General features: G+C 51.0%; 2 protein-coding genes across 5 annotated transcripts; both read right to left on the bottom strand.

The window, feature by feature from the left end:
- Positions 1 to 5,890: 5,890 nt before the first annotated feature.
- Positions 5,891 to 64,294, bottom strand: BCAS4 (breast carcinoma amplified sequence 4). 3 transcript variants are annotated; one of them, XM_088843673.1, is made up of 5 exons: positions 64,116 to 64,294; positions 46,341 to 46,412; positions 38,576 to 38,677; positions 31,999 to 32,133; positions 5,891 to 6,422 (listed from the first exon to the last, which is right to left on the bottom strand). In XM_088843673.1, exons 1-5 carry the CDS (start codon positions 64,203 to 64,205, stop codon positions 6,303 to 6,305), a joined length of 519 nt encoding a protein of 172 aa, XP_088699799.1. In that variant the 5' UTR covers positions 64,206 to 64,294; the 3' UTR covers positions 5,891 to 6,302. The 3 variants fall into 3 exon arrangements, with proteins under 3 accessions (XP_088699799.1, XP_088699800.1, XP_055249601.1); XM_088843674.1 differs by lacking the exon at positions 64,116 to 64,294 and adding an exon at positions 48,956 to 49,010 and having other exon boundaries at positions 5,892 to 6,425; XM_055393626.2 differs by having other exon boundaries at positions 5,895 to 6,425; positions 64,116 to 64,292.
- Positions 64,295 to 90,145: 25,851 nt separating this feature from the next.
- On the bottom strand, positions 90,146 to 107,030 carry PARD6B (par-6 family cell polarity regulator beta). 2 transcript variants are annotated; one of them, XM_055393616.2, is made up of 3 exons: positions 106,588 to 107,030; positions 101,727 to 101,949; positions 90,146 to 93,319 (listed from the first exon to the last, which is right to left on the bottom strand). In XM_055393616.2, the coding sequence occupies exons 1-3, from the start codon at positions 106,651 to 106,653 to the stop codon at positions 92,484 to 92,486; spliced, it is 1,125 nt and encodes a 374-aa protein (XP_055249591.1). In that variant the 5' UTR covers positions 106,654 to 107,030; the 3' UTR covers positions 90,146 to 92,483. The 2 variants fall into 2 exon arrangements, with proteins under 2 accessions (XP_055249591.1, XP_088699801.1); XM_088843675.1 differs by lacking the exon at positions 106,588 to 107,030 and adding an exon at positions 106,244 to 106,398.
- Positions 107,031 to 113,047: the final 6,017 nt, after the last annotated feature.

Genomic DNA, 113,047 nt, shown 5'->3' on the forward strand with positions numbered 1-113,047 from the left:
TGGGGCTAATTGGACCATTCCAGAACCAGTTTCCATGCTGGTAGGCTTAAGTCGGGCTTCCCTGGTGGCTCAGTGGTAAAAAAAAAAAAAAGCCTGTCCGTGCAGGAGACTTGGGTTCAATCCATGGGAAGGAAAGATCCCCTGGAGAAGGAAATGGCCACCCACTCCAGTATTTCTGCCTGGGAAATTCCATGGCCAGAGGAGCCTGGTGGGCTACAGTCCATGGGGTCGCAAGAGTCAGGCACTACTTAGTGACTGCTGCTGCTGCTAAGTCGCTTCAGTCGTGTCCGACTTTGTGCGACCACGTAGACGGCAGCCCACCAGGCTCCCCCATCCCTGGGATTCTCCAGGCAAGAACACTGGAGTGGGTTGCCATTTCCTTCTCCAATGCATGAAAGTGGAAAGTGAAAGTGAAGTCGCTCAGTTATGTCCAACTCTTCTCGACCCCATGGACTGCAGCCTACCAGGTCCAGGGGATTTTCCAGGCAAGAGTACTGGAGTGGGGTGCCATCGCCTTCTCCGACTTAGTGACTAAACACCACCAAACAAGGCTTAGATCAGAACTATCTCAGTGAGTCGCTGTGAGCTGGGTTCACCTGGACGGGCTTAGGTCAGGCAGCACCCATCTCTGGAGCTGGGGCGGGATCAGTTCAACTCAGACCAGAAACCAGCTCAAACCCAATTCCGTCCATTCCACTCGGGAGGACGTGAACAGATACTGAGGTCTTGACACTCTTCAAAGGAAACCTTGAGATTTTTCTTAACAGCTCTTCTTGGAAAACATGTCCCAGAACCGGCTGCGTCTCCAAATCACCTGGGGAGTTTTAACACTTAGAGGTCCTGAGGACCCTCCCCCAGAGACTCTGACGCAGTTGGTCACAGGCTGTGGCCCAGCTGACTCCAAAGGATGAGTAAGCCGGAGAGCCACCATTCCTTTCTTTTTGCTTCGGCCGCGCCTTCTGGCATGTGGGATCTTAGTTCCCCGACCAGGGATCAAACTTGTGAACCCCTGCAGTGGAAGTGCGAAATCCTAACCACTGGACCACCAGGGAAGTCCCTTTTTTAAATTAATTATTTTAAATTGTTTCCCACCATTCTAAAGACACAAGTGAGTGATGCTACAGCGTGAGCCTTCCCCAGTGCATCTCTGCTACCTGGGTCTCCTGGGCAAGACCACTGATTCTGTTTCTCTCCATTCAACAAACATACCCTCGCCAGACAGCCTAAGGACCCCCTCTCTGCAGCCAGAGGTGCAGTTTGTGTGTGGAAAGCAGCACGTGTGCAAGCTGAGGCCCTGATGTCTCCGCGGTTCCCTGGGAGCCATGAGGAGACCGTGGGTGTACACAGGGCACGCTTACTGCTGGAGGGTCACCGCTGCAGCCACCCAGCCCTGGGGCCCACAGAGGAAAAGCACAGGCCTCGTCGTCCAGGGCGCTCCTCCAGGTTCCTTCGCCTGCCCCCGGAAGAGCCTTGCTGATGTATGATGGTGCTGCTCCTGGATGACCCTGTGAGGAAGTCCTTCCAGTTGAGGGGCCAACCTCCAGCAGTCAGGCTTGGCTTGACTTGGTGCTTTGAGGGAGAGGGAGTCTTGCCATTCTCCTGACGGAGTACACCTGCCCCCAGCAGCCATCTCTCTACCTCCTTCCTCAAACTCGGCATCACGGGCCGACAGCAAAGCACAGTCGTCAGAAGTCCCAGTAAAGAAGGCAGAAGCAAGCCTCTGGCCACCGGCCCTGCCCAGCTGCTTGCAAGGCTAAAATGCATCCAGACGGTGCTTCCTGATAAGACGAATTTTGATGCTTTTATATCTACAGCGAACACACAGGGCTCAGAGAGGAAATTCTGTGACAGCTGCTCAGTCATAATTGTTTTGAATTCTTGCAAACCCAAAGATGGTTGTGCTCTTGACCAGGACACAAAGCACAAAGTGGAATTTTGTTTTAAGATGTAGAGGGAGATTCCCTGAGGCCTCCAGGTGCCTCGGTCAACAGGTCGTCTTGAGAGAGCTGATAATCCTGGAGACAGACCCCTTTGGGGGTGTCTGCCCGACTTCTCACCTCTTCTCTGGAACTCCCCTTTTGACGCCAAGAAGGAGCGCTTTTATGATGAATGGCCATTGAGTTTTTATGCTTTTTCATGCACCTATGGAGATGATCGTGTGGGTTTGTTTTTTTAATAATCCAAGTGTGTTGCACTGATTGATTTTTAAGGTGTTAAACCCACCTTGCGTCCCTTGGACATAGCCCACTTGGTCATGGTTTATAATCCTTTATGTGTTTCTGGATTCAGTCTGCTAATAATTTGTTGAGGACTTCTGCAAATGCAAATACTGGTGAGTCCAGGCATGTAAAGAAATTCATGAGATAATCTGTATACAAGAGAAACAAGGAGAGTGAGGCCCTTCTAAAGGGACTCAACTTTATTGTCCGGCAAGAATATGAACCCAATACCGCCATATTTTAGTTTTTGAGTAGAATCTGGAAATCCAGTTCTTTACGAGAAATGTCCTGATTTTTAATTGCTAGCAACTTATTTTAATTGAATTTTTTGAATAGGGAAACACCAAAATATCAAAAAGTATAAAATAAAAATGGAAAGTCCACATCTCAGTGAAAACAAAATGTCCACCATTTTCAAATATTTGTTTATCCTCCCAGAGAACTTTAGCGCATTCCTTTCTTACACAGATAATAGCATATCGTGTCCTTCTTCTTCCACTTTGGTTTTGGGGATTCTCCACACCAAGTCCTAATGTACTTTTACGTCTTCACAGGATTGCACCCATCCACCACGTATGGAGGTACTATAACTGAGCCAGTCCCTAGTTGATGGACTCTTAGATGCTGTCCGATCGCTTGCTATTTCAGTGTGCAGTGAATAGATTTGTGCATTTATCATTTCTCTTGTGTGTGCATACTGGGAGGCTGGATCTCTATGGATGGACCTGGGTATGCACACTGTCTAAGCGTACATACATTTCTAACTTTGACAGACACTGCCCATGGGCCTCCATGAGCATTGTGTCCCCCACCAATGCATAAGAATGCACCTTTCTTCAAAATTTCACCAACAATGTCATCAAAAACATTTCATTTTTGCCAGCGTGATAAACAAAAACTGAGTCAATATTCTTTCATACTTACAGATTGAGGTTAATATCTTTTCATATTTTTGAAAATGCCTTTTGCATAGGCTTTTCTGTGAAATGCTTATTCATATTCTTTGCTATTTGGGGGGATTTCTTTCCTCTTATTTATTTGTAGGAGACGTTTATATATTAGGGAGATTATCCCTTTGTAGTAGAGCTGCAAATATATTTTCCTAGTTTGTCATTTGGCTTTTGCATTTGGTTAGAATCCTGTTGTTTTGTTTTCTTTTGTGTGTGGTTGGATTTTCTGCTTGTTTTTGCCATGCAGAGGATTTAAAATTTTTAAATATCACAATTTTATTTTATAGCTCCTGGATTTTTTATGATGCTCCAATGTTTCCACCTCCTTATTCTATAAATTCATTTTACACATTGAACTCCTCCTTAATCCATTTGGAATTTTGGAACTGTTCCTGGTGTACAGAGTGAGGTATGGAACTCACTTTATTTTTTCCAGATGGTAACCGCGTTGTCTCAACATGAAAACAATTTTGAAACAGTTTAGGGCAAACTACACGGTTCTGCCAACCTGTGGGCCACCGTTCTGAAACTTCTTGCTTTGGACAGAAGTGAAGTTCACATCCATGGGGAACGTGGGAATGATCAAAAGACCTAGCTCTTCCGAAGACTCACAAGGGCCTAGGTTCCGGCACCCCTGTCTGAAAATAGCCATCAAAGAAAGAAAAAGACAAAGATCACCCTTTCCCTGGCTGCAAAGCGACCCTTGCCCTGGGCTTTGGGTTTGACCCTCCAAGGGGTTTGACCCACCAGGACTTTCGTCGACTTGCTAGGAGACATCCGACACTTGTTCTGAAGATGGCGCCCGTCAGGGCACCTGGCTCCAGGCCAGCACCTCAGCCGCTCAGCGGACCGAGGTCAGCGATTCCTGGCAGGCCCTGTGCCCTGGCTCGCCCTCCCCCTCAGTGTCTCCAAGCGCCCCTAAAATTTCATTGTTTGGCGCTGCAACTCCAGGAAACTTGGGAAAACCAATTCTAACTCATGAGTCACCGTTTCCCCATAGATGCTGTCAAGGAACCGCACCCCTCCTCACTGCCCTGGGGGTGAGGGGTGACCCCCAGGGTCCCCGGACAGCAGAGCCGGCGAGGCGGGGTAGGACTCCGGCAGCTCTCACTCTCCGCGGCCCCGTTCTTCCTCTGAAAGGCAGGGCCGTTCCCAAGGCCTGGGCCCTTGGGTGCCAAGAGCCCACCAGACACGCAGGCCGGTCAGCCCTACCCCTGCCCAGCTCTGCTCCGTCACAGCCGCCTGCTGCCCAGCGCCCAGCGCCAGGCCCCGACGCAGGCCGTCGCTCCCTCATTGCACCCCCAGAGGCAGGCGCCCTTATTCTCTGCCTCTTACTGGGGAGCAGACTGGGCTCAGAGAGGGCGAGCCAGGAGGCTAGGGCTCTGAGCCCGGGGCCTGGGGGTCTCTACTTCAGGACACTTCGGCGGCTGTGGTTTGATCACGTGACCCCCCATCCGCCTCTCCCAGGCCCTCGGTCAAAGCTTCGGAAGGAGAAAGAAGCCTGGGCGTCTCCAGCCCTCAACATATGCCCGGTTTTCCAGACACGTGTGCCCTTGCCCCTTGTCTGAAAAACGAACTTCCCATCGACTCTCCGCTCTCCCTCAGCAGACCGGGGCATGGGGAAGGGGCTAAGCTTCTCTCTTCGTTAAAAACAGTCCTGATCAATATAACGCAGCCGTGACGACAAACGGTCAGCAGCCACACGGACGCTGCCCACAGATTCGGTGGCGGCCGCGGGAGTGGCCACAAAGCCGCCACGCTGAGCCTGCACACGCCAGTCCGCCTCCACGACAGAACAGAAGCCCAGACAGCAGCCCCGTGTGCGTATGCGCTGCGAGATGTCAGGATGCTGCTACCTCCGGGGGCGGAGGGTTGGAAGGGAGCTCGAGGGGCTTCTGAGGAGGAGGACTGCACGCTTCTAGATGGGGTCAGGGTCAGGCAGATGTGTTCATGTGAAAGTTCAGTGACCTCAACACTGTATTTATACTTCAATAATGGATAATAAGGTCTCAACGTTTTAAAATAAGTTTATAAGAATTATCTGTATACAAAAACAGTGGCTCTACTTGAAACAAGGACTTCCCTTAATATCTTTTTATTTTAAAAAGTATCCTAAAATTGACAAGGCTCAACTTTTTTTTTTTTGCCTTGCTACTACTGCTTTCTTGCCTGATTCATGATGTCAATTTCCTTGAAATTTGAATGCAGGTCTGTAGTACAGGAGTGTGTGTGTGTGAAATTTGAATGCAGGTCTGCAGTACAGGGTGTGTGTGCGTGTGTGTTGAAATTTGAATGCAGGTCTGCAGAACAGGGTGTGTGTGTGTTGAAATCTGAATGCAGGTCTGCAGAACAGGGTGTGGGGGTGTGTGTGTGTTGAAATCTGAATGCAGGTCTGTAGTACAGGGTGTGTGTGTATGTTCTTAGCTCTGGGAAAGATTCCAGAAACTAGAAATAGCCATCACCAAAGTGAGGAACCCAACATTTCGGGACCATAGGTCAAAACCCATCTACATGAGTAGAAATTAAAGCAAACACCCTTTGGGAGACCTCAGGAAATTCTAATGGTCTCGGCATTCTGCTGGGCATCTGAAGGCCAGAGCTGTGCACTCCCCTCAGGCAAGGGGCTTTAGAATAAGCAGCTTCTGAGGATCTGGCTTGACTCGGTGGCAGGAGCACCCATCAAGGAAACATTTACACCAGGTGACCTCTTGACACTTTATTGAGATGGTTCACAGGGCCAGTGGGCACTGGGGTTCAGACAAACCAGCCAACACAGATGGACCTGGAGCCTTGCACCCTGGTGACACCTCGCAAGACTCCCACAATTCCTGTGCAAAGATATCCATGTCCCCACAGACCATCACCTGGGGTGACCAGCTATCCCCAGGGGTGACCACCTCGTCTAGACCACCAGGCAGGCCACAGCTGGCAAAGGAGGTCTTCCCAGCTCATCACGGAGGCACTGCCCACCCCCTGGGTCCCAAACGCTTCTCCAAACCCCATGCACCCCCGTGAAGCAAGGGGGAAAACTCAGAAAACGAACCCACAATAATAAAAGAAAAGAAGAAAACCACATCTGCTCTGCACACATATAATTCACTTCCCGACAGCCCGGATGGCAGGACCAAAGCGCTCACAGACGCCTTTGGCAGCTGGAGGCTCGGGGCATCACCTCCCCCACGTCCACGGGAAAATAGTCCTCCGTTCTGTACAACGCGGGCAGCTCGAACGTCGGGGCCACCGGTGCCCACCGCTTCTGGAAGGACAGAAAACCAGGTGCCCGGTCAGTCACGTGAAGCCACTTGTTCTGAGACCCACGAACTCCAGTCGCAGGAGTTCACCCCACAGGGAGGGTGGTCCAAGTAAGCAGAGTTCATGATTCTTCACCAAGAATCACAGTGAAGAATGAAGAATCAATGTCTCTGTGCCTGCGACAGCCACAGCCAACCCGTCTGGGACCTGATGGGGACCGGCAGGGCTGGTCCGTGTGCCCAGAGCTCTGCAGTGTTTGAGAGAACAGGCGGAGCAAGGTTCTGGGAGGATGGCTGAGAACACAGCTGCACCGCGGGCCACCGAGTGCCAGGAAGGGGCATTTAGGACCCTCAGCAGCGGGAGTCTAGACCGTGCCTCAGGCCTCCGCTGGGGGATCTGGGGTCGGCGATGGTTCTGTGAGCGCCCATCTGTGCTCCTGAAGGCCGGGCCATAGGCATGTGTTACTTTTTTTTTTTAATTGAACCATTTGAAGAAGGGCTTACTTATGTCTCATGTGGGTTTTTGTGGCAGGGAGACTGGCGAGGGGAGATTTAACATCAAGCAATGGTCTCCAAGCTCTCCTAACCCTACAGGTTACATAGGCATCTCTGGGTCAAACCAGTTTCACAGAGGACTGCCCCAAACAGTGCTTCTCAAACGCAGCTGCACAGGGGACCCCTTGAGAGTGTCATGGATGCTTATGCCCAGGCCCCGCCCCCAGAGCCTGACGTCGTCGGTCTGGGGTATGGTCTGGGCACCTGAGTATTTCAAAGTGCTCAGGTGATTCTCAGTTACAGCCGGGGCTGCTCGGAGGAGGGAAGGTCTGCAAGGCTCCCAGGCGGTCCTGGCAGGCAGATACAGGCAGTAATGTGGGGTTCCAGGAGGCAGAGGGAGGAGACTGCACGCCTCTACCTGGGGTCCCTCTGACCACATTCTGGTCCTCCCACTCCCACCCGTAGCTCCCTCTACTGTGTGATCTACAGGCCACCTCCACCCCCAGGTCCCAGCCCCGCCCCCGGGTCCCAGCCCCGCCCCCGGGCCCCAGCCCCGCCCCAGGCCCCAGGTCCTAGCTCCGCCCCCCAGGCCCCAGCTCCACCCTCGGGCCCCAGCTCTGCCCCCCATGTCCTACCTCCGCCCCCGCCCCACCCCCGGCTCTGACCCCGGGCCGGTTCCAACCCCCGGGCCCCAGCTCTGCCCCAGCCTTCAGCGGCCGTCACAGGTGCCAGCGAGTGCTGTGGAGCTCTGGTCCACGATTAATAACAGCTCCGCCAAAGCTCAGCCCCCGATGAGCCCTGCACTGCCCTGCGTGTGCCCTCACCTGCCCCATGCTTGTCCCCGCAGAACACCAGGACCGCCCTCCCCACTGTGGCGGGGGGCGGCGGAGACAAAGCCCAGGAAGGTGTCTTACCCTCCCCCTGACAACTCTGAGCACCTGTCTCCTCAACTCCCACCTTCCACGTTCTCGCACCCGGCCAAGGGCACCACTGTGACCAGGACGCAGCCCCAGTCATCAGGGGCTCCCTGCTTATCCGCAGACAGAGAACCACTGGGGACACACCCCCAGCGTGTGACGGGGAATACGGGAGGGGGCACCGGGGCCCTCGGGGCCCAGCTCCTGCAGTAGCCAGAGGTTCCTAGGGGCTGAGGACCTAGGAGGGGCTGTGGGGGGCGGGGGGAAGGGTGGTGGCCAGGCTGCAGACACCCCGTGACCGTGTGGACAGTGCTGGGGGTGTGCTGGGCCACGGGCACCAAGGTGGGTCCGTCTGGAGTCGGGCCGGGTCGGCATGTGGACAGGAAGTTGTAAACCAGGACCAGATGACATGGGCTCTTGGAGGTCGTACTGAGAACTTTATCCTAAGAGATAAGGAGAGAGACAGAGTGGGCCAGGGAGTGTGTGTAATGAGATGTTTTAGAAAGAGCAGAGACCAGACTGGAGAGAAAAGGGGACCAGAGCGGGAGCTGTTGCAGGCAGGCATCCCTTCAAAGTGAGAGTGGCCGGATTTGGGGTCTCTAATGTCTGAGCCCTGAACTCCCCACTCCCCACCAGAGCTTGTCTCTGCTGCAGAAAGAAACCACCAAAGAATACCTTATCTACCTTATTTCAGATAAGGCAGAACCCACCCGGAGTCCAGAGACTGCATGCCTCCCTGAGTCACCACCATCCATGTCTGGAAAGCTGGGACTAGCAAGCAAGTCACCTTGGCCAAGGGTCTGCCTCACAAAAGGGGACATTTAACCAGCAAACGCCGGGTCAGCTGCTCTGGGCTCAGCCCGCTTGGCCGGGGTGGGAGTGGGGGGTGGTACTTGGAACACACCCACCCGCTTCTCCCAGCATTTTCCTAGGCTGCCCCCAACCCCCACCCCGTGACTGGACTCGAGTCCTCCCATAGCACCACAACCAAAACACAGCTGGGAAAGGAGCCCCAAGATCGTCTCACAGCCTGAAGGATGCCATCCATGGATAAGCCATCGTTTTAGATTATCCTCACCCTCTTTCTCCTGAGATCTGACCGCTATATCTAGAAAATGACAGTTCAGAGACCGGCTCCCTTGTCCTGACATGTGGTGTGGGGGCTGAAGTGCACCGTCCTCTCCTGATCTTGGGACCCAGGGAGAGGGGCCAGGCCAGAGCTGGTGTCCCTGTCTTGGGGATGCCGGGCCTCTTGACCCCTGTTCTTTTTGTATTTTTAAGAGTATTTATTTATTTATTGTATGTATCTGACTGCACTGGATCTTAGTTGTGGCATGCGAGATCTTCAGTTGTAGCCTGTGAACTCTTGGTTGCGGTGTGTGGGATCTAGTTCCCTGACCAAGGATCAAGCCCCAGCCCCCTTGCACTGGGAGCTTGGCATCTTAGGCACTGGCCCACCAGGGAAGTCTCTCCATGTTCCTTCTGAAATGGTTCTCCCAACAGGGATGGGGCTTCTGCCTCCTCTCTCAAGGAGACAGGCTCCCGGAAGAAGGAGAAAATCCATATATTGATGAAGGAACCAAGGAGAAGGAGTCCTGAGAGACTGCGAGCAGCTTTAGATAAAATTGTATCTTTAGTTCCAGCAAGGTCTAGTGCAAAAAGTGGTGGCACTTTTGCAGCTGATGGAGCGGAACCATCCTTCCTGCATTCAGAAGGAGGAGGCAGATGCCTGGAGAGGTGAGCCTTCTGCCGGCACCACGGATTGTTAGAGAGTGGCCGCATGTGCGCTCGCAAGAGGAAGCCCCTCACCCGGACCCCACAGGGGCTCATGAGGACGAGACATCCCAGACGAGCTTGCTCCCCTTTTCCATGGGGGCCCCCAGCCTGGGAGATGGCGAGAGACACCCCGGAGGCCGGTTCGCCCCTCCACACTGGCCCTGGGCCCAGCCCCTGACAACTTCTTGGGGCACGTGGGAAATTCGTGGGAAAGTGACTCACGCTCGTCAGAGCTCTGGGCCTGCAGTCAGCCACGGGGCAGGGGCCCGAGCTGAGCCCGGGGCTCTAAGCGTGGCCGCTTCAGCCCTCAATGCTGCTCTTGGAGAGCGGGTGGGCATGGGATGCTAGCTCAGCCTGTCCGGCCTCCACGTCCCGCAGGTATCAGCGCCTTAATGGTCTTGAGGGGCCACTGGTGTCAGCTCCCCATCGCTGCTGCCCTCCCCAGCCCCCAGTTGAAGGAGGGGTGAGAGGAGACCCGACCTACCCGGGCCATGACTGGTCCAGGGGTGAGCAGGTGACCCAGGCTCGTCCAGTTGAGAAACAGGCTTGGGGCTCTGGCTACTGGGAGAGGAATGCTTTCTGCCCCTGTCAGCCCTTCCCAGGTTCCTGCGAGGACAGGCCATGAGCCTGGCGTCACTTCTGCCACCACTCTGGCAGTCAATTCTGCCTAAGAAAGAAGCCAACACAGGGGAGCAGAGCTGGGAGGTGAAGCAACACAGAATCCTGACAGGATCACTGGAGCACCTGAATCACATTTTGCCCAAGGTTAGTGTTAACTAGTCAGTGTTGGGCTCTCAGACAGTGAAGAATCCGCCTGCAATGCAGGAGACCGGCGTTCGATCCCTGGGTCAGGAAGATCCCCTGGAGAAGGGCATAGCAACCCACTCCAGTATTCTCGCCTCAAGAATCCCATGGACAGAGGAGCCTGGCAGGCTACAGTCCATGGGGTCACCAAGAGTCAGACATGACAGAGCGACCAACAAACACTTTGTGTTACCTTGGGACGTTTTCTGTTCATGAGACCATGGGATTCTCTTCTTTTCTTAAGCCAGGTTGACCTGAGCGGTTGTCACTTGCAACCAAGCATCCTGCCTAAAGCAAATAATAAATCCACAGGAGTGCAGGGAAGCTCCTGGAAACCAGCGGGGAAAGCGGCAGGTGAGGGCTGGTGCACGAAACTGCAAACAGCAGAGCACCCCAGATGCCATCCGGCTGAGCAGGACCACACCCTGAAGGCCAGGCCCCAGTCCCAGGCCCCCCAGGATGCCAAGGAGACCCAGCCCTCTCATGCCCATGTTTTCTTGGATTCTCAGGACGACCTGCAACAGGAGGGGCGGTCCCCAACTCAGAGCTCACATGAACCAGGGAACTATGGAGCTGGGGTCCACTGAGGCCTCTCCGGCTCCTGGTCACCCCTGTCGACTGCCCCACAAGGCTCCGGCCTCAAACCCAAATCCTGGAGGATCTTGGAGGGGACTTCTGAGAGCATCCCTGCCCACCCCTGGCCTGCAGCTGATACTAAGCTGCTTCTCCAGGGGCGGCCAGGTTCACAAGGAGGACTGTTCACCTCCCTGAGGCTTCGTCCCCCGCCCCCCAGCCTGTGGGCGGGAAGGTTCCACCAGGGGGGAACCGGATAGGAGGAAACCTGAGACCACAGGTCCAGGGCTCTGCCACCCTTCTCCCAGTCCCCCACCCCCACCAGCCCGCGCTCCCAGCTGGAGGAGGGCCTCTGGAGCCAGGGCGCCACGCCTGGCAGGCCCTCCCAGGTCTGTCCAGCCTCCCACATCTTCCTCACTTCCACCCTGGACCCCCAAGTTCCCAAACCCACAGACGTGTGTATGTGTGTGTGTGTGTGCATGCGCGCGCACTTGGTTGGCTGCATGATTTTTAAAAACTGGAATTAATTTCAAACATGTTGAAAAAACTCAGGAGATTTCTCAGAAAAACCAGCCTGCCAGCTAGCTCCTCTTGGAAAATCAGATGATCTGGAAGCTCCCGGTGGCTGGGCTGAGGCGCCCCTTCCGGGCGGCCCCAGGCCCCTGATGGCCACATCGCCTTTCCAGAACCCACTGCTTCTGGTGGTGGATGCTTTGGGGTTGGCCCCCCTGGGCGGGCTGCACCCCCAACCAGCTCCTCTTCTGACAAAGCCCCCACCAGGCCGCTGCAGCACATGGCAAAGGAAAGCCTCAGGCCAGCCTGGGTCTGGGGCCTCTCCTGTGAAGCCCCCCACCACCCCAAGTCAGAGCACCGTCTGCTGAAGCCGGGTCCACACACCTCAGGGCTTCATCCACCCAGTCCTGCTCCCAGAAATCCCCCACGGCCCACCATGAGTCCCGGCCCCCTTGTGTCTCCCTCCTGGAAGCCCCAGCTGCACATTCGCGAGCCTGGACTGCTTTCTGTGAAGGCCAGGCTCAGCACATTTGTTCTGCAAAGGGCCAGACAGTAACTGTTTGCAAGCCCTGTGGTCTGGGTCACAGCTACTCAGTTCTGCCCTTCCAGCACCAAAGCAGCCATAGGCGGTGGTAAAGTAATGGCATGGCTGTGTGCCAATAAAACTTTATTTACAAAAATGGGGGCAGGCCCCACGGACTTCCCTGGTGGTCCAGAGGGTAAGACTCCATGCTCCCAATGCAGGGGGCCCCGGGTTCAGCTCCTGGTCGGGGAGTTAGATCCCACATACTGCAGTTGAGCAGTTCACATGCCGCAACTGAGACCCAGTGCAGCCAAAAAAAAAACAGGTTGGTATTTTTAGTTTGCCCCTAAATTGAATGTGTCTTTCTAAGTAGAGCAGGCATAACAAACCCACCCCTGCATCTCCCATGCAAGTGGGCAGCAAGCAAGAGGCCACCAGACACAGGCTGCAGGGCTTAGGGCCGGGCCCACATTGCCGACTGTCCCCAGGCCAGAGTGTGGCTGCGCTTCAGACGTCACTGTACCTCCATCCTCTCCCAATTCACTAAGCACCCTCCACTTCAAAAGAAACGCCGCACCGCCATCCCACACGTGGGCTGGGTTCTGAGGCCCCAAGGTGTGGTCAACCTCTGGGAGGCGGAGGCCTCAGGCTGACCATGGATGCAAGCTCAGGTAGCCAGAGACTCACCCTCACCCGCCAAGTTACCAGGCACCTCCAGCCTAGGGGACCTGGAAGAGGCCCAAACCACTGGGTAAACAACAACCTCACCTCCTGTGACCCTGTTCAATATAATTATCTCTAACCCTCACAGCACTCCTTCAAGGCAGAGGTTTCCCACCCTCTGGAGCCTCACTTTCCTCTCTGTCAAATGAGGATAATGCCATTGACTTCATGGAGCCCTGCCTGGAGCACAGCAGTGATTCTGGAGGTGCTGCAGCCACCTTGGCATTGTGAGGACAAGAGCCACAGGGCAGTAGCTCGCAGAATCAACTGGCCATTCAGGACTTCTTGTCACACAAGGAAGAAACACAAACCCTACCCGGTTAGACCACTTCAGTCAGGTTTCTGTTGTGCAGCCTGATGGACACACGCTACTAGGCTCACCATCAGTCCAGTTAACAGCGAGCTGCCCAAGGCCGCAAAGCTAGTAAATGGGTGGAGCCGGGACTCAACCCAGCCCATTCGTATGATGAATGGAATGATCACCAAAACAGTGAAAACTTCTGGATCTCAAAATTGTTCCAAACCAAAAGGTAAAATGGAATTCCAAATAACTAATGCATGCCTTGCCCCCCCACCCCGAAGCTCTACTCCCCTTGCGTGGGGCCTGCACGTGGTGACTTGCTTCTGCAGAACAGAGTAGGGGAGAGAGGGGGGTGGAAATAACCACCCAGCAGAGACACCTGGCAAACACTGCCTCAGCTAGATGGTCAAGGTCAACATCATTCAGGCTACGTCACATTGAGAGGCAGGGGCCCTGGATCTGACGTGATGAGAAGGGCACTTCACCTCTGTGGTCTCCCCACCAAAACCCACAACCCCAACCTAACCACGAGAAAAAACATCAGATCAGACCTAATTGAGGGATGGTGCACAAAATACCTAACCAATAATCCTCAAAACTGTCAAGGTCATCAAAAACGAGAGTCTGAGAAGCTGTCGTAAACCAGAGGTGGCTAAAGAGACACAAAGACTGTCTATAACACAGAACAGAAAAGGGCATCGGGGAAAACTAGCGAAATCCGAACAAAACTCCGGAGGTCAGTTAGACAGCAGTGTATCAAGGAGGGTCCTTTAGCTGCGACAATGCACCCCAGTCAGGCAGGACGCTTGGGGGAACTGGGTGAGTGGTATATGAGAACTCTGTATCATCACAGCAACTTGTCTCTAACGTAAAAAACTGTACTGGGTGGAGGCAGGGCGAAGCAGGCAGACAGAAGAAACATCTCGGTCCATCAGGACAGACCCAGCCCCCAGCCTTTCTCATCTCAACCACAGTGATGAGTAACGAGCACTTCCCAAGTACCCAGCCCACAGCGGAGCCTGCAGGCCCACAGCCCGTTCACGTCCAGCTTCTGAGAAAGACAGGTGACCTTACTCCCATTTTCCAGGAGAGGAAATGAAGGCTCACAGACACACCTGCCCAGGATCGCCCCACCGGGAACTGGTAGAGAGTGGAATTTGAACCCAGGCCCACTCTGGCCTGGCACAGCCAGGACCCAAGGGCCCTGGGACTGAGTGGGGCAGGAGCTGTGCTCTCGCCCAGGACTGGAGACGTCCCTCCAGGGTCTGCTTTCCAACCCTGGACCCTCAGGCGCCCCCCTCTAGCCTATTCAGAGACAGCAAACTGGTGGCCTTTGGGTAGCGTCCGGCCCACACACTTGACAGGATCAGTTCAGTTCAGTGGCTCAGTCGTGTCCAACTCTTTGCGACCCCATGGACTGCAGCACGCCAGGCCTCCCTGTCCATCACCAACTCCCGGAGTCTACTCAAACTCATGTCCATTGAGTCGGTGATGCCATCCAACCATCTCATCCTCTGTCGTCCCCTTCTCCTCCTGCCTTCAATCTTTCCCAGCATCAGGGTCTTTTCCAATGAGTCAGCTCTTTGCATCAGGTGGCCAAAGGAATGGAGTTTCAGCTTCAGCATCAGTCCTTCCAATGAACACCCAAGACTGATCTCCTTTAGAATGGACTGGTTGGATCTCCTTGCAGTCCAAGGAACTCCCAAGAGTCTTCTCCAACACCACAGTTCAAAGCATCAATTCTTCAGCACTCAGCTTTAGTCCAACTCTCACATCCATACATAACTACTGGAAAAACCATAGCCTTGACTAGACGGACCTTTGTTGACAAAGTAATGTCTCTGCTTTTGAATATGCTGTCTAGGTTGGTCATCACTTTTCTTCCAAGGAGTGTCTTTTAATTTCATGGCTGCAGTCACCATCTGCAGTGATTTTGGAGCCCCCCAAAATAAAGTCTGCCACTTCACAGGATGGGCTGGTGCAAATTGTAAAACGGGTTACCTGCCACCATGGAGGCACCAGGATGGTTCAAGTAAACACCGCGCTCCTGTTTCTCCTGGACAATGAAATGCAGCCACCTGGCCGTGCTAGGCCTGTTTTCCTGCGAGCTGTGGTGAGTCAGACCCCCTAGATGGGGCACGGTGCAGTCTGGTCTGCCTCACTTGCCCTCAGGACTCGCCAAGCCCGTGGGCATCCGCGCTGGCAGTGGCTATAGGGTCACATCACCGTGGGGCCGTGGATGCTTCCAGTCCTGTGGCCTGGTCCCCTGGGAGTGGGGGAATGGCCAGCCCAGGCTGCTGCTGGAAACAGCGGCTGTGCCCTCAACTCGGGGGGCCCCCCCAGGGCATGCCAGCACCCGGAGTCAGGTGCGGCCCCGGGGCTGTTCTGTCGGGGAGACCGCCGGCTGGGAGAGGGCAGGGCAGGGCACGCGTCCAGGGTCACACAGCAGCTAAACGGCAGAGCCGAGCGTCAAATGGGCTCTCCCGAGCTCCTGGCAGCGGCCTCCACCTCTGCCCGCCAGCACGCCCTTCACCCCGGGCCCAGCCTCGCTGCTCAGCCCCCCTCAGGCCCCGCCCACCTGCCCTGCCAGCCACGCCTGTCTGCTGCAGGGCCCCCAGCCTTCCAGAACACTCTGACAGCTGTGAGCAGAGCCCTTCCCGTCCCTCTCGAGCAGCCCCTGCGTGTCCAATCCTGCCCGCAGGGTGGGCTGGCCGGTCCCACGGTGGCCGCAGGGAGCAGCGCCCCTGCCCCCAGCCCTCCTGCCCGGCCCCCGGCCCTGCCAGCCCGCTCAGCACGACGGCGGCGGAGGCTGCTGTGGCCGCGGTGACGGGGACAGGCCTGGGGGCCCCCGCTCCAGTGCAGGTGTGACCCCAGAGGCAGGGACGAGCTGGTGCCGGCTCCTGAGAGGCCACGCTGGCCCGGGCGGCTTCCAGAGCCCTGTGGATCCCGCTTTTAGCTGGAGGAAAAGCGTCAACGTAGACACCAGCAGAGGAGGAGCCCCCGGAAGTTCTGCCAAGGCACTGGCGACCAACTGCAAGCTCACACGGGGTCTGGGAGGCAAGACAGGACAGCGGGTAGACGGAGTCACGGCACAGCCCCCTCCACAGCTGGGTCTCTGGGGGCTCCCCGACCCCTCCAGCTGTGGTCCCTCTGCCCTCCTGGGCCGACTCCCTGGAGGAGGCGGGTGTTTGACCTGGGCTTTGCTTCTCATCAGACAGCCTCTGAGGCTAACCATCTAACTACCATGCACTTATATATATATTTAACTGGGCACCTGTTACATTTCAGAAACTTAAATCTGCAATCACAAAGGCCCTTCACACAAGAGGAAACTGAGGCTTTCAGGAATCCCCTAGCAGTCCAGTGGTTGGGACTCGGTGCTTTCACTGCACAAGGCATAGGTTCAGTACCTGGTGAGGGAACTAAGATCCCACATTCTGTTTGGTACAGCCAAATAAATAAATAAAAGCACACAGTAAAAGCAACGCATGGCTCTGGAGGGGAGCCTGGAACAGAAAACAGATGAGAAGGGAAAATCTGGTAAAACCCAAAGCTCCATGAGTGACACCAGACCAGTGTGGGAGGCCTTGGTTTTGACAGCTCCCCTAGGTGGCTGTCAACCCACCTGTCACGTGAGGTGACCGGAGATGGGGAGACGGAGCAAGGGGCACACGGAAGCTCTCAGGAGTACTGTCTTTATAAAAGGTTTTCTGCAAATCTAAAATTACTCAAAATAAAAAGGTCATTTAAAAATAAACACACACAGTGTATTTCCGGCAGCACACGTGAAGGGCTGAATGGCACCGGTGACACGCTGTTGACCAATTTCACTAACGTCCTGATGATGACGATGATGAAGACGGCAGCTAGACCTTCCTTCATCTCAGTCACTGCTCAGGACGGCCCTGGACAGGGGCTAGGACTGTGCATGAAGCCCATTTTACTGAGACTCTGCAAGCTTAAGCTCCACGCAAAGCATGACACTTGCAAGTGACGGGCAGGGTCAGCCAAATGGCTTGATCTGATGCTCTGCTATCACTGTCTTGAAATTCTCAGTAGGTTGAATATTTTAGAAAACTTTTATTCACTTATTTCTGGTGGTGCTGGGTGCTCCTGGCTGTGCTCGGCATTCTCACTGTGGTGGCTCCTCTTGTTGGGGAGCTCGGGCTCCAGGCTATGTGGGCTTCAGCCGTTGCATCACTCGGGCTCACAGCTGTGGCTCCCGGTTGCTCTGTGGCGTGTGGGTCCCTCCTCGCAGACCAAGGGCCGAACCCATGTCCCCGGCATTGGTAGGTGGGCTCTTACCCCTTAGCCGCCCAGGGGAAGCCCCTCTCAGTAAAGTCTTGACAAAGGGCCCCGGGTTTTCATCTTGCACGGCCCCCGCCAATTCTGCAGCGGGCTGTGGTGACAGAGCCAAATTACAAACTGGGATCTGTGTTCTCCATCCTTAGGATGGTCACATGCGGTCAGCTCCGTGCACAGCGTGGGCCCAGCGCTCCTGGTTGAGGAAACCTCATGGGGCCAAGGGTGGCTTGTGGGAGCAATGGTAGAGTTTGGGGAGGACCTCAGTGGATGGATTTGACTGCAGCTGGGGCTGTCCCAGAACAGATCAGGTAAAAGAAGATGCTTTTCCAGGCCAGGGCACCAAACCAGCTGCCCACGGCCAGCGGCCTCCCTGTCCCACTGGGGTTCTCCACGTCCACGTCCATGAGCCTAAACCAACAGCTGGCCAGGGCCCAGCAGCTGGCCACAGTCTCATCAGAGCCATCCTTGTTTCACTCTGATGCCAATTTTCAATAGAATCCTCGAGGCTTCGTTGGCTGACCTCGAAGGTGGTTGACTCCATGAAAGGGTGCTAGAAACAGCACTAGTTAGCTCTGGGAAGCAAAAAACAAACACAGACACAATCAACTCTTTTGTCGGCATCCCGCACGTGGGCAGCTGTTCTCCGTTAAACAAGCCGTCAGGGCAAAAACGGAGGCAGCCATCAGGACTGGCGGGCACCAAGCAGCTGCCCACGGGCCTGCCTCGAACCCCTGCTCTTCGCCCAGGACTGCAGGAACCTGCTGCAAGGCTGCCCCAGGCCAGCATTGGGCTCCTGCACCCTGACCCCATGTGGGGGGGTGGCCTGGGAGCCTCCAATGGTCACTGTCACCACGCCGATCCCATTCCCGTGGCCCCAGACGCCCAGACATGGATCTTAAAAGGCCCTTTCACAAGAACTCAACTCGTGCACTGTCCTGGTCGAATTAGGACATTTTGTCCATTGGGCCCCCTGAGCGTGAAAAAGGACGTTTTCCAAAGTCTGCGACATAACATTTGAGAGCAAGAGAAAGGAAAAAAAAGAGAGACAGAGCTTGGTGGAAGCAGCTGCTGCTGCTGCTAAGTCACTTCAGTCGTGTCCGACTCTGTGTGACCCCATAGACGGAAGCCCACCAGGCTCCCCCGTCCCTGGGATTCTCCAGGCAAGAACACTGGAGTGGGTTGCCATTTCCTTCTCCAATGTGTGAAAGTGAAAAGTGAAAGTGAAGTCGCTCAGTCGTGTCCGACCCTTAGCAACCCCACGGACTGCAGCCTACCAGGCTCCTTCATCCATGGGATTTTCTAGGCAAGAGTACTGGAGTGGCTTGCCATTGCCTTCTCCAGGAGAAGAGCTAAGGAACCGCAAAAGCAGAGACGAACGCAATTAGAGAAGGGGGCTTCCCTGGTGGCTCTGACGGTAAAGAATCCGCCTGTCATGTGGGAGACCTGGGATCGTTCCCTGGGTTGGGAAGATCCCCTGGAGGAGGGCATGGCAACCCACTCCAGTGTTCTTGCCTGGGAAATCCCACGGACAGAGAAGCCCGGTGGGCTACAGTCCATGTGGTTGAAAAGACTCGGACACGACTGAGCGACTAAGCACAGCACACAGCACAGAGACGGAGACTCGGACAAAGGGAGGCAGGGACAGGCACAGACAGACTGAGGGGAGAAGGACGCGAAAGAGAACGCCAAGGCGAGAGAGAGCGGACGCGGAGACCAGAGCCGGGAGAGCCCAGGAGGAGGAGGGACGGACGAGAGAGAGCGGACGCGGAGACCAGAGCCGGGAGAGCCCAGGAGGAGGAGGGACGGACGGGGAAGGGGGGAGACAGGGGTGAGAAATGAGCCGAGCCCCGACAGGAAACGGGGGCTCAGGTGAGGACCAGGGAGCAGACGCAATGGGAGCTGCGGAGTCAGCGCTGGGATGCGGGGCCTCCCCAATCCCAAACCCAGGCGGTGTGCCTGGCAGGGACACAAGGAACTCCCCAAGTCACCCCACCCTAAACCCCATCCCTTTGTCCAAGAAATAACAGTCTTAGGAAAGGACAAAGGCTGGTGCAGGAGACAGGGCGGTCTGGGTGCAGCGGACTCCATCTGGCCTGAGGGACAGCACCAGGCCCTTCTCTCATCTGACTCAGGACCCAGGAGAAAGCTCTGGTCTCCCCCTTCCACCCAGGGGCAGTGCCCCGTCCCCGGATGCAAACCCAGAAAGAGGAAGAGCGATTCCGGGCCACCCCCCGCCCCCTACAGCCAACCCAGGCCGCCAGCCCCGCATCAGGGGCGTCTTCCTTCTCTCTTCCATGACTGCATCCACTGCGCACAGGAGCGCCTGGGCCACGGCAGATGCTTACTCAGCAAGTGCTCACTCTGCCTCCAGCCTAAGGCCTGAGTCTCCTACTGGACCCCTCCAGCCCTGAACCCCACCATTGCATCTCCAGCCCTGCTTGCACCTGCCACTGCACCCAGAGGGACCCCCGACTCAAGGCCACTTGAATGAATCTCCAGGGAATTATGCTGAGCGAGAAAAGCCAGGCCCCAAAGGTGACACGCTGTATAATTCCATTTATAGAACACTTCTGAAATAGCAAAATTTTTGAAATGGAGGACAGACTGGTGGCTGCCAGGAGTTGGGGAGACGGCTGGGGGAGGGAAGGCGAAGGTGGTCACAGAAGGACGTGAGAAACCCCTTCGGGGCTGGGACTGTTCAGCCTGCGCTGCGGTGGAGGAGACAGGAACCTCAATAATTGAACCTCAAAACAGAACTGTACAGAACAGATCCAACTGTACAGAACTTAAGACAAGTGAGTACAGGTAAACCTGGGGAAACCCAAGGGACTTCCCTGACTTCCAGTGGTTAAGACTCCCTCTAAGGCACAGGGGGCGGGTTTGGGGCTTCCCAGCTGGTGCTAGTGGTAAAGAACCAGCCTGCCAACGCAGGAAACAAGAGACGAGGGTTCCATCCCTGGCTTGGGAAGATGCCCTGGAGGAGGGCATGGCAACCCACTCCATATTCTTGCCTGGAGAGTCTCATAGACGGAGGAGCCTAGCGGGCTGCAGTCCATGCAGTCGCAAAGAGTCAGATATAATTGAAGCGACTGAGCAAGCAGTCTAGTTCCACACAGGGAACTAGAATCCCACATGTAATGTGATGTAGCCTCCCCCACCAAAAAAAAAAAAAACCAAAAAAACCCAGGGAAATCCAAGAGCAGCAACAGGTTGTATCAAGGTCGAAATCTCAGATGTGATGTTGTACCACAGTTCTGGAAAATGTTACCATTTGGGGAAAACTGGGCAAAGTGTACAAAGGCGCTTTCTAGTCTATAAATTTTATAACTGCATGTGAATCTCTAACTGTGTCAATGAAGAACTTCAATTAAACACACACACGTTTCCCCACCTCCACTCTGGCCCCCAGTCCAGGCCCCCAGCGTCTCCCTCTGGACCACCCCAGCAGTTCCAGCCTCCTGACCTCCACCCTTGCCCTTCCAGCATCTCCCTCTGTATCTCAAAACCCTCCAGGGCCTGGTCCTTGCACAGACCCCACGACCTGCTCCATCCACTACCCCCACCCTCACCTCCAGCTCCAACGCAAGGCCCACCAGGCCTCGCCTCCCCGCCGCTGCCTGAGACTCCGGCACAGTCCCCGCCGTACCTCCTCTGGGGCTCTGTGCTCCTGTCTCCTTCTCAGGGAGGCCTTCTCTGACCACCTCCTGCACCCAGACCCATGTCACCCCCTCCCTCACCTCCTTCTCCCCAACGAGGCACTTCATATGCTACCCTAGACCATCGGCTATTGGAGGGCGGGAACATTCTCTGTCGTCCCCCTGTTCCGAGGATCTGAAACAGCATCCGGCTCAGATAGATGGTGGATGATAAGTACTTGCTGAATGAATGAATGAAAAGGGAGGTGGTGGGCGGAGATTTGGCATCAAAGGAGTTAAGCCCGGCCCAGGGGCTGCGGAAGAACAGGGTAAAGGGCTGGGGTTGCCCACGGGGTGGCTCCTGGAGCAGCCAAGGCCTTCAGGGGAACAGAAGGGGAGACTTAAGGGGAGGAAGAGCCCAGCACAGAGGGGAATGGGCGAGCTGGCCTCCAGGCACAAGCTCTAGGTCTCCCAGAGCAGAAGCCCGAGGTACGAACGGACAGCAGCCAGGACCACACCGGCAGGCTGGGCCACGCTGTCCGGCCCACCCCACCCACATGCTCTGGAGAACAAACTGGGGTGGGTTGGAGGCTGAGCTCCCTTTCTGGGGCCTCTTGGGGGGCCCGAGGACAAGCCGTAAAGGGTTCCCGCCACCTGCCCATTGCCTCTGAAGTAGCTCAAGCCGCCTGTGGGAACGGGGGTGGAAGTGAAGGCAAGGGTCACAGAGGACCTCTGATTGGCACTTTTTTTTTTAAATTGAAGGATAATTACTTTACAATATTGTGATGGTTTTTGCTATCACCACGAACTGGCCATAGGTACACGTGTCTCCTCCCTTCCGTCCCACCTCCCTCCCCACCCCATCACTCTAGGTTGGCACAGAGCACCAGCTTTGGCTTCCTGCATCACACACCAAACTCCCACGGCCTGTTTCACCTCTGGTAACGCATACGTTTCAGTGGTATTCTCTCAGATCACCCCACCCTCTCCTTCTCCTACTGTGTCCAGAAGTCTGTTCCCTCTGTCAGTGTCTTGCTTGATGTCCTGCACAGAGGATCGTCAGTACTCTTTCTAGACTCCATATGTATATACACGGTATTTGTCTTTTTCATACTTCTCTCTGTATAATAGGCTCTAGGTTCATCCATCTCGTTAGGACTCAAAACACGTTCCTTTTTATGGCTGAGCAGTACTCCTCTGAGTGCATGCACCGCACTGCCTTACCCATCTGTCTGCCGATGGACAGCTAGGTTGCCTCCATGTCCACGCTTCTGAACACAGCGCTGCGGTGAGCGCGGGCACGCGTGCCTGTTTCAGTTACCGTTTCCTCAGGGTGTGCGCCCAGCAGGGGGATTGCTGGGCCCTGCGGTAGTTTTATTCCTAGTGTGTTAAGGGGTCTCCATACCGTTCTCCATAGGGGTGACACCAATTTGCACTCCCACCGACAGTGTAAGACACTTCCCTTTTCTCCACCTCCTCTCCAGCACCTACTGCCTGTAGACTTTTCGATGCTCTCAACATCCCTTCGAAAGCCCTACTTGGAGCTGCCAGTGCTGAGAGCAAGACCCCTCCCCCAACACAGGAGACTAGGCCCCACTTCCAAGCTGCTCAGGTGGCAGCAGTCCCTCTGTCGAGCTGTGTGACCTTGGCCAAGTTGCTTAACCTCTCTGTGCTCACTTTTCTCATCTGCCAACAGGGCTAATAATCATTCTACCTCGTAGGGTGTTTGACCCACACTCCCTCGGAGTGCTTAGAAAACAGTAACTCCTCAAGGAATGCTGGAGAATTTCATTATTTATTACTGCCCTCTGAATTTTTTTTCTTTTCAGATTGGACTGCACTGATTTCCAGTGTTGCGTTGGTCTCTGCTGTACGGCAGAGTGCGTCAGTCACACTGACGCATGTATCCACTCTTTGGTTGTTGTTTTATTCTTTCCCATACAGGTCATTACAGAGTATTGGGTAGAGTTCCTCGTGCTACACAGCACGCGCTCATCAGCTGACCGTTTCACACACAGCAGGGTGTATGTGTCAGCCCCGATCTCCCAGTCTATCCCCTGGTGACCACAGGTTTGTTTTCTGCATCCGCGGCTCTATAAACACACTCCCTCGCGCCTCGCTGGGTTTCAGGTCCCACCCAAGTGCCGCAACGATGCGCCTCCCCAAGCCTCACCTACTTTACTCAGTGTGACCGTTCCCAGGCCCGTCCATCTCGCTGCAGATGTCAGGCCCCTCAATTTTCCTAAATGATGTCATTAGCTTGTGAACAGCTCAAGTGTACAGTTTTACAACACTGCATTTTTTTTCAGTGTCAAATGCATTCAGTTTCAAAACATGAGTAATTAAACTAAATCACAACTGTGGAAGCCAGTGCTGGTACTGCTTTGATTTTTAATCCCAACGACCCTCAAAAACTATCCAGCACACTTCTCAGCCCCTAAGACACGTGACTTATCATCACCCAGGTGACCAGGCTCAATGGAGATGCTCAGGAATGCCTCCTGGCCAGACAGGGACAGATCTCTGGGGCCACACTGGGCACCGGCCCTGAGACCAGCCCCCTGGCCCACAGCCTCCCGATTCTCCCCCAGCAATGACTGCTGTCACCTGTGTCCCGCCTGCCCACCACCCCTCCTCATGAACACTCCTGGGAGCAGTGCCCGGGGCCTCTGGAGCCAGGTCCAGCCAGCCAGGAGCCACCAGACACAGGAGGGGACAGGGCAGAGCTGGGCCACAGTGCTGAGACCCCTGTCCCAGGTCGTCAGGGGCCGCCTCCCACGCGGGGCTCAGTTAGGTCCATCCCTGCACCGGCCACTACCTGCGCTGACTCCTCACGCCACTGAAAAGCCAGGACTCCCCGCTCTTCGACCAAGTTCCCCGGTCACTTATTAGGACTCTCCAAGTAACAGGAACTTTGGCCTTGACATTACAACGTGACAAGGTGTGATGGTATCACCGGAACAGGCACCTGGATGAATTTACTGCTGAATGAGACATGCTTATTTTCCCGGCAGAAAGCTGACCACGAATGGAGCCGAGTTCAAGAACTTCCCAGGCTCCTTAGGTAATAAAGGGATCACACTTTCTGCAGATGCCTCAACCCCAGCTACAGGCATCACACGGGTTCCTACACCAGGAGGGACTCACCCCCGCCATCCATCACGTCACCTGCAACCTGCAGTCGTGGACAGGAGCTGCTGGTGCCCTGACGGGGCCTGCCTCGCTCAGGACCGCCATGCCACCCAGTGCCAAGCTGATGCTACACATCGGGCTCCGTCCCCTCCCACAGCCCTTTCCTGGCTCCTCTTCCCCCGCTTTCTGCCATGCACAGGAGCCAGAAGCACATACCCCACCCACAAGTATCTGCTGTAACACCCGCCTCTGAGTTCACTCTCCAGGGTGAGCGTAAGCTGGGGCAGGGACCAATGTCGTCCCCGCTGCATCCGTCAGTGCCCAGCTCACCGCCGACATCACTAACGGTGCCCCACCAGAGTCTCCCGCACACTCAGCACATCTCTGCAGGACCACCACCCCCTAACACCAACTACGGCCCCGCTTATGTCCAACAAGGACCCCCGGGCTCTGAGAGGAGCAGTCCCCACTGGGAGCCCACTCTGGCCCACAGCCTTTCTCTTTCCATCTGAGGAGGGAGGGTCCCAGTGAAAGCCCTAGGGAAGCCGGACAGACGCCAAGGCTGGGGAGGGTTGGGGAGGGGGCAGGGTGCGGGCTTGTGTGTCAGCTCAAGGAGAGACATGGGCAGTGGGCTGGAGACCTGGGCTCTACCCCTGGGTCAGGAAGACCCCCGGAGGAGGGAATGGCAACCCACCCACTCCAGTATTCTTGCCTGGACAATCCCATGGACAGAGGAGCCTGGCAGGCTACAGTCCAGGGGGTCGTGAAGAGTCAGACACGACTGAGTGACTGAGCACATGGAACAGGCGGATGGACATGAAGATGAACCGAGCCAGGGCCAGTGAGGTGCTAGCTTAGGTCGACCCAAAGGAGAGCCCAAGAAACGCTCATCGCTGGCAGCAACATTGTCATAGCTCCTATCGCTATGTCAAAGAGAAGACAGTCCTTACTCTTGAGAAACTCTCAGTCTTGGGGAACCACAGGTGGAAACAGAAATGACTCCCCAAGGTGCTGTGCCAACAGGGGAAAGAACAGGGGATTGGGGACCCCAGAGGAACGCTGCCTGGGGCAACCTAGATGGCTTCCCAGAGGTGCTGATGCTCAAGTTAGCCTTGAACAACAAACAGCGCCAAGCAGGGAGCAGGCAGGGTCTTCCAGGCAGGGGACCAGCATGAGCTAAGACCAGAGACAGTGTCCACCAGGCCCAGGGATGGGCCACACGACAGCACTGGGCTCGAGGATGTTCACGGGGGCGGCCCCGACGGCAGTGCTGTTAGGAGACGGGGCACCGTGTCCTGCCAACCACAGAGAAGTTGGGGCACTCCCACGTGGGCCTCATCACTGCGCCCTGCCCCAAATAAACACTCCTCTTTGTGGAAAGGAACTTCCTCCCCGCTCAAAAGCTAAACAAAAATGCAACACTTAAAAAAAATCTGATTCCCAAAGCAGCCGGCCAGGGGACCTCTGTCCCTCCCTGGCACCCTTGCCACCAAATATCTGGACTCAAACAAGATCCGTTAACGTATGAGTGCTGAGGAGCTAGGGGACAGCGAGCCTGCTGGGGGGACTAATCCAGCCCCCCTCGCCTCCATTGCTGCATTAATATCTGCCATCTGCTCGGACTGCATTTTTCCCCCCTGCAAGGGACGACGGGGCAGAGGAGGAAAGGCCACTCCAGGGCCGGGAGAAGGCGCCAGGGGATCTCCTCTACCTTCTTTGTGCGGCCCAGAGATAAAGGTCCAGCCAGGCTGGGCCTCCTTCCGGGAGTCACCCCTCCAGGGGGACTGGACACAGCGTGAGGGCGGGGCAGGGGGTCCCTGCCTCACCAGGGCAGGGGGGGGGAGGGGGACCGCGGGGGGTGGGGCGGCGCCAAGCCTGGCACTGAGGACGCCTGCAGGCGGGCCTGGCAGGGCAGCTCCACCCACAGCCTCCACCACCTCCAGGGAAGCCCAGGAGGCGGCCCCAGGCCGCTGGGGAGATGGGCAGACGTGGGCCCTGTCCAGCCCAGCTCTCCACTGCCTGGGGACCACCCCCTAGGGACCCGGTGGGAGGGGGCCTCCAAGGGCCATGACACCTTCAGAGCATCCACTGATTAACATTTATTAAACATCTACTAGGCGCTCGACCCAGTAGGAAACTCAAGTGCCCACAGGCAGGTAAGGTGATGTGGGCCAGATGGTGGCTCAGCAGGGATGCTGCTTGCGGGCCCAGACCTCTGCTTTTTCTTTTTTATATTTTTATTTATATTTTATTTGGCTGCACCAGGTCTGTCATGGCATGTGGGATCTAGTTCCGTGACGACTGATCAAACCTGGGCACCCCTGCGTTGGGAGTGCAGAATCTTAACCACCAGACCACCAGGGAAGTCCCCCTTCTGCTTTCTCAAGAGAAGCCAGAAGTCTACATTCTTATGTAAAATTTTCTTTTTTAGATGCTGGCAGCTAATTCAAATTAAACATGTACATATACCAAGCTGGCCAAAGAACACATGTTGGTGGAGCAGACGGGCCCAGGGATCTCCAGTTTGCAACCTCCACCATCTAGGCTGTGGTTCCTGCACTTGGGAAGATCACAGAGAGAAGGGAGAGACCCTGAATAAGGTCAAAGTTGGGTCAGATCTTGTGTCTGCTGCCTATGCTGTGTGACTCTGGGCAAGTGAACAGCCCTCTGAGCCTCAGGTCCCTTTCTCAGATGATACCCTTTACCTTTGGGGCTGTTATGGGAAGTCGAGACAAGGCAGAGAAAGTCCTTCATGAAAGTCCTTCAACATGCTGTGCTGTGCTTAGTTGCTTGGTTGTGTCTGACTCTTTGCGACCCATGGACTGCAGCCTGCCAGGTTCCTCTGTCTGTGGGATTCTGCAGGTGACAACACTGGAGTGGGTTGCCATGCCCTCCTCCAGGGGATCTCCCCAACCCAGGGATCCAACCCAGGTCTCCCACATTGCAGGCGGATTCTTTACCATCTGAGCCACAAGGGAAGCCCGAAAGTACTCAATACAACTATCATAGTTGAAGCTGGAGTAGATGCCCCAATAAAACTGCTGGTTGCTCATCACATTGCTGCAGAAAGCTGAGGGCCCCTGCTGCGGCTGGCGCAAAGTGGAGGAAGATGTCACGAGCTTTCCCCTCATCCCTGGTCCCAAATGCCTCTGAAAGGGTAGGGGGTGGGATACCGGCCATCAATCCCAAATCCAGAGCTGGTGAGTGTGCTGGGTGTGACCCATGGCACAACAGATTCCTCCCCCCAAATGTTTAACAGTGAGAAAAATTAGTTCCTGACTTTTAGACATTAGAAGATTCATATAAAACTCCACACGCCCAGCGTGCTCCCCCAAATAGGAAAATCTGGCCCTCCTCGATCCCGTTTCTGCAAAGGCCGCTTCTGAAATTTGCTACCCTGATCATTAAGGCACGGGCTCTGCAATTAGCCACAGTCTGCACCACTCCCTACTGTGTCACACCTGGCAGAACACACCCACTTGTGTTACCAGAGCGCCCCGTGGGCAGGTGCGGGGCCAACAGGTGGGTCGGGCAGCCCTGAGTCGAGCCCAGGCCACACTCCAGCCCGGCAGCCTGCTCTGTGCCGTGTCAGGACTTGGCCCCAAGTGGTTTTGCTCTTAGCCAGAGAGCCTTCCTTGGAAAACGCTATACTGTTACCCATCAGGAAATTAATCAAAATGACACCTCGTGAACAAGATGTTTTGGTTTGGCGGAAAACAAACAGTGGCTGACAACAAATTAGCGGGCTGTTCTGTGCCTCTGGGTGCAGGCACTGAGCAGAGGGCCTGGCGTGGTCAGGACAACACGGTGGGCACTTGGCCGTCACCGGGACCTGGACCGGGGGGGCACGGCGACCCCTGGCATGCTCTCCACACCCCTCCAAGGCCACACGCCTGCAGCCCTGTCTCACTTTCACTCCCACATGTGCCTGAAATGATCTCCAGATGTGAGGGGCCCTGTGTGAGCAGGCAGGGGGCCGGCTCCTCAGCCAGGGTCTCTGGGACCAGACACATGCCGGGAGACTTGGGCTCCCCCCAGAGCCCCCATTCTCTCTCCCAATCAGACAAAGGCCCCGAGACCCAGCAAGGCAAGGGTCTCAGGGAGCTCCAGGTGCAGCAGGCAGGGTTTCCAGGCCAAGGAAATGCAGTCCTAACAGCTGAACTCTGAAGCTTGGAGGGCATGCCTTTGCCTGGCTCAGCTCTCGTGGTCAAGTCTAAACAAGACAGGGCTGACCCCGAATGCCAGCCTGATCTCAGGGTAGAGAATGAGCCCTGGAAACTCCCTAAAGCAGAGCACATCTACCAAATCACTCCCTGGCTACAAGCCCTCCCAAGGCTCCCTGCCGCCCTTGGACTAGCAGTCGGTCCCCCTGTGTGGCCCGAGACCCCTGCTTTTGTCCAGGCTACTCCCCCCCCACCTTGTCTCCTACACCCTCCCCGGCTCCCCACACGGGACTCACTGCTGTTCCTCAGGACCCAGGCTCGTCCCACCCCAGAGTCTCCAGGCCCGCCATCCCCACTACTGGGAACATCCCTGCTTTTGACTTCAGTCTGCTCTCACTCACCGTCTGGGCCTCACTCACGTGGCCCTTCCTTAGAGGTCATCCCTGGCTCCCTCAGAGCAAACCCGGACCTCTTTAGAAATGTCCAGTTACTGAATTTTCTGAGGATTTGGTTATTGCCTCTATTCTCCCACTGGACATGTGCTTCCTGAAGTAGGAGGTCACGGCTCTCTCCCAAGATAACGAGGAACATACTTACGAAAGCAGATTCCTATCCTGATGCTCAGCTGTGTGGCTCTGGCTAAGTGACCAAACCTCTCTGTGCCTCAGTTCCCTGGCCGGGATTAAAACTAGCACCTCCCTTGTGGGGTACTGGGGTTGAGAGCAGCAGCTGGCACTGCAGGGCTTGCTGTCACCACCACCACCAGACCTGCTCACCACGGAGGGCTCAGGCAGTCTGTCCGGAACCATTATTTAAAGGCGCAGCTGACTTCGCGGACCCACCAATGCTTTGAACCCTCCTTCTGAGAGTTCTGGACTCTTTCTTCGTTTTCTTCCCACTGCTTTAGTGGAGGAGGCCCTCTTCATTACACATCAAATCGAAACCAGTTCTCTAGCAGGCAAACTGTTTCATGATCAAGCCCATGATAACCAACAGGTAAGCTATCTGAGGCCTGCAGAAGCTAACAGACTCACCCACGGTCACACAGCTAAAAAAATCCCATAGCCAAAGAGAGGTGCGAATCTGAGTTAGAGGTTTGCAGCATTATAAGAATCAACATAAAAGCACAATGGAAAACTTTCATGCCGTACAGCATGGAAACACGAACCTTTGTACCATGAAAACAGTCATGTGTGCGTTAGCATGAAAACTGAAGCCTGGAAATGTGTACCTCTTTATGTGTGGGCACAGAGGGCCCAGGGCGCCAGGCCAGGCCTCACCCCACTCTGGGCACTGACCACACACTTCTCCGTCAGTTCAAGTCGGAGGCCAAAGGCCCAGCCTTCGGTGGGAGTGTGTGACAAAGACGGACACTCAGCTGGCATCCCCGGGCTGGCCCAGGTCTCGGCCAGCACCGAGTCACACGGGCAGGGGTGCAGTGGGGCCTTCTGGCCCCCCTGCTGGTGTTGGGAGATCCTGGCCCCGTGCGCCATGCCCTCCCTGGCCTCCCCAGTTTAGCTGCAGAGAGAGGGAGAGAAAAGACAGAGAAAGGAGGCCAGGAGGGCAGGTGGCGCCGGCAGAGTTAGCAGAATGGCAGACCCAGCCTCTCCCACCCCTCGTCCTCCCCAGGAACGCCTGCTCCAGCAGATGGCCGCTCAGGGAGGGGGGCAAACCCCCCAAAAGGCCCCTGCCCAGCTCCAGGGGGTGAGGGTGGAGGGCCTCCTGCCTGGGCCCCTGGAGGGAGGCCCCCCAGTGATCCCCCTGACTCCAGGAGGACCTGGGGGCAGCAATGAGCGGCCCATTTCCTTTGAAGGAGTGGGCTCCCAAAGGAGTGGGGGCAGGGCCCTCAGCCCAAGAGCCCCTGCCCCGCACCAGCCCCTCACTGCCTGGGGGAAGGAAGGTGAGTGGGGGCAGGAAGGCTGCCCGGGTGGAGGGCTCCTCACTGCCGGGGGTGCGGCCCGTGTGGCCTCCGGGGGTGAGGGCAGTGGTCAGCGAGGCGGCCACCTCTGCAGGGATGGAGGGGAGCTGACTGGACACAGCATGAAACCCTGGCTGGGTGGGTTCTTCCAGACAGATGAAACGGGGACCCACGTGGGGGCTCTTCAAGGACCCCCACCCCAGGCTGCAGCTGCAGCAGTCGGAACCGGGTCCAGAGACACCCAGCAGGACCAGGCGCTGCAGAGCGCCGGCTCCGCAGGTTCAAATCGCAGCTTCACCACGTTCTGGGCAAGCGGTTTGAACTTTCGGTGCCTCAGTTTCCTCATCTGATAACTAGCCCTCCCTCAGAGGATGGGCTGTGAGATGCCAGTGGGTCTGGGCCCCAGGGCAAGCTGTGATGACTCTTTATCTAGAAGAGCCCCTGCAGCTGGCGCCCTGGGTGCAGGTGCAGCCCTGGAAACCCTTGGGTTTGCACTTGTGTGTGCGCACACTCGCCCGCATCCCTGGACCACACAAAGCCCTCCGGGGGCCAAGATCAACACGCCAGGGTTGCTGAATGATTCACCAGCCCTGGCTGGAACGCGTTTCCTGGAACAAGTCACCACAGGTAGGGCTGAGGGGCCCCCCGAGTCTGGTAGAGATGAGAGGGTGCAGGTCCCAGCATGCCCGGCCACACCCCGATGGGATCCCGCAGCAGAAGTGGGCGGAAGACCCCATCCCATAGCCCTGTGGGCCTGAGTTCCAACCCAAGCACTGACCTCAGCTGCCTGACTCTCCCCTCCAAGCCTTGCCACTAAAGGAAGACACTGGTGCCAACCACAAAGGGACAGCCGTGCGGGTTAGGAAAAGACTGTAAGGTGCAGAGAGCAAGGACCTGGCAGGCCCCGCTGTTAGGACACTTGCTGCAGACAGCAGGCAGCCAGGACCTCTGCCCTTCCTCCTCCGTGGTGCTTCTGAGCCATCAGTGGGCAAAGCACCGTGTGACTGGGGGGCTCCTGGTCACCCTGCAATAGTTACCATAACTCGAGGGAGAAGAGGACCAAGGAGGCTGCTCCCAACTTCCCTGTCATTGGAAGGCAGAAGAGAACTCATTTGTCTAGAGAGAGCACAATCCCAGAGGGCTTCTCAGAGGAGGTGACATTAACTTCAGCTCTAAAGGATCAGTAAGAATTCTGAGACCATGAACTCTGATGCCAGGATCCAGCTACTACTGGCTTTGGGCCAGTCCCTCACCTGGAGGCAAGCAGGTAAGCAGCACATAGCAGTTTTTCCACCAGTATAAGGGGCACAGTGACCCTTCCTTTTGCACAGGGAGGAGTCCAAGGAAGTAGCACTGTGGGAGGGTCAGGCCTTGGCCAGCTGTGGGCTCGCTGCCCCTCCCACTGTGCCCCGCCCTTCTGGTCCGCTGGAGGCTGACTTGTGCCCTGGGAAGGGGAACCCCACCTGAATTCTGGAAATGGCCCTGAGCCTCAGATACAGAAGGAAGGGCCAGGAGCTGTTTCTAACCAGCATGAGAACTCCAGACAGACCCGTGATCGCAAACAGCAGGCATTTACTAAACGGTGGATGAGGGGGCGGGCAGCCGTGGCACCACCAATCAGGGCACACGGGGGCACCCCAGGGAGGGTCTGCGAGCCCCAGCTGCCCGGCCAGCCCCCCACCAGCCAGCCAGACGCCGCTTCCTGTCTGCAGAAGCCAGCCGCGCCCTTTGAACTCGCGTTTCCGGTGCCCCTCTCCCGGCTCCGGGTCTGGGAAGGGGCGGGGAGGTGGGGATACTCACGTTCCCGAGCGCGGGCAGCCCCGAGGAGCCCAGCCACTTCCGCAGGGCCTGCGAGAGGGCCCCGTGGTCCCGCTCGGCCTGGAGCACGTGCGCCTCCAGGAAGGAGACGTGCCGTCTGACCATCTTGACAAAGGCCTGTCGGGGGAGCGGAGAGATGCGATGCCGCGGCTGCCTCCCGCGGCTGCCGCCAGCCACCGCCGCCAGCCTCCCTCGGGCCTGCCCCACGGGCGCCAGGCTCTGGGAGACCTCAGGCTCGCTGGTGCCTTGCTGGGAACACCTTCAGAAACGCTGACGGGAACAGGGACGCCCCCTCCGGGGCCCCGGCCGGGCCGAGCCTCACTCCTGTCCTTTCCCCTTCTCCCCCTGTGACCCTCTGTTTAGACTATTTCACAGTGGGGAGAAACAAACGGTCAGAGAGCTCGGACCACCTGCCCAAAGTCACACAGCCAGGCAGCAGCAGAGAGGGGGCTCAGGCTGCACGGCCTTCTTCATGAAAAATGAAGGTTTTAGAAATCGCCCATTCGTTTTTTTGGTCACACCACGCAGCTTGCGGGCTCTTGGTTCCCGGACCAGAGATCAAACCTGCACCCCTGGCAGTGGAAGCGTGGAGTCCTAACCCCTGGGCTACCAGGGAATTCCCCGAAATTGATCGGTTTAATATTGATGGGTATTGGGGAGCCTCACGCTCAGAAACCACCAAGGGGGAGGCAGGTTACAAGTGACTCAAACAGGCTGAGAATGGGCTGGGTGGGCTGGAGTACCAGGTCCCTGGCCCCTGGGGGTCACTCAGCTTGGGGCTCTACTGCAAAACCTGCAATACTGAGAGGAGAAAGGAGAAGGCTGGGGTCAGACCCGCTGGACTGGAACCCAGACTCCACCACTCACTGGTCATATGCCTTTTGCCAGGTTACTTCATTTCTGTTACCCCCAATTTTATTATCTGTGAAGCAGGAATCATAACAGTATCTACCCTGCTCAGCAGTTTCCTGCTCAGGGCCTATTAAGAGCTCAATTAATGCCAGATAACATCATTTAAAAAGAAAAAACAGGACACTCAGATTTCATGAAAAACGTCCAGTTTTGAACAATGTTCGCAACAAATCCAGAACATTTACACAAGGCTGTGCAGCCCACTTGTTCGCGACTTCTGGCGTGCCTATGTGCCGGGTGCATGCGCGTCGGCATGTGTACCTGCGTTTGTGCGCATGTGTGTTGTGTGTGCGTGTACGTGTGTTCGCATGTGTCACGTGCATGCACTGCTCGTACACCCGGGAAGGCAGCCAAAGGTGGCGACTCCAGGTACATCTCAGACAAGCCTCCCCTCTGTGGGCCTCTCTGTTCCCAAAGGAAAATGCAGAAGGTTTTCCTGCACCAGGAAGAGGCCGGAGACCATCTCATTGCCGGGCCCCATAGGGGAGCCTCCCTTCCGCAGATGGAAAGCCCCAGCCCCGCCCACCCAGCAAGGCCCAGCACCCGCTCTGCCCTCTCTCTGTGTCCCACCCAGGCCTCCCTCTGGTTCCTCAAAAACTCCAGCCTCACTCTTCTTGGGGCCTTCGCAGTAGCTCTCCCCATGCCCGGGCACCTCTCTCTTCTCATGGGTGAACCCTACTTGTCTCCCAGGCCGGGGGTCCACTGGGCCCTCCACAGAGGGGCCTTCCCCGACCACCTCGGCTAACGCGGCCCCACCGCAGAGCTTCCCAGGCCCCGTCTTCTTAGCTCTCCTCCCTCTCAGCTTCCTGTCTGCCAGTTCAGGGTCCATCTCCTTCCAGAATGAGCGTTCTGGAAGAGCAGGTGCTGAGGCAGTGCTGTTCACAAGGCCACGACCAGGGCCTGCTCAGCTGGATGGCGGAGGAGGAATGCGTGCACGCGAAAGTGGATTCGTGAACGCGTGAATGAGCACAGGAGAATGCATGTATGCACGGATGAAGGCGCGCACGCGTGAATAAAGGTGCACACACATGAACAGTGCATGTACATACGAATGAAGGCGCGCACACATGAACCATACATGTACATATGAATGAAGGTGCACACACATGAATAACGTGTGTACATATGACTGCACACACACATGAACAGTGCATGTACATATGAATGAAGGCACACGTGCACGAATGCACACATGGGAATGAAGGCCTGCGTGCATGCGTAAATCAATGAATGAGTGCATCCTGAGCAAAAAGACACTAGAATAACCCAGGATGGCAGCGCTGCTGTGTGGCTGCTGCCCTGAGTTGAAAGGCTCTGAATAAGGCACATCAAGAGTGTGTGTGTGTGTGTGTGTGTGTGTGTGTGCGCGCGCGCGCGCTGGATGGAGGGGGAGACGAGGCGTGCGTGCGTGTGTGTGTGTGTGTGCGCGCGCGCTGGATGGAGGGGGAGACGAGGCGTGCGTGCGTGTGTGTGTGTGTGTGCGCGCGCTGGATGGAGGGGGAGACGAGGTGTGCGTGCGTGTGTGTGTGTGTGCGCGCGCGCTGGATGGAGGGGGAGACGAGGCGTGCGTGCGTGCGTGTGTGTGTGTGTGTGCGCGCGCGCGCTGGATGGAGGGGGAGACGAGGCGCCCCGACCGGGCTGCTTCCCCTGGCCTCACTGGCTGGCACATCTGGCTGTAAAGCACACAAGAAGTCCTACAGTCCCTCCCTGCAGCCGATTCCAATTTTACGCTCCCTGCGTTAATACTGCTGTGGTGGGGAGTGTGAGGGACGCGGAGGAATGTGCGCTCACGAGGTCTTATCCACCTCCAAAACGCCTGCCAGGGAGGGCAGGCCAGCCAGGCTGCGGCCAGGGAGAGGCCGAACCTGGCCAGGAAGGCTGACGGGGGCAGCGGGATGACCCTGATGGGCATCCACACGGAGAGGGGAGGAGAGGGCACAGCAGGAGGCGGCTGGGGATTGTGACCGCCCTTGGGAGCAGAGCCGACTTCCACATAATTGTCCCTACAGTGAAAATGAGCCACTTTTACTATCAGAAGTGAGGGAAGGAAGGAAGGGAAGGAGGAGAGGGAGGGGTGAGAGAGAAGGGACAGTCACACGGTCTTAAAATACAGGTGTGAGTTCTGACAAAGGCCCCCAGATGCAGAGCAGGGCCAGGTCCAGACCGGGGCCAGCGCCCAGCACTGAGGAGGGGTCAGTCGATTACAGACTTCTGTAATCCCAGCTCCACCACCCCCCAGCTGTGTGACCCTGGGCACATCCCTTCACCTCTCCAGAAAACAGGACCAATACCAGGACTTGGCTCTGCTGTGAAGGGTAAGCAAGTTCTTTAATCTAAAGCACTTAGAGTCCCTGGCTCAGAGCAGTTGCCCAGTAACTTAGTTTTTTCTGGCCTGAGAGGTCACCCCCACAGTTCTCAAGCCTCCCGGCCCTCAGCGGGTCATAGCGATATGGGAGCAGAGTGGTCCTGGGCTCCCTGGAGCCTCCAGCTGGCTGGGCAGAGTGATGAGTAGGCACTGTAGGCACTGGATCCCGGCTCTCAGCCTGCGGGCAGCCCCACAGTGACAGCCTGTCCTCCCCAAGCACCTGCGGGATGCCAGGGGCCAGCCTCACACCCTCAGGACGACACACCCCACCTAGAGGGGGAAACTGATGCGAGAGGGGCAGACCCAGGACGTCTCCGGTGGCCTGGTGGATAAGGCTGCACTCCCAGTGCAGTGGGCACAGCTCTGACCCCTGGTCAGGCCACTAAGATTCCGCATGGTGCAGTAAAAAAAAAAAACAACAACAAACAAACAAAAAACAGTCTCCAAGGGGCAGATCTGAGCCCCAGGCGGTCTAGCTCTGGAGTCCATCTGCCTCAGGACAACACTGGGTTCTGATCAGGTCCTATCTTGCTCAGCAGGAAATACTGAGTCTCCCATTTGCCTTGAAATCCATGACCCTCTTGGACCAAAGTACTTTTTCTTCTTTTTAACAAGGGCCCAGTTACAGAGAAGTTGGAGAAGGAAATGGCAACCCACTCCAGTGTTCTTGCCTGGAGAATCCCAGGGATGGGGGAGCCTCGTGGGCTTCCGTCTATGGGGTCGCACAGAGTCGGACATGACTAAAGCGACTTGGCATCAGTAGCAGCAGTTACAAAGAAGTCTCTCTCTGCTGTAAGGAAAAGAGCAGCCCAGGGGGCTGACAGGAGGCAAATGCCACCGGACCTCGATGGTAGCAGACTCTTGGTCAGAGAGGGGACTGCAGTGGCCTGAAGATTCACACCTCATGGGAGGGGAGAGTTGCTTCTCAGCTCAGCTGTTCCCAGAGGACAAGGAGGAGTGGCCTGGGGTTGGTCTTCTCAACCCTGGCTGCCCAGGGCAGTCCTGGACCTTGCTGGCATCTCCCAGGCTCCTGCAGCTCAATTTCTCCAGCCCCGCTCTGGTCATCACCCACCTCGCCCCTGTAACCTGGCCTTCCCAGATCCTTCTGGTCCATCATCTCCTTGCTGCCCAGAGCCTGGAGCCTCCCACCACCGAGACTCTACCCCAGCTGTGCCCCCCACCCGCCCCTCCCACCCAACACAGCTCCTTCCACTCACCCTTCAGGGCCTGTAGCATCCACTGCCCATTCCCTACTGCCCTCCAGAGCACGCGCCTCTGAAGTCACCCTTGGTGAATGTCAGCAGCAGAATAATGACCCCACCCAAAGGTCCCCAGCCTCATTCCCAGAGCCTGTGAACATATCACCTTCCATGGCCAAAGGGACTCGGCAGGTGTGAAAAAGATACTGAGCTGGGGAGACTGCGCTGGTAATCACAGGGGTCCTTATAAGACGGCATCAGGAGACTCAGAGGACAGAGCCTGGAAGATGCTGCGCTGTGGCTCTGAAGTTGGAGGAAGGCGCCACGAGCTGGGAGATGCAAGCTGGCAAAGGCCAGGATGGGAATTCTCCCCCAGAGGGAGTCGGCCCTGCTGACTCCTGCTGCCACGGTTCAGCCTGCTGACCTCTGGAGCTGTAACATCCTGAGTTCATGCTGCTTGAGGCCACTCCGTCCGTGACAACTTGTCACAGCAGCCCCGGTAAACACAGTGGTCACACTCTGCTGCTGTTTCTCCTGGCGGGAACCACAGCCCTGAACTCTGTCTTTCTCACTGTGAGGGGCCCGCAGCAGCATCTGGTAGGGCCGCAATAAGCATTAGAAGACTGAATACTAAGGAAAAAATGGGGCTCGAGCGGTGGGGCAGCCCGAGAAAGGCAAGAACCAGGGCTGCACATCTCTGCATTTTTCTGTCCTCCTTCAGACGTGTGGAATAAAATTCAAATGAATCAGCTATTCCAAGGGCAAAGTTTTAATTATATTCCTGCCTCCTTCTCTGCTGACAAGAATGTTAATTCTCTGTGAACTCCAGGGCCCACTGCTGGCTCCCTTCCTGGGCATACTGGAGGGGCTCACGTCCAGTCCAGGCCATCTCTGCTACACTGCAGGCTCTTCCAGCCTCCCGGTCTTTCACTGCGCAAGGAGCCAGGAGCCTGACCCAAGGGCCCCAGTTTAGGGAAAATCCTGGGCTCTCGTTGATGTGAACGGAAGCCCCCGCTTCATGGAATCAGCTGTGTGATCCCTAGGAAGTGGGAAATGTCACGGAACTCGTGCTCCTCCTCTGGGAGACAGGAAGGGGAGGGTGTGGACTCGCAGTGCAGCCAGGAGCAAATGAGAGACCACGCACCTCGGCCCGGTGCCCACACAGATAAAAGGCAGGTGAACCAAGTCAGCAGTGAGGCAATGGGGTGGGGTGGGGACTGTGGTGAAATGCAGAGCATGTGCCCTGCCTGAGGGGCAACTGCGCCAGTTCTACCAGAATGCAGCCTAGGGGGTGGAAAGGTTCAGCTTCTCAATCTTGGTCATCTTCATGTGGGCGCTTACGTGTGTGTGTGCTCAGTCGCTTCGGTCGTGTCTGACTCTTTGCAACCCCATGGACTGTAGCCCACCAGGTTCCTCTGTCCATAGGATTCTCCAGGCAAGAGTACTGGAGTGGGTTGCCATGCCCTCTGCCAGGGGATCTTCCCGACCCAGGGATCGAACCTGCGTCTCCTGCTACTCTTGCATTGCAGGCAGATTCTTTACTGCTGAGCCACCGAGGAAGCCCCCATGGGTATTTATACATGTGAAAATTCACTGAATTGTACACTTATGATGTGTTCATTTTATATATTTATTCCTTAAAAAGTAAACAGATCAAACTATCTAAAGAAATATGGGCCCAGAGTTCTGAGAACTTCTAAATTTCCAAAAGCCCCTTAGGGATGTCTCTTGTGCTCCAGTGGTTAGGACTCCGCACTTTCACAACCGTGGCTCAGGTTCAATCCCTGGTCGGGGAACTAAGCTCTCGCAAGCTGTGAGGCATGGCCAAAATAAATAAATAACAAAAGCAGCTTGAAATTCAGGTTTTTATAGAAAGTACCCCAATTTTAAAATGAGATTCTTTATATAAATTCATATTTTTTATATTTAAAAAATGCCAGGTAGGCCACTTTTTGCCACCTACCCCCTCCACTGGGTCTAAGGCCGAACACGATCAATGCCAGATCAGCATCTTGGGCAAGAGGACAGAAGAGCCAGAACAAGTCCACAGACTCACAAAGAAAGTTAATTACCCGGGACTCACCTCCAGCTGGTCCACTTTGGCGTAGATGCCACGCATTTCCACCACCTTGGCCTTAAGGAGGGGAATGTTTTCTTCCAGGATCTGTGAGGTGTCGCTCCTGATCTGCAGGGAACAGGAGAGCTCATGAGCCCCTCTGCCCTGGCCCCTGCTTCCGCCTGCTCTGGGGGTGGCCAGGCTCTGTAGAAACTGAGTGCCACCCTGCCCAGGGACAGCCCCAGGAATGACCCAGAGTCCCAGGTGGGGACCGATGTCACTGCCCCTGGGAACACAGACCCAAACAGGTATGATTTACTGAGCTACAAATTAATTGGGCTTCCCTGGTGGCTCAGATAGTAAAGAATCTGCCTGCAACGCAGGAGACTCAGGTTCGATCCGTGGGTTGGGAAGATCCCCCGGAGAAGGGAATTAATTGTCCTCTGCAAACATCTAAAACAGCACCAGCTTCAAACTAAGTATCTTTATTTTATTAACCACTGAACTGGACAAAATGGAAAGAATCAAAATCTTTCCCCTAAATTAAAGTTGAGCAAAGTCGAGTTTTTGTTCCACTGAAACTAACACTGGAGTGGGTTGCCGTTCCCTTTTCCGGGGGACCTTCCTGACCCAGAGATCAAACTCAGGTTTCCCGAATTACAGGCAGATTCTTTACAGTCTGAGCCAGTGGGGAAGCCCTAATGAGAAGAGTTAGTAATAGTCATTAACACTAACAATGATAACCACAAATCTCACAATCACTGTGCTTCCTACATGTAGCCACTGTGCGAAATATTTCCTGCACATCACGCATCTCACTTAAGTTTCTTCTGCTTGGAAGGACCCCAAAAGTGACTGAAGTTTGGGACGTTGTATCTTTCTCTTGATCACTGAGATTGGACACTTAAGCCTCCATTTTCCTTTAGAGCCAAAAGGACAGCTCTAATCCTTAAGTGTGTGTGTGTCTGTGTGTGGGGGGGAGGGTGCGTGTGTTAGAGAGAGAGGTACAATTTCCGTGTTACCACGTCCTCATCACACAGAGAGGACGCAGTATACATATGAATCTCAAGTGCTAAGGAGCATCCGGATCCCCTGGAGGAAGCCTAATGCTGATCCCCAGGCCCTTCCAAGTCTGGTCTAGCTTGCGGGGTCAGCTGGCAGCCTGTTTTCGGCCAGGCTCCACGCCTATGCTGCAGCTCCCGCAGGCACCTGCATGTGTCAGCTGAAACAGGGAAAAGTGCTCAGCGTCCTCCCTTGTCCCCAGGCTGAGTGTCTAGAGAGAAGTCTATCCCTCAGCAAGACTAGTTCAGTTCAGTTCAGTCGCTCAGTCGTGTCCGACTCTGCGACCCCATGGACTGCAGCACACCAGGCCTCCCTGTTCATCACCAACTCCCAGAGCTTGCTCAAACTTATGTCCATTGAGCCGGTGATGCCATCCAGCCATCTCATCCTCTGTCGTCCCCTTCTCCTCCAGCCCTCAGTCTTCCCCAGCATCAGGGTCTTTTCAAATGAGTCTGTTCTTTGCATCTGGTGGCCAAAGTACTGGAGTTTCAGCTTCAGCATCAGTCCTTCCAATGAACAGTCAGGACTGATCTCCTTTAGGGTGGACTGGTTGGATCTCCTTGCTGTCCAAGGGACTCTCAAGAGTCTTCTCCAACACCAAAGTTCAAAAGCATCAATTCTCTGGCACTCAGCTTTCTTTATAGTCCAATTCTCACACCCATACATGACTACTGGAAAAGCCATAGCTTTGACTAGATGGACTTTTGTCAGCAAACAAGGCTAACCTCAGGAGAAATTGCTAAGATACAACAAAGAACAGGACACTCATGGCAATCGGGAGCACCGGGATCAAAGGCACATCTTTTTTTTTCTGCTGATTTCTAATGAGGGGAAACACGTGAGCATCAGGAGGGACTGATCCTAGCAACCCATGGGGTGAAGGGAACGTGGCAGAGAGGAGATTCAGGGACCACTCCCTGCCTTCCTCCGGATCTGCAGGAACTGGAGGGTCAAGGGTCTGTGGGCAGAGCAGGAAGGCCCCTCTCTGCAGAGGCCTCTCCACTGGCTGAGAATGAGGGCAGCAAGGAACTGTCCACTCCTGCCCGGAAGGCAGCCTGCAGGTCCTTGAGGGGAAAATGGAGGGTGTCTGAAACAACCCCAAGCCTTTCCCTGGGCTCCCCAGTAAGCTGGGAACCAAAAGGCAAAAACCAGGGAGGGCGGGACACCAACGCCCAGGAGCATTCATCACATGAATGATGAACAGCAGGAGCTGTTCACTCTTCAACCTCATTGCATAGGTGATGAAACAGAAAAACCACATCATCTGGGCAAGGTCACAAAGCTGCAAAGTGGGAGATGGTGGATTCTTTGGGTCTGAGGCCACCCGCTAATACCAGACGTCTGCAGATGTGCTCCAGTGGGCCCACGCAGAGCCGGCCTGTGTCACGCTTAAAGCCCCAGAAGTACAACCAAACTAGGTGCCAAGATCAAAAGTTGCAGGCATTCCCCTTAGAAACTCAGATTTCTAGCTTCTTGTGAAAAACCAGAGGCCCCAGCCACACTGATCCCATGTTCCACGTGGCAACAATCAGCTGGAGCCAGGTGACAATGGCCTCCTTGGGTTAACCACAGTCCCCACCACTCCCTAAAATCTCCCCAACATGGCATCCGTGGCCACACCCTACACTGTTTCATCTTCTAGGGGAGTGGGAGGAAAGGAACACATTTCTTTTCTTACATCCAACCCACTTCACATCATCACATTACAGACATGTGAGTTCATGCTTGTGCTTACTGCTCAGAACAAAGATGGCAGGGAAGAATCAGTGCTTTCTGAGCCTCTGCTGGGACGAACCTCCAGCCAGGATTATGGACCTGGGAGCCTGTCATCTCCACTCCCCAGAGCTGGTCTCCGGAGCCCAGAAGTCTGGGCAGCGGATGCAGGGGGTTATCACAGAGCAAATGCGGCTATCCTGGACAACGCAGGGCCCAGAAAGGAGAGCCAAATGCACTTGACCTAAGAACACACGCCAATGCCAAATGCAACTGCTGGGCCGAGGCCAACAGGAAGTTTTCTCCGCTTACGTGAGAGAGGGGAGAGTCCACTCCCTGCCAGAAGGCGGGCCCAAGGCCACTGGGGTTTTGAAGGTCCCAGACAAGCTGCTCAAGCCCCTGAGGGCACTGAGCTGAGAAGCCTCACAAATCTAATTTCTGTGGATAAACTCATCAGTGGCATGACCCTCTGCTGCTTTGAAACTGACGACGCTGATGACCTCAGTAGCTACTGTTCATGGGTCACTTAAGATATAGTAGGCACTGTGTTAAGTAATTAATTGAGTACAAATGATATACAGTAAAGAGCCCAGGCCTTAGCCAACAGCTTGATGAATTGGTACATATGTTTACATCTGTGGAACCAGACCATCGCATGGAACACCCCTTGCTCTATAAGACTCCTTCTAGCCTCCTCCCAGTCATAACCACCCTCCCAAAGCTAACCTCTATCTGACTTCCATCACAGGGACTGGTTTTGCCTGTTTCTGAATTTCAGATTACGGAGCTCCACACAGGAAGTACTCCTGTGTGTGGCTTCTTTCTCTCAACAGTATGTCTGTGAGAATCACCCGTGTTGTTGTATATGGCTGGTCATTCTCTTTCATGGCTGTGCATCCCAGTGTATGAATAAACAACAGCTTAGTTACTCGATTCTTTTTATTTTTCAGCGATGCCACAAGACTTGTGGGATCCTAGTTCCCCAACCAGAGATTAGGCCCGAGCCCTTGGCAGTGAGCGCACGGAGTCCTAACCTTTGGACCACCAGGGAATTCCCTATTTACTGGTTTCCACTGCTGACAGGGGCTTCCCTGATGGCTCAGTGGTAAAGAATCTGCCTGCCCATGCAAGACACGTGGGTTCCATCCCTGGGTCAGGAAGATCCCCTGGAGAAGGAAATGGCTACCCGCTCCAGTACTCTTGCCTGGAAAATTCCATGGACAGAGTATCTGCGGGCTATAGTCTATGGGGTCACAAAAGACTCGAAGGACTAAACAACAACTGCTGACAGATACTAGGGTTGTTTCCAGTTTAGAGTACGATGAACAAAGCTGCCATGAACATTTATCTGCAAGTCTCCAAACTCCTGTTTTCATTTTTCTTGGGTTATTATCTAGGATTTGAACTGCTGGGATGCAGGGTAAGTATATGTCTGACTTTACAAGAAACGGCTATGTGTTCCATGTGACTGTCCCTTTGCGTATTTCCACCAGCCAGTGAAGGGGAGTTTCAGCTTCCCCACACCCTCATCCACACATGCTACTGTCTTTTGCATTCTGGTCATTCTAGTGGAGGTAAAGGGCACACCCCTGCCTTGTCTATTCCTCATGATAACTCTTTGGAGGTGAGTGCCATCTGCAGCAGATGAAAGATGGCCACACACTCTGCACATTCCCTCCATGAAGAAGAGGGGTCTATGTCCTTTCCCTTTGGATCCGGGTATTTGACCAATCAGATATGACAGAAGTCACACTGTGTCAATTGCCACGCCCAAGGCTTCAGAGACCTCCACGTTCTGTTTGTTGGAATGCTGGCTCTGGGAGGCCAGACTGCCATGCTAGGAGAAAGCCCACGTGGCCACGAGGAGAGGCTGTATGCAAGAGAGCTGGGCCAACTAGTCCCCGGCCACCCAGCCCTCCCAGCTGAGACATCAGACAAGTGAGGGAAGGAGCCACCCTGGACGGCCTCACCCCAGCAGGTGCCACTTGGCTCAGACCAACCATACCCTCTGTGCCCTGTCCTGGCCCATGTGATAAACCGGTGGTTGTCTCACATCCCGAAGTCTAGGGGCAGTTTGATGCTGCCATAGATACTCAGAACAAACCACCATCTCCATTTTACAAAGGAGAAAATCAAGGTACAGAAAGGTGACATACTGTGACCACGGCCTCACATTGGTAAGAGTCAGAGCTTGGGGTGAAGGCAAGAGGCATTAAATCCAAGGTCAGAATAGGTCCTAAGCACACAGTGTGAATGCTGGTTACTCAAGAGTGATCCAGGACAGACTGGTAGAGGACTTAATACAACAGAGTGGAAGCTGGACTCTCATTTCCAGTAGCCTGATTTCATCAGAAATGAAGTGTTTCTCTCTGGACTGGCACCAGGGAGACCAGCCTCTCTGGGACCTCTAACCTGATCAGTGTTTGCAAACGCCAAAGCAGGGGACAGCGCTCCATGCTGTGACATCGCCTGCCTCCCACGGGTCCCCACTCGTCCATAGCTTGAATCAGAAGAAAGAAGGCGGTCCCAAGCCAGGGCCACTAGCTGGATAGATCTCTCTCTGTACCGTGGAGTCCACGACACCGGATAAGTTAACCATCAGCTGGTGGGCCTGAGAGGATTTCTATAACCTAAATGTCATCGGTGTAGAGCCTCCTCATAGGGACTGCAAAATCAAAAAAAAAAAAGACCTCCAAGGACCATAAAGACATCATACTAGGTGCATTCTATTATGAGGTAGACATACTTATTTGCATATAAGCACATGGAAATAGTCTTCACTTTCAAAGAAGTGCACTGTCTTCCATTTCCTAAAACACAGGACTCTCTTGGTCTGTTAGCTACGTGCCTGCTTTCAGTAGGGCCGGAAGTACAGAGAAATTTTCTCTACCACAAAAGACACACACTCAGGATGGATGCCGCTGGCAGGTGGCAGGGGAGTCAGGGAGGCTCCCATGGGGACGGTGATGAGTTGCAGAGCACGAGTGCTCTCCACAGGGTGCAGCCACTACTCCGGCTGATACTGGCCGGGTGAGGAAAAGCACCCAAGGGGTGGGGGATACGAGTGGAAGACAGATCTTTGCTTTTCCAAGAGAAGCTGGAAATCCAGGTTTTTTTTTTTTCCTGACATTCTATAAATGTCAGCTGCTTAGTGCTCCTTTCTTTTTTCCCAGAAGCATCCAACATGTCTGCAGGCGGGATTAGGCCCACGGGTCGTCCTGTGATCTCTGTATGTAAAACCTCTGCATCAATGCATCTCTAGACTTTGAGTTCAGAAAGGACCTTCTCATGTTGCATGCAACCTTGGGCCTCCTGGCAAGACAAACGCAGGCTTTGGGAAGCCTTGAAGGTTTTAAGGCTAGTAAGGCCTGGGCCTCTCTCTGTCTATCCAAGCGGGCTTTCGTCCAGAGCTCTCATCATGGGTGGAGAGTGGGTCTCTCCTCACAGGAGGAAGATGGGCTGGGATTTGAGATCAAAGACGTCCTAGGATCAGCCGTCCCTACCACCTTCACAGTCCCCCTGCTGTGGGGACCCACATCGGTCGGCTGCGCCCAGCACACCGCCCCCACACACCAGTCCCTCTGCCTGGATGCCTGCCACCCCCACCCTCCACTCCCAGCAACTGAATTCTTCCCGTTTCTCTTTCAAACCCCAAATTAATCACCACCTGTTCTGCAATGCCTCCCCAATTTTCCAGGCAGAATTTAACACCTCTGCTCCTCATATTTTTCTTTTTAAAGCCAACTGAGTCTTGGGATTATGTGCCTGGTTCCTTCTAGAACCTCTTTCCTTTCACAGAGCTCCCCTTTGCACCTGGAACACACCTCCAGGCCAGCGCTGATACACAGATCCGTTTCCCCGGCAGCCTAGGGGATCAGAGGGGCAGGGGTGGGGCAGGGAGACAGACTGGTCTCTCCTCGCGTTCTGAGGCTCTTCAAGGGACCAGTCGGAGAAGGGGCACAGCGTTCCGACGAAGAAAGGACTATTCAGGCTGTTCAAAGTCCGTCTCATTAGCTGGTTCCCACCTGGACCCACAGCTGAACTAAAAAGTCGGCTCTCAAGAGAAAACCACACAGCGGTCCTCGTGGGAACGCGTGTTGCCCTGTTCACGGCAGTGTCCCCAGGGGCTGGCGTGGGGAGGCGCTGAGACGTCTGCTGGCGTCCGCGGGTAGAGCCGCACCGTCATGGCGGCTGCTCTGAGGCGAGCCGGGAGGACCCGGGAAGCACGCCGCGCTCAGACTCTGGCACAAAGGAGATGCTCAGCAAACGCAGCTCCCCGGGCTCTCACACCGCACCTCCAGACGCCCGGCGCCCTTCCAGCCGGGCTGCCGGTGCCCCGGGGAGAGGCAGGCCTGGTCCCAGGCCGGAGCTCAACCCTTCGCGCCTCCAGGCAGAAGCCACGAGGCCTGGCCGCTGGTGCGCCTTGACTCAGCTCGGGAACTTCCAGAACGTTCTGTCGGCGCTCCTCAGGGCCCCGCGTCGACAACCCTGGAGGCCTCGCCTTCCCGGCCGAGGGCACCATCTTCCCTCCCGCCGAGAGGAGTCGTCCCCACACGACAGGGGAGGAGGCAGCGGCAGAGCCAGCGGAGGATTCGGGAAGGCCCTCCACGCCCGACCCCGCGAGGGCCTCCCAGGCCTGAGGCCACTTCCTGGCTGCCTCCACGTTTGCCCGGTGAGCTGCGCCGAGCGAGCAAAGCTAAATATAGTCGCAGCGTCCCCGCCGGTCGGCGCCCCGCATCGGGGCCGAGAGCGCCACCTGCTGGCCCACTCCCGCCTCCTCCATGGAGCGAAAGCGTCGGGGGCGGGGAGGGCGTTAACAAGATGGCCGCCTCGGGGAGCCTTGTGTGGAGAGGGAGAGGGAGGGCGGCTTCCCCGGCCCGGCCGCTGCCCACGCCTCCTGCTCGCTAAGCCACCACCAAGATGGCTCCCCAGGGAGGCCCTGGAGGGCCCTGAAGCCTGGCCTGGGCCTCGACCCACGCCTCCCAGGCAGGCCCTCACCATGTCAGTCAGCACTCACCATGTCAGCCAGGCTGCAAAACTCTTCCAGCCTGAGGAGCAACCCCTCGATGGTCTCCTCCACCTCCTTCGCCTGAAAAGAGACAATATCCTGGAGATTAGCAAGTGGTTTCCAGGGAGACAAACGCCCTTCATTTTCTTTTCTTTTTTTTTAAAGCAAACTAAATCTTAGGATTATCTGCCCAGTTCCCTCCAGACCTACTTTCCCTTTTCAAAACCTCTCTAGCCTCATTTGAAACCTGGAAGTGCTGGTGGCAATCTTAATGCCTGTGGATGCCTCTTTTTAACCGCTCTGGTTAAAGCCACTGTGGACCATCTGCTCTATGCAGGTCTCAAAAGAGAGGAGATAAATACTAACAGGAGATAACAAGTGACCCTTATCACCACCCATGGTCCAGATGAGGAAACTGAGGCTCAGAGAAGTAAGGGAACCTGCTCAAGGTCACACAGCTAACAAGTGCCAGGGCCCACATTCTCAGGTAGGTTTGAGTCCCCAGCCTCAAAGCCTGCTCTTATCAACACCGAAAAACGCCTACTGAGAAACACCATGGAGAGAAACAGTGAGCTGCGAGAGAGCAGAATATGAAAGCAGGATATGTTCATATCCTGTATGAACACCGAGAAATGTACATGTTTCAACAATGGAATTTCAGTTCATCTCATTTCAACTGGAATGACATGTGCGTGCATGCTAAGTCAATTCAGTCATGTCCGACTCTTTGCGACCCTATGGACTGTAGCCCGCCAGGCTCCCTGTCCGTGGGATACCCCAGGCAAGAATATTGGAGTGGGTTGCCATTTCCTTCTCCAGGGGATCTTCACGACCCAGGGATCCAACCCGAGTTTCATTATGTCACCTGCATTGCAGGCGGGTTCTTTACCACTAGAGCCATCTGAATGACATGTACCAAACTGCAAATAGTTAAGGGGTTAGCCAATGCAGGAGACACCAGAGATGTAAGTTTGATCCCTGGGTCAGGAAGATCCCTTGGAATAGGAAATAGCAACCCACTCCAGCATTCTTGCCTGGAAAATCCCATGGACAGAGGACCCTGGTGGGCTACAGTCTATGGGGTCGCAAAGAGACCGACACGACTGAGCATGCACACAAGGAAGCATACTTACACTGGGCTTCCCTGGTAGCTCAGTGGTAAAGAACCCACCTGACAATGCAGGAGACACAGGTTCAATCCCTGGGTCAGGAAGATCCCCTGGAGAAGGAAATGGCTACCCACACCAGTATTCTTGCCTGGGAAACCCCATGGACAGAGGAGCCTGGTGGGCTACAGTCCATAGGGTCGCAAAGAGTCAGACACAACTTAGAGACTAAACAACAATACTTACACTAAAAAAGTATTTGCGGTTTACCTGAAATTCATACTTGATGGGGATCCTGTAGTTTATCTGGAGACCCTATTAATAGTGCTTATTTAGTCCAGGGGAGTAGGAACTGGAGAATACGGTCTGACATGGGAGCTTTGAATATTTTATGTCATGGGAAGGGTCCAAATCTCACAAGTTACCAAGACCATGCAGTAAGGCGAATGAATGAAGCAGGCTACTGGGGTTTGGAGTGACTCGAGAAGCACTTGCCTAGCTCGAGAGCAGCCAGCCACTCAAAGAAATCAGGAGACGTGAGGCCAGGGTTGTCAGAATCTTCCATTTTCAAGAGAAGCCAGAAATTTTAACTTTATAGAAAATGTCCCAATTTTTAAATAGTGGCACATTTTTAAAAATTATTTTTCCACTTTAACGCTTCAGGGGTCAAGCAAAACAGAACATGAAGGGTCCACTTTAATCACTTGTGTAAAGGAGTAGTTTGAACTCTTTTCCCCCTCAAGCATGTACTATTTTCATGACGAATAAAATACCTGCTTTCTTGTCTTTTTTCCCCCTAATAACCAGGCATCTCGGAAGGAAATTCGGCTGGAACATGAAGTACTTTCTCTGGCTCACCAGGCCGAATTGTTCTGCTGCAGGGAGGTGTTCCCAGCTGTTTCTGGGCAGGCCTGGCGCTGCCCCCTCACCTGAAGGCTGCCCTCAGCGCCCACTTGTCCCCAGAGAAATGTTTATACAGTGCAGAAGCTGCCGCCTGCAGCCTAGGCCGTCGCTACCACAACCAAATAAACGGCTGTGCAAAAAAACCTCTTTCTGGCTGGAGTATAAATAGTACAGAGCTGCAATTTTAAACTCTGGAGCCTTCGTCTCACAGCTGGGACTATTTCTGTGCCTGACTGGGGGAGGCTTGACAGGGGAAGGGGACCACAGTGGAAGGGGGACTGGAAACACACAGGAAGCTCCCCCTCCCACCCCCCAAAAAACAAAAGCATGGTTTTTTAAAAAATGTCCTTAATGCACTAAGGGAGTCCAAACATGCCTGGGACGATGGAACCCCGGAGGGACACAAAGAACCACTGGCTGGGTGGCCTCTTCCCGAGACACACGTGCAGTTCTGTGCTCGCAGGAAGAGCTCTGGATGTCTCCGAGCATGTTCAGGAAGGAAGTCAGTCCTGAGTTCCAACCCCATCTTCTCTCTGCCAGCTGGGGGACCTTACCCCAGTGGCTTCCACTGGGCATCTGGGCTGGCTCACCTGGGACACGAAGGGCCCCACCCACCTGGCAGGGTTGCTGGGTGAACCTCATACTGTGGCTGAGTCCGTCACCAGGTTGTGGGCACACAGTAAGCATGAACAAATCTCTCTCACTAGATAACAGAAGAAGTGACAAATCACTACCTGTGAATTATCTCCCTTGATTCTCACAAAAACTCTCTTCTGCAGGTGCCATAATTTCCCCCTTTCTATGAATTGAGAAACAGAGGATCAGAGAGCTTAAGTCACCTGCTCAAGGTCACACAGCTAATAAATCCAGAAGCCAACATCTGACCTGTCTGACTTCAGAAGTTGGTAAGGACCAAGGTGCTCTCTGGGGAGGGGGAAAGTGTGCCTGCTCACCCCCCACCACCTCCTCCTGGTACCCAGAACGGTCACAAAGCAGCAGGAGGGGAGTGAAGAAATGATCTGCTGACTGGTTAGTTAAGCAAAGAACAGGCCCCAAGACATTCCCAACCAACAGGGAAGGATTAGCCACCCCACTGTGCCCCACAAATCATTCACTGGACAATTTTCTCCCAGAAAGTGGCCCCAGAAATATGATTCCTGTAGGCTGCAACCCACAGGCCTTTTTAACCCAGCCCATAAGCAATATGAATGCCCTCACCATCCTTTGCAACTCCCCGGGCAGAAATTGTCCCACTCTGAGGGGAGGGAAGCAAGTGGTTCCTCTTTAAGTGACATTCAGGGCTTGACCGGTGGGGATGGCAGGTGGGCATTTTTTAACATGTGTGAATTACGGCATTTACTGCCTTCTTCCACACCCCCTGATTTCTCCCAAAGTGCCAAGCCAAGCTTCCCAGCCGGGTGTGCCAAAAACTGAAAGGGTCCCTGTCCACCAGTGACTGGCACAAGAAGACACAGAAAGATCCTCCACCATCTGTGGTCTTCTCCAGCTCAACAAATGGAAACTCCATTGTCCAGGTGCTCAGGCCAAATACTTTGGAGTATCCTTGGCTCATCTTTCTTTCCCACCCCCTACCCTATCCATCCTCTATGCAAACCCTCTCGGTTCTGCCTCCACAATACACCCCAGATCCAACCACTCCCCGCCACCACTCCAGTGCAAGGCATCGCGCCCCGCTGCTGGGACCATTGCAGTAGCCTGTTACTAGTCGCCTCCTTCCTCTTTTGTGCCCTTCAATCCGTTCCTCAGAGATTCCGTTAAAACCAAAGCCTCTTCAGCTCAGAATCTTCCCCTCTACCATTATCAGCCACTAGGATGGCCATGATCACCAAAATGGCAAGTGACAAATGCTGGTGAGGATATGAAGCAATGCTCATCAACTGCTGGTGGGACTGTGAAATTGTGCAGCTGTTTTGGAAACAAGCCTGGTTTGGAGACCAACCTCTAAAGGTTAAACACAGAGTTACCCTATGACTCAGCAATGTACCCAAAAGAACTGAAAACAAAGGTTCTTACAAAAAAAAAACTTTTATATTATTCCTAAGACTCCACAAGTAGAAATAACTTGATGTTCATAAACTGATGGATGGACAAACAAAATGTGACATGGGCACAGGATGGAAAACTGTTCAGTCATAAAAAGAATGAAGCTCTAATATATGCCGCAACGTTGATAATCCTTGAAAATAATCCTTACATGATTCCTTTTACGTGAAATGTTCAGAGGAGGCAAATCCACAGAGATAAAGTGTGTTAGTGGTTGTCTCCCCCATGGAATCGGTGGGGGGTGGGGTGGGGCGCAGGGAATAATTACTAATGGTTATGAGAGTTCTCTTTTGGGTGATGGAAATGTTCTGGGATTAGGTTGTGGTGATGTCTGCACAACAGAGTGAATATACTAAAAAACACTGAATTGTATACTCTCCAATGGGAAATTTTATATTGCATGGATTATGTCTTAACTTTGACTGTATCTTCCACCTCAGTCAGCAAACACTTACTGGAGGCCTCCCCAGCCCCACACCATCCCAGCCCTCCACCACTCTCTGACCTCATCACTGACTGCTCATTCCCCACCAACCACGCCTACCATGCCCTCACCCCAGGGCCTTTGCTCTAGCTGTTCCCGTCACTGGTAAAGCTCACCTCACACTTCCTTCCAGCCTTTGCCCGTAGGATTCTCCTTTGTGAGGCCTTCCCTGGTCTTGCAGCTTTCCTGCCACGCCCCATCCGGCACCGATTTCTCTCCCTTTAGCCTCTATCACCATTTAACTTACTACACATTTTACTTATTTGTTGTCATCTTCCCTCAACAGAAGGAAAGCTCCTGGTGAACAGGGGTTTTCCTTTCGATTATCTTTGTGCCCCTAGGGCCTAAAATAATGCCTGGCACATAGTAGGCACTTGTGTTTCCTAAGATAGCCTTCCAGCTCTCTCCAAGTCTTTTCGCAATATGACCTTGCTCTTCTGCCCATGGGGAGGCAGCGTCATTCCTTTCCACCCCTGAACTAGCCTGGGATTTGATTTGACCAATAAAATGTGGAAGCAACGCGCTGCTCCACGTTTGACTTCCGAGACTAAAGACCCGGCAGCTTCTGGCTCACCCTCTTGGAAGACAACAGCGGGCAGTTCTGGTCTTCTGAGAGGCCACAGGGTGAGAGCAGTCTCAGAGAGTGAGAGGCGGTGGAGGAGAACAGAGGCACCCTGGCTGCCAGCACCAACCGCCCAACATGAGTGAGGCCATGTTGGACCTTGGGCTGCCGTGGACCCCCAGTTGTCCGCAGCCCTGTGAGGCAGCCCACCCAACGCCACAGGAGAGAATGGCTCAGAGGAGCCCACAAACCAGCACAACCATGCACTCTAAACTGGGGGTCGTTTTTATCCACTGAAGTTGGGGGTGGTTTGTTACCTGGCAACTGGCAACCAATACAATGCTCAATGAATATTTGTTGCAAGAAAGAGGGGAGGGAGGAGAAAAGAAAAAGGCCAGAGGAGGGAGGAAAAGTGCTCTCTTGGAAGAGGGACGGCCTGAGAACTGCGGCCTCGATGAGTGGTGCCTGAGTCCCACTCTCCCACTCCTGCTGCGAGGTCCTAATTATGCCTCTGACCATCCCTGTGCCTCAGTTTCCCTATGTGAGAGGGTGTGTGTGTGGGGAACTCCTTAGATTTTCTCTGTCTTGAGCTGGAAGCTGAAGAGGGTCTGGTAAGTTCTTTCCCTAGGTTACTCTTGGCAAGATGCTCCAGCCACACAGGGGAGGGCTGTGGCCCATTAGGGCCAAACTCAGAAAGAGATGGAAGCCGGGCAGTAAATGAATACTAGGGAAGGAAGCCAAGCTTAAGACGATATTTTCCTCACATTGCTTATTTCAGTTTCCCACTTTTGACAGAGACTTTTTACTTTTCTCTAAGAAACAGCAGCATCAGCAGGATAATAAATGGCAGCTGACACTCAGGCAGGAAGACAAAAGGGAGGGGTGGAGACTGTGGCAAACAGAAGGCCCCTGACCCCATCTAAAGAGGACGACTGCTGCCTGGTTTGAGCAGATCATTCCAGGTGGGAATGCACCAAAACTGGTTTTATTCAAGATGAACGGTGATAGAGGTCTTTACACAAACTCTTCCAATTTGAAAATGTTGACAACTAACCTAAAAAGCTAAAAAATACTGTGACAGTCAAGCTCCGGGAGATGGCGAAGGACAGGGAAGCCTGGTGTGCTGCAGTTCAGGGCGTCGCAAAGAGAAGGACAGGACTGAGCGACTGAACAACAGCAATGATGGCCAAGCAAGCCTCACCACAAGCTGGGTGAGGCCTTCACCCTCCAGCTTATCAGTCTTTAAAACACAAACATCCACGAGACATCCAGAACAGGCAAATCTTCAGAAACTTTAGAAAGTCAGTTAGGGGATCCTTGGCGGTGTGAGAGTGACGGGAGGGCAGGGCTTCTTCTGGAGATAACAAAAGTGTTTAAAATTGACTGTGGTTGACGGTTGTGCAACCCGATGAATAAACCAAAAGCAGTGAAATCACTAAAGCCTTTAACTGTGTGGATCACAACAAACTGTGGAAAATTCTTAAAGAGATGGGAATGTTAGACCACCTTACCTGCCTCCTGAGAAATCTGTATGGAGGTCGAGAAGCAACAGTTAGAACTGGTCATGGAACAATGGACTGGTTCAAAATTGGAAAAGGAGTACATCAAGGCTCTATATTGTCACCGTGTTTATTTAACTTATATGCAGAGTTCAGTTCAGTTCAGTTCAGTCGCTCAGTCGTGTCCGCTCCCCGCGACCCCACGAATCACAGCACGCCAGGCCTCCCTATCCATCACCAACTCCCGGAGTTCACTCAAACTCATGTCCACAGAGTCGGTGATGCCATCCAGCCATCTCATTCTCGGTCGTCCCCTTCTCCTCCCGCCCCCAACCTTTCCCAGCATCAGAGTCTTTTCCAGTGAGTCAACTTGTCGCATGAGGTGGCCAAAGTATTGCAGTTTCAGCTTTAGCATCAGTCCTTCCAATGAACACCCAGGATCGATCTCCCTTAGAATGGACTGGTTGGATCTCCTTGCGGTACAAGGGACTCTCAAGAGTCTTCTCCAACACCACAGTTCAAAAGCATCAATTCTTCGGCGATCAGCTTTCTTCACAGTCCAACTCTCACATCCATACATGACCACGGGAAAAACCATAGCCTTGACTAGACGGACCTTTGTTGGCAGAGTAATGTCTCTGCTTTTTAATATATTATCAAGGTTGGTCATAACTTTCCTTCCAAGGAGTAAGCGTCTTTTAATTTCATGGCTGCAATCAGCATCTGCAGTGATTTTGGAGCCCAAAAAAATAAAGTCTGACACTGTTTCCACTGCTTTTCCATCTATTTCCCATGAAGTGATGGGACCAGATGCCATGATCCTTGTTTTCTGAATGTTGAGCCTCAAGCCAACCTTTTCACTCTCCTCTTTCACTTTCATCAAGAGGCTTTTGAGTTCCTCTTCACTTTCTGCCATAAGGGTAGTGTCATGCAGAGTATATCATGTGAACTGCTGGGCTGGATGAAGCACAAGCTGGAATCAAGATTTCCGGGAGAAATATCAATAACCTCAAATACGAAGATGATACCACCCTTACGGCAGAAAGCAAAGAACCAAAGAGCCTCTTGATGAAAGTGAAAGAGGAGAGTAAAAAAGCTAGCTTAAAACTCAACATTCAAAAAACTAAGATCATGGCATCCGGTCCCATCATTTCATGGCAAATAGATGGTGAAATAATGGAAACAGTGACAAACTATTTTCTTGGCCCCCAAAATCACTGCAGATGGTGACTGCAGCCATTAAATTAAGATGCTTGCTCCTTGGAAGAAAAGCTATGACAAACCTAGATAGCATATTAAAAAGCAGAGACATTACTTTACCGATAAAAGTCCATCTAGTCAAAGCTATGGTTTTTCCAGTAATCATATGTATGGATGTGAGAGTTGGACCATAAAGAAAGCTGAGCACTGAAGAATTGATGCTTCTGAACTGCGGTGTTGGAGAAGACTCTTGAGAGTCCCTTGGACAGCAGGGAGATCAAACCAGTCCATCCTAAAGGAGATCAATCCTGGGTGTTCATTTGTAGGACTGATGCTGAAGGTCCAATACTTTGGCCACCTGATGTGAAGAACTGACTCATTAGAAAAGATCCTGATGCTGGGAAAGATTGAGAGGGGAGGAGAAGGGGACGACAGAGGATGAGATGGTTGGATGGCATCACCGACTTGACGGACATGAGTTTCAACAAGCTCCAGGAGTTGGTGACGGACAGGGAGGCCTGGCGTGCTGCAGTCCACGGGGTCGCAAAGAGTCGGACACAACTCAGTGGCTGAACTGAACTGAATGAAACTGTACACTTTAAATGGGTGGACTGCACATTATGTGAATTATATCACGATAACACTGCTTAGACACACACACACTCTCTCTCTGGAGAATCCTTCTAGAAAACACAAGGTCCACTCAGCCCAGGAACAAAGCCACTGAAGATCTACACCTTTTGTCACAACATTTTAGAAAAGCCAGACATTAGGGTTTTTATGTGAAAACTCCACTTTTTTAAGGGTTGGCGTCTACTTAGCATTTTACAAATCAGATCACCGGGCCAACCAGAGGACACCCATGTGCAGCCGGATCAAGTCTGGAGGGTGGGGGTGGGTTCAGCTTTTGCTTGACACTTGGTGCTTCGGCCTGACCTCACTCCTCTGTCCCCCAGCCAGGCTGGGCCAGGGTCCATTGAGTGTAGGATGGGAGTGAAAATGAACCCGGCCCAAGGACTGTGAGGCCAGCCCACACCCAGGGCAGGCAAATTAGGAATGCCTCCTCTTCTCCAAAGGCGCTCATGGTGGCCCCTTCAGACGGCAGTGAAGGCAAAGGTCTTTAGCAGAAGCAGCCTCGTCTCTGTGCACAGGATGAGAGGGCTGGACTGACGTCACAAAGACCCTGGGCACTGGGGCCAGCCACGAGGGAAGGCCTGGAAAGAGCGGAGCAAGGAAATCTCCTTCCTTGTGCTGGAGTCTCAAACCCAGAGGGGCTGGCCCACCAGATGATAATCCATTTCCCAAAGAGGAGACACGGGAACTCCTTCCTCCCAGGCCCCCAAAGCAGCCCAAGTAAGCGTTCCCATACCCAAGGGATCCTTGACCTTGAGGTCTAAATGTCCAGAAGGGCTGACTATTCTTGCCCTGACCCTGACAAGAAGGTTAGTTTGGCAACAGCAACTAAAAAAAAAAAAATTTTTTTTTAATTACTTTGCCAACAAAGGTCCGTCTAGTCAAGGCTATGGTTTTTCCAGTAGTCATGTATGGATGTGAGAGTTGGACTGTGAAGAAAGCTGAGCGCCGAAGAATTGATGCTTTTGAACTGTGGTGCTGGAGAAGACTCTTGAGAGTCCCTTATACTGCAAGGAGATCCAACTAGTCCATCCTAAAGGAGATCAGTCCTGGGTGTTCATTGGAAGGACCGATGCTAAAGCTGAAACTCCAATACTCTGGCCACCTCACGCGAAGAGTTGACTCTGGAAAATACTCGGATGCTGGGAGGGATTGGGGGCAGGAGGAGAAGGGGACGAGGGAGAATGAGATGGCTGGATGGCATCACCGACTCTGTGGACATGAGTTTGAGTGAACTCCAGGAGTTGGTGATGGACAGGGAGGCCTGGCGTGCTGTGATTCATGGGGTCGCAAAGAGTCGGACACGACTGAGCAACTGAACTAATTGCTCTTTAGCTGCGTCGGGTCTTAGCTGTGGCACACTGCAGCATGTAGGATCTTAGTTCCCTAACCAGGGATCCAACCCAAGTACCCTGCGTCGGAAGGCAGACTCTCCTGGACCACCAAGGAGGTTCCCCTTAAATTTTAAAAGCATGTATCCTTGGACTTTGTAAATCCCCCGCGAGGTATTTATCCTCCTGACATATTTGCACAAACGCAGAATGATCTAAGTACAGAGATACTCATTGTAATAGACTTTGTGACAACAAAAGGAGAGGAACAGTTACCTAAATTACCATTCAGATCGACAACGAGATTGTTTGGCAGCTAGAACCAATCGGCGCGCCCGCTGTGCACGGACACGTAAAGCTAAGGCACAGCGCGTGAAGAAAGCATGCTGCCGATGGGGCCGGGATGGGGATGGGGCGGGGCCGCAGGCCGGGCAGGGCAGGGCCTCACGCGTCGCTCCCCAGTCACAGGGACCTTTGGATTCTGTACCATGTGCACACATTTTTTATTTTTAAACAAAACCTACTTAAAGAGAATCAACTCCGGCCTTTCCTAGTGGCTCAGTGGTAAAGAATTCACCTGCCAATGCAGGAGTGAAGTGAAAGTTGTTCGGTCGTGTCCGACTCTGTGTGACCCTACGGACCACACAGTCAATGGAATTCTCTAGGCCAGAATACTGGGGTGGGTAGCCTTTCCCTTCTCTGGGGATCTTCCCAACCCAGGGATCGAACCCAGGTCTCCCGCATTGCAGGCAGATTCTTTACCAGCTGAGCCACCAGGGAAGCCTAATCCAGGAATATCCCACATGCCGAGGAGCCACAAAGCCCGTGTGCCACAACTGCTGAGCCCTTGCTCTGGAGTCTGGGAGCCACAACTGCTAAAGCCCACGCACCCCAGAATCCGTGATCACAACAGAAGCCACTGCAACGAGAAGCCCGCACATCACAGCCCGAGAGGAGCCCCCGCTCGCCACAAGCAGAGAAAAGCCTGTGCTGCAAGGAAGAACCAGCCCAGCCAAAAATAAAAAAATAAATACAATTATTTAAAAGTCAAATCAATTCCAATCCACTTAGAGGAACCCACAGGCCAAATGTCCACCACATTTGCCCCAAGGAACCAATTCAGACCCTGAAGCAGTTTGAGAGAACCGGGGGCTCGTGTGGACCACGCAAGGAGCAACGATGTTTTGTAAACTAAAAACTGGGATCCACGGTTGACCTCATGTACATAGACAGAGAACGTTAACCCTGGACTTCCAGGCTTCCAGGGGGTCATGCTAGTGAGAAGAACTCACCATCTTCTGCACAAGTGGAGGCTGAAATCGCCCTCCTGTAAACGGAGTAGAATTATCAGTGTGTGTCCCACCCCTCTCCCACCTGTTCTGAGAGCCCTGCGGGTGGGCGTGCCTCGCTTGCACTCTTACTTCCCAGCACCTGGTTCGGGGTCCACACCCAGTACCAGTTCCAGAAACACCTACAGAAGGAGTAAATGGATAATCACAGCTAATGCCACAGATCACTTACCGTGGGTCAGACTCCGAGCCAAGCATCACCTGCGCATCACCTCACCCAACCCCAGAGCTCGGGAGGACCGGCAGAGGGGGCGCAGGGCTGAGATCCGAACCCAGGCCCTGCAGCTCTGGAGCTGAACTCCCACCACACAGCCCGACCAGGGCAGGGGCGCTGGTGGGCTCGCGGGGCACATATCTGCAAAGGATGCTGCTTCAATGGATACGCGAGGATTCAGTAGCCGGCACTGTAGAGACGGCAGCAGGCAGGATCGAAGGGTTTTCTGCCCTCTGCGAGTGGCGGGGAGCCAGCACTCCAGGCCTGCGGCAGGTCCCGTCTGCAGGGAGGCAAGCTGTGAGCTACCCACTAGGCTGACCATCAGAATCTCCGGAGAGGGCTTACAAGTCCAGATCCCCAGGACTGGGGTGCCTCCCGGGTGTCCCCAACAGTCAGCAGTCATGGGGACTTTCCAACAGACAAATCAGTCTTGGTCACCCCGGGCCTTTCAATCCTGCTGGAAAGCTTTCAGCATTCCAGTGCCCAGGAGGTGCCCACTCCAATGAAATGAGGGTATCAGGGGTGGGAGGCAGGCAGCAGTTCTTCTCGTCGTTGGTGGAGATTACAGATGAGGCCAATATGAGGTGAAGGTTGGGGACCAAGCCCTACACCAGGGCTCACACCTTGGCCATACTCCACCCCACCCCCTAGAGATGGATCTATCTTAATCTCTTATTTATAGGTACATGAAATAAGTGTTTTTTGCCCTTAAAGTTTTTATTTATACCACACACACCTCTGGGCATCTTCTTTTCTCCCCTGGGTCCAGAATGGTGTGTTCAGAGTGGACTCCTGCTGCAACTGTGAGCCATCTGCTCTGCAGAAGCATCCCTACGTGACCAGCCCACGCGGGTGGGCACCAGGATTACTTCCCACCTTTGGGACTCTGTTTCCAAGCTTCTTGGTTAGTGCTGAGAATCAGCAGACTGGGAGCTTTTAGCCATGGTTCCAAGGTGACCCATCCCCAAAGCCCACATGTCCTGTGATAAGAGACTGCTCAGAGTCGGGAATGGGTCCTTCCACTGCTGGGCATTTCAGCCCGGAGAAACACGAACTTTCTTCTGAGAAACACTACCCTTCTCCAAGCGCCCACTTTGGCCTTGACTCTCACACCCCCGAAGGCTCTGATTCAGGGAGCCCGGCCAGCTCGGCTCACATCCACCTGGATGTCCACATCGGTGATCCCCCTGCAGCCGTGCCAGCCCCTCCAACTCGTTCTGGCACTGCACTAAGTTCAGAGATCTGATCCTGTCTTTCTCCTGCTCATACCCAGCTCAGCCCTGCTCACAGCTTCTATCCATGACCCCCTAGAATCCAATTCCAGACTCCTCCCTTTGGTCCCTGACCACTCTCTCCTTGATCACTGAGGTCCACCCACTCTGGCACCTCCTGGGTCATCATCTTTCCTTGCTTCTAGCTGCACACACAATGCCAGATCTGTCTGGTGGTTCCTTCTAGTCCTCCCTGTGTGTCTCCATCATAGCCCCCAGGTGTCTCCTGTGGGGCATATACCATCGTTTGCTACTTTGTAGGATTGTTCCTAGCCGGCTCATCTCCTGTGCTTGAGGGCAAGCACTGCATCTATCTCGCTGGCCTATCCCCTGTGCCCAGCACACTGGCCCACAGCAAGTCCACCATAAGGATCAGAGGAATCAACTAACCCAGAACTAAATCTCCGAACATAGTAGACTGTGCCCTGGAACCCACCCACAGAGTTCTAATCTGAACATCCACCATTTGAAAGCAGAAAGGGGACTAGTAGTTCAAAAGAATAAGCCACATGCCAGGGTTCCCAGAGGCACGTGGTGTCTGCAGGCTGGACACAATCAACAGTCTCTGCTTCCACAGAGAAACGGTCTCTTCTACATTTTGTCTTGAGACCCAAGGGCATCTGGGGCTAACTCATGTCTTCCTATTTCAGTCCAGACTGCTGGTTTGGAGAAACCGTTTCCTCTCCTCTTATCATGACTATAGAAACATCACAGGTTCAAGCACAAAGGTAAGTGGTAACTGATACCAGCTTTAGTAGAGGGAGGCAGTAAGGAGGGGTGGGGACTATGGCAAACAGGGGACCACAACTAGGAAACAGGGACCGAGAATGTCCAGACTGTCCATTATTTTAAACAAACAAGAAACTCAGATTTTTTTTTTCATGAAAATTCTCCATTTAAGAACCCCTTTGTGAAAAAAGGATTAAACAACAACAAGAACCCCTATGTGAAGTGAAACAATCATATCAGAGTTCTGGATTCAGCCCCTGGGCCACCAGTTTGGAGCCCGGGCCCTCATACACAGGTTAACTCTCCCCTCTCATCTCTGCTCACTCAGGCAGAGCAAGCATGAGTAAGTGAAGTCCTTTACTTCCTTCCAGGCAGACCATGAACCCCATCTGTGGGCTAAACCTGTCCTGCATCCCAGCACAGGAAGCAAATGGAACTCGGAGTCTTGTCAGGAATGTCCCCCTGGGTGGGTATCAGGACTCAGCCATCCAGGAGAGCCCCCAAGAGGCAAACATCTCTTTCTCTCCCTGCCATCTTAAAGCAGCTTCTGGAGACCCTGCCTGAAAGTTCCCCCAAAAGAGGAAGTTCAAATCAGAAAGAGAGAGAAAGTAAAGCACAAAAACGGTAGTCAGACAGAAAAACCCAAAGGCCCTAGAAAGAGTGAAATGCTCCCCAGTCAACTGGTCAACCCGCAGCCCTGCAGTGGCTCCTCCATCCAGGGAGGCAGTGCAAAGTCCTCTTTCTGGTCTTCTCACTGGCCCCACCCTGCCCTCACTGCCCCTCCCCACCTGCTGCTTTCTCCCCTCATGATTACCCTGCTTCATCTCACCCCAGGGCCTTTGCAAGTTCTGTTTTGTCTGCCTGGGACATTTTTCTCCTCCCTCTCAGGTTGGTCAACTCCTATTCATGCTTCAGAGCTCAGCCTAAACTGATGTCGCCTCAGGGAAGCCCTCCCTGACCACTTCCAAAGTGGGGGTCCCTCTGCCACTCAGCCTCCTGGATCTCTGTGCTCCCTCATCCCTGCACATTCCTCGGGGGTTTGGAGAAGCCTTCCCCATCCAAGTCTCCCAGACACTCTACCACCTCACCAAGCTACATTCTCCATGGCATGCATCACAACGCAGAGGTTTTGTGTTACACCTTTACTGTCTGAGAGTAGGGCCATAAGAGTGGGGGGCCCTTGTGTGGTTCACTCCCAGGACACAGCAGGGGTTCGAGGTGTTGAAGGACCCACCTCCCTGGGAACTCCCGGGCACCCCCAGGACTAGAGTCTGAGACTCTGACAGCTCCATTTAAAAGCCCATAGTGGTGTGAGGACAGGAGGCTCCCGGCACCCAGGCCTGAGCCCAAACCAGGCTGCCCTTTCCCAGCTTGTTTGCCCATCTCTGCACACAGCTGCAGCACGGGGGACTGCTAATGAATTACACTTTAAGTAGACGCTGCAAGTGACTCCACCCGGGCAGTTTTTGCTTCTTTTGGTAAATAAACTTCAGCATGAGCTCAAAGCGCCTTTATTGCCGCGTGGAGCAACGGGGAGTTCGGCTCTTCATTACAGCCCTTACAAATGAGCGTGAGCCAGCTCGTGTCTGAGTCAGAGAGAGCCCCGAGTGAGCAAACGAAGTGAATGCATGCAGCTTCTCCTGGAGGCTGTCCCTAATCAGACAAAATGAGGCTGAGCCCCTGGGCACAATGACATCTTGCTGCTGAGAATAAGGAGGAGAAATAACAAGAAAGACGCTCAGGTTACTTAAACCCTTAAGCAGGTACACAGCCTCAATGCCCATGCCTGGGGGTGTGGCTCAGAAATTACCGCTTATTTGGTGAGGGCCTCGGGTTTCACAGGTATGAGGTTGACATAGCAACATCCTAGCCACTGGGTCACGGCCAGGATGCGATGACACAGTCCATGAACAGAGTGCAGTGTGCCGCCAGCACACAGTATATGCTCAGAAAATAGGAGGGATTATTATGTAATGGTGGTCATGTATGGATGTGAGAGTTGGACCATAAAGAAGGCTGAGTACCAAAGAATCGACGTTTTTCAACAGTGGTGCTGGAGAAGACCCTTGAGAGTCTCTTGGACAGCAAGGAGACCAAACCAGTCGATCCTAAAGGAAATCAACCATGAATACTAATTGGAAGGACTGATGCTGAAGCTCCAATACTATGGCCACCTGATGCAAACGGTCGACTCACTGGAAAAGACCCTGATGCTGGCAGAGACTAAAGACAGACGGAGAAGAGGGCGACAGAGATGGTTGGATGGCATCACTGACTCAATGGACATGAGTTTGAGCAAACTCTGGGAGATGGTGAGGGACAGGAAGGCCTGGCGTGCTGCAGTCTATGCGGTCACGAGGAGTTGGACATGACTTGCCAGCTGAACAACAACATTATGTAACGGCAGGACACTAGGAAGCTGAAACGGTGACGACCTACACTCTCCACCATGGAAGCCGCCAGCCTCTTACGACTGTTGAAAGTGAGAGTCGCTCAGTCGTGTCCGACTCTTTGCGACACTAAGTACTATACAGTCCATGGAACTCTCCAGGCCAGAGTACTGCAGTGGGTAGCCTTTCCCTTCTCCAGGGGATCTTCCCAACCCAGGGATTGAACCCAGGTCTCCCGCATTGCAGACGGATTCCTTACCAGCTGAGCCACAAGGGAAGACCCTTACGACTATCAAATGCTTAATATGTGGCTGGTCCACGCCTAGGTGTGTTGTGAGCTTAATATTCCAAGCCTGGTTTTGAAAACTTAGTCCAAAGAAGAGAATGTAAAAATCTCATTGATGGAGACGGAAATGGAAACCCACTCCGGTACTCTTTCGTGGAAAATTCCACGGAAGGAGGAGTCTGGAAGGCTACAGTCCATGGGATCGCAAAGAGTCGGACACAACTGAGCAACTTCACTGACACTATAGTTTACTCATTATTCAAACTGTCCCCAGCAAATAAGTGTACCTTGAATTAAAAAAAAAAACAAAAATATAATTGAATTCTTTTTACATTGATGACAGGCTGAAAGGACATTTTGGATAGTTATTTTAAGTATGCTGAAACTTGTACATCTTAATCTTATAGCATTGTATGTCAATTAGATCTCCATAAAACTGGGGGAAATATATTGACAATTTAACCTGTTTCTTCTCCTTTTTTGTATGGCTCCTATTATATTTAAAATGTTAAAACAATAAAATTATTGGCTCATATTTGGCTCAAATTATATTTCTATTGGACAGCTCTTACATTCTGACATGGAAATATGTCCATACTATTTTTAAATTGAGATAGAATTCACATACTATAAAATTTAACCTTTTAAAGTGTACAATTCTGTGGTTTTCAGTGAGTTCACAAAGTTGTGCAACCATAGGCAGTAATTCCAGAACATTCTCATCACCCTGAAAAGAAACCTTGTGCCTTACCATTAAGTCACTTCCTATTTGTCCATGCTATTTTGAATAACGAAAAGCAAGTTGCAGAACAGTATTCTAGTATCAAGTGGGTTTTTTGTAAAAACTAATTATGTATAATTATTAGTATACATGCCTACCTACATTTGTAAAGGCATGTTTAATATGCTTGGCATGATGCACACCAAACTGTGGAAGATGGTTATCTCTGGGCACCAGAACTGGGGTGAGAGAGAGACAGAAGGTGCTTCCTCTTTATTTTAAATACTTGCATACCACTTCTGATATTTTAAAAGAGAATGGGTTGACTTTCTGGCCCTAAATAACTCTGGGTGAACTTGGGTAAATAACTTTTTCATAGCACTGTCAACATACTGGCTTCAGCCGGAAGGTAAAGAATCCAGCGTTAGATCTACTTTTTATTCTGTGCTTTTAAAACAGCAAGAACAGCCAGAGATGAGGTATTTTCCCTCCTAGCAACAGAAGCAGACCGAGGCCGGGTGCATCCTCACAGACGCAGCCTGCCTGCCTCCTGCGGGAATCTGGCGTCAGCTCAGAGCCGAGCAGGCCGAGCGCACAGGCAGAGGCGGGACCGAGGCTCGGCCTCCCCGAGGGCCCGGGTTTGCAAAGGGCATCAGCTCTGAGCGCGACTCCCTCTGGCATCCCGACGGATGCTGGGGCGGGGGGCGGGTGGTCGGGGAGAGGGGGTGCTCAGGTAAGGATGGGAGGCGAGTCTGGGTCCCTGAGAGGCGTGCTGGCTGGAGAACCGGGCGGGAGCGACCTGACGCGCATCTCTGGGTGACCCTGGGCAGCCACCGCGCCGCCGAGGAGGGACCCCGGGGCCCCCCGTGCGTCCCCGGAGCCCCAGAGCCGGGTACGAGAGAAAGCTGCGGGGAAGCCGAGGGTCCGGGCCCAGCGCTCAGGGGTCCTCCCACCCCATTCGTCCACTCCCTCGCTGGGGCGCGCAGCCCTGGAGCCCCTAACCCCGAGACCCGCCTCCCCCACTTCCAGCCGCGTCCCCTACCTCGGCCCCGGGCTCGGGGGTCAGGAAGACCGCGAGCTCGCGCGCTCCGCCGCGCACGGGCTCCGGCCGATCGGTGTCCACGAGAAGCATCACGAGCGCGGCAGGGTCCGGCGGGCGGAGGCTGCCCGGGAGCCCGACAGCGCGTCCCGGCCTCGGAGCCCCGCCCCGGCCCGCTGCACGCCCCGCGGCCCGCCTGGCGGAGGCGGGGCCGGTGCGCGCCGCGCGGAGCGCCGGGCCGAGCGGGCAGCGCCGCCCAGTGGCGCGCCGCGCTCCCTGCACCCGGCCCCGCACCACCTGGCAAACCGGCGTCTCAAACTCGCTTCCAGACGGCGATCCCCGGGGGCTCCTTCAAGACGCCCCAAGTCCAGGCCACACACAGTCTCTAGGGTTGGAACCTGGGCATCTGCATGGTTTGATGCTCGCCAGGTGATTCTAACACACTGCTGAGTTTGAGAACCGTGCGTACAGACTACCCGTTGCATTGAAATCCGGTGGAGCGGCGGGTCCCAGCTCCCAGAGCACTTTAGAGTGGCCCGGGGAGTTTGCTGAAGGATGGAGAAGGAGACAGAGAATGAGACAGTTGGAGGGCATCACCGATTCCATAGAGTTTGAGTTTGAGTAAGCTCCGGGAGTTGGTGAAGGACTGGGAAGCCTGGCGTGCTGCAGTCCACCGGGTCGCAGAGAGTCAGACACGACTGAGCGACTGAACTCAACGGGGGAGTTTCTAAAAGCCCGGAAGTCAGACCTCACCCCAGGCCTATCCAGCCAGAGTCTCTGGAGGTGGAGCTCGGGCATCAGTAGTTTGTAAAGCTCCCCGGGTGGTTCCAGCGTGCATTCAGGATAGAGAACAGCTATCTTAAAGGAGCCTTTCATTTAAAGACCACCCCTCCCCCATCACCCCGCCCACCAGGCCTCTCCTAGGACAGCAGCTTGTATGCGCCTGGCTGACAGTCCTAATAGTTAGGGAAGCTGGGTGTAGCGATCCTCTTCCTCCCGGGGGCAGATTTTAAAATAAACTCCACATGGAATCCTTTAGCGCACTAAATTTGACCCCCACCCCCTAAAAGGCTAGTCTAGACTCCTTAGAGGCTGAAGAGGGTAGGGTCAAAAGCAATTCAGTCGCTCAGTCGTGTCCGACTCTTTGCGGCCCCATGAATCGCACCACGCCAGGCCTCCCTGTCCATCACCAACTACTGGAACTTGCTCAAAACTCATGTCCATTGATTCGGTGATGCCATCCAACCATCTAGTCCTCTGTCGTCCCCTTCTCCTCCGCCTTCAATCTTTCCCAGCATCAGGGTCTTTTCCACCTCTTTGCATCAGGTGGCCAAAGTATTGGAGCTTCAGCTTCAGCATCAGTCCTTCCAGTGAATATTCAGGGTTGATTTCCTTTAGGACTGACTGGTTGGATCTCCTTGCAGTCCAAGGGACTCTCAAGAGTCTTCTCCAGCACAACAGTTCGGAAGCATCTAGTCTTCAGCGCTCAGCCTTCTTTATGGTCCAACTCTCACATCCATACATGACTACTGGAAAGACCATAGCTTTGACTAGACGGACCTGCTAGTGAGTTAAATTTTTTAAAATGTAAGGAGGTATCTGGAGGTCTAGCAGTCTAATTTTTCCTATGATTATTTTTAAAGTGTTAAGATTGGCTTTTTAAAAATCGGGCTTGGCTTAGGGCTAAAATAAGTATACAGGACTCCCCTTATCCCCATCCTGTTAAATCTGAATTTGTATTTTATACGACAAGCTTAGGTCGGCGGGGGGGGGGGGCGTGAGCACACGCTTGGTGTGTCTTTTGGGTAATCCATCTTCCCCCTTCCACAGCTGTCCACTGCTAATTGCTTTACATCTCCGCCCAAATATCCAGGCTTTCCGGCCAAAGGAATATTCTGGAAAATTCTTGCCCAAGACTTGGGCCTCAGGTGCTAAGGAAGAAGATTTAATAGAAACTCACTGAACCTGCACTTGGACATTCATTGCTGTCCTGAGGCGTCTGATGCCCAGAGCTCTTCTGCATCACACAAGACAGCCAGGAGCCCAGCTCTGACCCTCACCCCTGCGCACGGACCGGGGTCCTCCCTCGGAAAAACCGAGAAACGGCTTCAGATTAGCCAAACAGGCCTTAAGTGCAGCAAACTTCCCCTGATGGAGGAATCTCAAAAACATAATGCTAAGAAAAAGAGGAGGGAAAAAAGCAAGTCGCAGAAGGCTCTGTAGGGCACGCTGCCATTAACATAAAGTTTTTAAAACACGCGAACCGCACTATATATTGTTTATGGATAGAGACATATGGAGTAAAAGTATAAAGCTGTGCACGGGTGTGCAGCGCCACATTCAGGAAGGTGGTTACTCTGGGGCGGCGGAGGGGAAACTGGGGCGGTGGTACGAGAGGGGGTTCAATTATGTATTCGTAGCGTTCTATTTCTTCCGCTGATGCTCGTTACAGTATTTAAAGATGCCCAATATGACTCATTGGAGGGGGAAAAAAATAGAAAAACCAAACCCCTAGGGTGTTAGCTAAAAATGCTGCTTACCCCGACCCCCTTTTCCTGGAGATGGGGTGTCGGGGGAAGAGATCTTCGCTCTGCACAAGCGTCAAGGGGATTCCTACCCTGGGCCAAGTTGGCTAGCCAACAATCATTTTTGCTTCCAGTCTTCCCCCACCACCCCAAATATAATGGTGCCTTAGAAACATTTTGCTTAAAATGCAGCTGCCCGGAGCCCCAGCCCAGCTTTCGGAGTCGGAGTCTCTGGAGAGAAGGGGCGCGGGGCGGGGGCACTCTGGAAAGCTCTGCGGTTGCCTGTGATGCACGCAGCACCCCCAGGCTAGCCGAGGGTGTGTCGGCGGGCTCAGGAGCCCCCGTGGGGGCCCAAATGAATGATCTGAATCAGAGAAGACAACTACCAACACGCCTCCCCGGGCCCCGGGGGCGCGCGGGGGACCCCGGGGCCGGCGGCGCCCGCGGCCTGGAATGCAGCCCGCCGGGCCGCACCCTGCCCGAACCAGTCTGAACCAGCTGCGGGGACGGGGCGCGGCGCGCCCGCGAGCTCCCCCTGGCGCCCGAGCCGCGCCGCGAGCCGCTCCTGCCTCCTGCCTGCCGGGCTGCGGGCCGGGCCGCCGGCTCCCTCCCCGCCCGGGCTGCGGGCGCCCTGGCCGCCGGGCCCCGCGACCCCCGAGAGCGCGCCGCAGCCGCAGCCGCCCCCGGGCTGGGCCCCGAGGCGCCCCAGCCTCCCACCCGCCAGCCCATCGGGCTTCTCCTCCAGCTGCAAAACGGTTGCCTGTCTGTGTGTTTTCAAGGTCGCCTCTGTCCACTCAGGCCTCAGGCACCCGAAGTTCTAGATGAGCGTGGTTGCCAGACTCAGCTGCGCGTTGGAAACGCCTGGAGACCTCCAGAAAAATACCGATGCCCAGACCGCTCCCCAGAGACTGGGATTTAATCGGGCAGGGCACCGTGGCCTGGGTTGGGGAGGCTGGAAGGATTCCCCAGGTGATTCTATCGGTTCGGCTCCAGCGCTGCTTATCTCTGTGGGCCCGTGACTCTGCAGCTGCCCGTTTCTAAGGTCCGCTGGCCTCACTGAGAATGTGAAAGCTTCCTGGGGGCCACACTGTCTTCTAAACGCTTCACATAGATGCTTGCCTTGAATCTCCACCGCACCCTGGGAGACAGGGCCGCTGTGCTGATACCTATTTTTGAGATGAAGAAACTGAGACCCATAGAGGTTAAATCACTTGCCCGGGATTATAATTAGCTCCGAAGAATTGATTGCTTTCCAATTGTGCTGGAGAAGACTCTTGAGAGTCCCTTGGATAGCAAGCAGGTTAAACCAATCAACCGTAAAGAACATCAACCCTGAATATGCATTGGAAGGACTACAGCTGAAGCTCCACTACTTTGGGCCCCTGTTGCAAAGAGGTGACTCCCCGGAAAAGACTCTGATGCGGGAAAGATTGAAGGCAAAGGGAGAAGGAGGCTGCCAAGGAGAGGATGAGATGGTTAGATGGCACCACTGACTCAGTGAACATGAATTTGAGCCACTAGGAGATAATGGGGGCAGGGAGCCCTGGCACTCTGCAGTCCATGGGGTCACAAAGAGTTGGACACAATTTAGCGATTGAACAACAACACAACATATTGATGATTAGTAAATGGAAGAACCAGGTGCTTACCTGCTACTCCCATCCTACCTCCTACAGGATGACCCTACTGTTGATCCTGGTGCTGCCACCTCAGCCCAGCCTAGCCTGCTGGGAAGGTGGGCAGCTGCCCTGCCCCCTGTGCTGGACCCCCCACCCCCCTTTTCACTGCCCTCCCAAAGGACCAGCCAGCAGTCTCTTCTTGCTCTCAGTTCCCCAAGTGAACTTCAGGTTCAATGGTGCAATTCAGACCCCACCTCAGCCTCCCTTGCCAGTGGGTCTACTGATTTTCTCTCTGAACCCTAAGATGCCAATGGGAGCCCACAGAGCAGAGCTAGGACCTGCATGAGGCAAGAGAGGCCCTTGGAAGACAGATTGTTAAAGGGCCTCCTGGTCAGGAGCAGCCCCTGGGAGCGAGGGTCTCCTTTTGAGGATGTGTGTGTCCTAGGCATCCCTGCTGCCTCACCTGAGCGCTGGCCCTGCCATGGAGCCTGACCCTATGGGCTGAATGTGTGTGTCCCAAGTTCATATGTTGAAATCCTAACCGAAAGGTGATGGTCTCGGGAGGTAGCGCACTTACAGAGGTGAGCCAGGAAGCCCAGGCTGGGGCGTCTAGTGCACAGGGAGATCTGCACCGTGTCACCTCCACATGGCTGACACCAAGACGCAGGAGCTCTGGAGGGAGATACATATACACACACGTACATATGAAAAGTGAACATGTTAGTTGCTCAGTCCTGTCTGACTTTTTGTGATCCCATGGACTGCATAGCCCACCAGGTTCCTTTGTCCACACAATTCTCCAGGCAAGAATACTGGAATGCGTAGCCATTCTCTTCTCCAGGGCATCTTCCTGGGGATCGAACCAGGGATTGAACCTGTGACTCCCACATTACAGGTAGATTCTTCACCCTCTGAGCCACCAGGGAAACCTCACATAAGCATGTGTGTGTGTGTGTATATATATACTCATATACACACACACACACTAAGAAAAGAAAAAAAGAAAATTAAAGAGACCCTGAGAGCGCTCCCCTGCCCTTTCTGCTGTGTGAGGACACAGAGAAGTCAGCAGCCTGCAACCTGGAAGCAGGCCTTCACCAGAACCTGACCCTGCTGGCTCCCTGATCTTGAGCTTACAGCCTCCTGATCTGTGAGAAATAAATGTCTGCTGTTTATAAGCCTTGCCGGCTAAGGTGTTTTGTTATAGAGTGGCCCAAAAGAAGACATTCACAGGTGTGTTAGATTTGCACATCACCGTGCTTAAATGCTCAACAAACTGTGGAAAATTCTTGAAGAGATGGGAATACCAGACCACCTCACCTGCCTCCTGAGAAATCTGTATGCAGGTCAAGAAGCAACAGTTAGAACTGGACATGGAACAATGGACTGATTCAAAATTGGGAAAGGAGTACAGCAAGGCTGTATATTGTCACCCTGCTCATTTAGCTTCTATGAAGAGTACATGATATGAAATGCCGGGCTGGATGAAGCACAAGCTGGAATGAAGATTGCCGGGAGAAATATCAATAACCTCAGATGTGCAGATGACACCACCCTTATGGCAGAAAGTGAAGAGGAACTAAAGAGCCTCTTGATGAAAGTGAAAGAGGAGAATGAAAAAGTTGGCTTAAAACTCTACATTAGGAAAACTAAGATCATGGCATCCAGTCCCATCACTTCACGGCAAATAGATGGGGAGACAATGGAAACAGTGAGAGAGTTTATTTTTGGGGCTCCAAATCACTGCAGATGGTGACTGCAGCCATGAAATTAAAAGACACTTGCTCTTTGGAAGAAAAGCTATGACTAACCTAGATAGCGTACTAAAAAACAGAGATGTTACTTTGCCGATAAAGATCCATCTAGTCAAAGCTATAGTTTTTCCAGTAGTCGTGTATGGATGTGAGAGTTGGACTATAAAGAAAGTTGAGCACTGAAGAACTGATGGTTTTGAACTGTGGTGTTGGAGAAGACTCTTGAGAGTCCCTTGGCCAGACTTCAAGGAGGGCCAACCAGTCCATCCTAAAGGAAATCAGTCCCGAATATTCATTGGAAGGACTGATGCTGAAGCTCCAATATTTTGGCCACCTGATGTGAAGAAATGACTCATTAGAAAAGATCCTGATGCTGGGAAAGATTGAAGGCAGAAGGAGAAGGGGACGACAGAGGATGAGATGGTTGGGTGGCATCACCGACTCGATGGACATGAGTTTGAGCAAGCTCCGGGAGTTGGTGATGGACAGGGAAGCCTGGCGTGCTGCAGTCCATGGGGTCGCAGAGAGTTGGACACGACTAAGTAACTGAACTGAACTATGCTTAAATGTCTGTATCTTTCAATATGGTGCTCTTTGACAGGCTACACAGGCATTCAGCTGTGACTTCTCTCGGTGAGAAAGGAAAGCTTAGGAAGCCATGGGCTGCACTGCGGCGTGGCAGTTAATGAGATGCCCTGGTTGGCACATTCCTCCTCACTTGCCTCAGTCTCTCTCTGCACTCTCGGCCCGTCAAGGTGTCTGGGTTCTGCCCCCGGGTCCCCCGAACACGCCCCACGTCTGCCGGGCTCCACATCAGAGTCCCGTGTGTCTGTGTCGGAGGCCTCAGCTGCCCCGGGGCTGACCACCCTCCCTGCCTTTCCGCCTAGTCTTCAAGGCCTTTCTTCATGGCCCGTTTTCTGACCCCCAAACAGATGGGCCCTTTAAGCTTACCTTCTGCTACCTCGTACCTTCTGCTAAGTTGTAAGGCCACCATCAGACAGGAAGTTCCCGAGGCAGAGCCCACATCGGCCGTTTCGGGGGCTTACCGTAGGAGTCTGGTGGCTGCCTTTGCACATACAAGTCCGTCCTCAATAAGCACGTTTCTCTAAAATTTGAAGTCACTCTCTCTGCCTCCCCACCAGCAAAATGATTTACAACACAACCCCTCTTGAGAGAAGCACAGTGAAAAGCCAGGCTTTAAAAGCATTTTTTTGAACACAGTTTTGAAATGATCTCTCTACAGTAATGGGAGGCAGCACATCCCTTTCTTTCTCTGTGAAAGAAAGCTTCTAGTTCTCCCCAGGAATTTGATCCGTTTTTCACTGTGGCTTTTCTTTCCGCAACAGAGCTACACAAAGGGTCTTGTAGCTTTGGAGGCAAGAGGCCAAGGGTCAAGGTTCAAAATGCTCCCTAAGATTCGTTTGGCTTTCTGGCTAGCGCTGCATGTTTCCTGGGAAGTGAGAGGAGAATCACAGGTTTAGAGGAAAAAGGAGTTTTTCCCCCTCCAGCTACTGAAATGTGAGGCTTCCCTGGTGGCTCAGTGGTTAAAAAAAAAAAAATCTGCCTGCCAATGCAGGAGACCAGGTTTCGATCCCTGGGTCGTGAAGATCCTCTGGAGAAGGAAATGGCAGCCCACTCCAGTATTCTTGCCTGGGAAATCCCATGGACGGAAGAGCCTGATTGTTACAGTCCATGGGTTACAAAGAGTCGGACACGACTTAACAGCTGAACGAGTTACTGAAGTGTGGGTCCCAGGCTGTTCTGCCTCCATCTAAACAGACGCTGGAGGGAAGATGCTGCCCAGGAAAGTGTGAAGGGGCACAACTCAGGTGGCCCGGGTGCGAGCTTAGGGCCTTCTGCAAATTCTCCTGCTGGCCAGCGGCCGAGATGGGAATTACAGGCCCACCATTCCTAATGCAAAACCCTTGGGGCCAGCGGGTTTCATAATCAGGGCTCCTGGGTTTTGGAGGAGGGCAACACCCTGTTATCAAGCTTTGTATTTCTCAGCAGAATGTGTCAACATTCACCCTCCATGAGCTAATTGGAGGTCTTAAATAAGTCTCATGCCAGTTCGGCTCAGGTTTTGTTGTTCATCACATTTTCTGCTGGCCCGATGGAGAAAAAAGCAAATGGTTTTGTTTCCTGGATTTTAAAAGTACCAAAAAAGGGAAAAAAAAAGGAATTGTGGACTTGATTTTCTGCTTTGCAGCTGGGAAAACTGAGGCTCAGGAAACTGCGGCCCAGGCCCATGCATTGAACTAAGTGGGGTTGGGTTTCAAGCCCATGGCTCTTTCTCTTGTGTTACGTTGAGATGGATCTGAAGTTAGAAAACGAAGTGCCCTGGTAAAACAATATTTGTCAGACTATTTGGGACGTGGGAGTATATTTGTCTTCCTGCTTTAGGAACCTGTGTCTCTTTCCACTAGGGTTCAAAGACCCTTTGCTGTCCTTGGCGTTACATGGTACAGCATGGTCTATACAGTAGGCTCTCGGTAAATGAGATTCTGCTCTATATGAAGCCTGCAGGCACACCAGCAGGGGACAGTGAGCCAAGAGGGGCCTCTGGCTGTAACAGTGACGTTTAGCAAAGAGTAAAGAAGAAGCATTTACTTTTTTGAAGATTGTTGAGGATATGAGAAACCTCGTCTATAGCATGACAGAGAGAATTTTTTTTAAACTTCTTCAAAAATAATAATTTTGTTTGTTTATTTTTGGCTCTGCTGGGACTTCACTGCTGCGAGGGCTTTTCTCTGGTTGCAGTGAGTAGGCGCCACTCTCGTGGCGCACGGGGCTCTCATTCGGCGGCTTATCTTGTAGCGGAGCTCCAGCTCTGGGTGTGTGGGCCCCAGTAGTTGCAGATTCCGGGCTCTAGAGCACAGGCTGAGTAGTTATGGCATACGGGCTTAGTTGCTCCGTGGCATCTGGGGTCTTCCCAGACCAGGGATCGAACCAGTGTCCCTTGCATTGCAAGGTGGATTCTTAACCAAGGGATCAAACCCTTGTCTCCTGCATTGACAGGCAGATTCTTTACCACTGAGCCACCAGGGAAGCCCGACAGAGAGAATTTTTAAATTGATTTTAAATTTAACTTGAAACAGTGATATAACACAGTTGCTATAAAACCAATGAGAATGAGGGTGCTTTAATTAAAGCATACGGAATGCAGTACAAAGAGAGGACTGGACAGTCTTCTGGCTCCTGGAGGGCCCCTGCCAGGTTCAGAGCGAACCTCTGGGTGGGTGCCAGGCACAGTGACTGACAGTGCAGCCTCTGTGTGCCAGCCGCCAACAGCTGTGTGATCTTGTGAGTTACGTCACTTCTCTGTGCCTGAATTTCCTCATGCAAAGTAGCATGATGCAACTTCATGGTGCTGCTGACATGATTCACTGAGACAATCTACGTCAACTGCTTTAAGCACTGGCTGGCATAGAGTGATTGCTCAATAAATCCTACATTATAAGTGGAATATCGACAAACTAGAGTGTTTTCCAGGGAGGAGAGAGAAGATGGCCAGATAGGTAACATAGCTGATGGTGGCAAGGATTTGGTCACCAAGAACGCATTTAATAAATGTCCAGGTAAGGGCTTCCCAGTAGCTCAGTGGTAAAGAATGTACTCAGTGGTAAAGAATGTACCTGCAGTGCAGGAGACCCAGGTTCGATCCCCGGTCAGGAAGATCCTGCAGAAGGAAATGGCAGCCCACTCCAGTATTCTTGCTTGGAAATTCCCATGGACAGAGGAGCCTGGTGGGCTACAGTCCATGGGGTCGCAAAAGACACGACTTAGCTACTCAACAACAGCTGTTGAGACAAACTGAACATAAAGTCAGTTTATGACCGATTTGATGTTCATGGGACTTCTCAGTTGGCACTAGTAGTAAAGAACCTGCCTGCCAATGCAGGAGATGTAAGAGACATGGGTTCAATCCCTGGGTCGGGAAGATGCCCTGGAGGAGGAAATGGCAACCCACCCCAGTATCCTCACCTGAGAATCCCATAGACAGAGGAGCCTTGTGGCCTACTGTTCATTGGGTCATCACTTCATGGCAAATAGATGGGGAAACAATGGAAACAGTGACAGACTTTATTTTCTTGGGCTCTAAAATCACTGCAGATCTTGACTGCAGCCATGAAATTAAAAGATACTTGCTCTTTGGAAGAAAAGCTATGACAAACCTAGACAGCATATTAAAAAGCATAGACATTACTTTGCGACAAAGGTCTGTCTACTCAAAGCTATGGTTTTCCCAGTAGTCATGTATGGATGTGAGAGTTGGACCATAAAGAAAGCTGAGCACCAAAAGAATTGATGCTTTTGAACTGTGGTGTTTGAGAAGACTCTTGAGAGTCCTTGGACTGCAAGGAGATCCAACCAGTCCATCCTAAAGGAGATCAGTCCTGGGTTCATTGGAAGGACTGATGCTGAAGCTCAATACTTTGGCCACCTGATGAGAAGAACTGACTCATTTGAAAAGACCCTGATGCTGGGAAAGATTTAAGGCAGGAAGAGAAGGGGGTGTCAAAGGATGAGTTGGTTGGGTGGAATCACTGACTCAATGGTCATGAGTTTGAGCAAGCTCCGGGAGTTGGTAATGGACAGGGAAGCCTAGCGTGCTGCAGTCCATGAGGTCGCAGATAGTTGGACACAACTGAGCAACTGAACTGAACTGATTTCATGTGATGGTCATGTGACTTTATGACATGTGATGACAGTTTGAAGGGGCTGGAGCTGTTTTGCCTGGAGAAAGTTTGGATTATCTAAAGGAAGATTTCCAGGAAGGGGTCAAGGACTTCTACCGGGGTTCTGAGAAAAGAACAACTGGGCCAGGAACATGAAAATTCAGAGCAGTCCCACCTGCCTGGCTGTGCAGGCTGGTCATTGCAAGACTCCAGGATACCACTCACAGAGACGACAGTGTGCATGGCACCCTCTGGAGTTGTGTGGAATTCCAGCCCGCTGGTGGACCACACATCATCCCCACGTACGGGTGGGACCAGAGGGATAGCCTTCCCATGACGAGGTTACTGGTTAGTTGACCTGGTAAGGAAGTAAGTAAGTGAAAGTCACTCAGTCGTGTCTGACTCTTTGTGACCCCATGGACTGTAGCCCTCCAGGCTCCTCTGTCCATGGGATTTCCCAGGCAAGAATACTGGAGTGGGTTGCCCTTTCGTACTCCAGGGGAATGGACCTGGGTCTCTGGCATTGCAGGCAGATTCTTTGCCATGTGAGCCACCAGGGAAGCCCTATTCTTTAAGGTGTCTTGGTAGTTAATCAAAAAGGAACTTATCTTGAGTGGACCTCACCTAATCAGAGGTGCCCTTAAAGAGACTTTAGAGGTCAGAGCTGGAAGGACTCAGGGAGGCATTCTCCTGCCGGCCTGGAGGAAAGCGAGCAGCCATGCTGTGCTCCACCCCCTGGGGGCCACCGGCAGGAAAGGCTGGTGCCTCCAGAGTCCAGGGCCTCAGTCCTACAGATGCAGTAAATGAATATCCTACCCACAAGTGACCTGCATGTGCTTGACATTGGACGTGGACTCAGATGGTCCCAGTCGGCACCTTCGTTGTAGCCTGAGAGACACTGAGCCTGGATCCAGGTAACTGCACCCAGACTCCTGACCCCCAGAAGCTCCGATGACAAATGTGTGTTGTTTTTAAGCCTCTGGGTTCGTGGGGATGTGTTACCCAGCAAGGGGAAACACGTACAAAGGCATTACCAAAGGGAAGACAATTTCATCTCGAAGTGAGGGGAAAGTTTCTGAAGCTGAGCTATATGTGACTCAGAAGATAGGGTCCAGGAGTGGTGAGCCCCACCCCTTGGGGGCAACTCAAGCGGGGCTGGGCGCCTCCCAGACTGTGCCCCAGCTCTCAGGGACAGTGTAGACGGGCTTTCTGCTCTGGTCGAAATTCACCTCTAGATGAATGGTGAACCTCTAGGTCACTCGTCCTAAACTTCAGTGTATCAGGTGAATGATACGTCTCCTGGGGATTTTGGTAAAATGCAGATTCTGGTTCAGCCAATCTGTCCAATGACTTGGAACCACTTTACCTCAAGAAATGTGAATTCGAAGCCAGAAGAATCTCTTTCTTTTTTTCTTTTTTTAAAAAAATTTTTGGCCACAACACGCAGCATGTGGGATCTTAGTTCCCCAAACCAGAGTTTAGAACATGAATGGGGATTAAATGCAATGTGGTATCCTGGACTAGATCCTGGAACAGAAAGGAGATATTGTTGGGAAAATGGTGACATTCAAATAAAGTTCAGTGAGTAGTAATGGCCTAGCATAGACTGAATGGTTGGCCCTCTTCACCTTTCCCGAGTTCACATGCTGAAGCTCTGACTCCTGGTGTGGGTGTATCTGGAGATGGGGCCTCTAAGGAAATAACCGAGGCAAAATAAGATAATAAGGCTGTGGCCCTGATCCTATGAGATCTGTGCCTTTAGGTCTTTAGAAGAAGACATGCCCGTGAGCGTGATCCCCCCTCTCCTGCTCAGAGGCGAGGCCACGGGAGGGCAGAGACAGTAGGCAGCCCTCCTGAAGTAAACCATGCCAACACCTTGATCTTGGACTTCCAGACTCCACAACTGTGAGGAATACATTTCCGTTGTCCAAGCCACCCAGTCTGCGGTATTTTGTTACGGCAGCCTCAGCAGATGAAGACATGCACCGTCAGTTTCTAGTTTTGACAAATGTACCGTGGTGGTGTAACTTGTTCGCATCAGAGGGAGCTGGGTGCTGCTGTACTATCTGTGTAACCTACTGTAACTCTAAGATAACTCCACAATTAAAAGTTTGTCTTCAGAAAAAAGAATAGAGATAAAATGAACGGGGAAGATTTTTATCTAGTGATGTGGGATGATTACCAAAATACATTAAATGAAAGAAGCAAAGGGTGGAATATGCTAGTTTTATATAATAAGAAGAGGAAACATAATGTATTTTTGTACTGTATGGTTTATGTGAAAAAAAGTCCATGGAGAGACAAGCAAGAAACAAATCGTAAGTGTTACTTGAGGGGAGGGAATGACAGTCGGGTAAACTGGGAACCGAAGGAGGTGGTGGTGTTTTCACCGTGTCCTATTTTTTCTTTTTAAGCAAAAAAGAAATTGATTGGAAGGATTCCTGGGACCTCGCAGAACTGAGAAGAAAGCTGGAGCACCAGGCATGAATGACGTGCAAGAGTGAGGAGGTCAGGCGGCCGAGCGCAGCCGAGGGCCAGGCCGCAGGAGGCGCGTGAACGGGGGCCTCCCGGCCTGCTGCTGTCGCCATAAACAGCTCCAAATGTCTCATGTTCTTTCGGTCACCAGGTCAAGCTTCAGGCGGCAGGTGAGGGCATCCAGTTGGCTAAACTTAAAACATCCCCACAGCCAGGGAGGAGGAGAGAGAAGACATCCTCTAGTTAGCTTTTAATTTTTTTATTGGGCAGTAGTGAACTGTGGTGTTGGAGAAGACTCTTGAGAGTCCCTTGGACTGCAAGGAGATCCAACCAGTAAGAGATCTCGTAAAGGAGATCAATCCTGGGTGTTCATTGGAAGGACTGATGCTCAATACTTTGCCCACCTGATGTGAAGAACTGACTCATTTGAAAAGACCCTGATTCTGGGAAAGATTGAAGGCGGGAGGAGAAGGGGACGACAGAGGATGAGATGGTTGGATGGCATCCCCGACTCGATGGACATGGGTTTGGGTGGACTCTGGGAGTTGGTGATGGACAGGGAGGCCTGGCATGCTGTGGTTCACGGGGTCGCAAAGAGTTAGACACGACTGAGCAACTGAACTGAACTGAACTGAGTGTCCTTCCATTCACTTCATGGGTGACTCATTTCAAGTAGCAGAAGTGTTCCTATGCCAGGTAATCCTCCGCCATCTTGGAACAGTAGACTAGTTTCCACTTGGTAATGAGGATCAACTATGCCAGCTAACACCGAAATTCCTTCCTTTGCCTGTTGTTCCAGAGGCATGAGGAATCTGGATTTTAAATAATTTAATATTTATTCGTTTATTTTCGGCTGCACTAGGTCCTCACTGCTGCGATGGGCTTTCTCTGGCTGGGTGAGCAGGGCTACTCTCTAGCTGGGGTACACGGGCCTCTTACTGCGACGGCGTCTCTTACAGCACAGCACAGGCTCTAGAGCGGGTGGGCTCCATGGTTTCGGCTCCCGGGGCCTAGCATGCAGGCTCAGTGGCTCTGGTGCAGGGGTGTAGTTGCTGTGTGGCGTGTGGGATCTTCTCGGATCAGGGGTGGAGCTAGTGCCCCCTGCATTGGCAGCTGGATTCTTACTCACGAGCCACCAGGAAAGCTTCAAATCTGAAATTCTTGAGTGGCAGCTCTAACTCGCAGTTCAGTGGAATCACGGCTGTATTACCCCCGGTACAGGGGGTCTCCTGCAGAGGCGGGGTGGGGAGGCATGGCTGGGGCTCGCTGCATAGACAGATGCGGGCAGCGGCAGCTCTGGGCGTTTCTCACTGGTGGGAGCCCTTTGGAGGCCGCCGTTTTCTTTAGACCATGTACTTTAAAAAACTTTTTTGGTTGTTTGAGCCATGTGAATTTATTTTTCATCCAAATAACTGATTTTGTAAAAAGTAAATTCTTGAGGAGGAAGAAGAGGATTTGCTCTGTAGACACTAAAATGTATTTTGAAGCTTCAATAATCAAAACAGCATGAAACAACCCCAAAGAAGACAGAGTAACAAGTCAGTGATTTGGCCAAAACAAACCCAGGGACATCTAAGAAATCAGCAAATGATAAAAGTGGAATTACAGTTCAATGAAAAGCAGTGTCTTATTCAATACATTATGTGAGAATAATCAATGGAGCATTTCAAAACAAAAAACTCAGATCCTTACTTTTGCCTGATGGCCAGATAATTATCAGATGGATTAAATATTTAAAGGGAAGAACAGTCATAGAAGAATAGAACTTAGGATAAAAGTTGGGTAAACATTTATATAATTTGTGAGGGAAACTACTAGAGAAACGAATAAAGGATTTTACCATGGAAAACAAATTCCTACAGGAGAAATCCCAGAGCCAATGATAGACATGCTGCTACTGTTTAGTCCTGAGTCACGTCCAGCTCTTTGCGACACCCTGGACTGCAGCCTGCCAGGCTCCTCTGTCCATGGGATTCTCCAGGCAAGATTACTGGAGAGGGCTGTCATGCCTTCCTCCAGGGATTCTTCCCGACCCAGGGATTGAACCTGCGTCTCCTGCTTGGCAGGCGAGTCTAACTATGATAAACATAGTAAGGAGCAAATGACTAGTTAGGAAAAACTGATGACCAAAAGGTTGACTTCCTTAATCTATAAACCATGTTGAGCAAAGACCAATAACTCCCTTTTTCTTTTGTAATGTTTTTGTTTATTGTTTGGTTGCACTGGGTCTTCGTCGCGGCTGCAAGGCCTTCATTTGCAGCTGTTGTTTGTGGCATGTGGGCTCTTATTTCCCAAACCAGGGATCGAGCCTGTGCCCCCTGCATCGGGAGTGTGGGGTCTCATCCTGCCTTACCCAGACTACCAAAAAACTCCCTGATACCTCAGTTTTTAAAATGCATTTTTTTGAATGACCCAAATAGAGAAGCTAATAAAAGAAGAAATACCAATAAACAATTTTTTAAAAGTCCTTCAGATTAATAGCCAAAGATATTCAAAGTAAAATAAAGACATGCTTTCCCCCCCTACTAAGTTAAGAAGAGCATAAAAGTAATAAATCAGGTGTTTTGGAGTGGGAAACAACTCACGCATATCTCTGGTGAAGATGTAAATTAGAACAACCCTTCCAGAAGGAAACTGGATATAATCAGGAACCAATGCCCCCCGCCTCCAAAAAAGAGAAATACATATGTGTTGATCTAATGATTCCTCTTCTAAAAATCTATCCTAAGGGACAAATTGAACGAAGAATAAAAAGATGTATTTACAAAGCTGTTTATGACAACACTGTTTATAATTGTGAAAAAAAAATAGAAGCAGCAAATGATAGGGAACTGGTTTTATAAAATGAGAGTTCATCTATGAATAAGGAAGAACGAGGAAGCCATTATGAATGATGCAGAACTGCACTGACAGAAAAAGACATTCACAGTATATTGTCCTCTGAAGAAAGCAAACGCCAGAATAATTTATATGTCTGTAACATCCTATTTCTGTTGGAACACACGTTAGGTAACAGGTATATATTGATGAGCATATGTACTGAAACACGTGAGCGGTTATCTCCGAATAGTGCTTTTTTTCTGCGGGGGGGGGAGCCGATTTCTTTTTTTAATATATGCTTTTTTCCCTAAAATTTCTTCTGAAGTCATATATTACTTCACTGTACACACAGCTTCCTTAGCCAGTCTGGCGTATGCAATTTCATTCCCTGATGGCTCAGACAGTAAAGAATCCATCTGCAATGCAGGAGACCTGGGTTCGATCCCTGGGTTGGGAAGATCCTCTGGAGCGGGGAATGGCTACCCACTCCGGTATTCTTGCCTGGAGAATCCCAGGGTCAGAGGAGCCTGGAGGGCTACAGTCCATCGGGTCTCAGAGTCGGACACAACTAGCTACTCAGCACACATAAGAGGCAGTTATAGATGAAATATATTTTTGTCTTTCCCATATTGTCTCTGAAGCTCTGAGTAAGCTGAGTAAGACCCAGGAATAAATATTAAAAACAACAACAACTTTGCCTCCAATTTTGATTTTTGTTATTAATTAAAAAAACATCTAGGAATGAGTACTTCAACAACAACAAAGAATAAAAACAATTAGCCTTAGGAAGAAAAGAGTATAAATAAGCCTAATGTGAGTTTGTCAAGGAGACATGGCGGTTCTGAGAAGTCCTAATTGAGAGCAAACTGTTCGGTTGGAAATAAGCAACAACTCAGGAATAAATTATGCATGGCCACTGTTAAATATTTCATCCATCCTTAAGCATTATTTGTCTTTGCAAGGCCGGCGGGGGGGAAAGGAAACACCCCAGTCCGGTCGTAAGTGTTAGCAGTCTTGTCACCTTTCCCCACCCCTAGAAGTCCTGACATCCAGGCGTGAACCCTGCAAAGGAGGAAAAACACTAACCACCACTAAACAAGCAGTGGGCAGCTGACCTCGAACGTCACGACTTGATTAAGAGACGTCAAGGTGACCTCACCTTCTGTCTCCAGCTTTTCATCCTTCAAAATCATGAACATTTTGGGGAAAGCAACATTTATGAATTCTTGGTGACACCCAGGCAGAGGGGTTTTGTGTTCCCCTGGCATTCAAGCAGCCCCGGGACAGGACATCGGGGATATCTGAAGTTGATGTAGCCCATTCAGCCCTTTGCCGTTTGGCCAGCTTCCCAGCCACTCAGCCGCCTCTCCTGGCTCTCTCCCCTCCCTGTTTATTTCCTCTCCCTCCCCTGTCGGCTTGGCTGATGGAAGCACATGCCAGCCCCACTGGGCACGGGCCCTGTGAGCACCAGCCAAGGCCCCGAAGGGGCGGAGGGAGGCCGTGGAGGCCAGCCCGCTAGAAGGACCCTCATGGGCAGCAACGGAACTGTGATGATCTTATTGGAAAGGTTTTACTCTTGTTTTCCACAGGGGACTGGAAAATTATTACAGTGGCCATTTCGGGGTGAGATTTGTTTGAAGTTATTTTTCAAGTATTGCCTAGCATTTTGTGGGCTTCCCTGGTGGCTCATATGGTAAAGAATTACCCTGCCAATGCAGGAGACCTGGGTTTGATCCCTGGCTTGGGAAGAGCCCCTGGAGAAGGAATGGCAACCCACCCCGGTGTGCTTGCCTGGAGAATTCGGGCTACAGTCCATGGGGCCGCAGAGTCGGACACGACTGAGCGACTGACATTTCCACTTCTGGCATTTTGTATGGTGTTTTGTGCTAGAAGATTTTATTTATTTAGGGCCACACCAGGTGGCCTGCAAGATCTTAGTTCCCCAACCCAACCAGGGATCGAACCTGTGCCCCTTGCAGTGGAAATGCAGTCTTATCGACTGGACTCCCAGGGAAGTCCCTTTTTATCTTTTTTTCAGTATGTTAATGTCAATTCCACGTTCCAGCAGACTAGATTCGTGTGTGTGTGTGTAAATGCATGTACTCAGTTTAAAAATCAACTAGTTAAAAGCTGTCGGTGTATCTGACAGACTCGCTCGGTTTGTCTCAAGTCTGAAGTCAAGGGGAGATTCTGTCAGCAATCAAGGACTTCTGTTCAGGCCTGAATGGTGGGTTTTTCCTTTAATTCCAGGGCTTTCCCCGGTACCTGTGCTCCTAAGTGTATGGTTATGTCACCCCACGATTGTCCAATTGGTTAATATGTTGTGCAGTGTTCAACATATTGCACTGTTAAAGCTGTTAGTCCATTTTATCTTCATTTCAAATATCTGAACATAAGGCTAGCATCTACTTGAATTCCTGGTGAGATTTTAAATGCTAATGAAACAGTATACTTACCCTCCACCCCACAAAAGTTATCTGTGTGTGTGTTTTTAAACCAAGAATCCTTTCCCACGTTTTCCTGCTTCACCAGATAGAGATTCACACAGATGAAATCTACATTCTTGGTAAGATAGCTGGTGTGGATTGTTCCTCCTGAGAGTGACTGATTGGAGCTTCTTTCTGATTCCAGATGATTCTGGGGTGAGTCACTGATCCACCCAAGAAACAACACTGACCAGGACGGCTGTTCCCATGCTGTCACCATCGTGGCGTTATTGGAAGGCCCATATTCTAAAGCCCTCTTCTTCAAGGTCCCTTTACCCGTGCTTGGCAGGTAACATTTCACCGAGTTAATGATCTAGTTTCTGAGTCACTAAGCATACGGAGTTTTACCTGAGTCACCCGGGCACATACCTGAGACAGCAGCTGTAGGCTTCTGGGAATGTTGGGGAAAACCTGATTTGCAACTGACTACCCAGAACAGATTTAAAGCTAGCACAGGACAGAGAGCCTGGGAACAGGCCTCTTATGTTCCATAAGAACAGCACCCTGTTCTTTCATCCGAGTGGAACCTGCTCCAGGTCGCCGTGGAACAATGCCGTGAATGCTATTTGCTTGTCGTCTCAGGCATTGCTAGGGGATGGAATGGGAAAGGAATGCTGTACTGATCCCATCTGTAGGTGAGACTGTTCATCAGATTCTAGCCTTTTTTGTCTTCCCTTTTGCTGGATAGCCCGACACGAAAATCCAGCCTGGAGTTTTCAGAGGTTTGTTTTTGCATGCCTCTAATGATTTCTGTGAGGAGTTACTATACTTGATCAACACTGCAATTCTGGAAAGTCAGATTATACTAATTTAAGGAAGTGGGATCCCTTGCACAGGGGGCTGGAGACCAAAGCTTGCTTTTGCCAAGTTAACAGCATGGTATATGCCAGACGAGAAAATGAAGGTTTCTGTACATCTTTATGAACTTTAGAAACGTTTATAAGCCGTGTTCCTTAAAGCAGTTCTGCTAAGACTGATACAGATGGATTTCAGAACTTTTCAGACTGTCATGTACACAGGAAGCATCTGGGGAGAGCTTGTTAAAACGCAGACTCCGGGCCCCACCAGCAGAGTCTGTTCCGCAGGAGAGAGGTGGGGCCTGAGCGTGGCATCTCTACCTGCATCCGTGATGCTGGAGCTGCCGTCTGGGGACCACACTGTGGAGTCACACAGTTGGAGGACCGCTCTGAGCCAGTCATCGAATCCCTCTGGGCCTCAGCCATCTCCTGGAGAATGGATGCAACAGCCGACATCCGGTGGCAGCTTATTAATCCCTGGGGACTGTCCTCAGCCCTCTGCACACGCTACCTCCTTCAATCCTCAGGAGACGGTTTCACAGTGAAGGAATGGGAGCCGTTGATGGTCTATGGTTCTGAGCCTCTGAGACGGTGCAGGCAACGGGCAGCCTGCAGGCCACCTGGGGCCGGCTGGTCTGTGTGGTCTGTCTTACGAGTTGTTTTAAAAATCAGGATGTCTCATGGGACATACCGGGTTTCTGATCTTCTTTTCTAAAATATCTGTTTTTATTTATCCGGTTGTGCCGGGTCTCAGTTGCTGCACGTGGAAGCTAGTTCCCTGACCAGGGATCAGATCTGGGTCCCCGGCATTGGGAGCAAGCAGTCTTTGCCACTGGGCCACCAGGAAAGTCCCTCTGGCATCTCCTTAAAAGTTTGAAGAGCTGGTAACAGCGGGTGCATCCGTGCCCAGGTGGTAACATGGTAACAACGCCGTGGTGTTTGAGTGTCTGTGTCTAAAGGGAGACTCTGGTTTACCAGCCCCACCCACCTTACCCAACTCCAGCCCCTTGGGCATGCCATTTACCCGTTGCTCTAAGACCATGATTCTCTCGTGGTGTTATATTTCAAAAGTAGTAAATTTTGAACTTTCTGCCATTTCTTTTCTCCTGCTGTGCCGTATGCCTTGCAGGATCTTAGTTCCCTGGGCAAGGATGGAACCCAGGGTCCCAACAGTGAGAGTTCAGTTCAGTTCAGTTCAGTTCAGTCGCTCAGTCATGTCCAACTCTCCGCGACCCCGTGAATCACAGCACGCCAGGCCTCCCTGTCCATCACCAACTCTCGGAGTTCACCCAAACCCATGTCCACAGAGTCGGCGATGCCATCCAGCCATCTCATTCTCTGTCGTCCCCTTCTCCTCCCGCCCCCAACCTTTCCCAGCATCAGAGTCTTTTCCAGTGAGTCAACTCGTCGCATGAGATGGCCAAAGTATTGCAGTTTCAGCTTTAGCATCAGTCCTTCCAATGAACACCCAGGATCGATCTCCCTTAGAATGGACTGGTTGGATCTCCTTGCAGTACAAGGGACTCTCAAGAGTCTTCTCCAGCACCACAGTTCAAAAGCATCAATTCTTCGGCGATCAGCTTCCTTCACAGTCCAACTCTCACATCCATACATGACCACGGGAAAAACCAACTAGACGGACCTTTGTTGGCAAAGTAATGTCTCTGCTTTTTAATATATTATCAAGGTTGGTCATAACTTTCCTTCCAAGGAGGAAGCGTCTTTTAATTTCCTGGCTGCAGTCAGCATCTGCAGTGATTTTGGAGCCCAAAAAAATAAAGTCTGACACTGTTTCCACTGTTTTTCCATCTATTTCCCATGAAGTGATGGGACCAGATGCCATGATCTTTGTTTTCTGAATGTTGAGCTTCAAGCCAACCTTTTCACTCTCCTCTTTCACTTTTATCAAGAGGCTTTTGAGGAGCTACCCCACGCCTGAGGCCAGGCCCAGCAGCCGAGAGGAGCTGCCCCACGTCCAACAGGGGGTGGCTGCGCGGGCGCAGGAGGGCCGAGAGGATCTACTCCATGTTCAAGGTCAGGAGGGGCGGCCTTGAGGAGATACCCCTCATCCAAGGTAAGGTACAGCGGCTGCACTTTGTTGGAGCGGCTTTGAAGAGATTTTCAACCACCAAGGTAAGAGAAATCCAAATAAGACGGTAGGTATTGGGAGGGGGCATCAGAGGGCAGACACACTGAAATCATAATCACAGGAAACTAGTCGATCTGATCACATGGACCACAGCTGAACGTGGTCCACTGGAGAAGGGAATGGCAAACCACTTCAGTATACTTGCCTTGAGAACCCCATGAACAGTATCAAAGGGCAAAATGACAGGATACTGAATGAGGAATTCCCCAGGTCGGTAGGTGCCCAGTATGCTACTGGAGCTCAGTGGAGAAATAACTCTAGAAGGAATAAAGGGATGGAGCAAAAGCAAAACCAATACCCAGTTGTGGATGTGACTGGTGATAGAAGCAAGGTCCTATGTTGTAAAGAGCAGTATTGCATAGGAACCTGGAATGTTAGGTCCATGAATCAAGGCAAATTGGAAGTGGTCAAACAGGAGATGGCAAGAGTGAACATCGACATTCTAGGAATCAGTGAACTAAAATGGACTGGGATGGGTGAATTTAACTCAGATGACCATTATATCTACTACTGTGGGCAGGAATCCCTTAGAAGAAATGGAGTAGCCATCATGGTCAACAAGAGAGTCCGAAATGCAGTACTTGGATGCAATCTTAAAAACGATAGAATTATTTCTGTTCATTTCCAAGGCAAATCATTCAATATTACAATAATCCAGGCCTATGCCCCAACAGTGAGAGTACTGAGTCCTAAACCCTGGACTTCCAGGGGCCCTGAAGTCCCTCTGCCATGTCCCACTGAAGCTTCTACTGGGTTCATGTACTCTTTAAACATTAGATTTGTATCTGATTTCGTTATGGTAAATACAGTCCAAATAAACAATAATACCTGAAAACCAAAAAAAAAAAAAAAATGTTGTCACTATTATGAGATTTAAACCTTTCTTTCAAGTTCAGAACACACCATTAGACCCTCAAAGTTCGTTTCTGCTGCTGCTGCTGCTAAGTCACTTCAGTCATGTCCGACCCTGTGTGACCCCATAGACGGAAGCCCACCAGGCTCCCCCGTCCCTGGGATTCTCCAGGCAAGAACACTGGAGTGGGTTGCCATTTCCTTCTCCAAAAGTTCGTTTCTACTTTTCCCATTTTCTGTGGAGAGGGCTGCCGTCTGTCCCCATGTTCCTTTTGCATAGCAGCTTATGCTTTTAACTCCCTCCTTTATGAGAAATCTGCACCCAAACACTCGTAAACAAAGCTGCAAGTGACGGGTTGTGCTCACTGTCCTTTCACAGGGTCCTTCTTTCATGGCTTCCCTGGTGACTCAGACGGGAAAGAATCCACCTGCAATGCAGGAGACCCAGTCCGATCCCTGGGTCGGAAGATCCCCTGGAGAAGGGAATGGCAACCCACTTCAGTTGTCTTGCCTGGAAAACCCCACGGACAGAGGAGCCTGGCGGGCTACAGTGCATGGGGTTGCAAAGAGTCAGACACGACTGCGTGACTAACACTTTTCTTCCGTGAGGTGACAGAACCCTGATTCCCTGACTATTTGAGGTACCACCGCTCACCGACCCCGCCCAGATGTGGGTCTGGAACTGGACGGGGCCATGGAGAGTGGGCTTTGAGGCCTCGGCTGCCATTAGCAGGGAGGGGAGGCTCCCTTCCGGGTGGGTAGTTAATGGCAGAAGGTATGCTAGAGTTGCTGCAGAACATTTTTGTCACCACAAAGGGGTCATTTGCCTGAGAAAAATAGCAAACAGGAAAGCAAAGCCAGAAACAGAGATTCTAATAAGGCATCTATCCGCCAATAAAAATTAATTTAAAAAGAAAAAAAAAGGAGATTCTAGCCTGTGTTGTAAAATACAGCAGCCACTCACTCCATGTAGCTACTTTAAATAAATTAATTAAAACTACACAGAGTTAAGGGCTTCCCAGGTGGCACTAGTGGTGAAGAACCAGGCTGCCAATGCAGGAGGCTTTGAGACGTGGGTTTGATCCCTGCGTCGGGAAGATCCCCTGGCCGAGGGCATGGCAACCCACCCCAGGATTCTTGCCTGGAGAGTCCCGTGGACAGAGGAGCCTGGCGGGCTACAGTCCACAAGTAGAGTTGGACACGACTGAGCGACCAACACACATGCACATCGCTAAACATCATTTCTCGGTTGCACCAGGCACACCTCAGACACCTGTGGCTTGGCGGCTTAGGGACTCCCGTTTGGATGAAGCAAATACCGGCCGTTCCCTTTGCTGTATTAGTTCCTCCCAGCCACACTGTTAATATAATATCTGTGCTGAAGTTCTAGCCCTGACTGTTCAGCTCTGTGAACCAGTACATCTTTTTTTTAGTGAAGCAATTGGAGCTGGGTTTATGGTATTCATAATCCGAAGACTCCAAAGGCGGGAGTCTCCAGTTAGCTCTCTGGAGAACATGACCGCAGGATTTCAGTTTCACTGAGGTGGTTTCTTTCCACTCAGGTCAGTGCCAGAAAAAATAATCACCGGGTCCACAAATGTACTTAAACAAATGGCACTGAAGAACATCCATGCCATCTCACCATTTTTCTACTGTTTCCCCAATTAGAAAACAAGAACGTAGATTGAATGAATCTGGAAACAGATGCCTTTCCTAAGTCCCCGTTGGTGTTTATCAGGGTAAGACTAATTAGAATATTGGAAACACACAAGAATAGAAGTTTCGGAAGTGTTTTAACGTCAACGATATTGAAATAAAATGACATGATGTGCCTCCTGACATGGTAGCATGAGGATGTAACATCGCATTCGCAGTGTTCTTGCCAAATACTTGAATCTAATCATGAGGGAAACTGACAAACCCAAATTGAGGGACAGTCTACAAAACAATTTGTCTCTACTTTTTAAAAAAGTTCAAAAAGCTGAGCCGCTGTTTCAGACTAAAGGAGACCAGAGATGTGACATGTGAATGCCACGCCTGGTTCCGGGTTAGATGCTGGATGGAGGGAGGGGTTTTCTGTAGAGGACGTTATGGGGGCAACCGTTGAGATTCTAGTACAGCTTTTGTGTAATCCATATGACTGTCTCAGTCAGATCTTTTGAATTTGATAACCGAACTGCGATTGTATAAAGGAATGCATGAGCAAATCCTTGTTCTCTCATGCTTGTCTTCAGGGGCTCAGATCTCTGCAACCAGTTCTCAGATGTTTCAGGAAAAACAGGGAGAAAGCAAATGTGGTATGATCTGGGTGAAGGGTATAGGCTGTACTTTTCATGCAGCTCTGTTCTACATTTGAAACTATTTCAAAATAGGAAAGCAAGCAAGCAATGCAGTGCTTTTTTCCCCACCTGGAAAAAAATAGACTAGTATTTTCCATGGCAAATTTCTCAACTGGAAAACAAAGTGCTTCCCAAGTGTTTTTCGAAGCCATTATACTACAGTATCTTTAATACAGAGACTCACATTACACTTTACCTAACACACCTAGTTTGTGTCTGCTGTCCCGGCATAATTAGTAGTAAATCCGTTCACTCTCAAAAATGTCCCACTGTCAATTATAGTTACTCTTATTTTCAGCCACTTTCTTTAACAGTGTCATATGAATAAATATGCTTCGTGGAAAAAAAGAACTTCAGCATTTCTTAAAAAATGAATGAATTTATGTATTATTTGTGTGTGTAATGCAAAAAAATGTTATCCTTACTAATAATATCTTAAATAACTTTGCTATCCATCCCTGGGGATTATAGCGAACTAGATAATTATAATGAACTAGAAAAAAAGATTTCCTATTACATGGAGAACTGAGAGCTTTTAAAATGAGAAGGCACCTAAATACAGCTTATAAATAAAATACCAACTCTTAACATTAATTTATAATTAATTTATAATTTATACACATCAAATGTTGTAAAGCAACCAGATGAATACATTAGCTATTGTCAAGACTTTTCACGTCTTCTAAGGTGCTCCCCAATCTGTTGAGAGCTCAGCTGCCAAAGTCACCGACACACACACATAACTCTTAAAATTTGGTCACCCATAATTAAACCTCTCATCAGTCTAAAAGATGGGAAAATCAGAGCCAATGCTATCACTAGTTGCTGCTAACCATTAATTCAAGCACCTTAAGGGAAACAACCAGAAATGGGTTGGCTTTCCCTTGCACATTTTTTTCCCCTGGTCTACGTCAATGGATCATATGTAGGGGTCTATGTACATGATGTTGAATTTTTAGAGGATTTGCTGTTTTTAAACTGGGAGAAAGGATTGGTTGTCACCCTGCATGCTGGCTGGCAGAGAAGTCAGTGCAGAGACCAAGTTAGCCAATTACAGGGTGACTAATTTGGAATTAGAAATGGCTCAGGAAGAGGGTGTGTTTTATTTCAGGCCTTTTACGATGTTTAGTATAAGTTGAATCCAATCCATATAGGCCATACCTATACCTAGGGTGGTGATAAAAAGTATAACTAAGTGAATTTGAATTTGGAAGAGAAACTGTCACTTTAGAAACAACTTCTGTCTAATTTCAAATAATCAAACATCTAAGTGTTAATTCTGGATGAGTATCATGTATAACCTCTTACATTCTCTGAATTTAACCACATTTTAAATGCCCTAGCCCTAAGCTGGGCCGTCAGCAGTTAAAGTGAGGAGTCCTAACCACTGAAATTCTAGGTGTTGAGCTTTTAAAAGTTAAGAAAGCTAGGATCTTGTTCTAACGTAGCAATTTTCTCCCTTTTCATTTTCTATTTTGGGTGCCTGCTAAATACTTGTTGGGTGACTTTTCATGTATTTTTGCAAACACAAAAGCAGCCTTTATACAAGTCTATCTTTATTTGTAAAAAATAATATACAACTAAAGCTAATTTGATTTTTAAAATCAAAGTTCATTTAGTGATAATGTACATTTTATAATAAAATTGTAGTAAAATACTGACATTTGATAGTTTAAACAAAGTATCATTCATGTAAAAATCATGTTGCATGTAAAATTTAATTAGAAAATTCGTAGTTCACAAAAGTACATATATTTTGTTGATAGCTCATGAGGACATTATCATAAACTTACTTAAGATACAGAACAAAATTCACAGTTAGCTTGACATTTAGTACTATAAAATTTTAAGGTGAATTCACTGATATTTTTGTTAATAAGGTACACTTGAAACAATTCAGGCTACCAATGAATTGACATTTTATTGTATAACCAAGATCTATTGGTTTTACAATATGTCTAGCAATCAATTATTTCACCAATAATTTAAATGAGAGCTCCAGTTGAAAAGACCACTGACATATACTTTTAGCGGGACAATTAAAACAAAAAGCACTAGCAGCTTTGATTTCCATTTTCATGAAACATACAAGACAGATCTATATTTTTACAGTTAAAAGTTGTTCAAAAAGTCAAGCCCTGAAGTATTTCTTCCCCTAAGAGAACAGTTCTGATGTTAAAATTTTGTTTTAAAAAAAAAAGAGAGAGAAAAAGAGAGGTAGTATGTGAAAGTATTTTTACTTAAAACGTTGAACCCCTGCACCGCTTATAATATAAATGAAATGTAACCTTCTACTTACTAACATTTTGCCATTCAAGAGTTAAATTTGTAAAACTCAACAGAATGTTAAATCTGGAATGCCATTAAAAAATAGTGGTTAAATAAGTGGAAGAATTTCTATGAATTCAACAAAAAGTACACTGTGTTACATAACGCTGTGCAGTTAATAGTTTAGTGATAATATGGTTAGTGGTACAATGTGAACAAGATACGTTGAAGTATTCTGAGTCAAGTGATCTTCATTTAATCAACTTTACTTCATATACTTTTACCAGAGAAAATATCCTTCAAAACGGAGTCTTTCTTCATTGTTTTAATAGCACACAATTGTTATAAGGTATCCACCCTAGCCCTACCATAAAATTAATCAATAAATAACTCAGAGAAACATCCGCAAGCCACAGGGGACTCATGTAGCTCATACTATTCTTAGTCTTTATATACAAGCGACCACAGTGCCGATGCACCTCATACACCGAAACCAGGCAAGGAACGGAGTCAGCAGCCTTATTCTTACCTTGTTCTAAGTGGATGCATCACAAGTAATAAATAGCCTCTTAACATTAATCGAGACACACTCTACCTGTCAAAGGGGAATACTACATACTTTCCATAAAGCGTAGGCAGTGTTCCTACAAACCCCACTAAGGAAAACCCAAAACTTTCATATACAAAGTGCACAAGGCTGTCCTGTGTATAAAAATCTCTTAGTTTGGGTGTTTTTTTTTTAATGAAAATCATTCACGCTACTCAAACACATTAAAAGGGTATAAAGGCAGACCGACAAAATACACAAAGAAAGGAATGATTTCCAATGAGATTCGGAATGAGGACAAGAAGACATGGCAGAGAGTCTCCCACATCAGCAGGGGTGATGGAACTGCCTCTCACGACATTTAAGGGATGCCTGAATGGAATGAGTCTGTAAAAAGTTACAGGAGGGACAAACGGGGATCTGAACGACTGTTAAGAGTTTCTTAATTCAGGAACATTGCTTCAATGCTGTGTAAGTTGAAGCAGCCCCTAAAAAGCAAGTTGGTTTGGTTTCTTAGGAATTGAGGAGGGGGGAGCATTTGGAAAAACTGTTACAATTAGCAACAGAGGAAGAACATTTAAAAAGTCAAAATAAAATATGGGGCATAATATAGGAGCCAGGTCCCCAAAGTACCGAATTGATAAGACTTCTTCACATTAGAAATTAAAAAAATATAGTTAAGGGAAAAATTAGCCAGGCTCTGCACAGCAGGTTAAATATGCAACCACTTCAAACGGAAATGATCTAGTCCTTAGGGTGTTTAGTTCTGGGAGATGTGCTCTGACACCCAGTTCTCTGTAGACAAAATAGCAAAAGCGTGTCACTTCAGCAGCAAAGGCCCCTTTGTTTTAGACTTGAAGTTACCTCTAACCCACCGAAGTTTACATGAATTATCAAACTACTATTTCAATAACATTTTAAGCTTGCGAGAGATACATATATATTTTTTCATGCCTATCCCAGATCACTTGTTCAGAGGTATGTAATGCTTGCAACCAGCCAGATTTACAGAGCGTCTCCGTGGCATCGTCGTTCAGAAGACGTTCAGGCCGTGACGGGCATCATAGTGTGATGACTGTTCCGTCCTCCTCTAAGAGTTTCTGGTCTGGAGCACGCGTTTCCAGCTCGGTGCGGGCGCCGCTCGCTACCGGTGGTAAGCTCGCTTCGTTAGCAGGGAGGAAACCGTTCTGCCCAGATTCGAAGCTGAGCTCCACCTGCGTGAGCGACTGCAGGCTCTCGGCGCTGGGCGCCGCCCTGCGGATCTGCCGCGGCTCCCCGCTGTCCTCGATGACGATGTCCTCCTCCTCCTCCTCGCTGTCCTCCTCCCCCGGCTCCAGGCTGGGCTCCGGCGGCGGCGCGCAGCTGGGGAGGCTGGTGTCGGTCGACCGGCCAGAGCTGCCCGAAGTCCGGCTGTTGCGCACGACGTTGTTCCTCTGGTTGGCCGGCCGCACCGTGATGATGAGGTTGCGGCTGTTGGCGATCATCATGTCGGTGACCTGGTCGAGGCTCTTCCCGGAGACCTCGATGCCGTTCACCTCCAGGACCTCGTCATTGACTGCCAGCAGCCCCGTGCTCTGGGCCAGGCCCCCCGGCACGAGCCTGGAGATGAAGATGCCCGGGACCTTCTCCAGCCCGTGCGGCGTCACCCGCACGCTGGCCCCGTCGCGGATGTAGAAGCCCAGCGGCTTCTCGGTGCCGTACTTGTAGAGCCGCACCCGGCGGTGCGTTTCCGGGAGAATGTCCACGTCGATGATGGAAGACACGGGCCGGAAGTCCTGCGGCAGGCTGATGACGATGTGCGGCTTCTTTCTGTGGTTGTCGGGCCGCAACACGTTGGTCAGAACATTCTTCTTCTTGATCAGCGTGTCTGTACCAAACGCACTGTAGTCGGCTTCTTCTGCTCAAACAAATAAAATAAAATAATTGGAGGGATGCTATGAAAACACACGCTTATCTATGGTGGGATCTGTACAGAAAGGGCAACTCAAAACATATCTGGTACAGAAACAAAACTCCTTAAATATTAGCCCGTTTCTATAGGATAAAAACCGGAGTGCAGTAGGAAGACACGCTGTGCCAGGAAAAACCACTAGGTGGCCCTCTCAAGTATTTCCCGTAAAATTACCAAAAGTTGACATTCAGTTCAGTCGCTCAGTCGTGTCCGACTCTCCGCGACCCCATGAACCACAGCACGCCAGGCCTCCCTATCCATCACCAACTCCCGGAGTTCACTCAAACTCATGTCCAGAGTCGGTGATGCCATCCAGCCATCTCATTCTCGGTCGTCCCCGTCTCCTCCCGCCCCCAATCCCTCCCAGCATCAGAGTCTTTTCCAGCGAGTCAACTCGCCGCATGAGGTGGCCAAAGAAAGCTCAAGGACTTAAACATTAAATATGGCAAATGAAATTCTGATAAGCCTCACACACACATTCTCGACACCATTTATAACAAGTTACTTACACTGTATTTTCCCTACATTTGTTCAAAACCCTCCAATTTGCATGTTTATATTTGACTTAATGACATGAAATTGGACTTTTGAAGCTCAAATACCTGTTTTAGAGGTTGGGCAGACTGTACAGGCAGATCTCTTTTTATGGTGCCTCACAGATAATTTTTTTTTTTAAACAGACTGAAGGTCTGTGGCAACCCTGCATCGAGCAAGACTATCAATGCCATTTTTTCAACAGCATTTGTTCATTTCGTGTCTCTGGGTCACATTTTGTTAACTCTTGTGGTATTTCAAACTTGTGATGACTCACTGAAGGCTCAGGTTACATTTTTTTTTTTTAAGCAAAAAGGTATTTTTAAATGAAGGGCTTTTTTGACATAATGCACTTATTTGTGCCAACATTCATGTGACTCACTCTATTGAGATAATCGTTTTATTGAACCCACAATACATCCAAGGTCCGCCTGTAATTAAGTGTAATGGATAATACACATAAAATCGTCATGAAATTAAACGAACGTGTACCAAACACAGGATTTTGTTCTGCAAGTACACTCTCCCTCACTTTTCTGGACAAGTTCTTAATCTTCCATTTTCCCATTTTTCAAAGAGGCTCAGCTGAGACAGACACAACAGGTAGGGGAGGGTTCTGGCAAAGCTGAGCATGCCTGCCCCGCTAACGGTGTGGCTTCTCTTGCTCCAGGCAGCTTCTCAAGGACTGTAGGAATCTGTGTGGCCAGTCCAGCTTGTCAGAGAATCTTGTATTTTAGGTTTAAAAAAATCTTCCCATTTTAAAATGCTGCACCCAATTAAATAACAACAATAACCTGCAAAGTAACACCTGGGAGTGGGGCGTGACTTATTCTTCAAGTCAGCCATTGACCATTGCTAATGTAAACTAAGGAGAACAGGGCACTAAAACTCCATCTTCTTAAATCGCGCAGCTGGAGGTACACAGCCTACAAACCACACACCTCATCAGAGAAGGAGGAAACAGAATTAACAGCAGGCACAAAAGGTGAAACCACGTCTCAAAAATAACTAGAGAGAGGATAAACTAAAAAGAACCTCCAAGGATTGAAAAAATTAATACGAATTAAAAAAGACAAAAGTACCCCCATCACCCCAAGAACTAAAGTCCTAGTCTCAACCAACACTACAGACGACAGTAACATCACCAGCCTGTGTCTGCAACACGGCTTCCATCTCCAGTTTCTTGTCCCCTGACTCTCAGCCTCCTTATTGATGACTAGTATTACCTCTACTTTATAGGAAATTAAGGGTACAAATAGGAATACAAGTTGGAGAAGACTCTTGAGAGTCCCTTGGACTGCAAGGAGATCCAACCAGTCCATCCTCAAGGAGATCAGTCCTGAATATTCATTGGAAGGACTGATGCTGAAGCTCCAATACTCTGGCCACCTGATGCGAAGAGCTGACTCATTTGAAAAGACCCTGATGCTGGGAAAGATTGAAGGCGGGAGAAGGGGACGACAGAGGATGACATGGTTGGATGGCATCACCGACTCAATGGACATGAGTTTGAGTAAACTCCAGGAGTTGGTGATGGACAGGGAGGCCTGGAGTGCTGCAGTCCATGGGGCTGCAAAGAGTCGGACACAACTGAGTGAACTGAACTGAAGGGTACAAAATACATTACAGACAGAAGACCGGCCCAGTGTTCTTACCAGACCAGCAGTGGGCACATTCACGCCATACATGAATGCTAAGTGACACTGTGTGTCAGAGCCCAGAGAACTTCACTGATGTTTTCTCAGGGTGCTCAAAAGCTCCTCCTCTAAAGCTAGTTTCAGAGAAATGTACAAGACCAGGGGTACCTAATTTTGGGGCACTTTTACCACCTGGGGATAATTTTGTTTCATTTATGGAGAAAGTACTTACACTGTGTTCTGACAAAGACAGAAATTTATTTATAATTTGGCTTGGGAAATAAATCCACTGACAAAACAATCTTTTGGGCAAAATGTGGCCAAAAATCTATCAACAATCTTCTACTGACTGTGTTCATTCAGAACTAACACAATTTTTATGTGGGAAATTTCAAACAGAGAATAAAACCAAGTTGCCTACATACCTATTCATGGGAAACCTGACCAAAAGACCCCCCAATCTGCATAATTTGGCATCGCCTCCAGACTCTGTTTGAATGCTCTCTGCTAAATTCTCAAAAGCAATATGCCCCAGTACAAAGGCACCTTTGTTCCCCCATCTAGCTAATCAGTTTCCAGCCACTGGGAAAAGAAATATTTTGGCGGAAAGCCAGGGTGCAGGGTGTCGGTATAAAGTGTAAAGGTGAACATGTACAGGGACCAGGGCTGACGCTCCACCTGAGCATGTCTGTCAAAGTACAAAACTCAGAACGGGACTGAGGGTTGGAAACCCGGCTCATGGCAACCTTTCACTTGCATAAACCCAGGCTGACGCAACAGCACGTGATCCAGACTCAGGCAGCAACGCCTCACCTATCCCGAGCCTGACGAGCTCAGCTCGCCGAAACGGATGAGGATCTCCACCTGGAATGCCGCCCAACAGCCAGGCTGGATGTCTCACTTCCTTACACACAGAAAGCTCCTGTGCTTTAGTCACCGAGAGGGAGCCCTGTAGGCCCTCCCTCTGAGCCTCTTACTATTTAAACATTAATCCCCAAACCCCCGGTTATCTCATTCCTCAGCTCAGAGTCATGAGTTAGGACTGAGGGTCCACTAGCCAGTGGCAGGCACAGATACAACAAATAGAAGCCTACAGTGAATATAAAGCAAACTTGAAAATGAACAAACCAAGTATTTCTGTAAATCCCAGAAACGTCCCTGCACAGTAACAAAACAGTGACCGTTCCTGGGAGAGGCACCAAGAAAGTTTAAGACTATGATCCATTTCAAGTTCTGCTGGAAGACAGGGAAGAATGAAATAGTCTGGGGAACTGTTCTAGTCAAGGGGTGGATAACCTTTTTCTGTAAAGAGTTGTACCATAAATATTTCAGGGTCCTGTAAGTTACACGGTCTCTGTTGTAAAAGCAGCTGCAGGCAATACAGAGGGGAGTGAGCATGAGTGTTTCCATGAAAACGGTTCCAAGACAGCCAGTGAGCCCAAGTTTGCCAACGTTTGTTCTCATCCAAAACGGTTAAAATGAAATAGATATGGCAGCTTTCTAAAAGGATTAAACGTCACTTAAAGCTGTATTCAAGTTCTGCAGATCCCTTCACTTTCTAATATAAGAAAAATCAACCACCAGCTACTTAAGAAGCACCTACTGCTGCATGGCCAAGCCTTGCGCGCTGTGCCACAGATCCAACACAAACTGCGCGGAGGTACTTTGCTTTCCAGGTGTTTACAGACTAACAGAGATGGCAATTAACTGAGAACCCGAAACCATTATGATTACAGAGGTGCCAAGAGCTGTGAAGTACCCGGGGTTGAGGGAGCCTGCCAGTGGGCGTACAAGGGCAATGCCAGCCTTGCTCAGGGAAGTGAGGCTTCTGCTGAGGCTGGAAAAGAAACAGCAGCTCACCGAGTAGGAGGGAGGGAGGAACTTGCAGGCGCAGCCTCCGGAGAAGGCAGGCTGGGAGGGGAGCGAGGAGGAGCGAGAGCCGAGTCAGCAGACAGACACCGGCCCCCCGGGGAAGTGGGGAGGGTTCCGGACTTCAGCCTAAGGCCAAAGGGAAGAGACCCCAAGGATTTTCTGGCTGCAAGCTGGAGAAGGGACCTGTGGGGCAAGGTAGGAGGCTATTGCGGGTAATTTAGGATGGTACCTGGCCTGGAGCAGAGGCAATGGAGATGGGGAGATAAGTCTGAAAAATAATTAGAACACAGCTTTAATAGGCTTGGTGATGGACTGATTGAACAACAAAATAAGTACGTGTCAAAGGTGACACCCAGGTTTCTGACAGAAGCAACTGGTGTCATACTGTGAGATGTATCTCTACAGCTTCTTTTTATTTTGCTTAATTTTATTTCTTTTTTTAAACTTTTTTTACAACTGTTAAAATGTATTTTCCTTAGGCCATTTCTGAATTAAACCCGACTCATTAAAAGATAACCTTAAAACACATCTCCCAAGTCACATCTACTGCACAGCAGAGTTCTAAGAGATGGCTGAAGGGCTACCTGGCTCCAGGTATCTGGGCCATAAGGCCATGTCCTAAGGCAGATGAGGCTTAAATAGCAAGACCAGAAGTGTCCCCAACATGCTCCTTTGACGAAACCTACAGTACACATGTGTTTGTCTGATGGCACACAAAAACAGTCAGCGGCAATGTGGCAAGAAGCTGTGGTGTAGGTATCCTGATCTGACGAGGAGTCCATGTGTGTCAGTGGGGCTCAGACCTGGCTGATCATCATCAGGATGGGCTGGGAGGCTTTTGAAAAAATACACATTTCCCTGGCCATCCTCCAAACCTACAGGGATGACCTGAGTACTTTTAATGTATTTTTTTTTAATTTTTTATTGGAGTACAGTTGTTTTTCTTTTAAAGGTGTAACCTTTAAATATTGTCTAAGATTATTGTCCATACAACAACCACCTGTACAAGAGAAGGAAAACTCTTTTTCCCCTCAAATAAATAAGGAAATTCTAAACTCCAACAGGTGAAGGGGGCTGGCAAAAGACCTGGGAATCCTCTCTGAAAATAACTTTTAAGATATCAGGTTTTTCTGTTTTGATTCTTGCTTCCACGATAACAGCCCTAGAAACAGTGTCTAGGGTTTTTCCCCTCTAACGATAAATTACTGTAACACATAAAACTTTTCAAGATAGGCAACAATGTGACCTCCAAAATCACGCTATAAAGTGGTTTATGCCTTCAATCCTGAGCTTTCACTTCAAAGAAACCTTATTTGATGGCGTGTACCAGATTTTAACAGGTCACATAGTTTCAAATTTTAAAACTGTTTTTCTGTCTTTTTGGTGCCATATCAAGTGCAACCCACTGCCCTGCTGATTCCTAAACTGGAAGCCACAGAACAGAAAAACATGTTATCATTAAGCAATAAAATGTAACTATACTTACTATCATGTTTTATATTAGTTTCCTGAATTTAATGTTCATTAAAGATTATGTAGAATCAGCATTCTACTTAAGCAGCTGTCCAGCTTTGTTTAAATGAAAAAAAGAATCGCCACGAACGACAGGGCACTACATAACTCTATAAGACCACAAACACGTTAACGCTGCCTAAGTGAGGTGATTCCAGGTCTCCGGGGGGCAGACGGGGGCAGGGGGGCCCAGCTGGGGTGGTCGGAAGAGGCCCCCCTCTGAGACAGTCACCCGCACTGAGCGGCAGGAAAAGTGCTCCTCACAGAAGGAACAGAATACGCAGAAGCCCAGAGGCGCCGGCAAGCCCAAGGAGCTCGGGGGGCGGAAATCAAGCCTGCGTGGGGAGGAGGACGGGGGAAGGGGAGGCTGTGGGGCCCAGATCAGGAAGGCTCCTGCTCTGCATGCGACGGGAGCCACTGGAGGGTTTTAAGTAGGAATGAACCAACTGACTGACTTTGCATTTTTCTTAAGTCATATTTGTATTAAACCTAACACGTTTAAAAACAAAAATCTTCTGCTGAACACCCACCTTTTTCTAAATCAAATGCTAAGGGCTATGAATCCTACTGGACATTTACCTTTACTGTACAGAAAACTTTGTTTATTGTGTTTACTTCAAAAACCCCTTTTTGAAGAAGGGACCAGCAGAAGATAACCACCCTTCAAAGAGGTTAGGGTTAATCCTGTGAGTGTTACAATGCCAGTAACATAAACATGTGATCCTATAATCCACAGCCTATAATCTTTCTAACAAAGGGGATAATCCAACAAGTTTGTCAGATGGCAGTAGTTTAAAAATAGTCATTGTACATTTAAATACACTTCCAAATAGCAACTAAATTTGTAATGAAAATTACAACTGCTAACAAGGAAGGCCTTTTATTCAACAATAATGATTTAAATTATTCTGTTTAAAATGATGAGTTCCATTCACATGTTTTGTCTTCACTGCTGTTCTTCCTTCTCCAACATTCTATGCATAGCTTTCTAATAACGAGCCCTGGTCTTCGTCTCTGCTAGCTTTTCTGTCTACTCCCCAAAATTTCAACTATCGCTTTCTGCACTTCCAACTCTTTGCCCACCATTTCTGATTTTGTGCATGACAAGGCTGAAACTCACCAGCCAGATAAGCTTTTTTTCTGGCCTAAGAGGAAACCAGTTTTCTTTCCGAGTCAATCTCTCTTCCAAACTGTGCCTGTTTTATGGCCCTGTCCCAGCAACCAGGCTCGAGTCCAGGAAGCCATCTTCTGCTGGACTCCTCCTCGACTCTGACATCTGGTGAGGAGCGTGGGTCCTCTCCAATCATCCCTTTATCTACCTCACCTTGTCTCCCGCTGGGGTGGAAGCGGGCAGCATCTCTCAGCTGCCTGCTCCTCACTCGGATTCATCCTCAACAACCCACAAGTCTTCCCGAAGTAACATCCTAGCTGTACCAGGCTCCTGTCACTTACCAAGGAAACCCGTCTCAGGGGTCTCTGGGAGAACGAATTTGTGTGATTCTATTTTGTAAATAATCAAGTGGTACAGACATAAGTTACCCTCCCTACCCTAGGAAGTTTATTTTGTTGGTGGACTTGAGTTCCTCCAAACCCAGAAGCAAAGATACACAATCAGTGGAATTTCAGAGGCCTGGGAGTGGTCCAATGCTTATCAACTGGTTTGAAATAAAGTTTTCGCCTTCAAGGGTAATGTTGGCCCACTCTCTCAAACTGCTTGCTGGGTCGGTTTACAAGCACAGTCAGGCTTTAATCACTCCACAAGAACTGGGCTGGAGGCTGTCATGTTGCCTTTCCAAACCTCCTCATTTTCCAAAGACAAAGGAAGAAGCAGCACGCATGGCGCCCATCTACAGGCAGACACAGATACACACGCATGGAAGAGGCCACAAAGTTAAAAAAAAATTTTGTAGGACTTTTTAAAGTCAAAATACATTGCCGTGCTTGCCATATACAGTGGTTATTTAAAACGTTCTTTTGCAAGACCAATTATCAATGTTTACTTTCCTGCAAAATAATGACTTACTAATTTTCCAGATAATTAACTAGTTGTATTTTCTGTGAGAAACACCTTGGAGGAAAGCTAACATTTAGCGAAGGCCTAGTACCTGCCAAGGCACTGCACTGAGCTCAGTTAAACTCCCTAGCAATGCTATGAGATGCTATGCTCTTTCTATAGATAAACACGTTGCAACCCAGAAGAGTAAACAACTTTCCTTCAAGTACCTAGTAAGTAGTAAACACAGTATTTCAAAGTTGTGACTGACTCTTTGTGGCCCCATGAATTATAGCCCTCCAGGCTCCTCTGTCCATGGGATTTTCCAGGCAAGAATACTGGAGTGGGTTGCCATTTCCTCCTCCAGGGGATCTTCCCAACCCAGGGATCCAACTCATGTCTGTTGCATCGGCAGGTGGGTTCTCTACCACCAGAGTCACCTTAGTTGCCACCAAAAAAAGAGAATGTTTCTCTGACTCCAAAGTCACACTCCTCCGACCACGTCTTTCTGAATGGACAAAATCACATTCAAAATGAAGATTTAATATATTCCTAATTTCCATTAAGAAAAAGAATCTAAGGGTTTACAAAAAAAACATTCTAAAGTACACTTAATTAAGTGTAAAGATGTTAATTAAGCCAATAATATCACAGATGTCTTAACTCGCTTGTTAGTTAATTTGGTAATAAAATTCACACAAAAGGTCTAATTCCTTAAATTTGTGGCAAACTCTGTATATCCTATCAATGAGGAAAATTAACAACTTCTAATTCTCAAACAATTTCTCTGGACGTTGGTACTTACCCTTTTTCTGTATAAAGATCCTAAGCAGCGGGTTGGCTGTTGAAACAGCTTTGTGATAATTGTCGTCATTATTTATAGGTAGTAAATCCCCGTGGATGTCTGCATAGCCTACTAAAACGTCAACATTGGGTATTTTATGAACATGTTGCAGTAATCCATAAAACTCCTCAAATTTTCCAGGTTTTGATCTTTCCAGTGAAAACCGACGAAATTCAGCTCCAAACTACGAACAAACATATTAATTTTAAAAAAGGTAACAGAATCCAATCTTACAATGCATGACATAGAAAAATTCACAGATACGAGTTTCCTTTAATAAAGAAGACAGCTTCAACCACACAGTTTATAGTCAGAAACCTCACTGAAAGTGAAAGTCACTCTGTCGTATCTAACTGTTTGTGACCCTATGGACTATACAGGCCAGAATACTGGAGTGGGTAGCCTTTCCCTTCTCCAGGGGATCTTCCCAACCCAGGGATCGAACCCAGGTCTCCCACATTTCAGGCGGATTCGTTACCAGCTGAGCCACCAGGGAAGCCCCTAGAAACCCCATTATCTGGAGATAAAACAGCCTAGGGAAGACAGAGAAAAGTGCCGGCTCACTGCTGCATCTCTGAAGGGCATTCCCTTCAAGAGATGCAGGCTCAACCTAATCCCTGGGGTACCCAGGCCTCACTGAGGACTGTCCCGCAGAGTGACTCAGCTCCAACAAACCCTGTCTGGAGTCCAGATCCTGACAGCAGTCTTCCCTCCTCACTCAGGCCACGGGGTAACAAAGATGCACCTAAGTCTTTATTTTGACTGTCAGCAAGAAGCATCTAGGTTTCCTCCCCCATAAAAGGAGTAACAACTTCATAGGAAGTGGCCCGAATTAACGGCAGCATATGCAAGTAGGACTTTGAACTTCTGGGCATGAAGGCATCATATGAATGGAGGCATATCACAGAAGAAATAAGTCTAAGAAGTGTGTTCCCTATGTTAATCTTAAAAAAAAAAGGCAGTTTTATTGATATATTAAATATATATCGTACAACTATCCAATTAATGCGAAAGTGTTTATGTGCTTGGCACAGTGCTAGGCCCTAGAGAATGAAAGGCTCAGGTCCGTACCAGAGCTCAGCAATTAGTGGGTAAAGAGAATAATTACATGAGCGGTATTGAGGAGCCACACAAACAGGGAGGACGGCACTTCCATCACACCCGGGACTTCCCTTCACAACTCTGATACTCACGTCCGCTTCCCTACTCTAGAACCCAGATGCCACATGAGTTCAGTGGTTCTTATCTGACACGAAGGACTGGCTTCATTCAGTCCACAGTAAACAGGATCTATGACTTACTATGGAACTAGCATGGCATTTCCTCAAATGTGGAAACCTAAGAAAGAGTCATCAGCCTTCCTCAAAAAGTGCCCCAGTCACATAAGTTTGGGAAATGCTATATAACTACAGTTGCGCTCTTGGGAATCAATGGGGAGACCAGTTATTAAAGGCGAGGTGAAGCCCTGGGGTTGATTAAAACAGAAAAAAATTTTAAAACAAACTGTTTGCCAAATGTGTTTGACCACTGCATTCCCTTTTCCTCTAAGTATCTGTTATTGGATAGTAACACTAGTTGTCCTACCACCAGGGCCTTTAACATCAAGCAGAGAAAGTCCCTACTGGAATCATTTGGTTACAAATGTGTCCATTCACTTCCCCAAGAATCCCGCTAGGCTCCGTGGATTCACCGCTTGTGTTACCGCAAAGAAGTTTATCTGCCTTGCTTATACCCACACTATTTGCTAGTTTTCAATTAAAATGAAACTCACTAAAATCACCTCTTACTTCTAATAAATTAAAAGTTTCCAAAACACATTCCCCAAATGTAAACACCAACATTTGTCAAGAAATTAAGGTGACTCACACCTAAAGTGCTCAAAAAGTTTAGTCACACCTTCACGTTTCAAAGTAAATAAAAACTGGGGAACACCCTTCGTATCAGAGTCAGTCTTATGATGCTATCAAAAGTCACAGTTTCTCCTCCATCCTCTTTCTTCTGGTATAGCAACATCCCAGGGTGTTCTGATTCATCCCCGGGTTTTATTCCTTCCCCTGGGAAATGGGAGTAACAGCTAATAATTGAATATTTTAGGGCTGCAATGTTTTTGCGAAAGCTTGTGGATAAAAATTCTTTGCTCGACATTTTTTTTTCTCTTGCTTAAATGTTATGATAAAAACAATGGGAAATTGTAAGGCTTCACAGTAGATGTGCCCTTTTGCAAAGTTAGCAGAAAAAAAAGAGAAATTGTTATGCTTCTTGCAGTAGAACAACAGGATTAAGAGAACTTTTTATTACTACTTGAAGAAAAATACAAAAAATAGAGATAAAAATTAAGATCCAATCAACAACTATTAAAAACTTTTTTTTAGCCTGGTATAGTTTGGCCTGGTCATGGGGATGGACACCCGTCACCCGGCATCTTTTGGTACAACACTCTAGAAATGTAAACTTGATTTTAATATTGGTTCCCCATGAATAATAACCAGGACATGTACAGCTCAATGACTATTCCGGGTCTTTGATATCTAAGACTGTTGAAGGACATCGCCTTGATTATTAAGCTCTCTCAACTCTACAGAAACAGGAAGATAAATGTTACCAAAAAATTACCATAAAGAAAAGTCACATGGTAACTGGTATAACAACTATAATTATATTTTCATGATCCATTACTTTATTTGTACCATTTTCCCCTTCCATGAGCAAAGATATGATGTTGACACTTGCTTTTTATGCAGAAGAAAAAGAAATCCTGAAATGTGGATTTGCATACCACAGAGTTGGGGTCACAACCTCTTTGTTATCAACTCTGTAAAAAGCTGTAATATCACCACCAAAGCAGTGAAAATGGACGTACTGTTTCACCCATCTGTCCAAATATTGTTTAAATGGTGAAGATGTCAAGTGCTTTTATTTAACCCCTTAAAAATAAATATACAGTTAAAACACAAGGTGTCAGAGACGCACTAGAAACCGGACCTCCCCTGTGCCTATTGATCAGTGGGACCTACTTTATGAGATGCAGGTTCTCAGAATGCCTTGATTCTGTTTAAGAGATACGGTTCACCAAAAGTGCAGTAGAGCAGGCCAAATATATAATGGGTAGTGTGGGAAAGATTCACAAACGAGTTGACAGAAGAGACGCACGGAAAGCCTGAAATTCTAGTCCCTACATGCTCGAGGTTTCCTAATCTGAAAGATAAATTACCATTTGACTGTATTTATCAGAGCACCTAGAATCCCTACTCATTTTTTTCCTATGATAAAAAGTTAAAGACCTGCTACCAAGATTAGGACCATGAACTGAATTTTAAGATTATGCAATATCGTGTTTTTCTTTTCTTAACCTCAACTCCCACAAACCCAAACTCGATTTATAACAGAAATGCTGTGAGAAGGTTCAACCATTGGGCCCGGAACCACTACTGCCACTATATGCTAGAGGAAAAACTCTGTATTTTGTTATCTTAACCCTTATGGTTCAAGCACGTCACTTCCATTCGCTATGGCAAGTCCATGGAAGACACAGGAGACAGCGTATTCCTGAACCTGCTATATTTCTGTTCTTATTAAGCAGAAGGGTTTTTTAAATTAGTACTTACTGTGATATGAGTTAAGTTGAAAATGTTTTAAAATGTTAAAAATGAATGCAGATCTCAGTTATGGCAACTTACAGGACTTCGCTTATCAACTCCAGATAATAAAACCCTTCTACCCCAGAGAGCCCTCCTTATTCTACTTCACTGAAAATCACTCCTTGATTTTGCATTCTCCCTTCTACCCCACCCCCGTAATCGTACACTCGGTAGGGTTTCATTATTTTTGAAGTTGATACGCTTTTCCTTTTCTCCTACTCTTCCCTGTGTTTTGATCTTCCCAACTCTTATTTTAAATGTTCACGGGGCTCAGCTCCGTGTGCTCTCTTTAGTATTCCAGAAGGCCTAAAACTTATCTTGTAAAAAGGGCTTTAAGCTTTTGTCATAAAAAGCAGAGCTTGTTAAAGTCAAAACCTTTTTGAGCTCCTGTCTTCTCCGAGAATCAGACTAGATTATCTAAGTTCCTTCTGGCTTTTCAATTCATGAAATGCTTGCTTGAGAATGTTCTTGGGGCTGCCGATCATCTTCAAATTTCAGCTCAAAACCTCCTATGGAAAGCATTCCCTCACTAATCCTGATACACTGTCCTGCTCAGGGAGCCTTGCAATTGAGGAATTCAGAGGATACCCACCCGCAGTCATCAGCAGATGGGCATACCGTTGGTCAAGAGGGAAAACACTTGACGTGAAAGAGTAGCAGGATGGAATGAGAAGGGCATCCAAACTCAAAACTGTGAAGTGCCACTCACACGAAAGGTCAGTGCTCATTTTACAAGATTCAGTGCACACCTAAGTTCGTGCTGGAAAAATCCCTAGCAGGAAGCAAAAGCTAACTTTTACATCTGGGTGACTACGGGTGTTTCAAACACTCTTTACTCACATGCCAGAAGGCAGAATTCCTCCAAACCTTTCGCACCACGCTGCGCTCGCTCAAATGCCGCCCCCCCATCCTCGGGTATGCCTTGGGCCTGACTCTCATCCTCGAAGGGGACGATTTCCTAAGGAAGGGGATTAAGCGCTCGGCGGGGTTCCTGCCTTACCTGGGGGCGGGAGCCGACACAAGGCCCCCCCATCCTCGGCAAGTTCATTCCCCACCGTCTCCGGCCCCCAATCTCCCCACCGCGCCCCCCGCGGTCCCAGCCGCCCGGCCAGCGCCTGGGCGCCCCAGGCCCGGTCACCGCGGCCCCCGCCCCCGGGCTCCCCAGCCGGCCCGGGCGCGCGCACCTTGCTCTTCACCTCCATGGTGCCCAGGCAGCCGCTGCCCGCCGCGTGCCGGTGGCCGCGGTTCATCCTGAGGCCGGGCCCGCGGCGGCCTCCTCCAGCCGGGCCGCCCTCGGGGGCGCGCGGGGCGAGTGCGCGGCCGGCGGGCTCGGACGCGGCGGCGGCGGCCCGGGCTCCTCCTCGCGGGCACCTGCACCGGGGCGGCCGCGGCTCGCGTCTCCGCGCCGGGCCCCGCTCGGCGGGCTCCTCACGCGACGGGACCGAGGGTCGGACTGGCGGCGCGGCGGGCGGGGACGCGGAGCCCGCCCTCCCGGCCTCGGCGGCGGCCGCGACGGCGGAGGCGGCGGAGGGGGCGGAGCGGCGGGGACACGCGCCGCAGCCTCGCTCTCGGCCGCCGGCCCCGCGCGCGCGCGCTCCCTCCCCTCGGGCCGGGGCGCCGCCGCGGCGCGTGCGCGCGCTCACCTGCAGCCTCCGCCGAAGCCTCGGCGGCCCGCGCTCCGCCCCGACCCAATGGGAAGCGCGCACCTGCGCCCGCGGCGCCAACCAATCGGTACCCGCCTCGTGCCGCGCGTGGGCGGGGCCTCCTGCTCGAAAAACCCGCCTGCCGCCGTTCGATTGGTCCCGCGCGGCGAGGGAGGGGTGGGATCACCTGAAGCCGGGAGGGGCCCTCCGGACCCCGCAGGCGAGCTCCAAAGCGCATGCGCGGGCCCTGGAGTTTCCGCCCAGCGAGGGCCGGCCGGAAGCGCGAGCGCACCTGGAGACGCGCTGGGATGGGTGGGCCTTTTGCGCACGCGCGGGCGCGCGCCTGGTTGCTCTGGACCCGGCCCGAGCTCGAGCTCCGCCGGGGCGTGGGGCACGCTTCCCGGCTGGTTGCTGGGCGCCGTGGGGTTGCCGGCTTTCTGTAGCCCCTTCCCTCCCTTCCACTTCGGGATGCTGCAGCCTCCAACAACGCCCCTCCATCACCCATTTGCGTCCTTTAGTCTTCTGGCTGCAACCCGGATTGCAAAATTCCAGTTTTCCCGCCTCTGCAACAGTAACTGGAGAAAAATCTCAGGGCTCTACTGGCTTAATGTCGTTGGTAGAGACTTTCTGCAGTCCAGTCAGGTCCCGTGGGTCGCCTGGGCGCTGGGAGGGAGGGGAAGTGGGCAAAGGCCGGGGATGACTCCTCGAAGGTCTGTACTTCTAGATCGGCCCTCCAGGGATTCCCCGCCCCCCTTGTCTTTTAAATTTATTTTTAACCTTTGAGGTCTTCCTCTCCCTCCAGCCATTTCTGGGCTATTCGCTGTGTCCACCAGTGACAGCCGCCAGATTGTGTTTGTCTCTGTCCCTCCAGTGGAATGACCAAGTTATGTTCTTGATAACAGAAGACTGACTCCTTCTCTTTAAATGCCCAGAGCCGGGTTTCTCCTTTCAGGGATCCTTTGCAGCACTGGCAGTGCTGGAGTGGTGAGGAGACCCCCAGAGCCCCCCCTCCCCTGCAGAGGGGCTCATCACAGCTGTGGAACTCTCCTGTGAGCTGGACCAGGGCCTGCGGGTGGCAGTTCTAACCTGAAAAGTTCCCCTGGACCTTCCTCAGCTTGTCTCTGCCTTCATCCGTTCTCACGCGGGCACCCCTCCTTCCCAGCACTTGTGTCAAGTTCCAGTTTCCCCATGTATTTTGAAGGATGGCTCTGAAAGGCAGCGACCCCTCTGCTTTGCTCACTGTGACTCCGAGTAGTAGCATCTGCCTGAGTGCTCACAGGTACTCAGATCTGTCTCTGCGGGGCGCTGGAGCTGGGGAGGGTGGTTTCTCCATATTTACATAGCCCCACCTGAGTTCAAAGGTGGGACTCTCATCTTCCCCCTCTGAGTTCAAAGGTGGGACTCTCATCTTCCCCCTCTGAAGGGTTCAGTTCACCAAATATTCGTGGGGGAATTTAAAGTTGTTCTGGCCATTTTGGGTGGAAGTCCAGAGGGAAGGGGCACCATCCCAAGCTGAATCATTGTAAAATCTGCCTTCTCTACCTCCTGTTCAAAAGCACCTGCTGTGTGACTCAGGCTAAACTGGAAATGAAGTGTGGTGCTGTGATGGGGCGGCATGGCAGTTTGGTCTCAAGACCTCTTAATACTCTTAAAGGGCTTCCAGGTATTGTGTTTATATGTGGCTATGTCTTTCAACAGTCATTGTATTAAAATGAAAACTGTTGGGACTTCTCTGGCAGTTCAGTGATTAAGACACCTGGCTTCCAACACAGGGAACATGGGTTCAATCCTTGATTGGGGAACTGTTTAATAAGATCCCATATGCTGCACAAGCGTCCAAAAAAATACAATTACATTTAAAAAACAAAGTTAAAACTGAGAAATGTTTAAAACACAAGGGTACACGAGCACAGGGACTTCCCTGGTGGTCCAGTGGCCAAGACTCCAGGTTCCCAATGCAGGGGGTCTGGGTTCAATCTCTGGTCAGGGAACTAGATTCCATGTGCTATAATTAAGACCCTGGTGCGGCCAGATAAGTAAATATAAAGAAATACTAAGAAAAATACACAAGCACACATTCCAGTAGTCATCAGGGAGATGACGTTGTCACAGGTCCCGTCCCTTCTGGAAAATTGCATCATATACCTGTGTGACAAGGAGAGTGAGAAGAGCAGGTGACATCTTAGTGTTGTGAAAATAGTTTTGGCTTTGAGAATCCCCTGAAAAGTTCTCAGGGACTCCCAGGGACCACTGGGATGTCTGTACTCGGCTGTTACTCGCTGTCCCCGGCTGCCAGGGCCAGCTGCTGGGCCCCGGTGCTGTGGGAGGGAGTGTGGAGTGGCTGAGCTTTATTACTGTTATCGGTAGTGATTTATCAAGCCCTTAAAAAGGAAGTCCGTGGGTGCCAACACACCTGCGTGGGCCCTGCATTCCTGGAGGTGTCGTCACGTCCTCTCTGCCCTCCCCCCGGGCGTGGCACCCCTGTTGGACTTTCCTTTCTAGAAGGAAGCGTCAGGCCCGAGATTTCTGGATCTCCTAAGCGGAGTTTGCTCTGAGGCCTGCGTCACGCATGCGCCCGGGCTGTGTAAGAAAGGAATGTGGAAAAGAGTTTGATTTTGATAAAGGTGTCGTGGAGGAGGGGAGCCCTTTCATTCCGAGAGCGCTGTTCCGGGCACAAGTTTGTTTGCAGGGCCTGAAATTCAGCTTATCTCCAGAAGCATGAAGCCCAGAGAAACAGCAGAAATGGAGAAGGGTTTATATTACTGTTTCTTTGGTTTGAAGAACTGGACCCTAATCTCATTTCCTGATACCCCTCCCTCCCCACCCCCAAATCCTCAAGTTAAAGCTGATCAAGACCTACGTGGGGAATGAAATGCTAGTCCCAGACCTGGGAGAATTACTACTCAGTGAGTTGGGGAGATAAGCAAGGTGAGTGGGTGACACGGACTCTAAATTACAGGTTCCCAAAGGTGTTATTCAGGAATGATGATCACGCCCGTGTACTGTCGTCTCCCCAGCCCGCCTCCGCCATCTGAAAGAAGCTAGTGAGGGTTTCATTTCTATTCGAGCCCTCTTTCCAACATTGTCTGTCTTTAATTCTACAGCTTCACACAACTGCTATGTCTGTTTAAATGTACCTTGTGAGGTGAAAAGAGTTTGTAATTGTCCACAGTTCACTTTATTGATTTACATCTTGCATAACGGTGCTTTTTTGTTTCCTTCCTCTGCTTAGGAAAAAAAAAAATTTTAAGAGGTGGCAAGAAGTCACATGTAATGGTGGTGAGATTTTTTTCAAGGAGTTTCTCGTGCCAGTTCTTTTTCTCCTTGATTGCTCAAGTGCCAGTTTTGATGGAGCTGGTTAATAATTCTGTGAGAGAGGTGAAGTGTGTACTTAAGCATCTCAGACGACTCACCAAAGCGTTTTAAGCCCTTCAGCAGAGGTGGAATTAAGTCACGTGATCTGTTTTCTGGTTAATGGCTTATAACTCTCAGAAACGAATGAGTTATTTTCCTGTAATGTAAGAAATGAACTACTGTCTTAGGTAAAAACCTGTCTTCGTGGGAGGCAGCCTGTGCCAGGCACAGTGCATGGTCCCTGCCCTCGAGGAGCTTGCTTTCTGACCCTTTGACTCTGTGGGACTCAGTTTCTTTTTCTGTAAATGCAGGCATCAGATGAGATCATTTTCACAGTCCCTTCCAGCTCTCAACATTCTGTGGTACCCAGGGGATAATGGAGACTCATCATTATTTCAACTTCACCAGGGATGAACTAGAAATGAAAAGGGCAATCTTTCCATCAGGGTCAACAGGCAGGCAGCAGTCATCAGCTAAAATATTACACTTCCTGGGAGGTGTTGATGAAGATGATGATAACTAACATTTATGAGGGTCCACTCTAGGGGCTTCCCTGGTGGCTCCGACGGTAAAGAATCTGCCTGCAATGCAGGAGACCTGGGTTTGATCCCTGGGTCAGGAAGGTCCCCTGGAGAAGGGACTGGCTACCCACTCCAGTATTCTTGCCTGGAGAATTCCATGGCAGAAGAAGCCTGGCGGGCTACAGTCCATGGGATCCTAAAGAGCTGGACATGACTGAGTGACAGACACTTTCCCTTTGGTGCCAGGAACTGTGCTAAGTGCCTTCCCTATGAATTATCTTACTTTAAAAAAAATGCACGTATTCATGTATTTGACTGTGCTTGGTCTTAGCTGTGATACGTGAGATCTTCAGGTTTCATGGTGGCATGTGGAATTGTAGTTGTGACATGTGGGATCTCATTCCCTGACCAGGGTTAGAACCTGGGCCCCCTGCGTTGGGAGGGTGGAGCCTTAGGTTCTGAAGCACCAGGCAAGTCCCTCTCTCATTTACTCTTAAGGTGCAGGGAGAGCTTTATACTTGGAGGCACTGAGATCTTAACTTTTCTTAAGTGGTAGCTGTTAACTCGAGCCCTTGCTCTGCCCCTTGCTGGCTCGGTGACCTTGATCCTGTCCATCCAACTTACTCAGAGCCTCGGACTCTCTCCTCAGATGAGAAACTCAATGGGAAACTGCTCAAACCTCAGATTTGGTGAGAACTCTAGTGGTTATTATTTAACACATAATATTGCCTACCAAAGCCTTTGATAGAACTTCAAGAAATTCTTAGAAATAAAAAATAAATATGTAACAAACCATTTTTCTTGTTTTCACACAAGAAGAAAGAAACAAGAAAACAAGAAGTTTTAGTGTCCATCTCTTAGAGAGGCCGAGGGGCAGCCTAGAGGAGTCATTCAGGATGTGACTCCCAGATGCCTACATTCTGTGCTGCCTCTGCCATTTCCTAGCTGTGTGACCCTGGTCGAGTTCTTGAGCTCTCTGAGCCTCGGTATCCTCACCTGTAAAATGAGGATAATAGGAGTGTTATTTGCCTCTACTCATGTACAGAGCATTTAGGCTACGACCCAGCACAGAGAAAGGACTCCTTCAGTGTTATCGATTATTGTCCTTATTGCTGTCTAATTATTTTTCTTATCTAGTGTCATAATAGAATTCATTGATCTAATTAAGTATTAAGTCTCAACTGTGTATACAATATGGTCCTTGACATGAGATAAAGAAGAAGAATAATAAAAAAAAATGAAGATATGATTTCTACCAGGGGCTTCCTTAGTGGCTCAGACAGTAAAGAATCTGCCTGCAATTCAGGGGACCTGGGTTCAATCCCTGGGTCAAGAAGATCCCCTGAAGGAGGGCGTGGCAACCCACTCCAGTATTCTTGCCTGGAGAATCCCCATGGACAGAGAGGAGCCTGGTGGGCTACAGTCCGTAGGGTCGCAAAGAGTCGGACATGACTGAACATGATTTCTACCATCTAGAACTTCACAGTTCACAAGTATCCTTGGATGCCTCCTAAGGATCAGGCAAGGAGACAGTAGTATGAATATGATCGAATTCTTGTCTCCAAGGAACATGTGTCTAGCTGAGATGTCAGACCCTCGGAAAGATATCTTCTGGAAGTGATGTGTGGAGTAGTTAAGGCAGGGAGGTTTGTTGGAGCTGACATCCTGGAGCTCACATCTGGCTCCATCACTTACCAGCTGTGGAACAGTCGGCATACACCTCCATCTCCCTAAAGACCACCTCACTCTGGAGTGAAATGAAGAGAGTGATAATATCTACCTTCTTTGAACTAGTAAATATTTATTTAGCGTCTATGACGTGGCAGGCACTTTTCTAGATGGTTAAGGATACAGGAGTAGGAAAGACAGGACGCAATCCCTGCCCTCCTGGGGCTGACATTCCAAGGGAGGAGAGACACAGATAGATAGGCAAATTAAATCCTTAGAGGATAGCGTGTTAAGTGATGAGAGCTAGGGAGAGAAAGAAAGGGAAAGAGGATGGGGAGGCCTAGGGAGCTTGGGGATGGGGTGAGGGCTAGAAGGGAAAAGAAAATTCCAAATAGGGTGGCAAGGGGGGCCCGTCTGGGACACTGCAGAGGAGAAAGCCGTCCTGGGAGCTTCTCGGG

This window comes from Moschus berezovskii, chromosome 15, assembly GCF_049115385.1.
Source record: "Moschus berezovskii isolate FMDL1 chromosome 15, NW_MosBer_1.0, whole genome shotgun sequence".
Lineage (NCBI taxonomy): Eukaryota > Metazoa > Chordata > Mammalia > Artiodactyla > Moschidae > Moschus > Moschus berezovskii.

Excerpts from the sequence above, each read along its gene's own strand:
- BCAS4 (XM_055393626.2), bottom strand. The coding sequence starts at position 64,205 with ATGCTTCTCGTGGACACCGATCGGCCGGAGCCCGTGCGCGGCGGAGCG. Across the intron at positions 46,413-64,115 it reads CCCCCGAGCCCGGGGCCGAG|GCGAAGGAGGTGGAGGAGAC; the intron begins GTAGGGGACGCG and ends GTCTCTTTTCAG. Across the intron at positions 38,678-46,340 it reads TTTGCAGCCTGGCTGACATG|ATCAGGAGCGACACCTCACA; the intron begins GTGAGTGCTGAC and ends TGTTCCCTGCAG.
- PARD6B (XM_088843675.1), bottom strand. The coding sequence starts at position 106,342 with ATGAGAGTCAGGCCCAAGGCATACCCGAGGATGGGGGGGCGGCATTTG. Across the intron at positions 101,950-106,243 it reads GGAATTCTGCCTTCTGGCAT|TTTGGAGCTGAATTTCGTCG; the intron begins GTGAGTAAAGAG and ends GTTTGTTCGTAG. Across the intron at positions 93,320-101,726 it reads GATCTTTATACAGAAAAAGG|AAGAAGCCGACTACAGTGCG; the intron begins GTAAGTACCAAC and ends TTGTTTGAGCAG.